Source organism: Aulonocara stuartgranti (assembly GCF_965226115.1).
Source record: "Aulonocara stuartgranti genome assembly, chromosome: 5".
In the NCBI taxonomy this organism is placed as follows: domain Eukaryota; kingdom Metazoa; phylum Chordata; class Actinopteri; order Cichliformes; family Cichlidae; genus Aulonocara; species Aulonocara stuartgranti.
This window is the reverse complement of record NC_138943.1, coordinates 38,101,636-38,245,814: the sequence shown is the minus strand read 5'-3', so window position 1 is coordinate 38,245,814 and position 144,179 is coordinate 38,101,636. Positions and strand designations below refer to the sequence as shown.

The 144,179-nt window shown below is 42.3% G+C and overlaps 2 protein-coding genes across 2 annotated transcripts; one reads left to right on the top strand and one right to left on the bottom strand.

The window, feature by feature from the left end:
* Window positions 1–30,494: 30,494 nt before the first annotated feature.
* On the top strand, window positions 30,495–105,470 carry plekha6 (pleckstrin homology domain containing, family A member 6; the record flags this gene model as incomplete). The annotated part of the gene is made up of 23 exons (XM_082532646.1): window positions 30,495–30,575; window positions 35,606–35,681; window positions 36,105–36,205; window positions 50,456–50,571; window positions 58,771–59,169; window positions 59,835–60,297; window positions 60,520–60,606; window positions 61,041–61,094; window positions 67,398–67,469; window positions 68,049–68,129; window positions 68,974–69,123; window positions 69,293–69,388; window positions 73,262–73,373; window positions 73,472–73,611; window positions 78,380–78,547; window positions 78,931–79,006; window positions 79,271–79,374; window positions 80,079–80,237; window positions 81,157–81,303; window positions 81,446–81,576; window positions 92,285–92,433; window positions 97,821–97,928; window positions 98,249–105,470. 22 exons carry the CDS (start codon window positions 30,495–30,497, stop codon window positions 97,916–97,918), a joined length of 3,060 nt encoding a protein of 1,019 aa, XP_082388772.1. The 3' UTR covers window positions 97,919–97,928; window positions 98,249–105,470.
* A 6,550-nt stretch (window positions 105,471–112,020) lies between these two features.
* LOC309706690 (C->U-editing enzyme APOBEC-2-like) lies at window positions 112,021–123,445 on the bottom strand. The gene is given in 4 exon segments (XM_082533428.1): window positions 112,021–116,272; window positions 117,125–117,349; window positions 123,046–123,206; window positions 123,210–123,445. Coding segments are annotated over 4 exon segments (744 nt in total). The 5' UTR covers window positions 123,261–123,445; the 3' UTR covers window positions 112,021–115,965.
* Between the last annotated feature and the right edge of the window lie 20,734 nt (window positions 123,446–144,179).

Here is a 144,179-nt window from a genome sequence, read left to right as displayed (position 1 = left end):
CCGACCAGGCACCCGCAACACCAAGCCGGATGCTCTGTCCCGCCAGTTCGACCCTGTCTGTGACCCGTCTGATGCCCCCACCATCTTGCCGGCAGGAGTCAGGATCGGTTCTGTCGCCTGGGACGTGGAGGAGGACATCCGCCGTGCGCTGGAGACTGAGCCAGACCCCGGCACGGGCCCTCCGAACCGACGCTATGTCCCCACCGTGGCTCGCCCTAAGGTGATCGATTGGGTCCACAAGGGCAAATTTTCTTGCCATCCGGGTGGGGGGAGAACAGGCTCACTCCTTAAAAGGTATTTCTGGTGGGAGACTATTGATAAAGACGTCAAAGAATATGTAGCTGCCTGTCCTGTCTGCGCACGTAACAAATCGAGCTCACTACGCCCAGCTGGACTTTTACGACCCCTCACTATACCTCATCGCCCCTGGTCTCACATTGCGTTGGATTTTGTCACTGGCCTTCCCGTCTCCTCAGGTAAAACCACAATTCTCACTGTAGTAGATAGATTCTCCAAAGCTGCACACTTCATTGCCCTAAACAAACTCCCCACCGCAACGGAGACAGCCAAGATTATGACTGAGCAGGTCTTCAGACTCCACGGCATACCTTGCGAGATCGTGTCAGATAGGGGTCCTCAGTTCATTTCGCGGGTGTGGAGGTCGTTCTGCACCGCTCTCGGGGCAAAACCCTGCTTGAGCTCAGGATTTCATCCACAGATGAATGGGCAGGCCGAACGGCTCAACCAGGAACTGGAGGCCACCCTCCGTTGTGTCACTGCCTCCAACCCCGCCTCATGGTCCTCATTGCTGCCATGGGCAGAATACGCTCACAATTCGCTTACGTCTTCTGCTACTGGCCTCTCGCCTTTCGAGGCCTCCATAGGTTACCAGCCGCCTCTCTTCCCCGACCAGGAGGCTGACCTCGAGGTTCCCTCGGTCCAACACCATCTCCGACGTTGTCAGCGGGCGTGGAGGTTGACCCGTCGGTCGTTGTGCCGGTCCGTTGCTCGCCAGTGCCTGTACGCGGACCGTCGCCGCAGGGCAGCCCCTGCCTACTCCCCTGGGCAGAAGGTGTGGTTGTCTGCTAAGGACGTTCCCCTCAAGGTGGCATCTCGTAAGCTGGCCCCGCGTTTCATTGGACCCTTCGTAGTGGAGCAGGTCCTCAGCCCTTCTGCGCTGCGGTTGAAGCTGCCGTCCTCGCTGCGCATTCACCCGACCTTCCACGTCTCCCAAGTCCGTTGTGCCCTCCTTCCGCTCCCCCTCCTCCCGCCCGGCTCGTTGATGGGCATCCTGCCTTCGCGGTCCGGCGCATTCTGGACGTCCGTCGGCGGGGACGGGTCCGGCAGTTCTTGGTGGACTGGAGGGGTTATGGGCCTGAGGAGCGGTCCTGGGTGTCTCGTTCCTTGATTTTGGATCCTGCTTTGCTTTCTGCTTTTTACAGGGCCGCGGGTGGCTCGGTCGCCGGGGGTCGACCCTTGATGGGGGGGTAGTGTCGTGGTCTGGGTGGTTTTCCACAGCATCAGCTCCTCCCCACTGGGTGGAGTCTTTGTTGCTCCTCACCTGATGGCAATCGTACCAGCAGTATTTATGACCGGCGCACTCAACTGGTCTTCGCCAGATTATCTGCCAACTTTAGTCAGTTCTCGGCCTCACGTCCGTTCCTTGGTGACTAATCGTGTGTGTTAACCGAATCTCTGTTTTTTCTCGTCAGCCTCTGAAACCCACCTACCAAGCTCTCCTGGATACCAGTTGCTGCCTGCCTCCCTGCATTGCATGCAGCACCCGCCTGGACCTCTCCTGCCTCCCCCCTCCACGCAACCCCCACCTGCAAGCTTGTAAGACAGCTCAGTGTACTATCCTTGGATTCACTCGCAAACCTCTGTGGGATTCCCCTGACTGCTCTGTCCTCTGTTTCAGTGCCCTGGCCCGCCACAGTTTCCCCTGCCCAGTACCTGCACCCAGTTATCCCTGCCATCTAGTTATCACCACAGTATTTTTCTCTCGCCTCAGACACCTAGTTTATGTTCATTGATTCAGTCTGCACTTTCTGTTAGCCTCTGAGCATTGTAAAAATAAATCTCTTTTCGTTACACCTCACCCCTGGCCTCCGGTTTTGAATCTGCACTTGAGTCCATCCCATGTCCACGGGCCACTGCGCCTGACACTTACACTCCAGAGCCAGTGTGTCCCCTCCCCTCATAGCACCCCTGCCCACTTGGCCCCCGTATCAGGCGAGTATGGAAGGCTGGATAGCCCATGACGGGTAAGATCCCACCTCGAAACCCTGGGACAACCTAAGGCAGGCACAGTCACGATTACTCGGCCTCAGTCCCTGTGAGCTCAGACTCACTGGTGAGATGAAGTGAAGAAGACGGGGCCTCAAGGGTAAAGCCGCTGGCTGAGGCGGAGGGGGAAAGTGGCAAGTGGAGCCCTACCTTCTGGCTGAGGACAAGGAATGCTGTTATTTAAGGTGGGAAATCAAAATTTGGGTTAGCAAATTTGGGAAGGAGAAAATTGACTGTTTAAAGGGAAAACTGTGAAGGAGTCTGAAACACTGCAAAGCAACACATGCAAAATCACACACACACAAACAGAAAATGCATTAACCTTACAAAGACAAGACAAGCTCATGATGATTAATGCATAGACATTGATTAAACCTGGCTTAGAACACAAACATACGCGATGAAGATCAGCTTGCTATTTGTATGAGTGATAGAATGGGGTGAATGTATAATAGAATACACTTGAGTTTGAAGCTGAGGAATAACTCAAAAGAAGCTATATGACAAAGGGAGTTATGGAAAAAAGAAACAGTGATTAAAGTAGTTTTAAAAGAGTGACTTAGGAGTGCTCTCGTACTGAGTGATCAAAACCAGTGATCACGGTTGAAAGAAATAAAATAATTTAATAAGGTGGTAATGTTTGAACATGTATTTCTCTGGTCACGGCAACTTCTTGAGAGATGACTCAGTATGCAAAGTAGTTGAATGACTTGGGACAGGAAAAGAAAAAGAGGAACTTGGGTTTCCTGTCTGACTGTGTGAGTGAAGCTTGCACTGGAGGAGACACTGTGACTGTGTGGCGTTTAACAAGACTTTCTGTGTATTGAGCAGGTGAAATTATGTCAGCTGACTTCGGAGTGAAAGGACCATGAAGAACTTGTGGCAAAATGTTCTGTGTTTAGGATATTTGAGGTTGTTGTTGTAGTGATGGATTGATTCGGTCAGTTTGCTTTGGATGTTCTTGTTATTTTAATAGAGGGAGTTTGATTATCCATGGACATGTCTGAGAGGGGCCCATTATTTTGGTAACAGTGCACTTAGAGAAAACCTGTCAGGTGATTTTGTTTTGTGCTTTGATGAGCTAATAATCAGCTCTCTTTCTCTCATTTTTGTTCTAAGCAGGCCTGCAACAGTGAATAACAGCGCTGAAAATTCTCAGGAAGAGCAAATATAAGGTGGGCTTTCCAGATTACAACTGGCTGAGGAGAAGCCTACCTGTGATCAGGTCTGTCTAAAAGGATTGTAGCGATTCAATCCAGTCAAAAGCATAAAAAACTAGCTTCCAAAACAAGAAACAAAAAACAAAACAGAATAAAACAAATGAATGAGCTCAATGTTGCTGAGAGTGGAGAATCTGATTATTTTCGCGGGGGTCTCCACTATTAGCAATACCTGGTGTGAATATGTATGAATAGGATGTGTGCAAATGGACGGTGACTGGACGGACGAGGTGAACGAAGGTTGGACCAACTGGACACTGAGGTAAAGACTGGACTAAGGTTAAGCACATGACTGATGACTGTTCTGTTTTAAGTTTTCTTTCTTATAACACAGATTGGATGATAAGTGAGGAAAACTCAGTATGAAATGTGAAGTTTGGGTTAACACACAGGTTTTGTTTACCTGAGAAGAGGATTGATGAGGTGTGAAATGATATGACTAACCTTTTTCTTTAATTTTCTAAGCTCAGGTAAAGCATTTGTGACACATCTTAATGTGTCACAAAAGGGGGGATTTAAGGTTTAATTTGAAATGGGTTTTAGGATCATTTTATGACTTTTGGGGTGTTTGATGATTTAGATTAGAGATGGCACGATACCACTTTTTTATGTCCGATACCGATACCGATATCATAAATTTGGATATCTGCCGATACCGATATGAATCCGATATAGTGTCTTTTAATCAACAAAACTGTTTTTTTTAAATATCTTGCTGCATTTTGTATAAGTTCATACTCAAGTTTAAAACAACAACTACACTAAAGCTATTCTGTTATACCTGTATACAAAAAAAATATTTCATAGTTCAGCAATACTGATCAATCTAATAAACTTAGACCTACACCATCCTCCCTATTCTGGTATTTTAAAGAGTACTTAGCGTAAATATTAAGCAACCTAACTAATAGGGTTCCAACTCCCAGCAACAACAAAATTAAATAAATAAAAAATAGGGAACCACCCCTCACGCGCCACCTCATGATGCTTAATCGACGTAATCAACCTTAATTTGATGCAGTGTGAAAAAAAATGCACAGAAATCAATTATTTTTCAAGAAATATTAAATAGATTCAACATCTTTCTTCAACAAAATTGCAGACTGCACAGATGGTACCTTCCCAAAGTAAAAAGTACTATAGCTTACTAGGGTATATATATTAGACTTAATAGTTACTATATACAGTAATTGACTTCTATTCATTTTACATCAAATTAAAACTTTGGGTGTCAGATAATTATTTATTAAAAGCTCGACATTTTAAATGAGAATAAGAAAGAAAAGTATGTCTTTGTGCCCCCTTTTCCCTGTTAATGCCCTATCGGCCCCCCTGGCTAAACTTTGCTAGATCCGCCCCTGCACAGTTACCAGCGTCAGCTACGTAGAAAAAGATCCTGGAGTAGAAAGTAATATTAAATACATTCTAACAACAGCTGATCAAGCTTAAACGTGCTGCTGTTGTTCAGCCGCTGGTTTCCTCTTTCTGGTGCAAAGTGGGCCAAAAGCAAACTAGAGAGACGGACTCGCGACAGAAAAGCCGATCAGCTGATCGTTAAGCAGTTTCATGATTGAAGTAGCAGCCGGAGAGCGAGAGGCAGTCGCTTGTTAAGCTTAACGCAGGAATGCTTTACAAACATTCAGAGATGGACTTACACACTTGCTTTACTTCTCTCGGGATAACTTTGTCGGAGATGAAATGCCGGGTTGCTAGCGAAGCTCCACATGCTATCCAGACCACCGACAGGTCCCGCATGCCACAGCCGCTCTATCACGTGATGCATACTGCTCCGACTGCTAACGTTCTGAGGTGAGTTACGGCGTGTTGCAAGTTTTGTGAGGTGCTTTCGCGATATTTAATGGATCGATTACATTTTTTATTTTTCTCCGATATCCGATCCAGTAATTTAGGTCAGTATCGGACCGATACCGATACGTAATATCGGATCGGTCCATCTCTAATTTAGATATGGTGAAACTGAGGCAGAAATTGTTATTTTCATGTTCAAGTTGAAGGATTAAAATGAACTGAATCCTGTTTAGAAGATAAACTCTTTACACACATAAAGAGCATTGAGATTAAGTAAAGTTAATATAAAGGATAGAGCCCAGAACATGGTATCTTGAACCAACTTTGAATGATTAAGGGAACATTAGATGAACACAGTAGATTAGTGAGGTGTAGCAGGGAGAGGCTTTCTGCTTTCTATCCTTTACAGGAGAACATTCCAGTACCACAGCGACCACAGGGGTGGCGAGGATCTCCAGTTTCACAAAACAGGTCACATCTGGAGTACACGCTGTGGACAGGGCGACCCCGGAGGCAAAGGTGGTGTGGCTGAAGGTGCTCAAACGAAAGTGGAAGGAACCACGCTGGACGGGTCCTTACGAGGTCATTGCCAGAACGACTACAGCAGTTCAACTGGAAGAGAAAGGCGACACCTGATACCACTGGTCGCAGTGTGCACCAGCACACGAGAGCTTGGTAGAGGAAAACTCGTCTTCAAAGAACACAGGTGTCAACAAACAGAGGCAGAATAAACCCTCTCACCTGTGCAACGGGCCGACCAGTAGTCCACCTGGAAGGCCGAAGAAAGAAGAAGAGCATCGCAGAAGGTCGCCGCGCCACCAAAAGGAGCGGTAACAAATTGAAAGAACTAGAAGGAGTGAAGGTGTAGGAAGTAGATTTAGGGCAGCTCACAGCCCGGCGTAAACGCAAGGTGCTGTCTCACAGCTTGATTTATTTGTTTGATTTTTTGATGACAAAATAATTAGGAAACATTGAAGCATACAACCCGTTGAGGGGAGAGCTAGGGTTCGGCAATTAAAAGGTATTGTTTTGTTGAGCAAAATCTCTTTTGTTATATTTTAACTTTTAATATGAAACACGCCTCTCTGGAGCTTTTCTCCTTAGGGTACCCGGGGAAAAAACCCTTATCCATAGAGACTATGCCAGCTTCCAAACAGATAAGAACAAACTAAAAGCTAGAAATAAACAACTTAAACATAAACAAGCACGAAGAACAAACAACACAGAATCCACATCTGAACCAAAGATTAAGACAGTGAAATGTGGATTATTGAATATTAGGTCTCTCTATGTTGCAGGGCGCATTTTCTGAATCGGTCGGACGCAGATGCCAGTCCAGCACAGCACTTCCTGAGACAATAGTTGCTCAAACGGGATCGCTGAAAAGACTAAAGCGCGAGGTGTCAGGTATAGGTGATGAGTGTCTCAGCACATACAATGGCATAGAATTAAATTATGTTAAAGGGTCCACCAGCTCATTCACGTTTGATTTGTGTGACGTCATTAAGTGTGCAGGAGCTAGTAGCAGCTGGAGAGCATATGATGTGTGGGTCTGTAATCACCCTATGATATGCTCCAGTCATGCTTATTGGAGCCCCTCCTGGGGCAAACACATCCATACATACACAGCAGGTCAGTGGTGCTCCTGGGAAGGTGAGGTAGGTTGGACAGGAGTAGGATGGCAGCCAAATGTGCCAGAAGGCCTGCAAGGAATAGTAATTCAAAGGGTTTATTCTGTTTTTCATAACCCTGTCACCATCTTCTTAGGTCCATGGAACATACTGCCTAAAGCCGAGAGCCCGGGAGGCGTATTCTATCTGGTAATCAGAGTGGACATGTCAGGAACAGATTCGTTTGGGGTAATTAGGGTACACTTAGTTTACCCCAAAGCCTGAGTCACACTTAAAAACTCAACCACCACTCTAACTGATAAACTAATAATCTCGGCACCAAACACGATAGGGCAAGCGGAGAATGCCAATTCATTTATGCCAAAACAAGATAACTATACATGTTTCAGGTTTTCTACAGATAATGTAAAGTACCACGTGGGAGAAATCGACCCTACTTGGTGTGCCGTCACACCCACGGGAAGAACCACGAATAATGTGAGTGACCCGAGCACATTAATGGGAACATAGGCAAGAAGTGGGTTGTATTATTATTGTGGGCAAAGCACCCTTTTGGTTCGTGTCCCAATGGGAAGCGTAGGGACATGTGCGATGGTGCGACTGGGAGCTCCACTCATACTGATTGGAAATCAGGTAAAGGCTATTCAGCAACACAACACACGTACCTTAGCAGCCAGACATAAGAGACACATTTTGGCAAAAAGAGGGACCCAGGGTATACATGCATATGACCCCCAGTTAAACTCTCCGACTAGGATAGACTCCATAGGAGTGCCCAGGGGAGTTCCCAACGAGTATAAGCTGGCAGACCCAGTAGCTTCAGGGTTTGAAAGTATATTCCTTTGGATAACGCCTAATAAGAATGATGACCGCATTAACTACGTTCATTACAACTTGCTGAGACTCTCTAGCCTTACCAGGGACGCCATGGAACAACAATACTGCCCCAGATGGCTCAGTAACCCGAGCTCTGGAGGGCCTGAAAATTTGTCTAAAACCATGCATGAGCACTCAGGTATTGAAAACCCGCTGGCATCCTGGATGACATCCGTGTTTGGACAATGGAAAGGTGTGGGGTTATATCAGTGATGTGCTCATTGGCTGTATTTTTGGGAATATTGGTAATCGCTGGGTGTTGTATGTGTCAGAGGATTGTTGGTAAAGATAGTGGCGAGGGTTGCGAACCCTGGCTGGGTTGGGGGCAACATGAAGTATGGTGACATTCCTGTTGGAATGTCAAAAGAGGGAATGTTGGGATTCAGAGATTCTTTTATTGCTATCATATAATTTGCCTTATGAAGAATGTATTAATAACATGTTTCACAGTATCATTTATCAGTAATATTTCCTACAGGGTTTATATTGCATTGAATATGTCTGTCATCACATTGACCTTTCTATGTTTATAGGTTGAGTTCATTTTATACACAATGCATAAATGTGCTTGGTTAGAGTTGATGTTCCATTCTAGAAGGTTTTAAGCTTCACTGGTGAGAGTGTCCAGATGATACATGCTGAGGGGAGATGAGAACATAGCAGGTTAATTGCATGCACGCTTACGATACACATATTAATCTAGTAGCAGGTCTGAGCAAAGGCCTAAGTGTCTTCTGCTTCAGTTTGAGACTGGCTGCAAAGTACTCTACTTAGTGATTAATGACGAGGGTCCATTATTAGCTCTCAGAGATGCTAAGACCTGAAGTTATTACCTTAAAAGGCAAGTAATGTAGAAAGGAGAAGTTATATGTCGGTGTAAGGTTATATGTACGTGATGTACCCTTGTCTGCACGAGTTGAACTTTTGCCCGTCTGTCACCATGTATTTTTGAACTGTATTGACGTAGGTGTGATATTTTGTCCTATAAAACCAGAACCCAATGTATTCTTGTCAGAGCAACACATTCCGTATGCTGATGGTTGGTTGTTCTCCTGTGATGATAAAACTCATCGTTTGATTGCACTTTTCCGGAGTCTCCGTCGTTTGTTGTCTGGTCTAAAGTTGATCGATCTCGCAGCACTGACCAATACCATCCATATTTCACCAGGGCCAGTGTTGTTAGATGAGGCCATCCACATTGCACTAGGGCCTGTGATGCTATCTTATACCATCCACATTACACCAGAGCCTGTGATGCTGGCTTATACCATCCACATTACACCAGGGCCAATGCTTCCTGGGAGTCCATCTTCACCACACCAGGGCGTGTGCTGCTCGTTGATGCCATCCACATTACACCAGGGTGTGTGTTGCTGACCAATCCCATCCATATTTCACCAGGGACAGTGTTGTTAGATGAGGCCATCCACATTACAAATGGGCCTCTGCTACTGGCTGAGGTCAACTACAATTCACCAGGGTGTATGTTGCCATCTGAGAACATCTACATTTCACCAGGGCCTGTGTTCATGGCTGAGCCCAACAACATTTCTCAAGGGCCTGTGTTGCTGGCTGATCCCATTCACAATACACAAAGGCTTGTGCTACTTGCTGATGCCATCCACATTACACCAGGGCAAGTGTTCCCTGTGAGGCCTTCTTCACCACACCAGGGCCTGTGCTGTTGGCTGAGGCCATCCACATTACACCAGGGACTGTGATGCCGGCTTCTACCATACACATTACACCAGGGACAGTGCTTCCTGTGAGGCAATCTTCACCCCACGAGGGCCTCTTCTGCTTGTTGATGCCATCCACATTAGCGCCTATGGTGCTGGCCGATATCATGCACATTTCACCAGGGCCAGTGGTGTTAGCTAAGGCCATCTACATTACACCAGGGTGTGTGGTGCTGACCAATACCATCCATGTTTCACCAGGGCCAGTATTTTTAGATGAGGCCATTCACATTACAACAGGGCCTGTGCTACTGGCTGAGGCCATCTACATTTCACCAGGGCTTGTGCTGCTGTCTGAGGCCATCTAAATTTCACCAGGGCCTTTGCTATTGGCTGAGGCCAGCTAAATTTCACCAGGGCGTACGTTGCTGGCTGTTGCCATCCACAATACACAAGGGAGTTTGTTGCTGGCTGTTGCCATCCACAATGAACAAGGGCCTCTGCTATTGCTGATGCCATCCACATTTCACCACGGCCAGTGCTCCCTGTGAGGCCATCTTCACCACACCAGGGCCTGTGCTGCAGGCTGATACCATCCACATTACACCAGGGTGTGTGTTGCTGACCAATCCCATCCATATTTCACCAGTGTTGTTAGATGAGGCCATACACATTACAACAGGGCCTCTGCTACTGGCTGAGGCCAACTACATTTCACCAGGGTGTATGTTGCAAGCTGAGAACAACTACATTTCACGAGGGTGTATGTTGCAAGCTGAGGCCATCTACACTTCACCAGGGCCAGTGTTCATGGCTGAGGCCAACAACATTTTGCCAGGGCCTTTGTTGCTGGCTGATCCCATCCACATTACACCAGGGCCTGTGCTCCCTGTGAGGCCATCTTCACCACACCAGGGCCTTTGCTGCTGTCTGAGGCCATCCACATTACACCAGGGACTGTGATGCCGGCTTCTACCATACACATTTCACCAGGGCCAGTGGTGTTAGCTAAGGCCATCCACATTACACTAGGGTGTGTGGTGCTGACCAATACCATCCATGTTTCACCAGGGCCAGTGTTGTTAGATGAGGCTATCCACATTACAACCGGGCCTGTGCTACTGGCTGAGAACATTTACATTTCACCAGGGCCTGTGTTCATGGCTGAGGCCAACTACATTTCACCAGGGCCTGTGTTGGTGGCTGATGCCATCCACAATACACAAGGGCCAGTGTTGCTGGCTGATGCCATCCACAAAAAAAGGGCCTGTGCTACTTGCTGATACCATCCACATTTCATCAGTCCCAGTGCTCACTGTGAGGCCATTTTCACAACACCAGGGCCTGCGTTGCTGTCTGAGGCCATCCACATTACACCAGGGCTTGTGTTGCTGGCTGATGCGATTCACAATACACAAGGGCCACAAGCCAGCTGTAGCTACTCCTCCGCCTGCACCTCAGTTTAGGAGAGGACTGCGACGATCAAATGCTAGCTGGGATGCACAAGGTCGGCCTATCTGTCGGAGTTGTAAACTAGCAGGACATATAGCTAGGTTTTGCCAGACCTCCATGTCTTCTCAGCCAAGTTTAAACTAGATGACCCTGCTGCTGAGGTCCGAGGGGCGGGAGCTTTTGGTTCACCTAAGGAATTAAGGGCCACAGAAACATTTATTGGGCAGTGTCCAACAGTGAAGATAGTGATCGAGGGGGTGGAGCTTCAAGGCTTGTTAGATACAGGATCACAAGTGATTTTGATATAGGAGAGTTTGTTAAATGAGCATTTTTCCCAGGCTAAGCTTGAGAAAACTCCAACCGCCTTTAAGCTGAGAGCCGCCAATGGTCTGGAAATTCCCTATACCACCTATGCTGTCCTGGACATGGAAATAGAAGATGTTAAGGTTCCTGGACGCGGGGTTGTGGTGGTAAAAGATGACCATTGCACGCACCCACTGATTGTTGGTATGAATGTTGTGACTGCCTGTTGGAATGTATTTAAGTGGCCGGAAAAGACTGCTCCTGTCCCACAGCAATTAACGAATCAACAGGCCTGGAGGACTGCCTTCGCAACATGCGTAGAAGCAAGTACAGTGGAGGACGGAATGGTGGGGTATGTACGGTTAGCTGGCCGAGGCAAAATTAAAATTCCCCCAAGGAGTGAAATAATGGTGTGGGGCCAGGCTCAGATGGGTCCGCAAGGAACGGATTATTGTGCCCTGGTGGAGGCACTGCCTGAAACCCCTGATGTGGGGGTGGCGAGAACCCTCGTCATGGTAAAGGCCGTGAGAGTGCCAGTGAGGATTTGTAACCCACACCCCTATCCTCTTTTTATAGGTCGCTACCAGAAACTGTGAAAGTTATTCTGCGTAGATGAAGCCGACGTACATGGCTCACAGGACCAGAGCCTGTCCCTTGGGACAGATGATGTGGTGGAGGTGGCTCTGGTCGACAGTGGCGCCCCCGCGGAGGATGAAGGATTACCTGAGGAGGTGAGTAAATTGATTGAAAGACCTGATCTGTCTGAACTGCAACAGGGCGAGCTGCGGGCTTTACTGCTTAAATGGAAGAAGGTGTTCTCTAAGGATGACGAAGATTTTGGGAGGACTGACCTGGTGCATCATTGTATCCCCACAGGTGATGCAGCCCCCATTAGGGGGAAGTATTGTCCTTTGCCCCCTGCAATGTATAAAAAAATGAGGAGCCTCTTGACAGATATGATGGAAAAGGGAGTTATCCGGGAAAGCTGTAGCCCGTGGACTGCACCCATTGTTTTGTTGAGGAAAAAAGATGATACCTGGAGGTTCTGTGTGGACTACAGAAAATGTAATGCGGTGACACATAAGGATGCTTTCCCCCTGCCACGAATAGAAGAGACATTGTCAAGCCTTTGTGCAGTAGAACAACATTGTGTTGCCCAGGTGGCCTCTTTCAACTACGAGATCAAGTATCGTTCGGGTAAGAGCAATATTAATGCTGATGCCCTTTCTCGATTCCCCACTGTCCAGCATAGCACCTGGAAGAGGCTGGATCAGAGCGTGGAGTCACTTCAGCAGCCATTGAACTGACCTGTGAGGCAGAGGGGAGTGACTGGGCAGAAGCACAAGCTGGTGATCCGGATATTCAAGTGGTAAAGCAACTTGTGGAAGCTCATGTCGCGCCCATAAAGTTAGAACGTCAGACATTGTCACATGGTGTGCGGCGACTCCTGCAGCAACAACAAAGACTTCTGATCCAAGATGGCATACTGTGCCGTAAAGTGCTGGATGAATATACCCAGGAGTTTCTTTATCAAGTTGTGTGTCCCAGTTCCAAGTGCCATGAGGTGTGGCGGAGGATCCACGAGGCTGCTGCCCATGCGGGGATAGACCGAACCCTCTCTCGGATATGGCAGCGGTTCTACTGGGTTAACATGGAAGGGAAGGTACATCAGTTTCATCTGGGTTGTGTCCCCTGTAGTTTACAGAAGGAGAGAGTAGAACCTAGGGCTCCACTACACCCTATTTCAGTCTCATACCCTTTGGAGGTCGTAGGCATGGATTTCCTGTCCTTAGGCCGGCCCACTGACACTTACCAGATCATACTTGTGGTTACTGATCTGTTTACACGGTTCGCTTGGGCTATCCCTACAATAAACCAAACAGCAGAGACTATAGTAAAGGCTTTGTGGAAGTATGTGATACAGCCGTTCGGTTGCCCAGGCCGACTCCACTCCGACCGTGGGTCTAATTTCGAATCTGCATTAATGAAACAACCGCACGACACCTTACCACCCTGCAGGGAATGGTAGTGTAGAACGTTTCAATCAGACCCTATTGAACATGCTTCGCTCACTAGAATCAGTTAGACAGAGTCAGTGGGTAGGAAATCTGCCAGAACTCGTCCATGCTTATAACAATACTATCCATATTTCCACAGGTTATGCGCCTGCCTATTTGATGTTTGGTTGACCCTTGAGACTTCCCATTAGGCGTGGCCCCCCAGCAGGCGAGGCAGGATGTAAGTGAATGGGTGTATTCTCATCAACAGAAACTCTCCCTAGCTTACCGTTTGGCTGGGCAGAGGATGTATAGGGCTGCCTCCCAACACAAAAGCCAGTATGAGAAGAGAGGTTGTACCCTCCCACTGTTGCCCGGAGAGAGAGTCTGGGTATGTGACCGAAACAGGCAGAGCAAAGGAAAACTGTGTTCCTGGTGGTCTGCTGAGCCGTATGTGGTGTTGGAACAGGTGCGAGATATGGGCTTAGTGTATAAGGTCAAACCAGAAAAGGGGGGTAATATACAAACTTTACACAGGAATGCCTTGAAAGTGTGCATTGCTCCTCAAACAGACTTTACCCCTCCTATGGAGGAGCCAACCACAGGCACCTTATCATGCGAATTCCTGAGATCAGATGGCCCAGGACAAGACTCAGCTGTCCATCTGCATCTTAAGGACAAAGGACACTCTTTCGAGGATGCCAATGCTCACATTTTGGACAGAGAGGACAGATGGTTTGAAAGAGGAGTGAAAGAAGCCACTGTGAGCGACCATCTTTGAACAGAGGCGGGGGTTTACGACACCAACTCTCTGCCATCTATAATCCAGTTTTGAGATCCCTTCCCAGACGCCTTAACGCCCACTCACATCCTGGGCCATCTGATCTCAGGAATTCGCATGATAAGGTGGGGCCAGGTTTCACAATGAACTCACCCAAAACTCTGGCTGATTGGGACCCACACCCAGTTTCACACCTTGGCTCAGGCGATTAGAGGATCATCAGGGGGTCCTTTTGTCCCTCTGTGGGGGGATACTCCCACTAGGTTTATAGGGCTTTGGAGTTGACGTCACGCCGCAATGCATTGTGGGAGCGCAGCGCCATTTTCGGGGTCTACGAATCGAAACAACACACTGTGTTGGAACGACGACTACAAGAAAGATGCTTAAAAGCAGCTCAAAAGAGAATGAACTGTATAGAGACCGATTGCGTCCAGAGGCGAAGCAGCGGTACTTGCAGAAAATAGCGTGCATTGGAAATGTGGACCCGTATGAAATACGGCCGTGGAGTAGAAACCCTGAAGATCAACCACTATTGACGTAGCCTGACATATTTTCGTACCTTGTCTGTGGAGTCAGCGCGTACAAGTCGTCATTCAAACAAAGGTAAGTCAGCTTGAGTACTGCGTGTGAAATGCATTTGATTTCCCTGCAAACATTCAGATTAGTGCAGCATAAATTCATTCATGAGGGGAAATTACAGTGAGAACATGTGGAGGCTGTTAGGTGGATAACATAGTGAGTCCAGTGCATTGATGTGACATTGTCCTGAAGGATTTAGTTATTCTTTATGGTTTAAGAAATTGCACTAATTTATTCATATTTATTATAAATAATCCTAATTATACATCTTGCTTCCATGTTTGTATCCTGTGTCACTAAAAATAAATTTTATTTTAATTTTATACATTGATTAATGACCTGCAGAATCTCCTTATCATGTTAAGTGATTCATAATTGTCACTTTATGCTTTCTCCATCTTGAAAGTGATTACATCCTTGCATTACATACTTTAGGTTCATTTTCTGCAGGCAGGTTTCTGACAGAACAGGCAGATTTAGAATATAACATGCAGCGTTCATAAAGAAATGAAAAATTACATGTATGTGCTAACTTTCTAAACACTTTGTTACATTTATGATAAAGTAGATTAAAGACATTTATGTCGGCCTTGGCCCATTAGTTCTTGTCTTTAAATGAACTTTGTCTGTGTGTGTTTCAGGTCCTGCACTCTCAAAGACTGAACGAACCAGCATTGCAGCCACGGGTCACTGTGAGCATCACAGGGAAGGTTGAAGCAGCCCACTGCACCTGTATGGCCGGAGTCGCAGAGACCTGCACCCACGTCACTGCTCTTCTGTTTAATGTAGAAGCAACAGTGTTGATCCGTGGCACAAGGACTGTTACAGATGAACCTGCATACTGGGTTTTGCTGGGTAATATGACCAAGATACAGCCAGAGGTTGGCCATAAGATAGACTTCTCCTCTTCAGCTGCCCAAAAAAAGGCTCTCAATCAAAACATAAACAGACCATCTGTAGTGACAGGTAAAAGGAGCCGTCCTCAAAACAGAAAAATCCCACCTGCTACTGTGGAGGAGTTGTCACTGCTATTGGATACTTTGCTGGAACACAGTAAAGCTGTGGGTTGTGGGAATGACCCATAATGATTTATCTAGGGGTCTAGATTTATGCCTGTTGTGCTCTGCCATGTAAATAATTTGCATTTACTGAATATGTACTGACTGAGTCCCACTGTTCAAAAGTTGAATAAAGAAACAAACTACTTTTTGCCTCTTTTTTTTTTTTAAAATTAAAACCACTTTATAGAACATCACATCAGTTACAATGTAGAATCCATTACATTTATAGTTTACAAATGACAAAATGTTTAAACAAAATCATGAGTGTTTACATGATATCACCCACTACTAACATTACTTTATTTACTGTATCTTTTGAAAAAATACAGCAATTTTAACAGCACAAGACTTAAGAATATTTAACAGGAGCAGGTTTCATTTTTCCCTGGTTTTATTATCACACTGTTCACCAAACGCAGCAAACCTTCACCATCTTATCCAGGAGGGTCACCTCTTCACCCTCACATGGAAGAAGTAATCTGATGTTTGAAGCAGGTCCCTTGTGTAGCGCTGGAACTCAGTCACGATGTGTTTCATCCATTTCATAGGCTGGTTTGCTGCAATAATGCCAAATAATTAGCAACTCTATAAATAGAAGGTAGTTCTGCAAAATCACTCAGTAGGATGTTTGTTCTAATTTGCTATGAGCTCAGAGCGCATAGAAAATAAAACTAATAGGCTATAAAGAGTGATATGAACATATTTAGAACTTACCGGAATGAAAATGTCTGGAGCACCAACAGATATCTGGAGATGGAAGAGAACTGCACGTCAGCTCGTCTCACAGCTGCTATCCAGGCTAGACGCCTTCGTTTGGTAACATCCGATACACGAGCTGCCTCATGTTGCTTCCAGGTTGGGAAAGAATGAAAAGACAAACCCTTTTCAAGCTTATTCTCTTGCCGGTCGTGTGATCGAACATTGCAGCCGACCACACGGCAAATACGAACCATGGCTGTTGTGTGTGCCTTCGCTCCCTTTTCACTTGCGCTAGACCCCCAAAATGGCGGATCGGGGCAAAATCCTTTCCACGCCCACCCCCGTGACATCAAGTTCCAAAGCCCTATATCTGGGACTCTCCACCATTTTGTGGAGGTAAGCATCAACGACACAGAGCTCTCAGTTCTCACTCCTTCTTTATTCGTCTCCAACATCAACTGCGCATATCGCGCCACAAAACACAGGAACACACTTCCTATACACTGGGTGTGAGTGGAGCCCTCTAGTGGTCCACCACACATGCCCCCCCCCCCCCCCCCGAACACCCAGCAGAACTAGTCCAGGCCCCGGGCTTAAGCAAACGGCCAGAACGGCTGAACTGGGGGGGGGAACTGACAGAGGGCAACCCAGCCCGGGAGCGAGGCTGGCACTGGCGGTCAGAAAAAGCTGCAGACGACTCGGACTCCGTTGATTTTGGGTCGCTCCTGGGGGAAAAAACAGAATCCATCAGCCCGGTGGCAGGTGGGCGGCCGCGGGCGAGGGACCTGGGCCGGGACCACCTGATCCTCTTGCATAACATGTGCAGGCTTAAGTCTGTCAACAGAGACAACTTCCTGCCGACCGCCAAAGTCCAAAATAAAATGTTTGTTGCCTGGTTTAAGAACCCTGTATGGCCCGTCATATGGTGGACGCAACGGAGTCCTATGGGCATCGTGCCTGACGAAAACGAAACGAGCAGAGTCCAATGAACTCGGAACAAAAGTGTCAGGCAGTGGTGCACAGGACCAGGAACAGGAAATGAGTCTCTTGGGGGGGCGAAAAGGCAACAGAGAGGTATCGAGGGCTCTCAGGTAAGAATTACCCGGGGACCCGGAGAGGCTGGCCGAGGACCAGTTCAGCCGGGGAAACCCCGAGGTCTTCTTTAACCGTGCTACGCAATCCCAGCAAAACCCACGGAAGACAGTCGACCCAGTCGCCACTTGTTAAGGAAGCACGGAGTGACCAGTGACCAGTGAAACCGTTCGCACATCCCATTAGCTTGCAGGTGGTATGCTATGGTGCGGTGGACCTTGACTCCCAGGCCGTCAGCCATAGCAGACCAAAGCTCGGAAACAAACTGGGGGCCACTGTCCGAGGTAATGTCAGCAGGGGGGCTGAAACGTGAAACCCTCGTTGACAAAAATGCCCTGGCCACCGTCGCCGTTGTCGTGGATGCCAGGGGTACCGCCTCCGGCCACCTGGTTGTGCGGTCCACCACAGTCAAAAGGTGCGTGAAACCCTGTGACTGCGGCAAGGGACCAACCAGGTCCACATGAACGTGATCGAAACGCCTACCCGGGACACGGAAGGGTTCGAGGGGTGCCTGTGTGTGCCGGTGGATTTTCGAGCGTTGGCATGGGATACAAACCGCCGCCCATCCTTTCACCGTCTTGCGAAGGCCCGGCCAAACAAACCTGGGCTGACCAGCTTGACCGAGGCCCGGACGCCGGGATGACATGACGACGCCACGAAAGGGGAACCACCGGGCGGGGGCGGCCGGTGGAAACGTCGCAAAGAAGGTGCGGACCGCCGTCCCACACCGGAGTGTCCTCCAGCACGAGGCCCGTTTTTGTTGACTGAAGGGCAAGGACGTCCGGGTCAGCACGTTGCTCGGCGGCCATGGCAGCGTAGTTGATGCCGACATACACCGGAGAAACCAACACACGTGAGAGACAGTCAGCGACGTGATTGGACTTACCAGCCACATGCTGAATGTCTGTGGTAAACTCAGAAATGGCCGCCAACTGGCGCTGCTGGCGTGCGCTCCATGGGTCAGAGACCTTGGACATCGCAAACGTCAAAGGTTTGTGGTCAACTTATGCAATAAAGTTGCGACCCTCAAGGAAAAAACGAAAATGTTGTGTCGCGAGGTGCAGGGCCAGCAACTCCCTGTCAAAAACACTGTACTTGCGTTCAGCATCCCGGAGCGTACGACTGTAAAAGGCGAGCGGTTGCTAGAGACCAGAAACCCGCCGTTCCAACACCCCACCCACTGCCACGTCAGAGGCGTCGGTGGTCAACGCGATCTCCGCCGACGGTAGCGGGTGGGCCAGCAGGGCGGCGTCAGCCAGCGCAGACTTGGCTGCGGAAAACGCACGGACACGTTCCTTCAGCCAGTCAACCGGCTGTTTTACCTTTTAAGGTAGCATAGAGTGGCTGTAGCAGGTGGGCAGCTCTGGGGAGAAAGCGGTTGTAAAAATTTATCATCCCCAAGAACTCCTGCAACGCTTTAACCAACGTGGGACGCGGGAAAGCCGAAACGGCCTGGACTCTGTCGGGCAACGGAACCACACCTTCAGCGGAAATGCGGTGCCCGAGGAAATCCAGAACAGGCAACCCAAACTGGCACTTGGAAGGGTTGATGATCAGGACGTGCGCTGCCAAACGCTGGAAAACCTGGCGCAGATGGGACTCGTGCTGGCTCGCTGAGCAGCTGGCCACCAATATATCGTCCAGATAAACAAAAACGAACGGCAGCCCATGCAAAACGGAGTCCATCAGCCGCTGAAAGGTCTGGGCGGCACCTTTCAGGCCAAACGGCATGCGCAAAAACTCGAACAAGCCAAAGGGGGTAATGACAGCGGTTTTAGGAACGTCTTCGGCGCGCACGGGAACCTGGTGATACCCCCGCACCAAGTCAATTTTAGAAAAAATCGACGTTCCGGCGAGATTGGCAGAAAAATCCTGAATGTGGGGGATGGGGTAACGGTCATTCTCCGTGGCATTATTTAAACGGCGGAAATCTCCGCATGGCCGCCACCGACCGTCCGATTTGGGCACCATGTGAAGCGGAGAGGCCCATGCACTGTTCAAACGCTGTACAAGGCGCTCCATGGCTGCAAACTCTTCCCGAGCGACAGACAGTTTCGCGGGGTCGAGGCGGCGTGCGCGCGCGAACACCAGGGGCCCGACCATGGGAATATAATGCTCAACCCCATGCTTCGTTACCGTGCTAGAGAAATTAGGGACAGACAGCGATGGAAACTCTAAAAGCAAACGCTGAAAAGCATCCCCGGAGGTCACTACATTAGCCCGAATCAGGGGCTCGGCGGCCCGAGTAAAACAGGGTAGCGAAGAAAATGAGAGAGCATCGATTAAACGTCTGTTAGCAACATCGACAAGTAGTCCATGAGCACACAGGAAATCAGCACCCAAAATAGGTACAGAGCTAGCGGAAACAACAAAGTTCCACTGGAAATCCCGGCCATGAAAACAAACAGTCACCAACCTTTCCCCAAACGTTTTGATGGGAGAGCCATTAGCTGCAATGAGCTGCGTCCCACAGTTCGCTGCTAGTCCGTTGTTGGGGGAAAACTCTGTAAAAAACCCAGGAGAAATAAAGACACAATGAGACAAAGTTACTTTCTTTATCAAACGTGTACACGGGTGAGCTGCTAAGAACAACTCACACCATGCACAGTGGCTTGGTAATTTTTATAGGAAAGACAGTGAGAACAGGATAAGAAAATACAAAACAAATAAAATAAACAACTCCATATGTGGCGCTAGTCTCGTCAGCAGAGAGCTGGGAGAAGGCTGTGAGAGATAAAACAATCTACCCAAAACAGTATGTCTTTGCTGAGAAAGTCTAAAAAGATAATTCTAAACTAATCTAACCATAGACAAAAGGGCATGCTTGCACATTTAAAAGAAGGTAAAGAAACATAGAAACATTTTTCCTGTAACATTCCCTCCTGTTTTAACTTATTTTAAATGTATACAACAATTGTCTGTGAAGGTTATTTATTAAGTAAGCAATTTTTAAATTCTCAAAATGTCAGCATAGCAGAAATGGAAGTCATTTGGTCTAAAGAATAAAACAAAAGAAAATAATACAAAGAAAAACATAGTAAATGAAAATCAGAGTAAATGAAATAAGAAGTGGAATAAACAAGAAAAAATAATAAAACTAAAACTACAAAAAATAAAGGATGAAAAGTAAAATGAAAACTTTATATTTAAAAATGATGAAAACCTAATATGTAAAATGAAAACTTCAAAAAATACAAGGATGAAAACCTTATATTATAAAATGAAAACTTCAAAAAATACAAGCATGACACCTTATACTTAAAACGATGCAAACCTTAAATTGAAAACTTTATATGTAAAATAATGAAAACTTCATATTTAAAATGGAAACTTTATGTTTAAAACTGAAAACTTCAAAAAAATAAAAGCATGAAAACTTGCATAACCTACTAATGTTTTAATCAGTGCATGATCACTTGACAAGTCATTTTTAATCACCACGTCATTTATTAGCAGCTAGTACAAGTTCTCCTCTAACAGAATTGCAACGGGATGTTGTTCTTCTTCAGGCACGGCAACATAAGCAGTCATTGTAGTTGTTATCATCTGTGAAATCATTACTCTTAGACATGGCAACACACACAACACTAATATGAGCAGTGCTATCATGATGAGACCTAGAAGGAAAAATGGCTTTGCTACAGCAGCCAGCCATGAACCGCTGAACAGCCAGTCCAGCCAGCTTTGTGCTGTAGCTGCTCCAGGTGTGTGTTTAGTGACATATTTTTGCAGAGCGGTCAAATTCTGCAAAGCTTCATAAATGTCTCCTCCAGTTTCGTATCCATCAGGGATAAAAGTGCAACATGTTTCCCCGATCAGCTTGCAAACTCCTCCTTGTGATGCTGTTAGCAGGTCTAGTGTCAGTCTGTTCTGCAGCACCATCGTTCTGATGGCCTGCTGTTCTCCTGCTAAGGCGGTTCCCAGGGTCTTAGTCAAGTTGATGTGTCGTAGCAGAGCATATCGGTTGATTTCCACGTGATCCCGCACCTCGGCAACTCCAATGCCGGGGATCAAGCTCTGTAAGAATTTCACTCCTCCTCAGATGCGAAGCTCTGGTTCCTTTACTGCTTGGTGCCGTCCGTGCACATCCTGTCTGGTAATGAGTCTTTGTTTGTAGTATCATTCGGTAGCTGTAGTTGGAGCGACAGTTGAGGCTCATCAGTGTCGCGTTACTGGCACAGGTTTCGTTGAGTGAACAGTCCATACACTTCCTCTCGTTCCTTGGTGGGCAGAAAGTGTATATGTTTTTGCATAGCAGTCAGTTTTATTATTCAAGTAAGCTGTAGTGTTCATAAACTTCCACCAGAAATTAGTGGCATAGCCATGGGGAAACTTGGTGTACTTTCCTTTGTCATACAGTGTCTGCCTTTTCTCCATATAACGTGACTTGTTGTCCCTCACGGAAGCAAAGGTGAGGAGCCCGGCCATGGTCAGGGCCGCTGCAGTTGTTAAGAGCCACCACCTCATGACGACGGGACACACCCTCCTGTCGCGAGTAGACCCCCCGGCCAGGAAAGCTGACCCCTCCACCGGGCGAGATCACAACAAGTGGGCAAGCCTGCCGTCAGCTGTGTTTAGATGGCTTCACTTACTGGCTCTGATGGATGCAAGATGGTCGTTCCGCTATTTTGCAAGCTCCAGTTTTTCCTTTGGAGCACTTTGATCAGAACCCAGTCACCGGGCTGTGATCTGCAAGACACTTGATAGACATCATTACATTCTTCGTCATTTACAATCATCTCTTTATTTTCCTACAACTTAGACATACATTTTGCTACTGAAATTGTATCTTCCTTTTTCACTGGGTAGATTTCTGGCCACTTTGAGAATACATCTATAACCACTAGGGTGCATTTTTACCCTTGGCATTCATTTAGCTCAATAAAGTCCATATGGATTGTGTGGTCTCAGGTTTCCCTGACAAATTGTTTTGCTGAGGTTTCAAAATTTACAGTGTAGAAATGAGAGTTGACAATACTGGTCAGTCCCCCCGTTGACAAATGCGTACAGCCATGAGTCACTAATGCCGCCACTTTGTGGAGGAATTTTGGCAACACTAGCTTGCCATAACACATCATTAAGTCGTTTGGCAGAACTGCACCGTGTTTTAGCCATTTTGCCTGCTCTGCTGTGCTTGCTGCTTTTGTTCATTTTTCAACACATCCAGTGGAATCTGATGTGTGTTTACTGCCATCAATGTGATGTTTGTGTTTTGTGCCGCCTATTTTGCTGCTCTGTCGGCAAAGTTGTTGCCTGTAGTAATGAAAGAGTCAGTAGGCGTTGTAAGAGGTTGGCATGCTGAACCAGGTTTCCAGTTGGTGTAATCATTCCTCTGTTATGCCAAATTTTTTGCAAAATGATGCACAGCAGAGAAAACATACTGGCTGTCTGTATGTATATTTATTAGTTTGTCTTTGTGTATTTCACTTTCGCGTATCACAGCTATCAGCTCAGCGCTCTTTGCAGAACACGAAGAAGAAAGGGGTTTTGCTTCTATTATTTTACTATCTGTGGTTACTGCGTAACCTACACAATTTCGGCCTGTGCTGTAAGGTCAAATGCTGTTCTCCTAGCTTCCACACTTGCTGATCATAAGGTGGATCTGGGCCTGGAGTTTGTTTAAATCTCAGAATGTTGTGATACTCGGTCGGTTTCTGGCACTCAGGTGTAATACCAGAAAAGAATGGCATGACTGCTATCTTAAGTTTTGTCAGAGCGTCTCTACCTAGCAAATTTACTGGACACGACGGGTCATATATGCATTTAATAAAGCACCTGCGGCCACTTGCTGTATGTACTAGTTCTAAAGGGGCAGTTAATTGTTGTACAGTTGTGTGGCCTGAAGCTGACTTTACAACTAATTTGTCCTCTACTCCTACAATCTCGTGTGAAGTGACCTTCCTCTCCACGGTTCTAGCAGGCGTTGTCTCTATGTTATCTGCTGTTTCTGCGTGGCTGTCTGTAGCCTTGGTGTTTGTGACTTTGCTCGCCTCTCTGTTCCTGATAGCCACCTGCGAATTAGTGTTTTAGTCTGTTGTCAACACGTCAGCCTTATTTCTAAGTTACAGAATGCTTCTTCTCCTTTTTTTTTTTGGTTTGGGAGAATAGATGCAACTCTACATTTTCACTTAAGGCATTTTTAGATAATTTCTAGTTCTTCAAACAATTCATGGATCTCACACATTTCAAACTTTCAAGTTAGGGTTGTTTCCCATTTATACAAATATATATATATTTAACTTTGCATTGCTCACAGCTCATAGCTCACAGCTCTAAACCTAGGCATTTTTCAATCATATGCCTAATCACTATGTGTCACTGTGAGTCTCAAGTATTGTCACAAGTTCGTTTAAATTCGTTTCCAAAACCAACAAAATAATCAAACAAAAACAAAAAACATAAACGTGTCAGGACACAAAAGAAAAAGAAAAATGCTGCCACCCGAACAAGGCAGAAGTCTGCATATGTTGGCTTTTAATAGCATGCAGCTTGTAACATGGTAGACTAATGTGCCTGTGTTAATTCAGCTCCATATTATTGTGTGAAGTTGCACTGGGTTGGGAGTGGTTTTGTGGTTGTCACATTTTTGGTGAGCCAATGGCTGGAATGGGGTTGGACTAATTAGAGGCAGGTGTACTTGATTGCACTGATACACCGGTCTTCTTATAGCCCACACTACAAACACTGCTGTGTTGTTTTGTCTCTCTGTGCAGTTATGTAATGTGATGAAATCAGATATGTTTGGGATGGACGGGTTTTGCCCTATGAATTTTATATTAGGTGTGTCGTTTTGTCTCTCTGTGCAGTCCAGGGCCTATTATATGCCACAGCCTAAAGGCAGCAGGGTTGCAGAGGCTTGAGTGACCACTGACTATATGCTTGCAGGGTGGTGGGTCTCCAAGGACAACTTCTAACCCTGTTAAAGGCAACATGTGGGGTGCAACTTGGCCGTGTGGCATAGCTGGCTCTGGCCTTGGGACTGTGTGTTTTTATACAATTCATAAGTGGGACACTGGACTGTTTTGTCTTTTATCTCTTGATATATTTTTTGTCAATAAATTATCTTTTAGAATTTTATTGACTGACATCTTTTTGCCCATGACTGAGACGGTTGGTCAGACCTAGAGGCTTTCTTTGGGTGTGTTACAGCAGCTTCTGCTCTAAAAGAAACAAATAAATAAAAAGAAAAGAAAATGTGGAACATGCTCATCAGCTTAGCAGTGTCTACATATTTAATTCAGCTTCTCAATCCTGTAGTTTTAGCTGTTGTCTACAGGGTTTTGCTTATTGGTTGTTATTATAGGTGTGCTCTATCTCAGCAATGTGTCATTCTAGAATGATAAGTTTCAAGCTGGTCAAGTGCCTCTATGCACTTCATTAGTTTAGTTATTCTCCGTATTGTCTTCATCTCACATGTCATTACACTGAGTTTCAGCAAACCTTAAGCTTGATGCAGACTACTGCTTAACAATTATTCACCTCACATCATAACCGATTAAGGTGCCTCTTCATATTAATATTATGTCATTGTTAATATTATCCTCTTTGTCTTATATAACAGCAATAGCATATTATAATATTTTATCAGTGTGTACCACTATACTACTACTGAGCCAATTTGATAGTTAGGATCATCTTATTCAGCAAACAGATAATTTTGAATTCACCCAATCTGCGGTCACATTTGTTCTCTCTGTTGCATGGCGGACCAGGCAGTTCTATTATAATATATTATTTATACTTTATTTTGTATCCATCAAGGGCTTCAGATGACCTGCAGAATCATCCTTTTCCCAGGGTGGAGACAGTTACCTTTTCACACACTGTCCTTGGCTGAACAATGACACAGCCTTAATATACCTTATTTATTTTATTAAAATATTTTCGTGTGAATTATTTGCTTTATATTCATTTTATACATGCTGGGCATGGTCATCATGCCAACTGTGTTTCATTGTTAATATCACTTTACAGGTTGTTATCCTTGCTATTATTAATTTCAAATACTCTAAAGATAATTTCTACTGTAATTTTCCCTTTGTTTATCTTTATTTCGTACTTTTATATTTATATCTACTCAGTGGGGTCTGTTTTCAACCCTTTTAAACTACTACAAAACTACTGTGATCTCTAGTTTTCACTTAATAAGGGATTATTATGTTCTTCCTGATATGGGTGTTGCTGCAGATGCGGCTGCAGGAATGAGTGATGGTTTACTAAAAGGATTGTGGGAACTGCACAGTGTCTCGTCTTCTGGTTTTACTAAACTGGCAGTTGAGTTCTGTTCTTCTGACTGTTTATATTTTGTTTTCTTAAATCTCTCAGTTTACAGACACTGTTTTTGTCCGGCGTCTGGACTTTTCTTTTCTCACCACTGCTCGTCAGCAGGAGTGAGTTTTAATTTCACTTGCTTGATTACCCATCTTATTTATGTATTTACTTATTTTGTTTAAGTAATATATACACAATACAGCTGCTATCACCTTCGCTGGTATTAGAGACGAGAGTGGTTGCTCACACGCCCTTCTACTTTCGGACTATTTCCAAAAGCGGTGTGAACTTTACGAGACGGAACTCGACCGTTCTCTCAACTCACCAGCACGTCAGTGAATAGCAGTAAAAGAAAAACACAGTAGGAGCAGCTCAGTCTCTTATCGGACCGTGAAAATTCAGCTTGCTCCGTTAGTTACAACAATACACACGCATACATTCACATTCACACTTATTCGCGCGATCGGAACCCTTATAATAAAGGGGAGCTGCCAGTCTTTCTGTAGACGAGCTACTTATTCCCTTGACCCAGCTGGGGGAGCTACCCAGAGCTCCAAACCTAACCCACAAGAGTGGGGAGCTTCCAGTCGACGAGCTCCAAGCTACCAGCCGACGAGCTACTTTAAACCCACAGAAGTGGGGAGCTTCCAGTCGCGACGAGCTACTTTCGCTATTTTAAATTCCCTGAATTTAAAATACGATTTTACGCAAGATTGTGTCAGTGTGTCTGTATCTACCTGGTCAGTGTCGCCGGGTCTGGTCCACCTCGATCGGGCCCCACCACCGTGGGTCGCTTTCTAAGAACGTTGGCCAAGACTCGAATTTAACGCCCTTGGTCTTTGACCACACACCTAGTGTGTGGGCTGTCGACAGACGAGCAACGTGGACTGGTCACGGAGATGGGACACGATGGAGGCGCTCCGGCTCCGAAGGACCAAGAAATGTTGGGGGAAAACTCTGTAAAAAACCCAGGAGAAATAAAGACACAATGAGACAAAGTTACTTTCTTTATCAAACGTGTACACGGGTGAGCTGCTAAGAACAACTCACACCATGCACAGTGGCTTGGTAATTTTTATAGGAAAGACAGTGAGAACAGGATAAGAAAATACAAAACAAATAAAATAAACAACTCCATATGTGGCGCTAGTCTCGTCAGCAGAGAGCTGGGAGAAGGCTGTGAGAGATAAAACAATCTACCCAAAACAGTATGTCTTTGCTGAGAAAGTCTAAAAAGATAATTCTAAACTAATCTAACCATAGACAAAAGGGCATGCTTGCACATTTAAAAGAAGGTAAAGAAACATAGAAACATTTTTCCTGTAACATCCGTCGGCAGCGGTAGGGGGAAGGAGGCTCTTCTGGGAGCCGGAGTCCACGAGAAAACGTCTCCCGGAGAGCGAGTCCTCTATGAAGAGCAGTCTTTCTGTATTGCCAGCGGTCGCGGCTGCTACGGTGCGCTGGCGGGTCCGTTTCCCTGGGCCGTGAAAGCGCAAGGCGGCAGGCAGCGACGCGCTCTGTCGCCAAAACACTGATGGTAGAAACAGATGCTCTTTCCACGGTGCCGGCGTGTAGCAATCCCTGCTGTCAGCAAGGGGGCGGATGCTCCGGGGGAGGCAGGTGGAGGCGTGGAAGGTGCCGCTGGCGTGTCCGTAGCCAGGGCGTGAACGTCGAAAGTGCGGCTAGCCAGGAGAATGCGATCCGCTTCTTCAGCCAGGGAGCGATAATCCTTCGCAGGCAGAAGCGGAGAGTTTGCGAGGACAGCTCTCACGGCGGCCGGTAGTTGGCGGAGGAAGAGGTGCACGAAGAGGAAACCACCGTGATCCGGCCCGAGCAACGATAGCATGTTCTCCATGAGCTCGAGCGCGGTACCGCCACCCAAGCCTGACAGGTTGAGGAGCTTTTCGGCTCGTTCGGCGTCGGAGAGGGCATAGCGCCGAAGAAGCAGCTCTTTGAAGGCGGCGTATTTCCCTTGGGTGGGTGGGTCCCGGAGGAGCGCCATCGCGCGACGGGTGGCCAGCGGGTCGAGCGAGGCCACCACATGGTGATACTTCGTGTCGTCAGCCGAGATGCCGCGAAGGGCGAACTGAGCCTCCACGTGTACAAACCATGACGGGGGGCCAAAAGTCCGGCAGTTTCAGCGCCACAGCGAACGTAGCTGCAACAGGAGGCGGAGGTCCGGCGGCCGCTGATGCATCCATAGCCGAGTCTGCGTTATCTACGGCCCGTTGCATGCTTAAGTCAGGGGTCACCAATGTGGAGGTAAGCATCAACGACACAGAGCTCTCAGTTCTCACTCCTTTATTCGTCTCCAACATCAACTGCGCATATCGCGCCACAAAACACAGGAACACACTTTCTATACACTGGGTGTGAGTGAAGCCCTCTAGTGGTCCACCACAATTTGACCTTAGAACTGAAGAAGCTTCTCGGATGAGAGGTGAAACGTCTTCAAGTAACTTAAAGAAGTCCAGACGCTTTTCTTTGCAAGCTCCTTTGACTTCTTCTGGAAATGTTAATAAACGGCTGTGCTCCCTGGCTAGCTCACGGGAAGCAAGACCAAACGATACCTCCGTCTCCTCCTTGTCTGAGCTCGCCACATTGGTGTCAGAAGTGGGATAGCTCACCCTCGCCGTAATGGAGAAAGACATTCAGAGGCCGGTGCTCACCTCGCAACCTAACCAGCAGGTGCCCCCCCCCCCCCCAAACTACCCCCAAATCAGAGCCGCAGACTGCGACGAGGAGGGGGAGGTCACTGAGATGTCCCAGCTGCAACCCTCAGTGCCCCGGAGGCGTCCTCGTCGACTGACCGACCGCAGCTACCGGTGCGATGAGCCTGGCCACGTGGCGCATGACTGCCCAGCACCAGCTCCAAAGACCAGAACTACGCAGCCTCAGGGAAATGAGGAGGGAGCGGTGTAGCGAGGGGACCACCGCTCCAGCTTCCTGCCCCCCTCCAAGGACGATGCACAGTGGTGGGCCGAGTCGGGCACCTCAAGGGACTCTACCTGAGCTGCTGTGTTGAGGGCCAGCCATGCCAGGCCCTGGTGGACACGGGGTCTACCATTTCCCTGATACGACCTGGCATGCTCCCTGAAACATCCGGGCCACTGGTGAAGGGTTGGTTGCCCACAGACACCCAGCTGATGACAGTGAAGGGGGAGAAAACTGTTATGCGGGGGAAGAAACCGTTGCGGATCCGAGTGAAGGATCTAGAGCTGGTGCACGACTTCTGGCTCGCCGACATTCAAGACCAGTGCATCATTGGCCTGGATCTGCTGAGCCGCTGGGGGGCCTGTGTCGACACCGCGAAGCTGGCTATCACTCTTGGCGCAGAGATTTTTCCTCTCCAGCGTGGCCAAAAGTAGGGAGCGGGGACCAGACGAGACAGGCGTCGAGCAGCTGCCGCTCAGCAGATTTCGAGTCGAGTGCCGCTACTGCCTGCGACAGGAGGAGCGGGCCCGGGAGGTGCTGGGGGTGGCTACTGCTCAGGCCACAGCCGGTGGAGGGGGGTGGCTCCCATTGACAAAGCAGCAGCTGAAGCGGGAGCAGCAGCAACATTGGTTCAGGTGGGGGCCTGGCTAGAGGCGGCGCAACGCCCCGCCTGGACGGGGGTGTTGGGAAAGGAGCCCGAGGTGAAGGCCTACTACTCCCAGCACAACAATCTGGAGACCCACGACGGCCTCCTGTACCGGAGATGGCGAGCCCCCGGTCAGGGCAGAGATCTCCTGCAGCTGTTGGTGCCTCGGTCGCTGCGGTCGCAGGTGCTTGAGCTGGTCCACGGCTCGGTGGAGGCAGGACACTATGGGAACGCCAAAACTCTCCACCGCCTCAGGGGACGGTTCTACTGGCCTGGCTGTCGACGGGATGTGGAACTTCATGTGCACTGCTGTGACACCTGCACAGCACAGAAGGGCCCAACTCAATGCTCCACTGCCCCCCTTCAGCAGTACCTGGTGGGGGCCCCAATGGAAAGAGTGGGAGTGGACGTCCAAGGGCCTTTCCCATCACAGAGTCAGGGAACCGGTATGTGTTGGTGGCTATGGACTATTTCACGAAGTGGCCAGAGGCCTACGCGGTGCCGGACCAGAGCGCAACGACGACGGCCGAGAAGCTGGTGGAGGAGATGTTCACCCGTTTTGGGGTCCCGGCTGAGCTCCACAGTGACCAGGGGCGTAACTTCGAATCGAAGGTCTTCGGGGAGATCTGCCGGCGACTGGGGGTGGAGAAGACGAGAACCACACCGCTCCACCCACAAAGCGAAGAGTTGGTTGAGCGCTTCAACCACACGCTGGCCACCCAGCTCGCCATTCTCACCAGCTGCCACCAGCGGGATTGGGACCGACATGTGCCCCTGGTCCTTTGGTCGTATCGGACTGCGGTGCAGGAGTCCAGCCAGTGCACACCTGCCGCTCTGATGTTTGGACGGGAGCTCCGGATGCCTGTGGACCTGGTGTTCGGGTCCCCCCCCCCCCCCGAGCCGGAGAGTGATGGTGGGCCAGAGATGGACTACTACAGGAGGCTGAGGGAACGCTGCAGGTGGTTCGTGACTACACCCGCCAGGCCCAGGCCAGCGCCGGAGTACGACAGAAAAGAGCCTATGACACCAAGTGCCAAGGGGGGGTTTTCATGCCTGGCGACAAGGTTTGGGTGTACTGCCCGGTTCGCCAGAGAGGAGTGTCCCCCAAACTCTGCAGTCACTGGCAAGGGCCGGCGGAGGTCGTGGAGCAGCTAACAGACGTGGTGTACCGTATCCGCATGCCGGGCCCGGGACGCATCGTGGTGTTGCATCGGGACAGGCTCTCACCGTACCGACCGCTCGCTCCGGCAGACGCCGGGGCAGGGGATGATGGTGGCACCCCATGTTCTGACCCGAGTGACTTTTCCCCCGGCGGCCGTGACCAGCCGGTGCGCCAAAAGAAGGCACCTGGACATTTGCAGGACTTTGTGTGGGGTAATGGGGTCCTCGGGTACGACTGACCCCTTAGGTGGGGGCTATGTAGCGGGTCAGGGCTGTTTGGGGTTCTGTTTGTACAGTTCTGTTTGTTTATGTTGCCATAGTGACGGGTGACGCCCTCTCGCTGCGACGGTGTGTCCATCCGGGGTCAGAGGGCGCCCTGTGTGTTGTTGTTGAGTTCCCTCCCCAGACGCCTTAACGCCCACTCACATCCTGGGCCATCTGACCTCAGGAATTCGCATGATAAGGTGGGGCCAGGTTTCACAACGAGCTCATCCGAAACTATGGCTGATTGGGACCCACACCCAGTTTCACACCCTGGCTTAGGCGATTAGAGGATCATCAGGGGGTCCTTTTGTCCCTCTGTGGGGGGATACTCCCACTAGAGTTAAATCTGGGACTCCTGACCACTTGACCTTAGAACTGAAGAAGCTTCTCGGATGAGAGGTGAAACGTCTTCAAGCAACTTAAAGAAGTCCAGACACTTTTCTTTGCAAGCTCCTTAGACTTCTGTGTGTACAGTTATCGCAAAATCTAAAATTATGGCTTTAGATGCCTTATGTAAGACTTATGACCTCGATAAACAAGACTTCTTCCAATACTTGCAATTTTGTGACTATATTGGCAAAAGAATAAACAGCTGTGTCCTTGGAGACTTCTCGATTGTTATCATCTTCATTGACGCTTATGACTCCGAGAGTAACAAAGCACTGATAAGTAAAGTGTACAAATGTATGATTAAGCTTAAAAGGACTCAACAATTTACATAAAACAGAAATGGGAAAGAGAAATGGACATTGAGATTACAGAAGATGGGTGGACAAGTATTTGGGTAACGCAGTTCACAACAACTAATTCCAACATGTGGCGGGAATTTTGTCATCTCTTGGCTCTTGACGGAGGCGGTCGCACTTTCTCCTGCTCCCTCTCCCTGCCGGATACTCGATGGCCGGTTGTATCGTGTGTCTGGCAACACTATCGATGGAAGACATTGAATAACATCTACCAATTCGGAACCATGGCCTATTGGAGCTGGCTCAGACCCGGCTTATCGAGGAACAAAAGCAGCTACAGCTGTTAAAAAACCCACAAGGCTGGCCAACATGATAGATGACGGGCAGGACTGTGTGTACTCAGACTGTGTTTTTTTGAATGCAATATGGATAAGATCTTGGAGAAGAACAACGGGAATTGAGAGACCTGGTGACTAGTGACGGACATTAGACCTACTGTAAAATTGGATGCAGTTTGTTTGCACTAACCAAAACCACTACCATCTTCATCTCATGTGGCCCCCCTGGCACCAGCTGGATGCTCAAGGCAAAAGCTGATGGGAATAACAATTCTCCCTTAGATAATAAGACTGTTGTGACTCTCTCCCTCCTCATTCAAGGTCACCCGCGTCGACCGAAGATTGTTGACTTTTGCCTAACCGGGTGAAGGGACACTTTCTCTCGGCTGAACATGGAACACACACACGCACACCTACACATGTACACTGACACAGACCTACACCCACCCCCCACCCCCTCCAAACACCTTTGAAGCTTATGTCTTCTATGTTGTGAGATGTGATGATTCATGTGCTATTTACTGAGGTTTTTTTCTGTTCTCAAACTGAGCTCCCTGTTGGAGTTCTTTTTTCTCCTTGTCTTTCCTCATGTAGTGCATTTTCCATTGATATACCTCTCTGACCTGTCTTCCCCATGTGATGTTGTGTAATGTATGTATGGTCGGAAGGGTAAGATGGAGTTGGCAAAAGGTCGGCAGCCTTAATCCAATTTCCTTCGGGGTCAACCTTCGGGATCAATAAAGTTTAATTGAATTGAATTGAATTGAATTATATGTTTTTTCATAGGACCTAAACAAAAGTCTAAATTCAGTGCTACACCTGTGCTGTGCTTGAGAAACTGTGGGGAGGTGTCAGAGTTCCTGGGTCTTTGACCCAGTGCTTTCAGTTTTGTCAGGTTTAGTTTATGTTGCCACATCAATGTTCTCACTTCCTGCTTTTCCTGTGTCAGCTCGTCTCTTGTGTCGTTAGTCAGATTATGTTCAGCTGTGTACTCACCGGTCTCTCATTATCATCCTTATCAGTCTGTGTATTTAAGTCCTCTGTTTCCACTTGTTCACTGTTGTGTCATTGATGTTATGTTGTCGTTTCTGCCTGCGTTCAGTTCAGCCAGCCATCCAGTCTTTCAGCCAGTCAGTCCTTTCGTTCCTGCCCTGTTCATCCACTCTTTGTAATAAACAATCTTCCGTTCTTCATTATCCACGAGTCCTGCGTTTGGGTCACTTCCTCGCCTCCACACAACACAAATCCTGACAGGAAGTCACGGCGAAGAAAATGGCTGGGATTTATCAACTGTGGTAGCATTCTTTAATGCATAGAACTTCCAGCAGCAGCAGCAGTCATTTTGCCATATCATTTTTTGATTGGTCGACATGGTGCCTTTTTCCACCAACATGAACGGGCTGTTTTTTTTTGTATTTTTATTTTTTGCTCATAAGCAGAGAGTGCTCGCCGCGCTGTCCTTAGACAGTAAACGTGACAAAACTATTGAAGAAAAAACACGTATATATTGTTTATCATGACTCTGGTTTTACGTGGACTATCAACACAATTTAAAAACTGGTATATATCACCTTGTTGCTTTGTCATCTTAAAGTGGTCATGTGATTGGCTTACCAAGACTACTTTATTCTTCCTCAGCCAAACAGCAGCACTCATGCGATTGGTTTGCCCCCTGAGCTCCAGGTGTTGTGCCAAAAAGTGATCATCTACCAGACAGTGATTGCTGCCCGCAGGAGCGTGCACAGCTGCTTAAAGCTGTAGCGCCCAGATTACTTACATAGACAGCTACTTCCATTCAACTGATATAAGGTGCGGTAGACTAAAGACAGCTTCAACCGTCTGTTTGTTGAAAAATAGTAACGCGACCGCACCGCATTTTCTTTCTTTCTTTCTTTCTTCCTTTCTTTCTTTCTAACGGTAACAGCGTTGTAACGATAGGAATAGCAATTAGTTAGATTACTCGTTACTAAAAAAATTAACGACGTTAGTAACGCTGTTACTTGTAACGCCGTTATTCCCATCACTGGATTCCACCCTCAAAGATATCATCGATTTGATGAAAGCTAATCTGCTGCTTTTTTCTGACTATCCTCGGCAAACATTGGTGATGACATCGTTGTGGAAGTTGATAAGGCAATAAAACAACACACCTATAGAGTGAATCCTACCAACCAACTGGTTTTAATGTAACAGTAAGTTGAATATCTAGTTAAACATGGGTTAGCTGTGCCCAGTAGCAGTGCATGGAGTTCGCCCTGTATTTTGGTGCCCAAACCAGATAACATCCCACGTTTCTGTACTGATTACAGAAAGGTTAATGCTACATACGTTACTAAGCTAGACCTCTCCGGAAAATTATAAAGGTATGATTAGATGATGTTCGTCAACTGTGAAAACCTGTTTTTGTCATCTGCCATAATAAACTACACACTCTTTGTTAAAGTCCACATTTGGGTCATCTCAAAAGAAAACCACACAGTCTGCCACTGCTGTTTGTCCTTGTGTTCCTGCTCCCAGGATAGCTAAGGCCCAGCCATTCCCTGCAACTGTATCAGTTTCTCGGGTGAGGATGGCTAGGACGGCTTTGTCAACAAAGATATGTTTATTTACTTCACTGACCCCATTCTCAGATGGCCAAATCCCTACACTCTGAACATCTCTGTGGGACTGAAATGCGTTCTGTGGAGGAAACAAAGAAGTCCTTTAAAAATGTTGGTATATTTGGCTGATCCCAAATGCTCCTATGCCGTTCTGCTCCTCTCATCACCCAACTAAGTGACTCACTACTCGTATGAAATAAGAAGACCATATGGCTGCGAATCTGATGATACATTTACAAAAACATCAACATAGGTTTGACCTAGGCTGCAAACCAAGTCAAGGAAACAGTCCTCTTGCCTACCAAAAATCCCAATGTACAGACATTGAAGTATAATGACCTTACCAATGGTGGAGTGGAAATGAGTCCAGCCTCTTCCCAGGAGACTAGTTCCAGAAACAAGACTGTGTATTGATGTGGTCCTACCTTTATTTGCATGGTACCTCTCAACCTCACATAAAAGTTCTGGCTTCTTCCTTTACTAACATTAATGTTAATTATTGTCTGTGTGATTTTAAAAATACTATACCATACAGTAAAATGTCCCAGAGACATTCTGGGACTATTTAGTTTAACGTTGTAAAATGTTTTCATTCATTTATTTTGTGCACTGCACCATTTTTGCATACATTGTGTTTTCTGTTCAAATAGTTCTGCTTTTTCAGTCTTATCGACCACTACTGCCATGTACTTTTTCAATAGTAATATTCCAAATAGAACGAAGTATTTTATTCTATTTGCATAGTACTTTTTATATTGTATATAGTATTTTATTCTAGTTTGTATAGTTATTCTATTCTACTGTTTTTTCCCCTTTTTTTCTTAATTTTTACTGCTCTTAACTTGTACTTTCTGCCATGACCAAAAGATTTCCCACATGTGGGATTAGGTTTATCTTGTCTTATGGCTCCAGTCTATAAATATAATAAATCAATACATTTTTCACATATGCATGGGAGCAATGAGCAGAATTGAAGAAGCGCTCAAACATGCAAGCACATGCGTTGCTTGAGTCTCATTGGTGCAGGCAAGCAGCAGGTTCAGCTGGCTGGGCTTAGATTCTTGCAACACTTAGTCACATGGGCTGATGATTATCTCACACAAATAGGCACACAGAGCAGGGATCTGTGTATTCTGTGATTGCACAAGCCCTTCCCCCTCCCTTTAGAGCTCTCGCCCTGTCGCTCCCTCCGTCTCTCTGCTTCCCTGCCCTTTTCTGTTGTCTCTATTTTTCTCTGTAGTGCACGCCTACACGTAAAGGCACACACTCAGCCAAAGCAAAATTGTCGGTGCGCAGCTACATTTGCGATTTAAGAGGTAGGAAAACACTGATTATTTTTCAAACTACTTCAATTTTCATGTGTTTTATTCTTTAGTCAGTGCTGGTACGCCCCTTCTACAGTACGCCTGTTTATCTCCACTGGATACCTTTGGGTATGTGTGAGGAAGAATGTCTGTGCCTTTGTCACTGCATATCACAGGCTTGTTCAGACCATTATGGACCTATATTGTGGGAAACTTTCAATGTGGAAGCTGAGGGGATTGCTGGGTGTCCTAGAAGAGCAGTTCTTATTCCAGTCATGTTTGGGCTAGACATTCCTGCTTCCTTTTATTGTTTCTTAATCCTGCCAATTTTTACTAACCCAAGCTGTAATTGCTATTTCTCTCACATATTTGTAGCACTACTCAAGTGTAATATTCTGGATATTTTTTTTACATTTTTAATTTTTTTATTCACAGATGACAAAGAGGATACAGTGTTAGGGAGTCTGCCCCTGCTCAGTTTCCAGATTGGAGGAGTAGAGCTTTCAGAAAACATCACCTGCAAATTTGCCTTTAAGGTCAGTAACTGAACATTACAAAAGGTTCATATATAATTGCTTGTTATGGAAGAAATACATTGTGTATTGAACAGCATAGATCTATTAAATGACTTTGGAATGTGCAATTGTTGCAATAAATGCATTGGTTCTTATATAATGCTTTTCCATCTTAGCAGTCAAAGCATTCGCTTCACTCTCCCATTCATACATCAGTATGTATTTTCTATGTAAGTGCTTATAGCTAGCTTTCACACTCCAACAGATCCATCCAAGAGCAACTTAGTTAGTAGGTTAGTATTCTGGTAATCGCCAATCTTCTGATTAGCAGATGACCTGCTCTACCTCCTGAGCTAAAGCCACTTCTGTAGTCTTTAGTCTGTAGCTTAGTGGAAAGCAAATATGACTTGGTTCTTCGTATTAGTGTACTTTGCCTTAACTTATACAACTGATTAATGAAGGTCTTTAGAAAGGTTCTCTTTAGCACAAGATGATTTTTATAATGAAATAGGCAGCTGTTATAATATCCCATATAGTGGGATGGTTGTTACCTGTTCTCCTGAGTGATAACAGTTCCTCACAGAACAGCTGTTTTAACCCCTGAGCTCCCTTGTGCAACAAAACGTCTCATTGAAAAAATTAGGATTTGCTAATGTTGGAACTTTGTTGTTGTTTTTTTGCCTTGGTGTAGTGAAGGATGTTGATTTGGTACTGGCTAATAAAAGTTTAATAGCCTTGGGCTGAGGCAACGTTTACATCATAGTGAAAGATTTATGTTTTATTTTCATTTAAAGAAAAGACCTGGGATTAGAACAATGGATTATTATTAAAATATATTCAGTTATTTTAAATGGTAAATGGACTGATTCTTATATAGCGCTTTTCTACTCTCCCGGAGTACTCAAAACGCTCTATACAACATGCCTCATTCACTTCTAAACACAAGTGCAAACTAATCTACATTCACATTTATTCACACTCCAATGAATGCATCGGAGGGCAACTTGGGGTTAGTATCTTGCCCAAGGATATTTGACATGTAGACTGGGGAAGCCAAGGATCGAACCACTGACCTTCTAATCAGTAGCTGATGTGCTCTACCACTTGAGCCACCACACCCCATTTTAGTCTTTAGTACATTATATTTGCCTTTTATTTTCAGCTTTTACTGCAATCACTGTTTTCTTTTTCACTTTTCAGTAGATCTAGGCTTTTCTGTCACTCTCTCTTCACTAGTGCAAACTCTGGCTCAAAGTCCAGTTTATGTACCCAGTGTGTACACACACACAAACAAAAGCCCAAGTAGGTTGTTTACTGAGTGGAGACAGACTGCTTTTTCCCCCCTAAAGAACATGAACTGAAAAACCCTTTTTTTATTCAGTGTTGTTACAGTACTTAGTACTCTTGTCTCTTTTCCTCATAACTAAGGTATTTGGTTTTGGGTGTACAGAGACCATACAGTTACATAATAGCAGGTCCATCAGTGAGTGGTGTACTCGACCAGCTAAGTCAAACTGTGTTTTTTATGTCTTGTTAATCCTGTTGCAAAGTGTTAAAACGTTAAAACGAACACAGATAATTGCAACTCTTGTTTTCACATTTACAGAAGCATGCGGGAGGTCATTGCTGACCATTTTCAGTGTAGCAAGATTTTTTTCCTTGCTAATAACAAAAATAGATTGGTGAATATGTAATAAAATCTTTCTGTTAAGTTCAGAAAAGCGGTCATTTTGAAACCATGAACATGCACACCAAAATTTCAGGTCCTTCAGTTCATCTATCCATCCATCCATCTTCATCCGCTTTATCCGAGGCCGGGTCGCGGGGGCAGCAGCCTAAGTTCATTGTGTAGTTTTTATGATATAGCTGCATCTGGCTGGGTATGTGTTTATGTATGAGACAGATAATCAAGGCATTTCAGTTTTTTATCAGCATGGTTCAAATATCAGCTCAACTAGCAAGCTATTGAAACCGGTTTTATCAGCAGATTTACCACCTTCCTGTACAGTGGTGTGGGTTAACCTAGGGTACATTTAAGGGTTTCAGTAAAGTTGACAAATGTGCAACTAAAAGTTATGTTTCACCTTAGTGTTCAAGCCAAACCAAAATTATTATATTTTAATAGAAATATTTAATCAAATGTCAAAGCACTTTATACAACTTGCCTCATTCAGCCAAGCACTTCTTTCTACTGAAGTGCTTTCTTTCTAATATTCATACATCAGAGGGTAACTTGGTATTAGTATTTTGTCCATGGATATTTGACATGCAGACTGGAGCAGCCATGGATCAAAACCACCAGCCTTTCAATTAGGAAAGGATCTGCGCTACTATCTGAGTTACAGCCACCTGAGAAGAACTCAAGGTTCTATATCATGTCAATTTCTCCTTTATGGCAAATAAGGCTGGCTTGTCAGATTTATTCACAATATCAGCTATTGTGCTAGATTTATCTGAAAGTCTTATGCTGTGGGACTGCATATGACTGACACTTTCTTTTTACTATTCTTAAAGTTAAAATAAGGATGCAGAAATAGGATTGGGTTTTAAAAAACGATTTTCCCAAGTCAAATTAATTTTATCTTAAATAAAGCAATATCGAGTCATTAAATCTCAAATCGATTTTTTTAAATGTAAATGGACTTTGCCAGAAATGCCAGAATCTCAGGTTAAAGCTCACAAAACTATTTTAATGACCACTAAACAGCTAAAACAGTAAATGAGAGCAGTTACACGGATTCAGCACAAAGATGTAAACACAGAGCATTGTTCACCTGATGGCACATACGCAGGCATGCCATCTGAGCTGAAAGCCAACATCTAACAGATTCTAAAGATGCAGGTTTCATCCCCAAAGTTCACTGAATCAGCAGCAAAAGAAGATCCAAATTATGCTTCACGTTTGATAAAAATTGTCATGAATTCCCTCCACCACAATAAAAATCACACTTCCTGCACAGCTCTCTCTCTCTCTCTCTCTCTCTCTCTCTCTCTCTCTCTCTTTCTCTCTCAGTGTACTCTGCGCATCTGCATGCATCTATCCATCCACCCATTTTCTTACATCTATCTGAGTCACAGGGGCAGTTGTCACAGCAAGGATACCCAGATCTCTCTCTTGCCACCTCCTCCACCTTATCTGGGGAAACATGAGGTGTTCCTGGGCCAGCTGATTTGTCCAGTGTAGTGGGTCTGCCCCAAGGCCTCCTCCCAATGGCACATGCCTCAAACACCTCACCTTGTCAGATGCCCAAATCACTGAACCACTTTGGCCCCAGTCCATCTGACAATCTCATGCCTCATGAGCAAGACTCTGATATACTTAAACTCCTCCACTGGGGCAGTCACTTCTCCCTGACCTGAAGTAGAGACTCCACCCTTTTCTGGCTGAGGACCATAGCTTCCGACTTGGATGTTCTCATTCTTATATCTGCTGTTTCACACTCAGCTAAGAACCACTCCAGTGTGAGCTAAAGGCCACTGCCTGATAAGACCAACAGAACCATGCAGAATAATCTGAAAAAATAAGAGATGCAATTCTATGGCCACTAAAATGGTAGCCTTTTGCCACCTGGCTATGAGTAGAAATTCTATCCATAAAAACACAGAGCAAAATTGGTCACAAAGGGAAGAAAAGAATTCAACTTTATTGTCATTGCACATGCACAGGTACAGGGCAACGAAATGCAGTTTGCATCCATCCAGAAGTGCTTTAGCCCAGGCAGAGTCCAACCCACACTGGGAATGAGTCTGATTTTCTAGTTCAAAGGTGGGGCCCAGTAACCCTACTCCAGAATACACTTGCTTTTTTCTCTCACAAAGGGGTTGACTGAATTACTCTTTGTCTAGCCACTCTTCCAGGACCAGTTTGCTTTGGGAGACCCTGTCAGGGTGCAACTGTGATGAATGTACAGTAAATGTCCTGGTGGTGCGGGACCCAAATGCAGGACTTAAACGAAACAGGATAAACTCAAAGAAGCAGCTATATTGCTGTGAAAAAATCCAAATGAAACATAGAAGTGAAATCTGAAAAATCTGAAAAATAGAACTTAGACTAGGAACAAACTCAGAAATAACCTGGAGGACAGGAAACATACACAGGAACATGGGATGATGTGTCAACAGGCAAATGAAAACAAGACTAAATATACAGAGGATAACAAGGGAATGAGAAACAGGAGGGAAACACAGCTGGAGCTAATCTGTCATAACAAGACAGAGAGGAAGCAAAAATGAGTAAACTAAAAATAGGGCAAGGGACTATCAAAGTAAAATAGGAAACATGAGTCACACACTGAGACACAGGACTTGATACTAGGACCAGGGAAGAATAAGATCAGATAAACCTTTATTAGTCCCACACGTGGGAAATTTTTTTGGTCACAGCAGAAATGTTAAGAGCAGTAAAAATTAAGAAAAAAAGAAAAAAACCGAGTAGAATAAGATAAGATAGAATAACATGCTATACAAAAAGAATAAAATACTTTGCTCTATTGGGAAAATTGCACTTGGTACTGTTGCACATTAGGGAGACAGGGTGAAAGTTATCATTGTGTTTTGGATGTGCGTGTGGGTCTGTCTGCCGCAGCCTGCCACTGAAGGAGCTGCTCAGTGCTGTCACAGTCTCCTGCATGGGGTGGGAGATGTTGTCCAACAGGGATGACAGCTTAGCCACCATTCTCCTGTCACTCAACACCTCCACTGGGTCCAGAGGGCAGAACAGAGCTGGCCCTGTGGATCAGCCTGTTCAGTCTCTTCATGTCCCCAGCAGAGATGCTGCCGCCTCAGCAGACCACACCGTAAAAGATGGCTGAGGCCACCACAGAGTCATAGAAGGTCTTCAGGAGTGGGCCCTTCACGCCAAAAGACCTGAGTCTCCACAGCAGGTACAGCCTGCTCTGCCCTGTCCTGTAGAGGGCGTCTGAATTATGAGTCAGTCCAGTTTATTGTTCAGATGAACACCAAGGTACCTGTAGCTGTCCACAGTCTCAATGTCCATACCTTGGATGTTCAGTGGTTGCAGTGGAGAATGCTTGTGCCTGCGGAAGTCTACCATCAACTCCTTGGTTTTACTGGCGTTGATCTGGAGGTAGTTCAGCTGGCACCAGTCCACAAAGTCTTGTGTCAGTTCTCTGTACTCCTTGTCATCCCCTATCAGTGATGAGGCCAACTATTGCAGAGTCATCAGAGAACTTCTGCAGGAAGCACTGGGTGGAGTTGTGGGAGAAGTCTGCAGTGTAGATGGTGAAGAGGAACGGAGCCAGAACCGTTCCCTGTGGGGCCCCCGTACTGCAGACGACCCTGTCCGACACACAGCCCTGAGTTCTCACATACCCCCTTGAGGTCCACACCAAGAAAAAAACGCAATGGAAAATTTTTTTGTTTGCATTTCTTAATGACTTGGGTGAATAATAACCACAATCAATATTTTTTTTCAAAATAAAAAAATTTAAATTAGTTTTCAAATTATTGATCTCTACCAAATGGTTGAGATTTCACTTAATGGTAAAAGTATGAAATGAAATAATGCAAATACAAGTACAGTAGATAATACAGTTGAAAAAATCTAATAAAGGGCCAAATTATAATTCAATTACTGACAAAAACTATCCAGGGCATTTGATACAGTTTATTTCTAGTAGCATGCCAGTGAATATTGCTGTATTCATTTCATCAAAGGAAAGTATTATATCAAACAACAAAATACATATTTTTGTAATCTGCAAACGTGAAAAATGTGCAATAGCACAAAATACTCACATTCAGGCCACTTCTAAATGAATGCTACTATGCAAAATCTTTTTTTTTTTTATAAAAATAAAATAAAAACAGTGCAAATCGAGCACATCTGCTTGTGGTTTTGGTCGTTGGGGTTTTAGGGTGTAGCATTTATTCTGTGGTCTTGAAGAGCTGGATCATGGTTGTCTAACTCTAGATGCTGGCTTGTTAACTTGGTTCAGACACAGCCAGGTGGAAACCTTTTGAGAGTTGCGGTTTCTGATCCAGTAGAGCACAGTCCCTCTTGTAGACCAGGTATTCAAGTTAAGGATGTATCCGAACCGTGGAATTTGCCATCTCCTTAACTTGTTAATTATATCTTATTCTGTGACTTAACTTTCTGTTCATTTTAATCTTTTTGTACAGCGCTTTGTGACGGCCTGTCCATGAAAAGCACTTAATAAAATAAACTTTACTTACTTACTTACTATAACTTACTATAACTATAACTTGTCTTATACAGGTGTAATAGCATATCAGAAAGCTTAATTCCCCCCATATGTTAATTATATACAGGGATGAGTGATGGGCATGGGATGGTGATCTTTGCATTGGTCTCTTTGCTCTACCGTTTGACCGATGAAAAAACCATGAACCCACAGGCATTGTTTAGGAGGTTGACACATTTGGTGTCAAACCATTATATTGCAATCAGACCTTCATTAGAGCCTGTAGGTTCTGAGCTGAGGTTCTTTAATGGGTTTGCATAGTGTTTTTTGGTTTTTTTTACAACTTTGGCCCCTTAGAGATAGCTTCTGTTTGTTTTTCACTGAGGGGAACATTGAAGAATGTAGACCCCCCTTGATACAGCAGCATGTCGTGGATGATGCCAGATAAACTTGCTTGGCAGAACAATTTAAAGCCCCACTCATCTGGTTTGTTTGCAATATAGTGGTGGAGAGTGCCAGCCCTTGTGGCTTCATATGAAACCATGACCTCAAACACACTGTGGTTGAAGGTGGATGGTATCATTAGTATCATGCCACAGAACCATGCGATTTTTAGCCATATAATTGTTTATAGTCCATATAGCACTTGTTAAACATGAAATAAAATTTTTGACAACTTAGTAATATTAATTTACCAGCTACTGTAATTTGGTTAAAAGGAAATCAGTTTTGATATTTCTGATTTCCACATGTTATTCTTGATTTTTACAATAATTGTTAATATTAACTCAGAAAGTTACAAAAATGACTTACTGAGGAAATTCACCATATTCTTGCTGTGCAAACACTTAATGTGATTTATCAATAGCAACGGATAAACACAATGGGTCTAGTGGTCTGAATTTATGTCAAAAAATCAATTTAAATAACATTTAGGTTATATCAGCAGTAGCACCATAAAGTGACAAATCAACCGTTTGGTTGACCACCTTTTAAAAAAATTATTAAACATTTATTTTCACTTTTTTAATGGTGTCAAGTGACATACATCTGTTTAGTAAGTCATCTAACACTATCATATATCAAAAGATTATATCATCCTACCTTAGTTTCATCAAAAACACTCAAAATATGTTGGATGGGTTTTTGTTTCTGACTTCCTGGTTGGGAGAGGTATAAGAAGAGCCAACAGTTTAACAGTTTCCATTCACAGTGCCTTCTGGTGGATTTATTTATTTATTTTTTTGGCATTACAGATGTAAAACTATTGGTAGAAAAGACTCAATAAGGAAGGTCAATTTCAGTGAAAGCCTCAGTTAGATATAGGGCCTGAAAATGTGCTCTACCATATCGTTGAGCAGAACGCTAAAGGGATACTGTGGTCGGTCACTGAGGTAGTCCAGTATCCATGTTGTAAGGTGATGGTCCACTCCTGAGTTCTCCAGCTTGTCCTTCGGGACCATGGGCAGAATGCTGTTAAAAGCACTGGAGAAATCAAAGAACATGATTCTCACAGTGCTCCCAGCGGGCTCTAAGTGAGAGAGGGAACAATGTAGGTGATGAATGAAAGCATCATCCACTGCAGTGCCAGGCTGGAAAGCGAACTGAAGTGGGTCCAGTGATGAGCTCACCAGGGCCAGAAGCTGTAACAGGACCAGCTGCTTCAGGGTCTTCAAGAGGTGGAATGTCAGAGCCACCGGCCTGTAGCTGTTGAGGTCCTTGGGGCGTGAGGTCTTTGGCACTGGTACAACACAGGAGGTTTTCCAGAGCCGTGGGACTCTCCCCAGCCTCAGCCTCCGGTTGAAGAGGTGCTCCATCACCCCACACAGTTGTCTGCGCAGGACCTGAGGACCCTTGAGCTGATGCCATCTGGACCCGCTGCCTTCTTGGCTTTAATCCTCCTCAGTTCCCTCCTAACCTGGGTAGTTGAGAGAGACAGGCAGGAACCTTGTGCAGGATGTGTACTGGGTGCTGTGGTTGGGGATGGGGATGGGGAGTAGTGACCGTGGTGAGTGGAGAAGGTGTGAAGTGGCTGAGGTTTCAGAGGTGGAACAGCAGCAGTGGGGGTGGGTGAGTCTGCAGCCGGTGTTGGAGACTGCATCCTGGATGAATCAAACCTGTTAAAGAAAAGAGTCAGTTCATTTGTCCGCCTCACATCCCCCACAGGCAGAGAGTTTTGATCTTTGTGGCCCGAGATGGTTCTAAGACCTCTCCAGACTTTACTGACATTATTCTGCTGAAGCTGGTTCTCCATCTTCAACAGACTTAAGAACATAGCTGACTGGGGAAAACGAAAGAAAACACAGAAAACAGATACTGGAGATAAACGAACATGAAGACAAGCGAGACTAGATATGAAACGTAGGATACAGGGGAAGCACAGTAACAGAAACGTAGGGATTAGAATCTATCAATATAATCTGAGCAGAATAATTAAACAACTAGAAATCCAAATGATTAAAGTAGAAACCTAAACAATACCAGTAAAAGCCTAAGGAACAGAAACACTGGATCATAGACCCAGTACCATGACAGTAAAGGACTGTGTTGGACTGGTCCACAGTGGCTGTGGTGTTCATAGTCAGTGTGAGGTTATATCAAGTGTCGCTCAGATGTATTCAAATTTAAACTGAACATGCTTAGATTTATTCACAGAATTCAATACTGTTTATTCTGCCTAGTAAAAACACAGTATAAACAGTATATTGTAAGTGTAGGGAATGGAATTGAGCTAAGCTGCTTTTATCTTATTGAATTCAGTTCCACTAAGAGCAGTAAACCTTTATGTAGTTTCATGATCACAGTTGATCCATTGATCATAGGCTGTGAACAAAAGAAAATCCATTTGAACTCACAAAAGAAATTATTTTTATTTGTGATCATTTCACCATACTGTGTCACTACAACCAAACTGAAGATTTTCCCTCCCACTAAAACCACTTTATTACCCTAACATATTAAGTTTCCTGTTCAGGTGTGGGGGCAAAGTAAAAAGAAAAGTTTGTATTCCCATGGACTAATTAGGGATGGGTATCGAAACCCGGTTCTTGTTGACAACCGGTTCCCACTGTTTCAATTCCTTGGAATCGTTTGCCATTTTTGCAAAGGATTCCCTTATCGATTCCAGTCGCCCCGAATGACGTCACCACGTTGTGGCGCTTCATTTACCCGGCAGGAAACACGGCGCCTAAGCGGCTCAAACGCTCAAAAGTTTGGTTATACTTTACGAGAACGGATGACAACAGGGCAACTTGCAATACTTGCAAAGTAGATATTTCATTTAAGGGAGGAAACACTACGAATATCAAAAGCATTTGCTCACAAAACACGCGATGACCTTAAATGAATGTCGTGTTTTTAATTCCGCTCCGGACTCGTGAATCTCAACCGAGCAGCAGCGGTAACGTTTGCACGTCCTCTCGTGTTAATGCGGCAGGTAAATAATCAACTAACAGTGCATATTATGTTAGCACGATCTGCCTTCTTACAAAACCTGCCATTACTGTGCATTTAGGTGACCATGATGAGACAGACAGAGTCCGGCTGGCTCAGATGCTGGCAGTTCTCGCTGCAGTCTACCTGGTAGCGTCTCCTTTCAGGCCAGGATAGACGAATGTCACCGAGCAGTGACTAAGTTTGTGGTCAAAGGCTTGCACCCATTTGCCACAGCAGATGCTCCCGATTTCACTTTGGTAAGTGAATGTGTTTAATTGTAGGCAGGGACATTACTGGATATTCTTGTGTAATTGCTACAGAATAATTTATGTTACACTTTGTTATTGCTACAGGAGAATATTTATTTTATTATTTTACATTTACATTTTTTTTCCTGGGGACCCTGTGACACCCCATTGAAGAGCCGTAGGCTGGATCTCTTAAGATCTCACTGTTGGGTTTGTAAGGCCATGTTACTCTTAAATTTCTATCTTGTTCAAAGAGAAGATATAAAACAAAGTTCTAAGCTAATCGACTTTAGTGTTCTCCTTTTTTAAAAATAAGAATCCATAAGAGAATCGATAAAGAATCGAATCGTTAAACAGAATCGAAAATGGAATCGGAATCATTAAAATCTTATCAATACCCATCCCTAGGACTAATACAGCATTAGGTTTATTTAGCTGTAGTTTTACTTTTACTGGAGTCTTTTTTCACGCAAGTATCTATGCTTCATCTTAAGTAAATAATTTCTGTACTTTTGGTACCCCTATCTTTAGGATTTGACAAAATAACTGTATCTAATATTCAATTCCTTTTCATGTAACATGAGTACACTTTCTGTTTCCGAATATTAGCTCTATTGCTACCCTGTCCAATATTCTCCTGCCCTTCTGATTTGTGGTGAAGTGCTACTATACTAGTATTAGTAATTGTAGTCAGAAGAGATTTGTATATTTCTTGTGAGCATTAGCTTACTTTGTCTCACTCTTGTCAATATATAAATTCCTGCGCTCTTTCATAGTACAAGGGGTGGCTGTAGAGCAGGTCATCTACTGATCAGAAGGTTGGTGGTTCAATTCCTGGCTTCTCCTAGTCTGCATGCCAAACATCCTTGGGCAAGATACTAACCCCAAATTGCTCCCCGATGCATCCGTCGGAGTATGAATGTGTGTGTGAATGTCAGTTAGAAAGCACTTAGAAAATGTGCTGGTGTGAATGGGTGAAAGCACAAGTTGTGTAAAGTGCTTTGAGTGTTCAGAAGAGTAGAAAAGCACTATATAGAAACTAGTCCATTTACCATTTATCATATTCCAGGAGCCTGCGTTTCATTTCAGCTGTGTTGTTGTGTATTGTAGACTATACTATTTTTACTGTTTATCATGCTACTGTAACAGAAAAATGTCCCTTGTTGGATCAGTAAAATATTTATTTAATGTGGATAGCATTCATTTGAATAACACTGACTACAATGAAAATTTAGCTGTAACCACAAAAAAGAAAGTTATTTTACTGCTTTTATAGGAGCTCAAACCCAACCCAAGGACGTACCAGGCTTAGAGCTGCACTGTGGTTTTAGTGTTTTTCAGAGTGTTCAGGGGTTAGGAATTTTTTTTTCTGTTTATTGAGCTTCATTTATGCAAGTAATGTACTTAGGTCAAAGGTGAAGGGCACAGAAATATTTTATAGATGCATTAACATTTTGTTATATAAAATACAAAAACAATTGCATCCATAAGTATTTGACCTGATTTTGCCTCTTATTAAAAAGTGCTGAAGTTTAATTACATTTTTTGTTTAATTCAGGTTCTTTTTTTTTCTACTTTTGAAGAGGTTTTATGTAGTGTGCTATTGTCTGCTTCATCTCTAGTTCACTGAAGCATATTATTGCCACCTTAGTATTTTCTTTATTGGCTTTGTTTTTCCTTTGTTTCTTCTCTATTTGTTCTTCCTTTCTTCCGTCTTTAATTGTTTCTCATCTTTTGTTTATTTTTCAGTCTTAAGTTTCCAGTGAGGAAACGTGAAACTGGAAACCTTACTATGTTTTTGCTCTATTGTCATTCCATTTCTTATATTATCTTTTTAGCCTTTTCTTTTTTAATTTATTTAATTTTTTTCTGCTTCCCAATCTAATGCCTTTGCCTAAATGCATTTTCATTTTGTGTTAGTTTTGGTATTAAGTATAATAGCAAATAGTATACAGTAGATTTAAAAAGTATATTTGTATAATTGTAAGTAATACGTTCATGATTTAAGAAAGGAGCAAAGAATGGAGGGATCAGTAACTTGTTCTCCTTCTTTCATTTTCTGCTCTAGAAAGAAAGAAAGGACAACAAAGAAGGGTTATACATACACGTACATGCACACACATGCTCTGCCCCAACCTCTGTTGCTAGGTTACTGCTGCGTCTTAATATTCAGCCATTTCACACAGTTGCATCACCCTCTGTGAGTGCTGGAGTCTCATGATGTTCCACCGTGGAAGGAAATGACTCTTGTTTATGAGTGACATCATGTCCTCTATCCACATTAGAGGACATCTTCTCTACACACACACACACACACACACACACACACACACACACTGCCCCAAGTGGAGCAGTCCACATATCTCGAGTCTTGTTCCTGAGTGAGGGGAGAGTGAACGGTGAGATTAGCAGACCGAATGGGGCACCATTTGCATCTGTTGTGGTGAAGAGAGAGCTGAGCATTAAAGCAAAGCTGTCGATTTACCAGTCACACATTGTGTTTTCAGAGGCAGTATGCTTTAAAATTAGAACCGCAAATGAAAAGGAGTTATGAAAAATGTGTCCAAACTAAATCTACATCCCAGAATTTAAATCGGACTGACAGATATGAGTTTCTTGAAATATGAAGAATTACCTGTGTAGCCAAAATGGATTGATTATGTCATTATTTGAAATAACTACAGTACTAGATAAAGCAATTATTAATATTTAGTAGATATTTAAAGCATTGTGATCCATAGTGCACAGTGTGTTGAAGCTAGAGTATAGTGCAGCATTTTATAAAGAGCAGTGACTGGTGGCTTTTGTCACAGCTAATCTTTTCCTCCCCTCTGTGTTTTTTTCCTCCCACTTTCATTTACACACATGAGGGCTTTGTCTTTTTGTTTTATTAGGAAACGCAGTTGGTAACAACATTAATATCCCAAAAGTTGTTTCTGTTCATCTGGACGTAGCGTTTTCAGTGGGAGAAACATTTTGTCACTCATCCAAGTGACTGCAGGTTTCCAAAATTATAAACAGTACATTTGCATAATGACTGAAACCAGCCCAATGAATGATTCATGGTCTGGTAGGTCAGTTCTTGATCATTATTATGCAAATTGGCATGACCATTGATCAACAACAACTGATCAATGGCCATGAGTACCATTCGCAGAGAGTTGGGGAATGGGTGCAAACACAGCATTGTAAGATAGTGAACAATACAGCATTAATATTTTATGTCTTACTCTGATTTAGAACTTCCCTGCCTGCAAGGAATGCACTATTATCTCTGTTGCACTGAACTGCGTGCCATTTTTTCAGTTATTGTGTGTGAATGTGTGTATGAATGGGTGGATGACTGGATATGCAAAGCGCTTTGGGGTCCTTAGGGACTAATAAAGCGCTATATAAATACAGGCCATTTACCATTTATTATCTGTATGTCATCTCTATTCTTCATCCTGGTTTAGTTCATAAAGTTTCACTTTCACCTCAAGAGAACATGTAAGGATTCTGGCATGCTACTTAGCAAAGCTAATCAGAAACTATACCCAGGATAATACTGAGCTATTAGCACTTTGGACTAGTTTGCATTCTAATTAAACTAAATTATATTATTAAACAAAACCACACTCTGGGAATATGATGGCACCACTCACCCACGAGCGTTTCAGAATAAAAAAGAAAAAATACCTTTATTTTATTTTATAATTTTTATAAAGCCAGCTACCAATACTAATGCGCTTTTATTATTAAATATATTATTACATTTATAGAAAAATAATAAGTGTCAAAATTACTGCCTGCAGGATAGTAGTTTGTGTCACAATCTGGTTGTAGGAACTCAGGTGTTAGATGTCTCCAAAAAACAGTTTATTTACAGCACCAGTGCACAGTATATCCAGTGAAGGGAATCCAAAACTCCAGGGAATCACAGGGTAGCTCTCTCACACTCGCTCACGTCTTCTTCCCACACTCACACACGTTCACACGGCAGGGAGGTCACAGGTCTGGGGAGGAAGGTCTGAAAGCAGGAGAGAAGGAAAGAGAAGAAACGAATCACGAATCTCAAATTACTAAGCACAAGTTCACAGGAGCTGCGAGAAACACTAACATCAGTAGTACAATCATCCAGTGACAAGAGGAATTGTGTTCCAGCCTCAAATAGTGCTCCCGGTGATGACAGGTGATTGTTGTCAGGTGTGTGGGTCAAGGGCGGGAGCCCACAGTGAGCTCCGCCCAGGCAGAGAGGGAGAGAGAGAGAGAGAACCAAAACAGCACATGTAGCTTTGTGGGGCCGGCCGGGCAGGCACGGAGACCATGACAGTTTGAGACTGAGTTGAATGTGTTGCATCTCTTTGTTTCACTCTGCAGGTGTGGAAGGAAGAGGAGAAAAGTGAAAAAGGCAATTTAAAGCGTTTATTTGATTTTGCATTCAGGTGGAGCATGTCGGGACCAGGACATACTATTTCAGCACAGACAGCAATGCAGAACAGGAAGAGTGGATCAGAGCCCTGAGTGATGCTGCTGAGGTCACTAGTCAACCAAGAAACAGGTTTACACACACACATGCATGGAGCTATAAAGAGATTGAAAATGTGACATCATTTTGGGGTAAAACCGCAAAGGATTGTGGGTACGAGTGGCAAGCGGTACTAGCGCACGCAGGCTTTCACGTGAAAACAGTTACACAGCCATAAAAAGAAACACAAAGAATGGCAAGAAGCTGTTGTAGTATAAACTGCAATATCCGGTCGCATAACACTCACGGGAAGCGTCGTGGAAGAGAAATTGTTTAAGCCATGTTTCTGAAGTAACAAAGAGCCGACGGATGGCCTGGATTGCAGCCATTCGAAGACCAACTATACAATACAATACAATACAATACAATTTTATTTATATAGCACATTTAAAAACCCGAAGGCACACCAAAGTGCTTCACAGTAATATGAAGAGTCAACTATAACGTCCCAGAACACTCCAGCTCACATGTTAGTCTGCTCCAAGCATTTCCACAAAGGTAAGTCTTCTGTTGTAGTTATTACGTAATTTATCATAACATAATTATTGATGTAGGTTACAATCAAGTCTTATATTGATTTGAATTGAATTCATTGCGCTATGCTGCTTTGTTCACTGTGGCTTTGCGGGCTATTATTTCTTGTGTTTTGTAAGAAAACCAGCCTACAAAATGCTGGAATGTGATCCAGACTGGGCCCCTCTATCAACCTGGGTCAGACCGAGTTTAAAGCTGCTACCACAGCGAGATTTGAGAGAGAGAGAGCGATATCAAAACAGCCACGAAAAGTCCTGCATATATGTGCCCAAGTGTTGTATTGAAGCAATCAATTGATGAATAACTGTTTTCCAGTATGTTGTTTTGCAATGGCTTATTTTTGTTGCATGGTTGATTTGTTTTTCACCGAAGCAGCTAATAAAGCGTGATGGAATACAATTTTGCCTCTTTCTTGTAAGATTCTATAATAGAACGAAACAATAATGCCAGTTACAAATAAAGACTATAATTGAATGAATTACAAAACACTAATTTTATTTCTAATAGATCTGAGAATGTTGTGTAACACTACAACCTGAAACGACAACTAGATTGCGTTGACCTGTACAGGAGATAAAGGGGGAAAAATTAACAACAGCTGTGAAATGGAATAGTCCAAATCACCAAAGTAAGTGAGTGAGTAAGTAAGTGAGTGTATGCACTCACACTTAGGACCATATAATAATAAATATTTGCGTGATGAAAGTTGGGCAGCACGCTAACGTCCTTACTCCACTCTGTATGCTTGTATGGGTCTTACCCTTTCACTCCTTTGATTTTTTTCCTCGTACATTTTTTTGCCTTTTCGTCACGTCTGTCTTTGTACGGAGCTGCCGTGTTCTCCTTCGTTTTGTACATAACAGTTTTTGGGGCAAATAAAATGCAAGTAGGGATTAAAACCGCAGAAATAACGATTACCTGTGCTGGAAATGCTAGCGCTTGATGCAGTGTTTTGATTTTGTTGCCACTCGTACCCACAATGCAATGTGCGAAAGTCACGTGGTCTGTCAATCTCTATACATGGCACTTGAAAATATGTATATGTATATATTCAGCCATAGTCTATTGGGCCAATTCATTTGAACCTATCCAGATTTCCAGTCAGATTGGTGTGAATGCAAGCCAGGCAAGAGATAAATGGAAAATTTGGATCATGTTGTTATTTTGCATGAAAAGAGCAGAAATGTACAAAAGGTCAACTTATCCCCAAGGCCATAGCCAGGGCATAATTGTAACCACATAGCAGATCCATTTTTATCAGCAAATACAGACTCCTTTCCTAAAACCAGTGAATTGACAACTTGGTTATTGATCTCTTGGTTATTGGTTATTGATCTCTATCAGTCCTAACTACAGTACACAGTACAAGAGCCAAGGCTGTGAATTACTACAGAATAAATAGTGGCAGAGTTGAGTGGCACAATTTGACATGAAATGAAAATAATATTTTAATGATGCAACTTAGCAGGTGAATAGACTTATGTGGCTCAGAAAATGAATGTTTTTGATCATATATTACAAGATCTGAGTGAGTATTTGTTCTGTGTCTGTTAGCTTGCCATCACCAGTGTGTGAATGTGTGCATGAATGGGCGGATGACTGGATGTGCAAAGCGCTTTGGGGTCCTTAGGGACTAGTAAAGCGCTATACAAATACAGGCCATTTACCATTTCACAATTTAGAAATGTTGATGTCACAGATCACTTTCATATTTTAAAGATTGATCCAGCCATCCATTCTCTCCCCCTTATCAGGGTCACGGAGAGAGGCAGGGTACATCCTGGACAGATTAACAGCTTAGTGCTAATACTGATTAAATGCAGAGGTGTATAAACACATAGTGAGTGGAACAGGTGACTGAAGAAGAAATACTCATAATAGAAATCCCCCAGTAGCCTACACCTATTGCAGTGTAACGCGGGAGAGGAGGATTCAGGGTCACCTGGTCCAGCCCTAACTATATGCTTTAGCAAAAAGGAAAGTTTGAAGCCTAATCTTAAAAATAGAGATAGTGTCTGTCTCCTGAATCCAAACTGGAAGCTGGTTCCACAGAAGAGGGGCCTGAAAACTGAAGGCTCTGCCTCCCATTCTACTTTTAAATACTCTAGGAACAACAAGTAGGTCTGCAGAGCGAGAGCCCATCCATCCATCCATCCATCCATCTTCATCCGCTTTGTCCGGGGCCGGGTCGCGGGGGCAGCAGCCTTTGCAAAGAGGCCCAGACCTCCCTCTCCCCAGCCACCTCCTCCAGCTTGTCCGGGGGAATACCAAGGCGTTCCCAGGCCAGCCGAGAGATATAATCTCTCCAGCGTGTCCTGGGTCTGCCCCGGGGCCTCCTCCCGGTGGGACATGCCTGGAACACCTCACCCAGGAGGCGCCCAGGGGGCATCCTTGTCAGATGCCCGAACCACCTCAGCTGGCTCCTTTCGATGTGGAGCAGCAGCTGCTCTACTCTGAGCCCCTCCCGGATGGCCGAACTTCTCACCCTATCTCTAAGGGAGAGGCCAGCCACCCTTCGGAGGAAGCTCATTTCTGCCGCTTGTATCCGCGATCTCGTTCTTTCGGTCACTACCCACAGCTCGTGGCCATAGGTGAGGGTAGGGACGTAGATCGACCGGTAAATTGAGAGCTTCACTTTTACACTCAGCTCCCTCTTCACCACGACGGACCGGTGCAGCGTCCGCATTACTGCAGCTGCAGCCCCAATCCGTCTGTCGATCTCCGGCTCCCTTCTCCCATCACTCGCGAACAAGACCCCGAGATACTTGAACTCCTCCACTTGGGGCAGGAACTCATCCCCGACCCGGAGTGGGCACTCCACCCTTTTCCGGCTGAGAACCATGGCCTCAGATTTGGAGGTGCTGATCCTCATTCCCGCTGCTTCACACTCGGCTGCGAACCGTTCCAGTGCGAGCTGGAGGCCTTCACCCGATGAAGCCAACAGAACCACATCATCTGCAAAAATCAGAGATGAGATTTTGAGGCCACCAAAGCGAAAGCCCTCCGCCACTTGGCTGCGCCTAGAAATCCTGTCCATAAAAATTATGAACAGAACCGGAGACAAAGGGCAGCCCTGGCGAAGCCCATCACCCACCGGGAACGAGTCCGACTTATTGCCCGCAATGCGAACCAAGCTCTTGCAACGGTTGTATAGGGATCGAATGGCCCGTAGCAATGAGCGAGAGCGAAGTGCTCTAATGGGGCATGGAACCCTGTGGAACTACATTATTAACCCTAGTGTGTGAAGACGACTCTCACTTTACATAACCAAATTGGAGTATATTAGATAGATATGATACAAACCACTGCAGTGCAGTACCTGTAATACCTACAGTGCGCTTTTATCGCTCTGGAGTTCCTATGCCCATCAACTCATCCAGCTCAATCAGGGCGACACCAAGTGAGTCCCATGCTAGCGAGAGATATAATCTCTCAGCAAACCTAGGTGTGCCCCAGGGCCTCCTCCTGGTAGGACATACCCAGAATACCTTACCTAGGAGTCATACTGGAGGCATCCTATTAAGATGCCTGAACCACCTTAACAGACTCCTTTCGAAGTGGAGGAGCAGTGGCGCTACTCCAAGGCCGTCTTAAGTAACCAAGCCCCTCACCCATCTCTAAGGCAGAGTCTTGCCGCTCTTCGAAAAAAAAAAAAAATTTCTGCCAGTTGTATTCTTGACTTCATTCTTTCGTCCACTACTAACAGCATGTGACCACAGGCGAGGGTATGAATGTAGACTGACTGGTAAATCGACAGCTTTGCTTTAATGCTCAGCTCTCTCTTCACCACAACAGATGCAAATGGTGCCCCATTCGGTCTGCTAATCTCACCGTTCACTCTCCCCTCACTCAGGAACAAGACTCGAGATATGTGGACTGCTCCACTTGGGGCAGTAACTCTTTCCTTGTGACAAGTTATTGCTATTAACTATTATTTAATTTTATGGCTACTTCTTGTATTTACCTTGTGTTCCATCTAATTTTTGCTGGTCTTTTGTTGGTTTCAAGCAATGTCTTATTGATTTTCTATTTCTTTTACCTCACTTTGCTTTATTTTTATTATCTTTTTTTGGGGGGGGGGGGGGTGCTATCTTTTTGCTTTTTTAAATTTATGAATGCTGTTAATAGTTATTATTTTGACCAAAGCTAATTTCAATTGAGGGTGTGTGGGAGTTTGCCCAACCAGTCTACATGTGTTTTGTGGCATTCGACCAGGTCCCTGGAGGAAACCTGTGGGGCTGCTTTGGGCGTACAGGGTGTCTGTCCAGTCGATGGAGGCCATTTAGACCCTGTACAACTGCAGGAAGATCTTGGTTGTATTGCCGGCAGTGAATCAGACTAGTTTATGGTGTATTTTTAGACTGCCAGGGCTGCTCTTTGTCACCAATTCTGTTTATAGTTTTTTTTTCATTAGTCCTTTATTTATCCAGGTAAAAATCTCATTGAGATTAAAAATCTAATTTCCAAGAGAGACCTACCAGCAAAAGCCAAAAATACATGTACCACATAAGTACATAACAATTAAAATAAATACAATATCCCATACAAATGTTAAAAAAATGCAATAACTGATCATTATGAGGTATATTAGAAACAATCACACTGATTTTGAGTGGTTGCAGAGAGACTTCTGTTGATTAAGCTGTTTTAAATCTGGATAGAAAGATTCAAATAAAGACCCTGATGAAAGAAAATGCCCATTAAAGCAGTTTAAGATGTCACATTTTTCTGTTAACGTGCACACTGGCAACTCATTGGTAGTTATGTCCCCATGAGAAGATTTTCTTATTTTTCATTTTTTTATTATATCCAGAATTTTTTAGGGTCATTCAGATGTTTAGTTGTTTTTTAAAGACAGAATTCTGATTTGGCCTTTTTAATTATGGAGGTTGAACGAAGTCTGAGCTGTCTAAAAATCAGACAATCCGCTTCAGACTGAGTTTTTCTGGCCTGAGCCCAGGCAGCATCCCTTTTTTGAGGAGACTGGATAGCTGAGGAGAAAACCAAGGGTTGTTTCTGCACTTTACTCTAAATTTGCGCATGGGGGCATGTTTATTTATAATTTTGATAAAACTGCCATACAAATAATTCCATCTGAGCTCAACATCAGTGATCAGGTGGATTTTATTCCAGTTATAGTCCCATAAAACTCGAAAGAAGCTCACAGAAATGCTTCAAATCTTATTTAAAAACTATTTGTGGTCTCGATTTTGGGACCTTCAGTTGTTTGACTACAGTTATCAGACAGTGGTCACTGATATAATTTGCAAAAAACCCAGTGTGAGAATATTTACAGTATTTACAGCGTGTCAGTTAAAACTAAATCTATAAGTGACGACTTTTATGGGCATTTAGGATTTGGATGAGTTGTAAATTAGTTGTGTGAGATTGTATGAATCACACATAGATTTAAAAAAGTCTGAGGCAGAAGACGACCAGTCCCAGTTGAACTCTTCAGCCAGCACAATTTCATCAAAATCTAATGTAGATAGTTTTTCACTAAATTAAATTCAAGCCTCACTACTAGCCGAGGGGTGTCTGTAACAGCCCACAATGGTGATAAAATAGCCTTTGAAAACCTCCAAAAAGTTGATTCTGTTCATCTGGACGTAGCGTTTTGTGGGAGAAACGTTTTGTCGCTCATCCAAGTGACTTCTTCAGTCTCAGCAGGTTTCCCCAATCTTATAAACAGCACATTTGCATAATGACTGAAACCAGCCCACTGATCATTGGTCATGAGAATTTGCATAATTAAGATTACGGAACTGAACTTAATTAGGAACTTTTTTACATAAATTGCAAAACCGCCACCCTGGGGCAGTCGCAACAGAAAAGCCGTTATTGTGATGTCTGTCAGGAATTGATTTTGTAAGCCAGGTTTCTGTCACGGTCCGGGTCAGCGGCCGTGTGAAGAGTGGAAGGAGGACTCAAACGCAGCACTATTTCAGACGTGAAGGGTGATTTATTGACAATACCAAACATAAAGTGGAGATGGCAAAAACTGAACTCAGGACGAACTAAACTGGGAGAAACTACACAAAGGAGTGGCAAACCTGAACATGAAGGGAGAACAGCAGGGAGAGCACGCAGGGGATTTCACAGGGTATGAACACAGACGACGCGACGAGGAGCAGAGGAAAACACACACTATAAGTACACAGAGAGACACTGGGAAATCACACACAGGTAGGGGAAACAGCTGGACCTGATTAACCTGACGAGACAGGGGAACACTAACACCAGGGACCAATAGAGGGAGCACAAACCCAGAACCCAGTATCTAAAATCCCAAACACAAACCATCCCCAAACAGCCACGAATAATAATGAAAGTAATAACAATAAAGAACATAAACACAAAGTCACTGAGTCATGGCCACAGGACCATGACAGTACCCCCCCCTCAAGGGCTGGCCCCCGACAGCCACAGAAACACACCACCTGCGGGCGGCAGGGGGCCCAGGACGGAGGGACCGGGCCATGACCAAAGATGGAGGCCCCAGAGTCCCAAAATAAGGCACACAAAACTCACAGGGGAGCAGAGTCCGAAACACAGTTCAGGTGGCCGGCCTGGGGCCCGATAACACAGGAGGCCAGGCCAGGAGGCCTCCTGAACTGTCCCATCCTGGCCTCCAACTAAACATCATTGCCAGACCTGGCCCACATCTGGCTGACATACACCCTGCCATGACACCAGTCAGTCAGAAGTGCCAACTTGATGCCGGATCCAGGCCAGTCCTGTTTCCTATGAGCCTGGGCCACATAAACCAAGCCACAATCTGGCCAGATGTGGCATGCCATCACATAAACAGTGACCCAAAACCCATATCTCTATGACATACCACTTACCATGCCAGAAGTCAGCCAGCAATGGGTGATGGTGGAACCTGACTGTGAAAAAATATCTAGACATAGCTAAGTGATAGCCTTCAGGCTTCATCAGGTGGTGACCACCAGTTTGCACTGGAGCTTTTTGTGGCCGAGTGTGAAACGGCGGGAACAATAATTAACACCTCCAAGTCTGAAAGGGCAGAGCACCGACTGCAGATCAGGGCCGAGTTATACCCCCCAAGCAGTGGAGCTGAAGTATCTCACGTATTTGTTCCCAACTGAGGGGAGAATGGAACACTCCCTCACGTTATCTGTCAACATGAGATAATACAACACATGAGCTCTGTTGTGGCAATGAGAGAGCTGAGAATAAAAGCGAGGATGTATTTTTACCAGGCAATCTGTGTTCCTATTCTCACCCTATGGTCACAAGCTCTCATTAGTGGATGAAACAATCAGGTTGTGGACACAAGTGGAATAAATTTCTTTAGAAGAGTGGCTAGGCCCTCCCTTAGAGATAGGGTGAAGAGCTTGGTTATTCAAGAGGGACACAGTGTAGAACGGCTGCTCCTCTACTTCTGCTTCTGTGCCAGTTGAGGTAGTTGGGCATCAGACTAGGATTCCTCCTGGACGCTTCCTAGGTGAGCTATTCCAGGCATGTCCTACGGAAAGGCCCTGGAGCAGGACAAGTCCCTGGCACATACCAAGGACTCAGCAACAACAGAAACTACTATTATTAAATAAATAAGTGGGGTAATATCGGTAACAGTGACTCTTGACTCTTTGGTGCCGTACTCTGCTTGATCTTTTGGTGTCAGATCCAGTGCTGTCCTAATTCTCATTCATTCTTTTTCTTCCAAATACCCAGGAAACACCAAGATTTTATCAACCACAGCATGGAGACAAAGCCTCATAACTCACAAACACAACACTTATGCTCTCACATAAATGATAGAATGGAAGGGAAAAGTGAAGAAGCTGAAGGGGGAAGAACAACTCCTCCTCCTAGTGCCATGCCCCTCAACAGCAGTAGTAAACCCCCTCCATCCAACAGCCACAATGGACATCAACCAGCTGAGGGACATGAAGAGCCAGGTGTTGGTTTATCATATGAGCCCAGGGAACAACAGGAGAATGTGGTGCTGAGGAGAGGTTTTGTCCCAAGGACAGCTCCAGAGAGGTTGGCCCAAAGAAAGTGCTCAATGGCTCAACTGCAACAGTGGGTCAACCAGCGGCGGGGCATGGCCTCGCAAGAAGACATCAACAGGTAGCTCAATTTAGAAGAGAAGAAATATAACTGCTCTTTGTGTCTCCAGGTCTTCAAATATTATAAGTTATTTACTATGATTTTACACTGGCACAGTGATCATTGAATTACGTGCACACTAATAATGTAAACTATCAGAAATACAGATTATATACATTATTGTTGATTATTTTAATGGAATAGAAAACCTTTCAAAAACAAATATTAAAGCAGTGCACAACTTGTTTTGTAAGGCTGTTTGAAGAAGTGTTGGTTCTCAAATGATTTTCTATAGTTTTCAGACACCTTTGGCACTAACCAAATTATTCACACTTCTTATTTAATCCCAAAAAAATATTATCACACTAATTTCAAAGATCCCATAATTAAATAAAACCTTTCAACTGTTTTTATTTTCATCTTTTCTGTTTTGTATTGTTTGTCTATAACTGCTATTTCATGAGTAAGTTTCCTTTCTGTGTTTCTAGAAAGACTTAATTTGATTTGTTTTATGAAAATGTAATGTATATATATAAAAATTAATGTGTATTTTAAAAAGGGAAAAATGTAATTTTAGTCTTTATCCTATTGTGTTTCTTAAAGAAGAACTAGACCAAGATAAACTTTCACACATTCAAATAGTTTTTCATGTCGGAAATATTCTCTAATTTTTCCTGTGCTTTCAGGCCACCCTCTTACTATTCTGTGAACCAAGAAGTCTCAGCTGGCTACTATAACTTTGTGGACGAATACTCTTTGTACCTACCAGGGGTCCGACCAGACAGCATCTGCTCTATGTCTGCTGTGGGGGGCTATGACAGACTATGGACTATTGAGCAAAAGCGACACTCTCTGAGGGATGAACCCCACCGGTTGTACAGGAAACAGATGCCCCAAGACCAATGGGGGCCACAGTACTATGGTGGAATGGAAACATCCATGAGGAGCCTGTTTATTCAGCCACGCTCCAAGTCTGTGCCCAGATCACCATCCTCATCATCGAGGCGGCCCTATTCACCAGCGTCATGCACCTATGCCTCACCTGCTCGATCACTATCCAATGGTTTTGACCGGTTTTCAGGGAGGATGAATGAAGATGCAATCTATCCACCAGTCTACAGTCTGAGAAGATCTTTCAGCTCCCCAAAGGTGAACCGGTTTACTGTGTTTGTGTGTAGCTTTGAGAAACTAATGTTTGATAAGTCTTTGAATAACATTTATCAATACAGAAAGTCAGCAGAGATAAAATCAAGACTCTCCAGTTTTGATATAGTGACACCATATTCATCTAACACCACTCTAACACTCTCACTCACCTTACTTCTATTTTGTCCTTTCTTCTTTCTATGTTCTCTTCCCTACTGCCTTTAGTATAACTACCATGGTGATAGGAGATCATTAAACCAAGGATTATACCACCACAACTACCCTGTTTCCCCTTCTGTTCACAGTAAAATGGTATGTGCTGCAAAAGTATGTAAATTGTACTTAATGCACTTCATGCTGTGGCATATGTAACTTTGTATTGTAAATGCTGTCAGCTGTGGGGTCTGGCATTAATTATCTGTATGTCCAAGTAGAGATGTCTGATCCATTTTGGTTACCTTGGCTTTGGGTATCTACTGATAATAAGCAATGATTGGGTACCATTAATACACTGTATTTGTGATTGTGAAAAATAAACTAGGAATGATATGCAAAGGGGACATTAAGGATGACTTTCACATTTTGGTCTTGTTTTTAAAGGAACTTTACAAATATATATTTATTGCATATGCATTTATTAAAACAATACATCATAAGATCAAAATAATAAGATAAAGAGTTGCTATCTATACAATATTTGTCTTTTTGATTTCCACGCTTGCCACCAATGCTGCTGCTTGGTTCAGGAGGATATATTAGATTTTCAGCTCCAGCGCAACCTGGATTACCTAGATCAACAGGTAGGAGGAAACATACAGTAGTGTTTGCCAATAAATACTTTATACACACCATTTTTCATAATTCTTGACAGTTCTTACCTACTTTGCTGCCCTTTAAAATCTCTTTTCTATGTTTTTTGTGTGCTTCTCTTGTATAGAGTATCTTTGGCTGTCCATTAACTTCGAAAATATGATTCCTTTATAACAGTTCAAATATTGTTCCAGTTGTCCTGTCATACAACTTTCTTCTCTGGTCTATAATCCAAGCTTCAGTTACTCAGGGAAAGCTCTCTATTTGGGATGGTCCCCAATTTTTTCGAGCACTCACCCTCAACAACAAAGTAGAAGTAAGGAAAGTAGCAGCCCCTGAGGAGGCAGGCTTCAGTTGAGACTAAACGTATTTATAACACCACCATAACAACAAAATGTAATTTATTTTGCTCTTTTTGTATGGTATAGTGTCCTAAATAGTCAGCCTAATTTAATGTGTTGCCTACCTTCATTTCTTATTGAAGTCAAAATCAAATTAATGTATTGGCTGTGTAATGTGGGATACAGACTTTGGAGATTACATACATGAAAACTCCCATTTTTATTTATGCTTTGAATTACAGTGGAACCCCGACTTACGAAATTAATTCATTCCCGAGGGTCTTTCTTAAATCGAAAATTTTCACAAGCCAAAGCATCCATCGCGCGTTTTGACTGAGGCGATGCTGTACGATAGGCTATAGGCTAATTGCTAACTAGAACAACAATATGTCATTCAAGTGGAACAGCGAAGCGCAAGTACGGAAGCCAAGGGGTTGTCACATGATTCGAAAGGCATTGTGGGCATTGTAGGCTCAGCCAATCAGAGCCAGCGTATTTTGTTACTCGGGCATTTTGCCGTAACACGGGCAAAAATATTGACGTTCAGTGCCTTCGTAACTTGAATTTTTTGTGAAACGGGGTATTTGTATGTCGGGGTTCCACTGTATTTGAAATTTTTTGACACCAACAAGTTGGGATGTCCTTAATATGCTCATCTTAAGTGCACAGTTCTGGTTATGATAGCTGCTGTCCACCTACAGTTAGGCCCATAAAAGTTTGGGCATTGACACAATTTGTGTAATTTATGTCTCTGTACATAACAACAGGGAATTTTAAATAAGAAAAAATGAAGTAAAGGCTTCAAGACCTTCAACAAAAGTACTGAATTAACTGTTTCCAGCAATAGTCCCACATTTTCAGGGGTTTATAAGTAACTATACTAAATGCTTAATACTTGGCTGTTTCTGTACCTGAAGGTTTGAACCGCCAGAGAGCATAGCCGTGTAAACCTCAGAATTCATCCTGCCAATTCAATCAGCAGTCACATCATTATCATCATCAGTAGTGACCTGCTTCCAAATGCAGCCATACATGTCCATGCCATAACACCTTCAACATGTTGGAAAGATAATGTTGTTCCTTTAGTTCTCCATACTTTTCTCTTCCCATCAATCAGGTACCAGATAATCTTGTACCGGAATCTTGTTTAATCTATCCAAAAATTGTTTTTGTTCTCTTGCTTAGTGGCAAGTGGCAGACCACAGTAACATCCCTAAAAAGGATTCAGTAACCATCACAGTGGCAGACATCTCCAAGAAAGTGTCTCAAGCATGAAAAGTTACACAGTACCAGGCCCTAACATGATTCTAACCTACTGGTTAACAAAGCTAATTACACTCCACAAATGTCTCTCAGCACAAATGAACCAGCCGCTAATGGATGAGATACACAGAGAATGGCTAACTGAAAGACAGACAGTCCTGATACCCACGGATCCCCATATTGCACCGGTCACATCCAACTACCGACAAATAACCTTCAGCTCAACATGGAAGCTCCTGTCAGGCATCATAGTAGTTAGCATGAACAGGCACATGCAGAGGAGCAAGAAGGGGACTATTATGGAAAGACAGGTCTGTGCACCGCATCTACCACTGGCAGATAGAAGACATAGCTGATGTCAAGAAATCCTACAATGGCTAGAGAATGCTAGACTCAAAGAAAGCACAGAGGAAATAATCAAGACAGCACAGGAACATACTCTAAGCAAAAGATCCCAGGTGCAGGCTGTGCAGAGATTCCCCCAAGACAAGCAAGTAACAGCAGGGCGCAAGATAATCGCAAGTAGGGAATACATGAAATGCCCTAACCAAGTGACTAGCATAGTATACAGGGATATCTGTGCTGGGTATGGCCTGGAGGTCCAGAGGTCAAACTACCCTTGTCTTGCCTCCCAAGGGTAGTTGAGATTGACCAACCTAAGATCCTGTGGGACTTCCAGATACAAATTGATAAACAGCTGATGGCTAATCAACCGGACATAGTAGAGGTGGACAAGCAGAGGAGGATGACACCAGTGATAGATGTAGCTATACCAAATGATAGAAACACTAGGAAGTAGGAACATGAGAAACTTGAGAAATAACAAAGAGAGAGGAGTTCAAAAAGACCGTGAAGGGAACAGTAGTCCTCATGCTGGTCCATGCCAGTGCGCTTGAATGAGAGTACCCTTAACACTACTGGGTGTTTTTGAAATGGCCCACTGGTTCACCAGCTCACAATCAGAGTACGATGCACACCAAATGGACTGGACTGGTTCTTATATAACGCTTTTCTACTCTGAGCATTCAAAGCGGTTTACACATCTTGCTTCACATAAGCACTTTTTTTTATATGCTATTTCTATGTAAGTGCCTTCTATCTAACATTCAGATGCATTCATACTCCGATGGATGCATCAGAGAGCAACATAGGATTAGTATCTGAACCAATAATTAGTAGGCGACCTGCTTTACCACCTAAGTTACAGCGTCACTGGTGCATGTCCTCCCAAATCCCCGGCCAATGAAATTGGGCCATTATTCATTCCATCCATCCATCCATTTTCTTACACTTATCCTGGACTGGGCCGCGGGGGCAGCACCCTAAGTAGAGAAGGCCAGACCTCCTCCAGCCTCTTTTCTAGGGGAACACCAAGGCCTTCCCAGGCCAGCTGAGAGATCTCTCCAGTCACTACCCAAAGCTCATATCATAGGTAAAGGTAGGGATGTAGACCAACCAAGAAATTGAGAGCTTCGCTTTTACGCTCAGATATCTCTTCACCACAACAGACCGGTACAGCATCCGCATCACTGCAGCAGCTGCACCAATTTGTCTGTCAATCCCCCGCTCTCTTCTCTCCTCACGCATGAAAAAAACCCTGAGATAATTAAACTCCTCTACTTGGGGCAGGAACTCATCCCTGACCCAGAGTAGGCACTCGACCCTTCCGGGGCCGATTCTCATACCCGCTGCTGCTCTAGTTTGAGTTGGAGGCCATCACTTGATGAAGCCAACAGAACCCCGTCATCTGGTGGACCAGCGCTGGCCCTTGGTCACCACCAGGGTCTTGCCAGCAATGCGTACCAAACTCTTGCAATGGTTGTATAAGGTTTGAATGACACCCCATACTCCTGAAGCACCTGTCATATGTGGTCAAATGCCTTCTCCAAGTCAAAACACATGCAGACTGGTTGGGCAAACTCACATGCCCCATCAAGTATCCTCCATAGCATGAAGGGCTTGTCCAGTATTAAAACCGCATTTTCCCTCTTGTATCGACTAACAGACGGAAAATCATTTCCAACACCTTGGCATCTAGACCCAGGAGATTTTACCCTTTCCCCCAGGGTGGAAGCAAGCAGACCGTCCCAGGCTCCGCAGCAGCAGGGAGGCCCCGCATCCCAGATCCCAATCGGACGGCCAACACCTCCTTCCAGCCCCCCCGCCCCAATGGCCAGTCATTCCTTTTGAATAATTTTTTAACCCTGTCCAGCCATCGGCAATTCGCTGCCGCCTGCTTGAAGTTGTATAGCTGGCAGTTCCACCACTGTCTGGACTAGCACCTCCAACTAGTGATGTGTCGGTCGCGAACGAAACGGCTCTTAGAGCCGGGTCTTTGAAGTGAACGACGCGAGCCGTGGTTTTTTTTTTCTTCTTTCTCTCACCCTCTCTCTTGAACTTTTTTTCCGCTTCACTTCGCACGCGACCTGTGCTTTGCGCTGGGAAGAGGGGGGAGGGCTGGTAGTTACACTCTTAGTAGCACAGGAACAGAGCGGGAGGGAGAGATAGAGAAAGAGAGCCAGTGACAACAACTTCACATTAAAAAGGTATAGTAATGGTCCACAACTATTTTCAGTTGCGGATGATAAAGGATTCAGAAAGTTTATTCATGCAGGCCCATATGACAGAGAATGTACATCTTCTTTTTGTTTTTATATTTTAATTTATATTTAATTGTGTTGTGACTTGCAGTGTTTTATGTTGTTTTACTTTAAATTTGTTTAAAAGGAAAAATCTGAAAATTTAAATAGTTAAAAGTTGAAATGTAAATAGTTGGTTTTTGTATTATATGATTTCTTTTTAACATTTTATGTGGAGTGAATAAACAAAAGTATATTTAAAGTATATTTACGGCACATACAAACCCCGAAGCACGTAGAAACTCCAAAACACGTAAAAACTCCATAGCACATACAAACTCCGAAGCAAGTACAAACCCCGAAGCACGTAAAAATTCCAAAACACGTAAAAACTTCATAGCACGTACAAACTCCGAAGCACGTACAAACCCCGAAGCACATAAAAACTCCAAAACACGTACAAACTCCATAGCACGTACAAACTCTGAAGGACGTACAAACCCTGAAGCACGTACAAACACCAAAACATGTAAAAACTCCAAAACACGTAAAAACTCCATAGCACGTACAAACTCCGAAGCACATACAAAACACAACAGAAGTGCTCCATGATGCTAGGCGCAGTGTTGAGCTTTTGTTACCTAGTGGCTACACAAGCCAGGAAGTACCAACGACTGGATTTGGTGTGTGGTAGTAACAGGTAAATGAAAAGTTTTTGAATTATTTGAATATATATGAGTGCTTGTGTATAAATACACAAACAATACACATATGCTTTTAATTGTGCAATTTAAGTGATCTAGGTAGCTCTGTTTTGGAAGTTCAGTTAACGCTAGAAATGTGTTTTGGAGTTTGTACGTGCTTTGGGATTTGTACGTGCTTTGTTTCAAGGGGCCACCGTATATATTTATATATAAGCATATACAAATAAAACCACTTTTTTTTTTACATTACTAATTCCTTTTCTGCATAATTTTATATTGTTGTTAATAATAAATTAAAGCAACAAAACAATCTGAAGAGCCGCTTGGGACCCGAAAGAGCCGGCTCTTCTTAGTGAGCCGAGCCGAAAGAGCCGGTTCTCTAAAAAGAGCTGGAAATCCCATCACTACCTCCAACTGTTGTGGAGGTCATCGATTTGTCATCACACTACTGGGTTTCAGCACCACTAGCACTAAGGAATAATGGTGACTGCTTATTTTATTGTACACTCAACCCCTCCCCTGCAGCTGAGATTTCACTGAAGATATACATGGAGAATCAGCTGAATTCAGGTCTGATTCACTGGCATTTATGGCATTAAAATTAAAATGTGCAAGCATAGTGACAAGAAGATCTCTAGAGTGAATTCAACATAACTGAATGCTGCACTTGGCAGGATATTTGAGCCACAGTTGTGAAAACTGCTAATTATTTATAGTCGTAGTCCCAAAATATATCAAACACTCTCGTGTGTGGCCAGAACATTGGTTGCGATACAGATTTGTTACTTACAATCTTAATGTCACCACCCCACAACACAAACAGGATTTAGTCAATCCAAAAGCAATCCGTGTCACGCTCGTCTTTTTACCCCTTCTGCTGTGATTATCGGGGATCCCATAATTTGAAATATTGGTTTCGTTAATGTGGTCACATGTTGTTTTACTTTTTTCTCTCACACTTCTGAATTGCTTATGTTTAAGCTCAACCTTGACATTACTGTTTGCTTTCTAATTATTTATCACCCTTTTAAAGGGGTGAATTGAAATTTTTAGAAAAAAGTGGAAATTTATGATTTTGTTTTATTTTATGTACTTGTTGGTTTTGTTTGTTTTTGTTGGTATGTAATTTTAATACAGTCATGTTGACTAGATTGAAAACCGTTACATAGCTCAATTTAGTCAAGTTTAACAGTACAGGAACTGTTGATCTCAGAAAGAACATAACCATTGATCTCAATAATTTTGTGAATAAATAGAATCATTGAGATTTTAGTTCAATGTAAAGATGTAATTGGGCTTTACATTACTTTAATAAAGACCAGAATATATATTTTAATTTTGTTTTCGTCTCAGTGGAACAGTATACAGTCTCTGATTGATAATGACAGGCAAATCATTTTTTACAGGTGCCTCCTTTCCAGGATATAAACTACAGAGAACTGCATCCTACACTGAAACTCAATGAGATCGAAACCAGTGTAAGAGTTTTGCATTCACACCCAAATGATGTGCTTTTTATTTTTTTATACAGTGCATGGTGAGAAGTATGTGAGCACTCATTTCCCCATGTTTGTATGTCCTGTAGACTAGGAACCTAATCTCAATTTTACAGTCCACAATAATCTCCAAAAGTTGATTCTGTTCATCTGGATGTAGCGTTTTTGAAAACGCTACGTCCAGATGAACAGAATCAACTTTTGGAGATTTACTTTCCTGGATGATTGAGAATGCATCAAGAAGTCCACAATAATATATTTACAATATAGTTTTCCTAGTTTTTGCATGAGGGTGAACATTGTCAGTAAAACAATAAAAAATATAATTACAGTAACCCTATTTATTAAATGTCTGAAATCAGTTGCTACTCAGTTTAGTGGTTGAAACTAGAAGAAGCAGATTAAGAGTCACATATTGCATACAAATGTGATGTTTTTGTGCACATATATACTATGCTGTATATTTTTTACTGACATATACACACTGCTGTCCTGTCTTTGTTTTATATTTCCTTCCTGGTGTCTCTCAAATTCACAAAATAACCACTCCTTGTTACACAGAAGCTCTTGGGGCGATTATGTGAGCAGAACCAGATTTTGAAAGACCATGAGGCAGTTGTCCACAGACTGAGAATGAATAAGGTACACAATTTTCCTCGGAAATGTGACATTTTATTGTGAAATTCTTAAGAAACGCTTCGTATGAAATCACTGGAGTTTTTTAATAGCTACTGAACACAGCAATGTACTACTGTCATGGTAAAGGAAACCCATAAAGCCTTATTTGTCCTAACCATATTTGAAGATAATATACTTTATATATCAGAGGAAAGCAGTTTAACTCAGTACATTAGAACAACCTAGCTATTAATACAACCTTACCTTTAGTCAACACTTAATTTGTGGTGACTTCAAGCTGTATTTTGTGGTGTTGTTGTACGGGACCTCTTTACACTGAAAGTTGTTTTGTTTTTCACCACCCTGGCCTCTTTTTTCATTACAGTCAGCACGACTTTGAAACAAATGTATTTCAACTGGAGGAATGTCTCGTGCCTATGTGGATTCTGAGGGGATGCGTCGCTCTGGCAAGCTTTGAAAAAAGTGTTATCTGTTGTGTTTTAACCCAAAGCATGATTTTTTTCTAACCCTACCCAAGTAGTTTTACTCCCTGCGGTGAGGCTGAATTGTTCCAATACAACAACCCCACTAACTACAGCACAATTAATGACCACAGAGTTGAATCAACGTCTTCTGACTCTTGCGTTAAATTAGTGCACAATGTAGTGTTTCTTCTGGTCAGTTAGCATGTATCGTAGCTAATAATTTCACTCATTTATTTATGTGAAACCATTATAACCTTACATCCGAATATTTAGATGAAATGTGTATGTTCTCTTAAATAGATCAACAGGGATGTTGCAGTGCACTGTCTATTTACTAAATAAGCAGAAAAACTAATTTTCAACAAAACACTTGCTGTTACCAGGACAGCCTAGAGGAAGCACTGTTGGCTACTCATCAGGAAATGGAGATATACCATAACCAGCCTTTAATCATGGAAAAGCTGCAGTTCAAAAAGGAAACCCAGCAGAACCAGCTGATTAACATCAGAGGGGAGCTCTCCCAGGCCTCCAGTGTGAGTTCAGTAACTTGTCTGCATTTCAAAAAATGCACAGCTCCACGTGATTGTGCAATGTACATCTGCTCATTAAATGTTCTATTTGTTATATGTCTAAATCAAACAGTCTGAATATTGCTGACAGTATAAATAATACTATTTTTATTTTATTTTGTATGTCTCTCAGGCTTTAACAACTGCTTGCATGGAGTTTGAAGCATTAGAGGATGAGGCCAATGCCATCCATGGAGACCTGTGGGAGCAGCTTAATGCTGGAGGACAGGTAAAAGGTCACAATGTAATATAATACATATATTATTAATATTATTATTAATATAAAGCGCCTCGAGGCGACTTTTGTTGTGATTTGGCGCTATATAAATAAAATTGAATTGAAATTGAATTGAACAATATCATCATATCTGTAATCCCCCCCCCCCCCCCTCCTTTTTAATTAATCATTATTTTTAGGTTATTTTACAGTAAGAGATTATCTAGTCATAATTATTCAGCCAGCCACCACCATCTACTTTTTTTGATTTGTAGTAACTGTCATTTTTTCTTTATTTGTCTGTTTTGAATGATTTTTAATGATGACAACAAAACAAAAAACGAAAACAAGACAGCAGAGGTTTTGATGTGATATAAGTTAATCTAAAAATCTGATTAAATATTTTTACAGCAACTGGCTATTATAGGGTTTTTGCAACCTTAGGTCAAAGGAGGTTGGCTGGCTACATTCTGTTGATTTGTGTCAAAGTGACACTGGAAAACAATTTTAAATATTAAGCTTGTGTGAATTACATATAAGTAATTCCAGAGGCTAATTTAACAAGTTTGTCACTGTGTGGAAAAAATGAGATTAAATTGAAAAAGGCCAGATATGCAGGATATGCACATTTTGTGATTAATTTAGAACGTTTAAATTAAGCAAAGTGAGCCTGCTTTTTCTGCCAGTTTCTAATTATTAACTAAACAACGTTTTATTGACTCTCTCAATTGATAAAAATCCAGTAATATCAACACCTAAACCTAAATCTCACTTTAAAACAGAGTCCGCTGCTCACCAGTCCTACAAGCACTTGCAGCCCATTTGTTCATTGTAATTTCTGACACTGATTTCCTAATCTAATCTCTTTATGTTACCGGCCCCTCCTTTACCTTCCCTGGGTGCACCTTGTGGAACAGAGTTTAGTGGGGGAGAAGTGGTTGATAAAGATGAACAAACACAAAAAGGTGGAGCTGAAAAGCTGAGAGAGAAAAAGAAAATAGAAATAGATGCAGCAAACTCTCATATTCACTGACAGTCAGGTGTCAGGGCTGTTGCTGCACTGTCAACAGTACCAGCAACAACTAGTAACCAGCCCTCGCAATCCCAAGAAGTGCCAGAGAATGGATAATTGAATTTTCAATTTAATTCAATTTTATTTATACAGCAACAAATCACAACAACAGTGGCCTCACGGCACTTTATATTGTAAGGTAGACCCTACAATAATACATACAGAGAAAAAAACAAAAACAATCATATGACCCCCTATGAGCAAGGACTTTGGTGACAGTGGGAAGGAAAAACTCCCTTTTAACAGGAAGACACCTCCGGCAGAACCAGGCTCAGGGAGGGGCGGGGCCATCTGCTGTGACCAGTTGGGGTGAGAGAAGGAAGACCGGATAAAGACATGCTGCGGAAGAGAGACAGAGATAAATAACGAGTATGATTCAGTGCAGAGAGGTCTATTAACACATAGTGAATGAAGAACAAACACCCAATGCAGCCTACACTGATTGCAGCATAACTAAGGGAGGATTCAGGGTCACCTGGTCCAGCCCTAACTATATGCTTTAGCAAAAAGGAAAGTTTGAAGCCTAATCTTGAAAGTAGAGATAGTGTCTGTCTCCTGAATTCAAACTGGAAGCTGGTTCCACAGAAGAGGGGCCTGAAAACTGTGGGCTCTGCCTCCCATTCTACTTTTAAATACTCTAGGAACAACAAGTAGGCCTGCAGTGTGAGAGCAAAGTGCTCTAATAGGGTGATATGGTACTACAAGGTCATTAAGATAAGATGGGGCCTGATTATTTAAGACCTTGTATGTGAGGAGCACAATTTTGAATTCTGGATTAGCAGTCCCAACAACAGAGTGAGGATGAGATGGAAGAAGGTATAATTGTCATGGTCAGAAAATAGATGGTGGGATGTAATTAGAGCAGGAGATTCCAGCAAAAAGTGAACTACTTTGTCAATAAGCGACTGCTAATAGCTAAAGATTAGCTTTTAATTGTGACATGTTGCACTGTAGTGTAACTAAGGTCCCAACCCAACAACAACTGTACAAACCTGATTAAAACAGAGGGAGAGGCAGAAAATATGTGCACAGGAGGAGATTAGGGCAAAGTGGACACACGGAAGGACTGGAGTACCATGACAAGTAAGCAAGCAGTCTAAGAACAAAGTGGTAGACTATGAGGTCTTTAAGATAAGATGGGAAGCATGTATAATTTAAATAGAACATATCCTTGCACATAAGCCTGTGAACTCTGTAATTAACCTCATTGTATGAAGAGGACTCCACATTAATATGAACAAATTTGAGTATATCAGATAGATATGATTCAAACCATTGCAGCACAGTACCTTTTAATACCTGTGACATGCTCTGTAATAAAACGCAATGATCAACAGTATCTAAAGCTGCACTGAGGTCAAGTAAAACATGCACACGGTAAGTCCACTGTCAGAGGCCATAAGAAGATCATTGTGATCTTCAGTAATCATGTTTCTGCCTTTTTGAAGCTCTTCAAATAAATAGTTCCTCTGCAGATGAGCAGTTAGCTGTTTTATGACTGCTATTTCAAGAATTTTTCAGATAAAAGGATAGTTAGAGAATGTCCTTTAATTAGCTAAGACAGTTGAGTAAAGTGATGGCTTTTTAAGTAATGGTTTAATCACTGCCACCTTAAAGGCCTGTGGTATGCAGCCCAGTAATAGGGACTGATTGAGCGCCTTTATATGATTAAAGCATTAATTTATGGTAGTATTTCTTTTAGCAGTCAGATGTTATGAATAAATAATTCTCTAACGGTTAAAAATCTTTGTGTAATGAAATTCATAAAGTTGTTACTGGTTAAGGTTAAAGGAATGCTTGGCTTAAGAGAGCTATGACTCTGAAAATAAACCTCTTATTTTCTTAAGTCAGTGACTTAGTGAGCTTTATGGAGGAGCAAACTCTTTCCAGCCTAAACGATCATCTTCTAAACTAGTGAGATGCCATTCCTCTCCAGCTCATAAAATTCGCCTTTGAGAGTTATTTTAGGGAGTCGAGCCTGATTTGAGTCTTCTTTCCGAAGAGCCATATTATCCAGAGTTGAATGCCATTGGGATGTTTCATGTCTGCTGTAGCTGACGGCGTGGAGTGGAGTGTGTGGACCCAAAGGCAGATAAATGGAGACAGAAATGGAGCAAACAAAAGGAGAGCCGTTTATTTCTGGCTGAACAAAAAAACAAACAGTCATGGGGAGACTGAGAAAAATTATCAAAACTAAACAGGGCAACGCTAAACAAAAAACACAAGATATATATCGAGAAAAGTACAAAAACCTATTATCCATTACTTCTACGTAATCTTTGTGTAATCAAAGTAAAAATATGTCATGTTATCTAATTTTTACTGCACTACAAACTTTTTAAACAACATTTAGAAAAAACAAAGAAAACAAAATGAGTATATTACAAATACTAGTGCATGCGAAGTAAGTACTCAGAATGATATTCTCTGCTATCTTAGTGGAGGTCTGCTATCATATATTTTATATATATCTAATCCTTTAATGATTCCATAACAACAGATTTTGTTTGTTTTTTCCTCTTTTTTTGTTAAAATGAAACAAAAAAAAATGCGAGCAATTTCGATGACATGTAGTTATTTTTTTCCATCCATCCATCCATCCATCTTCATCCGCTTTATCCGGGGCCGGGTCGCGGGAGCAGCAGCCTAAGCAAAGAGGCCCAGACCTCCCTCTCCCCAGCCACCTCCTCCAGCTTATCCGGGGGAACACCAATTCCACATTTTTTCCACATAACTGAAATTAATAAATGGACCTGACTGTTATTAGTATTAGGGTCTAATTTCTGCTATTTTTCCTTGTAATTTCTTTTTAGAGTGAATTAGTTCGGCGGCACATCCAAAAAGAGTTTTGGAGAGTCCAGGATGTATTAGAAGGTCTACAAAAGAACAGCTTATCCAGAGGCATAAAAACAGCCAAGGGTAGAGGTAAAAGAAACTAAACTAATCTTGAACATAATGGCCTGTGTTTCTACCTTCTATCTAATGGCCTTTTCCTGACACTTTAAGTTTGTTTCTCTTTTCAGTTGACAGTGGTGCATCAGGGTCCTTTACCACCAATAGTCCAGCAAGCCCACTGAGCTCAGTAAGCCTTACCAGTCCACTGAGCCCCTACTCCCCAGTGCCTGTTTGCCAGGCTTCTCCAACCAAGGAGTTGGGTCTGGAGGTAAGCACTTAATCCTAAATTGCATAGAAGAGGAAATTCTAAACGTCCCAAGCCATGCCTTGTGCCTAATTTCAAACCTGACAAAATGCCAAACCATGGACCCCAAAGTTATAGGGAAGCTGACCCAGTGTCTTATGCAGAACATGTAAATTATTATGGTTGTGAAAACTGTGAGCATACTTTTCATAGATTACTCTAGCTTTCTAGAACCTCAGGGAGTCCTTAAGGACATTAAACCCTGTAGAGGAGGAAATAGATCAAAAAGGGACTAACTAAGCTATAAACCCAGGAAAGGCCAGAGAACAGACCAGTTTTCTTGGTGTACAATGCCAATATTCTGAATATACCAATCAGCACTCAGATGCAATCCATATCCATTCTGATACTCGAGAGATTAATTAGTTAACCTTCGACGGTTGCAGAGATGAAGCCAAGCTTGTCCTCAGAAAACATGTCGTAACATGCTTACATCTGGATCATTGTTAGTTTTCCCATGATTACTGGGGTGTTTCCTAACATCGGGCTCATTCAGTAAGTGTTTAAGTAAATAGTTCATTACATCAGTGTGCATTTAAAAAAACACAGGTATGACATTTTTATTCTTAATTAATAACTTAATATACAACCTGTTTGATGAAAGGTGTTTTCATAATTTCTAAATAATGGCTTCACTATTTCTAAATTTAAGAACAAATCATTTATTTATTAGCTGTTCATAGCATCGTGTTGCCATGCTATAGCTGTCCTGGCTGCCATGTTTTTTTGCAATGTTCTGTGGAGGTCTGAAGTGGTGCCTTTAAAATGGGAGATTGGGGTATTTGTTCCCATATTTAAGAAAGAGGACAAGAGATTATGTTCCAATTATAGGGGGATCACAGTGGGAAAGTCTATGCCAGGACTGGAGAGGGGAGTCCATCTGTTTGTTGAACCTTAGATTCAGGAGGAACAAAGCAGTTTCGTTCCTTGTCTTAGAACTCCTCTTTATCCACTCAAGGATATTCAAGGATGCACGTGAGTTTGCCCAACCAGTCTAAATGTCCAGCTTTGTCCAGCCACTGGTAGGATGTCAGCCACTTCCTCTGTCTGTCGGTGGTACATACTGTGCAGGGGCCTGTCCTTCCATGATGGTTCCTCCTCTTTCTTGGGTTTCTGCTGCCTAAGATATTCACTGAGCACACAGTCAGTTGTGGCTGTCTTTTTGATGTACTCAAGGATTTTTGTTGTCTCATCGTGGACTGTGGTACTGACACTCACCAGTCCCTGGCCTCCTTCCTTCCACTTAGCATACAGCCTCAGGGTGCTGGACTTGGAGTGAAACCCTCCAAGCATGGTCAGGAGCATCCTGGTCTTGATGTCAGGATCTTGTTCTTACCATTCAGCTGACTCTTCAAGACTTGCCTGACCTTCTGCAGGTACTTGGTGTTTGCATCTTTCCTAACGGGCTCCTCGTTGTTCCCATTTGCCTGTGGGATTCCCAGGTACCAGGTTCTCCAATCCGAACAACATTCCGATGTCATTGCTGTATATCCTGGTGGTGTGGATCAGTGAATCGGCATACAGCTTGATGTCATCCATGTAGAGGAGGTGGCTAACAACTGCTCAACTCCGTAGTCAGTATCCGTAGCCAGTCTTGTCAATGATTTCACTGAGGGGGTTCAGGCCTATGCAGAACAGCAGTGAGGACAGAGCATCTCCTTGGTAGATCCCGCACTTGATGCTGACTTGTGCTATGGACTTAAAGTTGACCTCTAGTGTTGTACGCCACATCCCCATTGAGTTCCTGATGAAGGATCTTGGGGTCCTGTTGATCTTGTATAGGTCTAGGCATTCCAGGATACAGTTGTGGGGCATTAAGTCATAGGCCATCTTGTAATCAATCCAGGTAGTGCACACGTTAGTCAGCCTCATCTTGCAGTCTGGTGTGACTGGTCTGTCTCCCAGTAGCTGGTGTTTTGCGCCTCTGGTATTCTTGCCAATCCCTTTCTGTGCCCCGCTCATGTATGGAGCCATAGACCTGTTCATCTTAGCCACTATGATGACTGTCAGGTGGTACTGAGGCAGGTTATTGGCCGGATGGGACCGGTCCCTTCTGGGGATCAGGATTGCCTGGCCTTCAGTTAGCCATTCTGGGTGTCTCTCATCGACAAGCAGCTGGTTCATTTGTGCTGCCAGACGCTTGTGGAGTGCAGTCAGCTTCTTCATCCATTAGGTGTGAACCATGTCGGGGCCTGGTGCTGTCCAACTCTTCATACTGGAGACCCTTTCTTGGATGTCTGCCACTGTGATGGTTACTGGACCCTGTTCATGGAGGTTCCTGTGGTCTGCTTCTAGATCCACTAGCCACTGAGCATTGCTGTTATGAGTTGCATCCTTCTCATATATGTTCTTTCAGTATTTTCCAGTCTCCAGCTTTGTTGGTGCTGTTCTCATATTGTTCTCATACTGTTCCCCTGCCACTGAGAGTACACTTTGGATGGTTCTGCAGAGAACAGCTGGTTCATTCTCCTGCTTTCTATTTCTCTGGTGTACCTTGTCAAGTGGCTGGCCAAGGCTGTGAATCTTTGCTTGGCAGTTTCCAAGGCCTCCAGTATGGACAGCTTGCTGTACGTCTTAGGCACCTTCTCCATTGCACCTCTCTGCAGCTCTGATACTTGATCCCCCTGACATGTTGTCCAGGCTCCCCCTTGCCATAACATTTGTTTTGTACCTTGTCAATCTCTAGCTGTGAGAGCAGTTCCTTCTTCTGAATGTTGAAATACTGAGCTCCTAGCTGTTTCGATATCAACAGCGCCCTATTTTCTTCTCTTTCCCACTTATGCCATATTGTTCCAGTAGCCCACTTCTCATCAAGGTGTCCTGGTTTCTCAACACCTGACGTGCACCTTGTTTTGTGTGTGTGTGTGTGTGTGTGTGTGTGTGTGTGTGTGTGTGTGTGTGTGTGTGTGTGTGTACAAAACACTGGGTCAAGGACAATGACAAATATTCAGGCTTGAATTCCAGAGTCCCTGTCAATAAAATAAAGAACAAAGTCAAAGCCAAATTATTTTAGATTAATTTCAAATTGTTTCCTAATTATTTTAGTATCAACATCAACTTCAACTGAACAACTAAAGTTCTGAACAACTTAAGAAGAGGTAAATAAGAAGAAGAGATAAAGTATTTCAAAAAATCCTGTCCTATCCGAATTGTGATCTGAATGCATTATGGTGCCAAACACATTTTGCTATTGCACGAACAGCTAGAGTGTCTATGGGTCCATCCTCTTCATGTGAATCTTTAATCTATTTATTTATTCATTTTAATTTGTTTTATTTCAGCTATTACATTGTATGATGATGTGTACAGCAAGACAGGCAAGAGAAATAAACAAAAATAAAACCAACCAAAAAGGAGGAGGTGGGGATAGAATAAAGGGATAGAATACAAATAGAAATACAAAGGGGTGACAAGTCTAAGATATTAGATGTTAAGATAAGAAGGGAAGAGTGCATGATCAGTGCTTTTTACCACACTGTTCTACTTGAGGTATGGTTAAGATGTAGTTTTGCACTCTATACCCTTAATATTCTTGTAAACAATCAAGCCTGTTTCAAACCTCACAATTGCTGTGCAGCCCTACCGTATAATGTTTTAGTTTAAATTTGACAGGTATACGGCTCTTACTTGGCTGGCCAGTGTTAGGTTTATGGTCAACACTTAAGACCATCTTTAGATCAATACTTTAGATTAACATTAGTTTGTGAAAAGACGATGCCTTGAACTTTCATATTACTTGATTCCACATTAATATGGAGCTTGCAAAGAAAAGCGTCTGGACTTTGTGACTGTTTGGTCTCTCCAATGTAGAGGTCTGGGCCTCTACATTGGAGAGACCAAACAGCCACTTCACAGGCGCATGGCACAACACAGAAGAGCCACCTCCACAGGACAAGACTCAGCAGTCCATCTGCATCTTAAGGACAAAGGTCACTCTTTCGAGGATGCCAATGTTCACATTTTGGACAGAGAGGACAGATGGTTTGAAAGAGGAGTGAAAGAAGCCATCTATGTCCACTGTGAGCGACCATCTTTGAACAGAGGCGGGGGTTTACGACACCAACTCTCTGCCATCTATAATCCAGTTTTGAGATCCCTTCCCAGACGCCTTAACGCCCACTCACATCCTGGGCCATCTGACCTCAGGAATTCGCATGATAAGGTGGGGCCAGGTTTCACAATGAACTCACCCGAAACTCTGGCTGATTGTGACCCACACCCAGTTTCACACCTTGGCTCAAGCGATTAGAGGATCATCAGGGGGTCCTTTTGTCCCTCTGTGGGGGGAAACTCCCACTAGGTTTATATCTGGGACTCTCCACCATTTGACCTTAGAACTGAAGAAGCTTCTCGGATGAGAGGTGAAACGTCTTCAAGTAACTTAAAGAAGTCCAGACGCTTTTCTTTGCAAGCTCCTTTGACTACGATGACCTGGATGACTGAGAACCTTCACAGACATTAATATGCGTAAATAATTATTTTCATATGTTGAATTAAGTCTGTCTTAATGCTTCTTAGAGTTTAGCTATTATAAGGTGTGATCAGTGTTTCAGCAACCAGCTGGGGATTTTCATCCAACTCTTTAACTAACTAGACTGAAACTCAATCAATACATTTCTGCTTTGCAATTTGCCTGGCTTATTGTCACTTATCCTGATATGCAGCACTCTCTCTTCCTCCTATCCTATGTTAACTTCCTTCTTCACTCCCTACTGCCCTTATGGTGATCAAGGAAAGTGTTCCCCCTAGGCCTCCCCTTCCCAAATCCTATTACCCATTGGATCCCTCCTATACCTTTCCTCCCTCCATCCCTCCCCTGCCTTTTGACAGCACGACCTGGCCACACAGCTTCGGCATCGATGTTGATTACCTTGGTGGTGAAGATTCTGACTTCAGAAAGGTAATTGGGTATTTCTGCTGGTATACTCTCTTTCATTAGAGAAAGAAATAAAATGTGAACCAACCTTGGTGCATCACATTTGTTGAAGTCATGTGTACTTGAAGAGGACATTTTGATCAGCACTGTCACTTCAGTTGGCAGCTGGTCAGCTGTACAGTAAAGGTATAGTACTGTTAAAGAATGGGTTACTGCAATTCCTTTAAAATAAGAAGACTTTTTCAACCATAGTGTGATTGCATCATTGGGGATTCTTCAGGTGTACCAGCTGTTTCTTCCATTACAAGGCATTATCTAATGCATTCTTGAGTTTTTTGAACAGTATTAGAATCGTTCACTACCTTCAGGTTCAGTGCTGACAAAATAAAAACATCTCTGCATTCCAGCCCAAGTTTGGAGAATCGAACAATATCAGTGATGTTCAGGAGCAGGCCCAGGACAGGCAGTCCACCATGAATAAAGGTACAACAGTTTAATATCAAGATTTAAAAATGGCAATAACAATGACAACAATAACTTGGGTATGCAGAACCCAGAGATACATTCTTTAAGGCGCTTATAATAGCAAGTTAAAGATAAAAATTCAGTATTCTGTCTTTTGACGTCTGATTGCATGAATTAATCAAGTGACACTTTAAAGACTGACTCATAGTGTTATGTTTGAGAATACAAACATGTTTTTTTTGGCCTGTACTTATAAGTGTATTTATTTTTTCACATGCACAGTTGGCATTGTTCCTCCTAGAACCAAATCCCCCACTGATGAATCACAGAGGAACTTTACTGAAGTTCATCGCCGTAACAGCAGAGTGCTTAATGGAGTCTCCAGGGTATGTCAACCCACTCTGGTTAGGAGAGAAAAAATATAAGCCTTAATAAACAACAAACAATAATAAACAATGAACAGGTCAGTGGAACTGAGAAACATGTGAAATGGGTCATATTCACAACATTAGACATGAATGCACATAAGAGGTTGTAATGTGGGTTGTACTCAGTGGTTGAGAGGAGCAGTGGAAACACTTAGCAGGACAGTCAGAAAAACTCATGACCACACTGGCACTGGGAATTCCACAGTGCTTGTATTTTAATGCACACTCAACCTTACAAAGACCCATTGAACAGCTACTAATTATCATACATGAAGCACAGTGTTCCTACAACCCGTTGCAAAAAGTTAAAGAGGTCCGAGTCCATAAACTCACTTGCAAGCAAGTGGATCTCATACTCCAAAGTGGGCAGTGGTGCATACTTATGACATCTCTAACCCTTACATTGTCTTAAAGAGACACCACACCACTGCAACTGTTACAAGGTTGATATTCATTTTAGCGCTGTCAGCGTTAATCTCGTTAAAATGACGTTAATGCCATAACCGCCATAACCACAAATCTCCACCGCGTTAATGCGGTTATGGCGTTAACGTCATTTTAACGAGATTATCACTGACAGCATTAATTTATTTATAATCCATTTTATTATATTTTTATATGAGAGAAATTATCTCTAAAAATAAGCCTGTTCTCTGTCATAGGAGCGCCCAAAAAGTGCTGCTTTTCCCACAGAAATTAAGATGAAGATGAGTGTGGAGGAACAAAATGAGCGACTTCGTCGCAACCAGTGCAGTTCTATGAGGGACAAAAGGAGAAGCCTAAACCTGTCAGGAGGCCAGTCTCCAGCCAATTACAAAGTGGTATGAGCAAGCTAATGGTGATCCTTGTCATGTATTTAATTGTAGTATTGTCACAGTGAGCTGGTAAAGTAAAAAATGAATCATGTATGTGTTTATTTTTCAGATGATAGTCATAGCTGCAGTACATGTGTGAAAGAACTTTCACACATGTACTGCAGCTTGAAATTTTTCTCAATATCACACATTTCCCAGATTTCCCAAATTGTTGCTGTCATACCTGCCTACCCCAGTACAAAGCTTTGTAATTTCCATGTGAGCCCATCTGAGAAAGTTGTGGTCTAGCAAATTCACTTGGGTACAATAGCTAGACATAACCCATGTAAACACCAAGTAGTTACAACTTATCTGAAATGGACCTTCTCCTGTTGTGTGAATGTGATTCTCCAACACCGTCAGTTCATGTGTAAAAATGACAGAATGATAGAGATCACTTTACACTGATCACACTGGGGTGGCTGTAGCTCAGAAGGTAGAGAAGGTCATCTGCTAATTGGAAGGTTGGTTGGTCGATTCCTGCCTGCTCCAGTCTGTATGCTAAATTTTCCAAGATACTAACCCCAAGTTGCTCTCCAGTGCGTCCATTGGAGTATGAATGTGTGTGAATGCTAGATAGAAAGCACTTGCATAGAAAAAGTGCTTGTGGGAACGAGGCAAATTCTGTAAAGTGCTTTGAGCACTTAGATATGGTAGGAAAGTAAAAACCAGTCCATGTACCATGCGTATTGTCCACCTGTTTGCATTTCTGGTACTTCCAGGTGGGTAAGATAATCCACTGAAAAACATTGCCAATATTTACAAATATAAAACCAGTGATTGAGATAGGCCAAAGTTGTATGACTAGGGTATACGCATTTTAGCTAGCTGATGATTTGATTGTATCTGCCTGTGTGTCCTATCTAGTTTGTGTTTGTATTCACAGGTCCGTAGGCGGCTGACAGCTCATGAGATTGACATCAAAGACTTAGAGAAGGCAGTTCGAGGACAGGGGCAAGAGTCACCAGAGGAAGAAATTGCTCGTCTGAGACGTTTACAGATTGAACCAGAGCATTACAACATCAGCAAAGAGGTGAAATAAGTTGAATCATTTATTAACTTTGTGGCTATTTTAAGGCAGGTATGTTCACAATAGAATCATAATAGCTTACCTTTGTGTCCAAAATCATAAAAGACAAAGATAAAAGAGATTTTTTTCTTTCTTGTTATAAAAGATGGCTCCTGACAAGGTTCTGATCCCTGAACGCTACCTGGATGTGGAGAATAACACTCTCTTGAGCCCAGAGGAGCAGAAGGAGAAGCAGAAGAAGCTAGAACGAATCAAGACCCTTATTGCCAAATCAAAGTACAGTTTTAACTTCCTTTAAATTTCTAGCAAAAGTCTGTTTATTTAAAGCTGTACACATTTTAAATTTGTAACATCTTTTACCTCTTCATTTATAATAAAAGGAGATGATTATGGGCAGAAATCTGTGCCATCAGAAACTGAATTTGAATAAGTTCAATTTGAATTTGAATTGCTCAGATTGAATCTGAATTGTAACTTGAATAAATGCTTTTGAAAACTGAATTTGAATTAGTCTAAATTGAAATTGAATTTATATTTTGAAAATGAATTGATTTGCTTTGAAACTGAATTTTATCCTTTAAAAATTCAGCTCTCGAATAATTTCAGTTTCACTTCTCACCATTCAGTTTCAGTTCTACAATTCAATTTCAGTTCCAAAATTCAGTTTTTTGGAACTTACATCCGGTTCCGGTTCAAGCACAGATTAATAGAACTACGTTTTACTAGCGGACCGAAAGTGTTACTGACGGGAATCTACAGCATGTTGAGCTGAATTAAGACTTCAGAAGTCATTCGTCATGTCGAATGACCAGCGGATAAACTCTCAGGTTGGTAATAAATGTATTACATGTATAAGAACAAGCGTCATGTTAACAAATGATAGCCGTAAGGTAACTTTTGTGCTTATTGTAGCTGTTAGCTAAAAACGTTAATTTAGCGTAGTTTGCCCTGAATTCAGCTTTGACAAACAAATATGATCGACTGTTTCTAGTAGAATTCCAAAGTTGTCATCTTGTACCCTCTCAGAGTACCCCCTCTGTATGCTTGCAGAGACCCCTACAGTAGGGAAACATGCAAAACAGTGTCCAAACCTTTGTATTTTAGCTTTATTTATGTCTTGCACAGCATCCCAACTCTGTAGCTAACTTGATAACTTTAGCTAAAGTGAATAGTTAGTCTAATTCATTAGTGCAGCATTACTGGATCACCTCTGTTTGAAGTGATATACAACTATCACTGTGTTTAACTACCATAATAATTCTTAGGGTACTGAATGCATGCTTAATTTGATTTTTTTTTTTTTTTTTTTAAAGCATACTGCTCCATTAATATGTTTGACAGGCTGAAGTTGTCGGGTCACCTCCTAAATCGACCATCTTTTACAGGTGTTTTGTGCCAGAAATGGAGTGTCCACTGAAGACTGAAGATACTGAATCTCTACGCCTTGCCATTGATCCGTATTGTGCCTTCATCTAGACAAGAGACATTAACTTAACCACTCTCATATGCTCTGTGCCTACACCACCTTCCCTGACAGTTGTAGCTTGGCTCATCTGAGGGTGAAATTATAAGAATGTGTTATTTTGCAAAGTGCTCTCTCGGGTTCCTAAATAAAATATGGCATTGAGGTCATTTCTTTTGAATTAATCCCTTCTTCTGAAATATAAGAATGTCTCCTGGTTTTAATGGCACTTTGGATTTCTTTAATTTCTGTTCCACTTCCAAACCCAAATAGATCCTGACAAGCTGACACAGTAACATGGAAGAGGGAAAGACGTTGGAAAGGACTACTACAAATAAACCCAATGCCTAACAATGAAAAATGTAAAATAAGAACAATAATAATAATAAAGATAAAAGATGAAGTAACAAGTTTTTTGTTTATTCCAAATGATCATCCAGATGTCTGTGACATGTGATGACAAACACCATAATGGAAGGCCTTAGTCATCACATGCTTAAACTCATCATATATTTTTGCATATGCTGAACAGGCAGTCAGACATGCTGTAACTGTGTGGTAGAAAACAGCATGAACACCATACGGCAGGTGTCTCAAACTCCAGTCCTCGAGGGCATGGAAAAGTTGCATGACACCGGCCCTCGAGGACTGGAGTTTGAGACCCCTGTCATACGGAATATGACAGGTGTGGTTGAACTGCATGAAGACTCTGAAGTTTCTCTTCTCTTCTGGCAGGACAAGAATGTGGCCTTGTCCTGAGATCCACTGTAAGGATGTACTTAGAGTAGAACTGGACTGTCACCGGCCTCAGGCTCTTCACCCTTTTTAAAAGACAAAGCAGTCATTTAGATAAAATATTAGATATTGTTTACCTGTAAATGCACAAAGAGAATTTAGAAATGTAATTATTGTCAAGAGTGAACAAGCACTGATAGTGTAATCTACAGCTGTGGCCAAACGTTTAGAGAATGAGAAGTGTTGTTTGCTTATTTACAAAGTTTGCCGTTTCAGTGATAGTTGTATATCATATTATATCACTTCAAACAGAGATGATCCAGTAATGCTGCACTAATGAATTAGACTAACTATTCACTTTAGCTAAAGTTATTAAGTTAGCTAAAGAGTTGGGATGCTGTGTAAGACATAAATAAAGCTAAAATACAAAGGTTTGGGCACCGTTTTACATGTTTCCCTAACTGTAGGGGTCTCTGCAAGCATACAGAGGGGGTACTCTGAGAGGGTACAAGATGACAACTTTGGAATTCTACTAGAAACAGTCGATCATATTTGTTTGTCAAAGCTGAATTCAGGGCAAACTACGCTAAATTAGCGTTTTTAGCTAGCAGCTACAATAAGCACAAAAGTTACCTTATGGCTATCATTTGTTAACATAACGCTTGTTCTTATACATGTAATACATTTATTACCAACCTGAGAGTTTATCCGCTGGTCATTCGACATGACGAATGACTTCTGAAGTCTTAATTCAGCTCAACATGCTGTAGATTCCCGTCAGTAACACTTTCGGTCCGCTAGTAAAACGTAGTTCTATTAATCTGCGCTTGAACCGGAACCGGATGTAAGTTCCAAAAAACTGAATGTTGGAACTGAAATTGAATTGTAGAACTGAAACTGAATGGTGAGAAGTGAAACTGAAATTATTCGAGAGCTGAATTTTTAAAGGATAAAATGCAGTTTCAAAGCAAATCAATTCATTTTCAAAATATAAATTCAATTTCAATTTAGTGATCATCATTTTCAAACCATAAATTCAATTTCAAATTAGACTAATTCAAATTCAGTTTTCAAAAGCATTTATTCAAGTTACAATTCAGATTCAATCTGAGCAATTCAAATTCAACTTATTCAAATTCAGTTTCTGATGGCACAGATTTCTGCCCATAGATGATATTCAAAAGAGAACTGTGGTTAGAAAAACAATTTGTTGTCACGAGTCGCTGAGTGGCAGGCAGGATATCGGACCCAAAAGCAGACTTCACAGAGGCAAAAATGCAAACTCAAAAAGCAGTTTTATTGCTGACTCAAGGGAAAAAGCATACAATACTACACTGGGATAATATAAACAAAAGTCACGGAGAATCATAGAGTGAAACGCACACAGCATGAGGGAGACGTGGACACAATATAGAGAAAGATAACAAGTGACGTGGGAGCACACGGGGAACACAGCTGAGACAAATAATCATAACGAGACAGGCAGGAGCAAACACAACATGACGTACACTGACGGGAGACTATCAAAGTAAAACAGGAAGTACACAGAGGGGGAGAGAGAACACAGAGGAGCATGGGGGAGAGCACAGACTGGGCTGGGGAAACATGATGAAATAAAACACAACCAGTGTTGGGGAGTCACAGATTACATGTACCGGCATTATGTATTTAAAATACAAAATATGGGTAACTGTATTCCGTTACAGTTACCATTTAAAAAGGTGGTATTTAGAATACAGTTACGTTGTTGAAATAAATGTATTACACAGCGATCTTTTACTGTTTCATATGTTAGGCTATGCTCTCTCTATTTTTGGTAATTCCACGCCGGTGGAAACCCAATCAAAACACACATCAAGAGGCTCTAAAGCCTGTGTCTCAATCCCACGGCCTATGACAGCTCTACTTGCGGTCCGCATAATGACATAAAGAAATATTTTAAAAAATTATTGTTCAAAAAATTATTTAATTTGAAGGCAATAGGCAGAGTGTGACAGGCATAGCCCTAAAGAATGTAGCCTCATGGGCAGTGTAGCCCAGCTGTAAGTAAGCTATTAAGACTCGACTGTACGCTGTGTTCGTGTTTTCCTCCGAAACAATAAGCTCCGTTGAAGCAGCCTTTCTACGCCTCTCTCTGTCTCTCGCTAGCAAAGTGACCCAGAGAACAAAGTAAAGCTAGTTTTTGGCTAAGAGCCTGACACAAACCCGATGTATTAGCCAGAGGTCCCTTTACTATGGTTGGGAGCCGCAGACCTGTTTTATATACGCGTGTAACAGAACGTAACGTAACAGAATACCTTACAAAATACATTTTGGGGCATGCAATCTGTAATCTGTAGTGGAATACATTTTAAAAGTAACCTTCCCAACACTGAACACAAGGAGGGGAAACAAGGGTCAAGCACTCACACAATTAAATAAACACCGATGCACAGAGGGAGACACAAAGTACAAAGGTTAACACAGAATAAACTCAGGATACCACAAAGAATCATAAACCATAATACAACAGGTCATAAAAACATAAAATGCTGGGTCAAAAGGACCCAGAACCATGATATTTGTAAGAATAAGGAATACTTTATATACCCCAAAATTTGAAGAATTACTATGTCCCAGGTCTAAAAACATATAAAGCAATGTACCTAAAATAAATACAATATCCATTAAGGAACCCAAACTGACAATACAAAAGCTGAAAAGGGAAACCTTTCAGTTTTAACAGTGTGACTCTTTTACATTGACTCAATTTATCAGACTAGGATTTACTGTATACAATGAAATGAAACTGACACATAACTAAGCATACTTGTCAGTACAAACTGTGAGGGGTGGCAAAATGACAGACTTTCACAAAAAAGAAAACACTCCAGTGAAATTTAAAGTAGTGAAGCAACTTCTTTACTCGAGTAAAAGTGAGAAAGTACAGGCTCTGAAATGTACTCAAAGTAAGAAAGTAAAAAGTAGCTCCTTAATGAACAATTCTGTCAGCTATTTTTGTGCAAACTTAAACTAAACCTTGTGCTAAAATAATAATAATAATAATAATAATAATTATTATTATTATTATTATTATTATTATTATTATTATTATTTTAGTACATGAGAATGTTATTCCAGTCTAAATTCTAATTCTAATGAATGTGACATTACAAAAAAAGCTTTAAATTTGCAGTTTATCAAGTATCACTGAGCAATCGTTTGTCAGGGCTCTGTGTGCGGGCAGGCGGAGAGGAGGATCCAAGCGCAGGACTCGAACACAGAATTGTAAATCAAAACCTCAGCTTTATTGCTGACATGAAAACCAAACGTGAAGTGACGTGAACACAGAAACCAAAAAACACACAGGCATAATCTGAGGGTACGACGAGACACTGGGTTGAGGACAACACAGGGTGGTAATCAGGGAATGGGTAACAGAAGGGAGACACAGCTGGGGGAGATCAGGGCTAACGAGACGGGGGAGCTAAGCTGCACACACTAACATAAGACAAAGACTTTCACAATGAGACAGGAAACAAGAAACCACTAAACAAAGATGCAGACACGACACAGAGACAGACTAGACACTGAACAGAAACTGCAATACACATGAGAACGCAAAACCTAAGAACTGATACCTCACCAAGAATAACTGAAACAGATCTATAATAATAATAATAATAATAATAATAATAATAATAATAATAAACAAAGCACCAGAACATCAGAAAATAATCCATAATGCAAAAATAGACCAAAATATAAAAAACTCAAAATGCTGGGTCAACACTGACCCAGATCCGTGACATCGTTACCTTTATATAACCTTTCTTAGCCTCTCTTCGTCCTCCACTGTCCTATCCATCTTTCTCCATCTTTGTGTGTAGTTAGCTCTTTTTCTGCATTCTCCCTTAGAAGTTTAGCTAGCAGATCAAACGTGCAACAAACTGCACACAAACAGTTTGTGTGTTTCCTCAAATTTGTTGAGCAAATAGAAATGTCCTCCTCCTCAGTAGCATTAACAAGATTCTGAAGTACGGTCCACTCCAGAGTATAAAAGCTATAATATGGCTGTGGTTATCAATGATTTTTCCTCTAAGAAGTTCCTGAAGTCATTACTAGTTAACGTTTAAGGGATGGTTGGCTCAACAGTGCTCTGACTTTTTGTCAGCCTGGCTACAGTGCTGAAGAGAAACCTGGGGTTGTTCTTATTTTCTTCAATCAGTGATGAATAGTAAGATGTTCTAGCTTTATGGAGGGCTTTCTTAAAAAGCAGCAAACTATTTCGCCAGGCTAAATGATGACCCTTTTAAATTAGTAACACCCCATTTCCTGTCCAGTTCATGAATTATCTGCTTTAAGGAATGCATTTGTGAGTTCTCTTTCATAGCATTCGTTTCGTGTCTCACTATGGGAACGCTTCCTGCGTGACCTCATCAGAAGCTCAAATACCATTACGCCAGCCCTTACAGGCTGGCTAGGTGACGCCCATGTCAGGAGGGGCCAGTGCCTCCCTATATAATAGGCTGACATAGCGTCAGATGTCATTGAAAAACCTCTTCTCGCTTCTCACAGAAGCCTGTAGACAACTGTGCTATTGGGTGCTAAAGCTAAACTGTCCACAGATTCGAGTGAACAACTTGGTCGCCGGGCGCTTTGTTCCCAGCTTTTCAGTTGTCCACTAGCATACAAGCAGTAGCAATACTGTTCTGTGGCTAGTGCGGGTGCCAAGTAGCAATACTTTCACCCAGTGAAGTAGCAATACTTTCCGAAAGCGAAGTAGCAACACTTTGCTAATAAAGGTACCCCTAGCTTCACCATCAGGTAGCAATACCCTTCGACGCTAGCAGTTTTACACATTAGGTAGCAATACCTGTAGAAAAGTAGCAACACTTTTCACCCCATGTTAGCGAGGAATAGCAATATTCTCCGCACTCAGTGTCAGTCTCACTAACGTGCGCGACCCTCTAGCTAACCATGGCTACGACGGCAAGAAGATTTCTGCCTGGGATACACACCCCGTGTCTGCGGCATGCCTGGGCTTATCTCACGCTCAGGCTGCCTTGACACCTGCACACGACTGTATCCACTGTGCGGCTTTCCCACGCAAACTACTCCGCTGCAAGCTAGCTCGCCAGGCTAACCTGTCGGGCGGCGACCCTTTGCTGTGTGAGGCTGCTGCGGCGCAAGGAGAAACTGAGATGCCCGATGATTTGGCCGCAACGCCAGGGCCAAGCTGGGCAGAGGCAGACCCTCAGCCCATCGCGACCGTTTTTCCGCGACGCTGGAGTCACCTGGGGAGGAGATGCTAACGAGGACGGAGATGAGTCGGCTGACTCGGAGCTCCTGCTGTCTAACGACAGCGAGGAGGAAGATTCCACCTCCTTGGCTAGCATCAGCTGGGCTGCAAAGCCCTCGGCTACCGGCGAGGTTGAAAAACCGACACCGTCGTCTCCCCTGGATCTCGACATGCAGGACATGTGCAAGCGCGCAGCCGCTAGGCTCAACATCCCGTGGCCCGCCATTCAAACAGAGGTTGTAAAGTCTCGTTTTGACGGTAAGAAATTGCCGAAGGCGAAAAAGACGGGGAAGCATGTGTTGCCTGTTTTCCCTGAGCTACTCGATGAGATAGCGGTGACGTGGAAAGCAAAACCTTACAGCGAGAAACACCCCATCGTGGGGAGCTCCCTGCTGGATTGTGAGGGGATGGAGTCTATCGGCCTCCGCCGGATGCCACAAGTGGAGCCGTTGGTGGCGAGCCATCTTCACCCGAAGACGTCTCTGTCCTCATCGGCCCCATCTCTCCCTCCCAAAACAGACCGCTTCCAGTCTAGCCTTACAGATAAGTGCTACAAGGCAGCGGCTCTGTCAGTAAGAGCCCACAATGCCTCTTCTATGCTAATGGCTTACCAAGCTGAGCTAGAAGAGGACATGACAGCTAACACAGATACCACAGTGTGGGAAGAAATCTGTGTTATAACTGACCACGTCCTCCGCCTCCACAAGGTAGCCATACAGGCTACTGGGAGAGCCATGGGCCTCATGGTTCTTCAGGAGCGAGCACGCTCACCAACCTGATGACTAAGGAAAAAGAGGAACTCCTCGACACCCCTGTCGTCTCTCACGGTCTCTTCGGTGCGGCTGTTACATCCATGCAGAAGAGATGTGAGGAGAAAAAGAAAGATGATGAGGCTCTGAAACTCTGCCTGCCGAGGAGGGCCCAGCACGCCACCCCAGCAGCGCCGCGCCAGTCATTCGCGCAGGCAGCGTCTCGCCCGGTCCCCGCTTTCAGGATTCCCAAAGTGCCTAAGACGCAGGCAGCCCCCCAGGCTGCCGGGGCCCCTAAGAATCCATGGACTCGGAAGCAATCTCCCCAGGCCAGACCTCAAGCGGCCCCTCCTCCTCACCCCGCTGCCGCGATCGTGAGGAGGAAGAAGCGGCCGGCCTGACAGCCTCTCTTCTAGGCGGGAGCGAACCCAGTTTCCCCCCTTCATGGGCCACCCTCCCGCCTCCCAGCTCCGTTCCAGAGCAAGTTCAACGGGACATGTTCCACACAGAGTGCTTAACTCGGGCCGGCGTTCCTGTCACCGGACCCGCCAGAGGGAAAGAGAGCCAAAGTTCGCAGTGTTGTTTCACGAGCACTTCTCTCATGCATTCTGTATTAAAAAAGCCCCGACACGTGCATCCAGGCAGTTTGCCAAGGGCGGCGCTGTCGAGTGTTGCAAAACACATGAAAAAATCAAACATGCTGAAAAACGGAGCACCGTCTGCCATAACGCAGCCCGTGGAGACTCGCGTTTCCACGGCTGTGATGATGCAGATGAGCCCGTCACCTCGCTCGCCTGTCTCTCCACATGAAGAGCTGGGCCACCTGCACTCAGTCAGCATGGGTGCTGAGGACATTGAAAAAGGGCTACAGGCTGCAATTCAGTGTCGCTCCACCACAATTCAAAGAAATTATTTACTCTCGTGCTCCGGGCGAGTCTGCCAGTTTTCTCCTGGAGGAAATTTCCACCTTGAGAGACAAAGGAGCTATAAGAGTTGTCCCTCCCGAGGAAATGCACAGCAGATTTTATTCAAGGTATTTCCTTGTGCCAAAGAAGGGGGGGGAGGGGGATGAGAGCCATTCTGGATCTCTGTGCCCTGAACCGGCATTTGAGGACATACAAGTTCAGGATGTTGACGCACGCCTCGCTGCTACGGTTTGTACGAGCGGGCGACTGGTTCACATCAATCGACCTGAGGGATGCTTATTTCCACATCCCCATATATCCCCCACACCGAAGGTATCTGAGATTTGCTTTCCAGGGGATGGCATACGAGTTTGTAGTCCTGCCTTTTGGTCTCTCACTGAGCCCAAGGGTGTTTGTGAAATGCACCGAGGCAGCAGTGGCCCCGCTCAGGAAAAAGGGCATTCGGGTGGCCACGTACATCGACGATTGGCTGGTGGCAGCCCCAACCCGCCAGGGAGCGACTTGTCACACAAATGCTCTCATACACCATCTGGAGAGTTTGGGTTTCCAGATAAACGTGGAAAAGAGCACATTGACGCCAACTCAATGCATTACTTTCATAGGGCTCAGCCTAGACTCCCTTCGGGTGAGGGCTTTTCTGTCCCCGGAGAGAACGGCGGCCATACAGTCATCCCTTGCACTGTTTCGCAGAGGCAACACAGTGACCCTCAAACAGTGCCAGAGGCTGCTCGGTCTGATGGCTTCTTCTCTAGTGGCGATACCACTGGGACGCCTGCACATGAGAGGCTTTCAGCGCTGGGTGGGCTCGCGGGGACTGGACCCTCACCGAGACGGCCACCGTCGCGTGAGAGTCTCTGCAGACTGTTCACTCGCTCTCCACGAGTGGAAGAGGCCAGGTTTCTTGTGTCAGGGCGTTGCCATGGGGGCAGTTTCAGCCAGGAAGGTGATTTCCACAGATGCCTCTCTTTCCGGCTGGGGGGCCACCCACGAGGGCAGAACAGTGAATGGGGAATGGGGCCCTCACATGCGCTCCGCCCACAGAAACTGTCTGGAACTGCTGGTGGTTCACCTGTCACTAAAACACTTTCTCCCTTGGCTGAGAGGTCATCATGTTTTAGTGAGGTCGGACAATTCCACCGTTGTGGCCTACATCAACAAACAGGGGGGTCTGGGGTCCCCCAAGTTACACACGCTGGCACACAGACTGATAGTCTGGAGCAGTGTCCACCTGCTGTCACTGAGAGCAACTCACGTGCCGGGGATCTTGAACTTTGGAGCAGATCTTCTCTCCAGGGGCAACCCGCTGTATGGGGACTGGAAGCTTCACGCGGAGGTAGGGAAGCAGATCTGGCTGCGATTCGGTCAGGCGACCGTGGACGTTTATGCATCCAGGGAGAATGCTCAGTGTCCCCTATTTTACTCGCTGCACGATCAGAGAGCTCCACTTGGGGTGGATGCTCTAGCTCACAACAAAATTCACAATATTGGACACAGTGGGGACTATTAATGTGATAGCTTACCTGTGTGGCAGTATAGTTTAGATAGCTGCTCTAAATTGTGTTGGTACATGACAATGAAGAAATGAACAGTGGTGGAATGACTTCCTTAACTCAGGTACAGCATTTTCAGAAAAAACACGTACTGTAATGAAATGTATTTCTCAACGCTGTGTAATTCATTAGTGAAAAGTTAAATGTTATTAAGAAATTGAGGGTTTTGTATCCATTTTTTCTAATATTTTTCCGTGCGGGTATTTATAAATTTACTAAATATATATATTGAGAGATTTTAATTTTTATGAATGTTATCACATTCATGTACTTCCTGTCAGTCTGCAGAATATGGTTCCCCTTCTGGACGGCCCAGTGGAAGGTGGAGCTCCAGCCAGCTCCCAGCAGCAGTTGCAGGAGCAAGAGAAGCGTATTGAGATCTCCTGTGCTCTGGCTGCTGAGGCCTCTCGTCGTAGTCGCCTTCTCTCTGGTGAACACTCTCACCACATGGCAGCATCACATGGCACCTGAGTCCACCACACTCTTTCAAAACTAAGTCATGACATAGACAGGACCACAGTGGCACAATTGCTCTCTGTGTTTTAAAGCCCTGACTGGTAGCTGCTTTTATGTGCATGAACTTATATATATATATATATATATATATATATATATATATATATATATATATATGAATAAAAGATAAGATAAGATAAAACTTTATTAATCCCTCGGGTGGGTTCGTCTGGGAAATTCGGTTTCCAAAGGCACAGCACCGACAGAAGTTACAATACATATACGCACACACACATATATAAATACAGAGACATATATAAATAAAATATACGAAGGGGATAAATAGAATAAATACGAATAAAAATAAAAATACAAGTGAATTGCACATTTAAAGTATTGAGGTCTATTGCACCGTTGACTATTAACAAAAGTATTGCACAGTGAAGTGAAGAGGCACTACAGCTTAGTTGTTCCCCCCTCCTTTGTCCTCCTTTTCCCCCTCCCTCTCCCCTCCAGAGAGGCGTTAAACAGTCTGACGGCGTGTGGGACAAAGGAGTTTTTAAGTCTGTTGGTTCTTGTCTTTGGGAGAAGCAACCTGTCACTGAACAGACTCTTCTGGTTGTTTATGGCCGTGTGCAGAGGATGCCCAGCATTGTCCATAATTGTCCAGCAGTTTTTTTAGTGTCCTTTTCTCTGCCACTGTCACCAGAGTGTCCAGCTTCATGCCAACCACAGAGCCAGCCTTCCTGATCAGTTTCTGTAGCCTGGATGAGTCATATATATATATATATATATATATATATATATATATATATTAGGGGTGCAACGATACACAAAATTTACGGTTCAGTTCGATACTTTGGTGTCACGGTTCGATATTTTTTCGATACAAAAAAAAATGTTCATGCCTTTTTAATTTGTCATTTATTAAAATTATATATATATGTATTTTAACTCAAAAGTACAGTTTTTAAATGTAATGTTGCTGAAACAACAAAGTAATAAAAAAATTAATCTATCTGATCGAGGAATCACTCCTCTTTGGAAAAGAGAGTTTATTACAGAGAAATGGCTCTTTTCAAAATAAAAGCTATACTATACGCTTCTTCTGGGGTATACTCTCAGCAGCATATTAAACATATCAGGTCCCCATAAGGAGAATCGTGTGCTAACGGCTGTCTAAATGACTCTGGTAAAGTTTGTAGCATGCGTGCTTGTTGTTTTTGTCTGCTTCCACTTGTCTTTGCACTAGGATGATGTTGGAGTAAATGTGCAGTCATATTCATTGTGTTCCCACTAGTGCTGTCAGCGTTAATCTGAAATGACGTTAACGTCACAACACGGCAAATCTCCGTTAACGAGCTACCGCGGATCGCCCTGTGCGTGGGGCTGGACGGCATCAACACGTTAACGAACTAACTGCGCTAACGCACTAGTTCCCACCAATTGAGCATTGCGTGGCACATCCAACATACTGTTTTACTTTTGTCCACAACGCGCTTACCTTCAGTGTCATACTTCACATGAAAACCAAAATAGTTCCAAACGCCAGATCTGAATTAGGGTGGGGGAGGTTCAATTTGCCATATTAGAGAGCTTAACTTCTGTCTCGCTAGCTTGCTCTGCGCTCAGTGAATCTGCGTTTGACTACTCCGCCTAGGCTGCACTGTCGAGCACAGATCCACTGAGCGCTCAACACAGACAGCATCGTCAGAAGGAAAGTTGATCAAATAAATTTAAAATGTTGTATTGTTCAATACATATGCGTACCGAACCGAAAGCACTGTATCGAACGGTTCAATATCGATACGAGTATTGTTGCACCCCTAATATATATATATATATATATATATATATATATATATATATATATATATATTACTATCAGCTTCATCCATCCATCCATCTTCATCTGCTTTATCCGAGGCCGGGCCGCAGGGGCAGCAGCCGAGAGGCCCAGACCTCCCTCTCCCCAGCCACCTCCTCCAACTTATCCGGGGGAACACCAAGGCATTCCCAGGCCAGCCGAGAGATATAATCGCTCCAGCGTGTCCTGGGTCTGCCCCGGGGCCTCCTCCTGGTGGGACATGCCTGGAACACCTCACCCAGGAAGCGCCCAGGAGGCATCCTGCTCCTTTCGATGTGGAGCAGCAGGCTCCTTTCGATGTGGAGCAGCAGCGGCTCTACTCTGAGCCCCTCCCGGATGGCCGAACTTCTCACCCTATCTCTAAGGGAGAGGCCAGCCACCCTTCGGAGAAAGCTCATTTCTGCCGCTTGTATCCGCGATCTCGTTCTTTTGGTCACTACCCACAGCTCGTGGCCATAGGTGAGGGTAGGGACGTAGATCAACCGGTAAATTGAGAGCTTCACTTTTACACTCAGCTCCCTCTTCACCACAATGGACCGGTGCAGCGTCCGCATTACTGCAGCTGCAGCCCCAATCCGTCTGTCGATCTCCGGCTCCCTTCTCCCATCACTCGCGAACAAGACCCCGAGACACTTGAGGCAGAAACTCATCCCCGACCCGGAGTGGGCACTCCACCCTTTTCCGGCTGAGAACCATGGCCTCAGATTTGGAGGTGCTGGTCCTCATTCCCGCTGCTTCACACTCGGCTGCAAACCGTTCCAGTGCGAGCTGGAGGCCCTCACCCGATGAAGCCAACAGAACCACATCATCCACAAAAAGCAGAGATGAGATTCTGAGGCTACCAAAGCGAAAGCCCTCCGCCACTTGGCTGCGCCTAGAAATCCTGTCCATAAAAATTATGAACAGAACCGGAGACAAAGGGCAGCCCTGGCGGAGCCCATCACCCACCTGGAACGAGTCCGACTTATTGCCGGCAATGTGAACCAAGCTCTTGCAACGGTTGTATAGGGATTGAATGGCCCGTAGCAATGGGCCAGACACCCCATACTCCCGCAACACCTCCCACAGGACACCCCGAGGGACACAGTCAAATGCCTTCTCCAAGTCCACAAAACACATGTAGACTGGTTGGGCAAACTCCCATGCACCCTCAAGTATCCTTGAGAGGATAAAAAGCTGGTCCAGTGTTCCGCGACCAGGATGAAAACCGCATTGGGGCGACCGTGGCTCAGGGGGTTGGGAATTGCATCTGTAACCGGAAGGTTGCCGGTTCGATCCCTGGGCTCTCTGTCCTAGTCGTTGTGTCCTTGGGCAAGACACTTTACCCTACTTGCCTACTGGTGTTGGCCAGAGGGGCCGATGGCGCGATATGGCAGCCTCGCTTCTGTCAGTCTGCCCCAGGGCAGCTGTGGCTACAAACGGTAGCTTGCTTCCACCAGTGTATGAATGTGAGAGTGAATGAATAGTGGTATTGTAAAGCGCTTTGGGTGCCTTGAAAAGCGCTATATAAATCCAATCCATTATTATTATTGTTCCTCCTGTATCTGAGATTCGACTAGCGGACGAAGTCTCCTTTCCAACACCCTGGCATAGACTTTCCCAGGGAGGCTGAGGAGTGTGATCCCCCTGTAGTTGGAACACACCCTCTGGTCTCTCTTCTTAAAGATGGGGACCACCACCCTGGTCTGCCAGTCCAGGGGTACTGCCCCGGATCCCCACGCAACATTGTAGAGGCGTGTCAACCAGGACAACCCTACAACGTCCAGAGCCTTCAGGAACTCGGGGCGGACCTCATCAACACCAGGGGCTCTGCCACCAAGGAGTTGTTTAACTGCCTCAATGACCTCGCCCCCGGAAATTGGCGACTCATCCCCAGACTTTGCTTCCTCCTTGGAAGACGTCTCAGTGGGATTAAGGAGGTCCTCGAAGTATTCCTTCCACCGCCTGACAATTTTCTCAGTCGACGTCAGCAGCACTCCGGCAGCACTATACACAGTGCAGGTAGAGCACCGCTTTCCCCTCCTGAGATGCCTGACGGTTTGCCAGAATCTCTTCGAGGCAGTCCAAAAGTCTTTTTCCATGGCCTCTCCGAACTCCTCCCACACCCGAGTTTTTGCTTCAGCCACTGCCCAAGCCACATTCCGCTTGGCCTGTTGGCTGCCTCTGGAGTCCCACAGGCTAACCAAGCCCGATAGGACTCCTTCTTCAGCCTGGTGGCTCCCTTGACCTCCGGTGTCCACCATTTGGTTCGGGGATTACCACCACGGCAGGCACCAACCTCCTTGCGGCCGCAGCGCAATGTAGCAGCTTCGGCAATGGAGACGCTGAACATGGTCCATTCGGACTCAGTGTCCCCAGTCTCCCTCGGAATGCTGTTGAAGCTCTACCGGAGGTGTGCGTTGAAGCTCTCGCGGACTGGGGCCTCTGCTAGACCTTCCCAGCACACCCTCACTACGCGTTTAGGTGCACCGGGTCTGTCCAGCGTCCTCCCCCGCCACCTTATCCAACTCACCACCAGGTGGTGATCAGTTGACAGCCAGCCCCTCTCTTTACCCGAGTGTCCAGAACATATGGTCGCAGGTCTGGTGATACGATTACAAAATCGATCATCGACCTACGGCCTAGAGCGTCCTGGTGCCACGTGCACTTATGGACAACCTTATGTTCGAACAAGGTGTTCGTTATGGCCAAACTGTGATTTGCACAGAAGTCCAATAAAACACCATTAGGGTTCTGATCAGGGAGGCCGTTCCTCCCAATGACGCCCCTCCAGGTCTCGCTGTTGTTACCCATGTGAGCACTGAAGTCTCCCTGCAGGACAACAGAGTCTCCACGTGGAGCACCTTCCAGCACCGATGACAAGCGCAGATGACAGTCGAGACCCGTTCCCCGACCCTAAGGCGCAGGGAACAAACCCTCTCATCCACCTGGAAAAACCCCAACGTACCGGCAGCCAGCTGAGGGAATATTAGAATACCCACCCCAGCCCGCCGCCTCTCACCAGGGGCAACTCCAGACTGAGACAGTGTCCAGCCCCTCTCTAGGAGACTGGTTGCAGCGCCCAAGCCATGCGTAGAGGTGAGCCCGACTATATCTAGCCGGTACCTCTCAACCTCACGCACTAACTCAGGCTCCTTGCCCACCAGAGAGGTGACATTCCATGTCCCTATTGCCAGTCTTGGCAGCCGGAGATCAGTCCGCCAGGGCCTCTGCTCCTGGCCGCCACCCGGCACACAATGCACACTATGGCGCCTCCTGCGGGTGGTGGGCCTGCGGGAGGATCTAAAATTTTAACCTTCTCATCTTTACTTTGCAAAAATACAGAAGAAATGTGTCCTTGAGCGTATTCAACTGTACTTGTGTTACTTTGCAGTGTCTCAAATCACATGAAGCCCAGTCTGGAGCTTCTTTGATGCTCCATGTCTGAGTGGAAAGAAATCACTGCTCTGTTTTGTTTTACATTTTCACCTTCTGCCCGTCTCTTCTCACTGCAGCTCAGTGTGCCTCCAGTTCTCCAGTCTCCCCAACAAACATAGTTTCTCCCCCTTCCTCGGCTGACTTTCCCATCTCAACCCACACCATGAAGGTGTGATTCTCACAAGGTGAGTCTCTATTAGCAGCATAACCTTTCCACCTGTCCTTTTCAGAAGAACGTCTTCTTACATTACTCTCTGGTGCTGTTTTTGTGTGATATCTCCCAAATGATATGACTATTTATAAGGATGTAGGTTTTGAAAAGTCGTAGTTATGTTCACAATGTGGGCAAGTGTTCCCTCAGTAATATCACAGTCTTGATGCTTATTTTATTCATTTACAACATCATAAGAAAAATGACATGGTTATACAGAAAAAGTATAACCATTTATTACCCACGATAAGCTATCTTTGCCTCTCTTATAATTTTCTTTTATTCCTCTTTTAGTTCAAGCCCTGGGCGCTGTTAAGGTTGATGGCGCATCTTTCTGAGGATTGACTCAAAAAACTGGAAAGTCTCAGAAAATGGAAAAAGAAAGACCAAATTTTTACAACAAAATCATTTAAATGTGTCAAATTAAATTTCTGGGAGGTAATAACAATTTGAAATCCAAAAGAATGGGGTAAGACTCATGAACTCAAGACTCCTCCTGTTATATATGCACTGTAATGACAAAGGAACACTTCAGATTACTTAGCATACTTCTTTTTCTTTTAGCTCAGGATATATCCTACAAAGTAGAAATTACTGGAAAACTAACAAGGGAACATAGCATATAAGAAGCTCTCGCTGAAGATCAACTATGAAAAAAAGCTACAGAGAGTATGAAGAGAGACAGTTTCTAAGAGTGTGATGTAAATGAATCTAAAGATGCATCTGGGCCCTGAAAGCCAAAGTTGAAGAACCAACCAGCCCAACTACTGGCCTGTGAAGCTCAGTGAGGAGTGAGGCTATGGATATTTATTCACACTGGTTGAAGTCTTTGGAAAGTTTCGTGTAACAGAATCACATTTTCTTTACGGTCAGATGCTGTGTAAAATGCAAATAAAAACAGAATGTAATGATTTACAAACAAATTAATTACGTTTATGAAAACGGTACAAGGAAAACTATATATATAATAAAAAGGAGAAATTTTTTTGAAAAGAAGAAGCTCCCATGTTTGGTGTAATTCATTTCATAATGCACCAAATGTTTACAGTGAGTGAAGTAGGACCTGAAGTGGAGGCAGGCCATTTTAGGACCTGGACATGTTATCAATGCTGATACAGTCCAAGGATTTGGCAGAAAAGCATGTGTGATTGAGAGCATGTTGCTGTATAAACTTGTACACATATCGTTGCATGTAAGTAAATTCACATTTGCCTTCACAGATGTTGAAAATATCTATACCATGCTGCACCCTCAAATTGTTACTGATGCTGGCCTTGAAGCTGTGCACCAGTGACACGCAGCAGCTTTAAAATATGTTGCTGCTTTATGTCAACATTTGATATGGATCTTTTGTTTTTCTTTACATTTTATACAGCCTACCAAGAGCTGAACACAGATGCCGTGTAGTCATGTACCCTTCGTAGTGTTACAGGTTTATCTCTGAGCACGATGTCCGGGACGCTGAAGAGACCTATAACCTCTGTACATTGAAATAGCCATCTGACTGGTGTGGGTACTGTACAGCAAATATTGAGGGATGTTGAAAATTTATGTAGCTGAAATCTGGTGGAAACCAAGATAAGTTGTTGTATATGAATGTAATTTAAATTGGACTCACATACAGGATTGGTAGTTCTATTTTTAAGAGCCATGATTACCTCAACACAGACACATACTGCATTTGGTTAAATGGCTTTGCACTTAACATCAAATTGAGTAGGAGTTCCTCGATGACTTTTCCCTGTGATTGTGTCACGTTTATAGGTATGTGGATTGTTTGTTTCTCTAGATAATGATATGCTGTATATGGGACAATAGAAGTGACCTTAGAAGAGCAGTTTGGTAGTTTGTTATTTAAAAGAGGTTCTCTTTTGTGAAACACTGGCATTTCATCCAATAATGCAGAGCCATAACATTTTATTTGCTTCTTGTACTGTACACACACACACACACACACACACACACATATATATATATATATTAGGAGTGCAACGATACACAAAATTCACGGTTCGGTTCGATACTTTGGTGTCACGGTTCGATATTTTTTCGACAAAAATGTTCATGCCTTTTTAATTTGTCATTTATTAAAATTATAAATATATATTTTAACTCAAAAGTACAGTTTTTAAATTTAACCCTAACCCTTGTGCGTGTTTTTTATTTTGACAGCGATTGACAGAGAAATGTCTTTTTCCAAAATAAAAGCTCTACTATACGCTTCTTCTGGGCTTTATTCTCAGCAGCATATTAAACATATCAGGTCCCCATAAGGAGAATCGTGTGCTAACGGCTGTCTAAATGACTCTGGTAAAGTTTGTAGCATGCGTGCTTGTTGTTTTTGTCTGCTTCCACTTGTCTTTGCACTAGGATGATGTCGGCGTAAATGTGCAGTCATATTCATTGTGTTCCCACTAGTGCTGTCAGCGTTAATCTCGTTGAAATGACCTTAACGCCACAACACGGCAAATCTCCGTTAACGAACTACCGCGGATCGCCCCGTGCATGGGGCTAGACGGCCAACACGTTAACGAGCTAACTGCGCTAACACACTAGTTCCCACCTATGTAATTGAGCATTGCGTGGCACCAGAGTTGGGCAATCTGTAATCTGATTACTTTTTTCAAGTAACGAGTAAAGTAAGGGATTACTATTGCAAAAACGGTAATTAGATTACCGTTACTTTCCCGTAGGAACGCTGCGCTACTGCGTTACTAAAACCGTGATTTTTTGCGAGAATGTCTCACGACAGTGACGTAAGCGAGTGCGCCGTTAGTGACAACAGCTGTGTGCAGATCAACAATGGATCACATATCGATTGTGGGAGAGAGTATGAGCGTGCAGCGTTTAAAGCGTGGAAGTACTGACCGTACTTTGAGTTTGATTCCATAAAAAGTGACAAAAACATTAGCGTACATTGTGCGTGGGAAGAAAACTTCTTTTTACAGCGAAAAAAACCCCTAAACTTCCAAGCAAGCACCGAGTAGCTACGACGTGATGGGAAACTCACAGAGAAAGTCACGGATTCTTCAACTGACCGCGGCACACCTGCACCAGGGTAAACCTCCGCCTACCGCAGTCCTGCTTTACAGGTGAAAATAGAGCAACAGGACCGCTGAGTCTTTGACTTTATTTATTTTCTGCTGTGTTTTACTTGCATCTATTTGAAAGAGTGAGTGTAAACACAAAAAATATTTTATTTTATGTGCTGGAATGTGCAGAAAATAGGTTTAAATGTTAAACTAATTTATTCAAGTCAGAGAATGTTGCATATAATTAAATTTTTGCTTGATGCATAAAGTTAAAAGATTAAAACTGATAAAACAAGTTTAAAAAAGAGACTTTTCCATTTGATTACATTTTGTACTTGTACATTTTTTGGACTGAAAGATCTATCGCTTTATCACCTCTTCAGGTTGTAAATCGTGTTTTTAAAAAGTAACTGAGTAACCAAGTAATTAATTACTTTTGAAAATAAGTAATCAGTAAAGTAACGGGATTACTTTTTTGGGGAAGTAATCAGTAATTAGTTACTGATTACTTTTTTCAAGTAACTTGACCAACACTGCGTGGCACATCCAACATACTGTTTTACTTTAGTCCATGACGCGCTTACCTTCAGGGTCATACATCACATGAAAACCAAAATAGTTCCAAACGCCAGATCTGAATGAGGTTCAATTTGCCATGTTGCAAGGAGAGCTTAACTTCTGTCTTGCTAGCTTGCCCTGCGCTCTTCTTTCTGCCTATGCTGTCTGTGTTGAGCGCTCAGTGGATCTGCGCTCGACAGTGCAGCCTAGGCGGAGTAGTCAAACGCAGATTCACTGAGCGCTCAACACAGACAGCATTGTCAGAAGGAAAGTTGATAAAATAAATTACAAATTTTGTATTGTTCGATACATATGCTTACCGAACCGAAAGCACTGTATTGAACGGTTCAATGTCGATACAAATATCGTTGCACCCCTAATATATATATATATATATATATATATATATATATATATATATATATATATATATATATATATATATATAGTACAAAAAAAAAAAGCTAAGTGCGCTCTGTGATACTTAAAACCCTCTAAGTATCATGTTACAATGGAAAGTAATCAGGTCCTCACCAGGTTTTAAAATGGGGCCAATACAAGAACAAAACTCTGCACATTACACTGTGTTATTATTTAGGTGTGAGGAAACCTAAGAACGCATTTACAGTACCAGACAAAGCATACTATGACCTCATAGGAGAGTAATCCTAAGCACATCAACAAGAAAGCAAAAAAAAAAAAAAACCCCACAAAACATTAATAATCTAATCAAATCTACAATAAGTAGGATATGAGTAGAACTGAGGCATTATCATAGTCCACGGTTCAGACCCCATCTATTGTCCTCATGACAGGTGTCCATGAACAAATGTCTGCAAACCTCAATAAACTGAAGTGACTGTATAGAAGAGTACGGCAAAATGGCTCCACAAGTATGTGAAAGGTGATGAGAGGATACAAGCTACTGAATCATTGGATGTCATTAGTTTTTCACACACTGCTTATGCATTTTGTCTTTGTTAATTAAATCAATTATGACATAGTGTTAAACTTAATGTTCATCTCAAATTGTATTTACCTCATTTTAAAACCTGGTAAAAACTATACATAATTGTTTTATCACTCCCTTATAAAACCTTAGATTGATTTTCTTTTTACCATGACCTTAGGCTTTACAAAATGTGCAGAAATGACTGCATTTGTTTGGTTGTTTGTTTTGTTGCTTTGTTTTGGGGTGTTTCACACATGGACCTGCAGAACTTTGATCCTCTTTGAAACCATGCTCACAGTTAAAGATACTATCACTGACTAGAGTATCAGAAGGACGAATAACTTTTTTGCTAATTTTTAAATACAAATATAAATACGCTGCACAAAAATGAAAGAAACACCTTTTTAATCAGAGAATAGCATGTAATGAGTGAAACTTTGAGAACATGCGCCATCTGCTCCAGCCTGTCAAACATAAACAATCTTTCCTTTTAAGTACTTAGGAAATCCTTGAATTTATAAAAACAAAACAAAACTAACAAAAAAACCCACAAAAAAACCAGGAAAAAAATCACTGTATTCAGTCATAATACTTTTTCTGACTATATAAATGCAGTAGACACATAAACTGTGATGTTTTAATCCAAAAACACACCTTTGTTAAAAGTTACCAGTTTATGTTATAGACACACTGTATTAGATTCACACATGTACACCTCCCTGTTTGGTGTGTATTCTTTGTGCTTTTTGCCCTGAAACTCTGATTGTAAAGGGTCTGTGAACAGATTGTGTGACAATAGCCACAGAAAATGGAATTTGACACACAAATGATCACCGCTCACACAGTGCATGTAAGACAGGTGGACACATACAGTTAGCCCATAAATATTTGGACAGACAACTTTTTTCTAATACTGGCTCTGTACATTTTAAATGAAGCAAATCAAATGCAGTTGAAGTGCAGACTTTCAGCTTTTATTCAGTGGGTTGATCAAAAATAAATATGAGGACGTAAAGCATGTTTTAACTCAACCCCTTCATTTAAATATTGTCTACCTTACCTTGCAAGCTGCTTTTAAAGCACCTTGAGGTAACTGTTACTGTGATTTGGTGCTGTATAAATAAAATCAAATTGAATTTCAGGGGTTTGAAAGTAATTGGACAAATTCAATAACTGAAAATAAAATGTCTGTTTCTAATACTTGGTTGAAAAGCCAAAGGCATTGACAGCCTGAAGTCTTGAACTCATGGTTTCCTCCTTTTTAATGCTCTGCCAGGCTTTACTTCAGTGACTTTCGGTTGATGTTTGTTTGCGGCCCCGTCTGAAGCTTAGTCTTCAACAACTGAAATGCACACTCACTTAGTTTAAGATCAGGTGACTGCCTTGGCCATTCAAGAATATTCCACTTGCTTTAATAAACTCCTGGGTTGCTCTGGCTGTATGTTTGGGTCATTGTCCATCTGTATTATGAAACAAGGCCCAATCAGATTGACTGCATTTAGCTGGATTTAGCAGACAGTATGTCTCTGAATACCTCAGAATTCATTCAGCTGCTTCTGTCCTGTGTCACATCATCAATAAACACTAGTGTCCCAGTGCCACTTGTAGCCATGTACACCCAAGCCATCACACTGCCTCCGTAGTATTTTACAGAGGATGTGGTTACTTGGACCATGAGCTGTTCCACTCCTTCGCCAACATTTTTTCTTGCCATCATTCTGGTAGAGGTTGATTTTGGTTTAATCTGTCTAATGAGTGTTTTTCCAGCACTGTGCAGGCTGTATTAGATGTTCACTTGGTTGGCTTTTGTGAATAGGTTTTTCTTCAGCATGGAAATGATTCTGCAATCACCCACCACTGTTGTCTTTGACGTCCAGGTCTTTTTGTGTTGCTGACTTCATCAGTGCTTTCTTTCTTACTCAGAATTGACAAAACTGTAGATTTTGCCATTCGTAATATTTCTCAGACAGCTTTTTTTTTTCTGTTTTTGCAGCTTTAGGATGTCTTATTCCACCTTCATGTAGAGCTCTTTTCACCACGTTTTCTGTTCATAGCAAAATCTTCCAAATGCAAGCACCACACCTCAAGTCAACTGCGGGCGTTTTATCTGCTTAATTGATAATGACATAACAAAGGAACTGCCCACACATGCAAATGAAAGAACACTTTGAGTCAATTGTCCAATTACTTTTGGTACCTTTGGTTAAGACGCTGAATCTCCTAAACCCCTTCATCCAGTTTGAATGTGGATACCATCAAATGACAGCTGCTGGACAACTTTAGAAAATACGAAATAGTTTGCAGATTTTGAACTTTGTTAGTTAATTGATTTGGTGGCAATGGAGGCGGCCTTCAATAGGAAAAGCTGTGAAATACAAAGTTCCTGTTTTTCCACTATGACAGTGCGTCCACAGTAAGAAAACAGGGCATTCTCTGTGAATTAACAACAAATTTATGTTTGTAATTATAAAATTACAGCACAAGACCTTTCTGTAATTTTCCACATTTATCATGTAGGATCAGAAAATAATGATTTTTGTTTATTGGATTATTGGAGTCTGATGTATTCAGAAATCACATTCAAAAGCTAGTGTGTTGTATTTCATGCTAAATGTAGCTATCAGTAATATGACTAACATTTTTTTTACAACATTCTGAGTTGAACATTTTTATATTTATTTTGGATCTTAAAATAGAAAAACTGCTTTAACTATGCAAATTATAGTAAAAGGAGACAAATGCTATTCACTTGCTTTGTAAATAAAGAAGCAATAAATAAAATAAAGTAAATGTATACACTTTTAACTAGATGCTTATGGTTTCATTACAGTATTTTGTATGATACATTGTGTATAATATATTTTATTGTTGTTATTTTAATTCATTTTATGATGGTATTCACTGCCATGAAGTCTACTGAGGAAAACTGTCCTGTCTGTATGTCTGAATGAATAAAGGGCATAACCAAAGACAATTTGGACTCTTTGAGTTTTAACAGGCCGTTGTATTTGTGATCATCTTAATTTCTAGTAAACATAAAGACTCAATTAGACGATTGGTTAAATTCAGAGGTGGAAAAAGTACAGGCATTCTGCAGGTTGAAGGACACATACTAGCACTGAAAATACTCCAGTAAAAGTGGAAGTACTGATTCAACTTCTTTACTCGAGTAAAAGTAAAAAAATACTCTGGTATCGATGGTCAATACTAGTGCGACAGGAAGTTCAGTATCTGTATTGGTATGAGCAATACTGGCCCTGTATTTATTTGGTATTGGATAGATACCTAAATCTGTGCAATGCGCACAGCACTACTTTATACTAAACAGTATGAAGGTGAAGTTCAATCAATCAATCAATTTAACCATCATCAGCTTAACTTCAAACAAATTTCTGCTACACTTAATGTAACCTAACTCTGACCATGAGCACCACAGCCACTGTGCACCAGTCCAGCACAATGCTTTGATTTAAATCCATCACATTCCTGCAAGCTAACCAGTTAATCCTGCACTAAACTGCAATTTTTTTCATGTAACCTTTTAATAGCATCTAGTCTATTTTTGTTGTTTTTTAGCACATTTCACATAATGTCACATGTGCACATGGAACGCCAGGACTGACATAATGAATTCGTTAAATACACCATTAAATAATTAATGAAATGTGGCATTAATTAATTAAAATTGTAAGTAATTAATTAAATCAATATTTATGACACATTTAATTAATTAATTATTGACTCACACTAACCCATAATTTATTGACATAATTAATTAATAACACATTTAAATAGTTATTGACAGTTTAAATTGATTATTTAATGATGCATTTATTTAATTCATTTTGGCACTATTGTCCCCTTCATGTCTCACCTTGAAATCATTTTATCTGTCAGCCTCACCCATCAACCTAAGTGGGCGGGGTTAACGCTGCCATTGCAGCTTCTCTCACATTTGATTGGTTGCCGTGCAAAGTAAGTCAAGACAGGTCAATCCTAGATAATCGATTGCTTGTGTGGACTTGGGGCAGCCAGGTATCCCAGAATGCATTTCAAATCACAGGCAGCAGTGGTGGTGGTGTAGTTTTAAAATACCCCGTTTTTCTGTCACCAACTACACTTTTAATAGTGTTTTAGTGTCGCGGCGTAATCTTCACATGTCTGGTCAGGTTGTCAACATAGAACATGTTTACAAAAGTGCTCAGATGTTTTCAGAGATATCACTAGCTCTGCTAACAGTCAGCATGCAGAGTGCACCGAGCTCACAGCCCCGGTGTTCCAGCTTAACTGCTTTTTTTTTTTTTTTAGCTCAACAGGCCCGCAGTTTACCTGCATGCATCCTCCTCCTCACCTGTCAGCTGTTTAACACCTGCTGCTAATTCAAGAAACGCGCCCACGTTACCTGGTGATAGTCACAGTTTAACTGGGCAGCCGGTGCTCGATATAAAGCAATGTCAGCGCATTTTTCTGCACAAGAAAAGTAAATATAGATTTTTTTCCCCCGAGCGCAGAGCTGCTGGAGCTTGTTTCCCAACAGAGCACTTTATAAGCCAACCCACTTTATCAGTGGCTGATGTCCAATCACCGGCACACAACTTTGAAACCTCACCTGAGTTTTAGCTCTCAGTGGTTAAACGCTGGACTTCATTCACTCAGGTTCTGTCTGTCGGGTCACGTTTACTTCGCTGTTTTATTTACAACTGAGCAAATCGGTTTGGCTGAGGTTAAAGTTACGTTTCATAACTGCATAGTTTTACAGACCTTTAATGGTTCACTGGCACATGTGTTAGACTGAACTATTCGCTTTTCTTTATCTGGTGTGTTTTGGATTTAACAGTGAATTTTGAGATTAAACTGACTTTTAAAATGTTTTTATACAAAGAGGAAAGAGAAGGCGCATTTCCACTGAGAGGAGCAGAGTTTGCAACAGCATGTTCATCATGAAGTCTGCAACCTGGACAGAAATATTATATCATCTGTTTTTTAATAGTTATTCAACTGTATTCTAAGCACCAGCTGTCGGTTAGAATTTTTAGAGTTTACTTAACTAAAAATAAACGAGGTTAACATACAATTTGTGTGATTTTTTTTTCCCGATTTTCTTTTTCGGTCATGTTATGTTTAACTGTCAAAGGATTATTAGAAACTATAAAACACATCGTGCAGACTTCTGGAGGGTAGAAGAAACTAATACTGCTCATAAATGAGACTAAAGGCAGGAAGGTGTCCTCTAAAACTAAACATGTTAATAGGACCTCCCTATTTATATCATAGTTTATGACATAGCACGTGTATTTCAGTAATAGCCTACTTATTTCAGTGTAGTGGTGAACAGTCGCACAGCTCACGTAGGCGTTATCTGTGATACTCCTTAACTATAATTTATCCAAGTTAACTTCAGTTAACCATTCAGACAGTTCTTTTGCAATGACAAACATAAACACTCATGTCGTCTGTAGGTTTTCGCAGTGCCAGCTGTTTAAATGACCTGTGCTTATGCAGTAACCATGGTAACCACAGACTCTGAGCAGCTGGACGCAGGTCAGACAACAATTTTACATATATGATCTTAAAACAGGACACAGCAACTATACGTGCTGGCCTCATATCAAATGTGTACATAGACTGAGTCTATGTTTGACGTTTGTTTTCTATCTAATCTTCCTCTCAAACACTTAAACAGCAGCGAGTCTGCAGCTGAGGGAATACAAACTCAAATTGTCGGAACAGGTTTGATTGATTTATCAAATGTATAAATGTTATTCTAATCTGCTGCTGAGTCTCTTATGCTGATGAAAATGGAGGTAACACAGATCATGAACATCTGTTCAACCAATCACATTCATTCCACTTTGATCTGCGACAAACTGATGCGTTCATCTCTGTTACAGTGTTGCGTTAGACTGCTGTATTTTTGTTCTTTATACTGTAGATTTTCACGTCTCTGGAATAGTTGGCAGTAATAAGGATGATTTTCTGTAAAATCATATTGATATGATCCGTGAATTATTCGTAGATGACTGTTAGATTAGTTTGATGCTGCCGACACTTTCATGTGACCAAGCTGGGAAACTCTGTGTTAAATCAGAGAGCAGAAGATATCGTGCTGACCTGGCTCCATGGTGTACAGGGCCGTTTACCCTCATGATTAATATTTGCAATAAAAATATCAGCTGAACATCATGAAGTATGTGTTTCATATGTCGAACAACCTTTGTACAGTTAAACCTAGTAGTTACTACATGACAGAAAACCAATGTTATCTCTTTTAATAAAGTTTATGCGTTTATACACAGGTCATGCTGATTATTGAACAAAAACCCAAAGATCAGATGTGAATCAGATTTATTTGCTCTCCCTCCTCCTTAAACATGTTTTTAATGTTAGTTATAATTCAGAATTGGCGACTGAAACAGGTATGACACATACGAACATCAGGAAATAAAAACCCGATAAATATAACCTCAGTAAATGAAGTCAGTGTATGGCAGCTGACTACCGGGACCTGCATTTTGTCGGCGGTAATAACAGCTCGATTGCTTACAAAGCAAGCGGGTCTATCCCACGCTTTGCCGTGAGACTGGGCAGACATCTCCAAAATTATCGAAGCACTTTTGCAAAGAGGCTGTATCTTGACAAACCAACCAGATATCTGAAGATTAAACCACTACATTCTCGGCTAAAAAATATTAAAGCGGTATTTGGTGACACACAAACAGGGTTTTTCAAAGTACAGTTCTGTTAGTTTCAACATGCTGGTTCTTGTGTGCTAAAAACAATGGCCACCAGGCCAAAGCAATGGTTTTTACTGGATCAGTGTTAACCCCGCCCCCTGAGGTTGACAGATAAAATAAATTCGTGGTGAGACCTGAAGGACTCAATAGTGCCAAAATGAATTAAATATATACACCATTAAATAATTATTTAAATGTGTCAATAATTAATTAAAATGTGAAATAAATAAATAATTAATTAAATCTGTCAAAAATATTTATTTAATTAATTATCTCCCATTTTAATTAATTATTTACAATTGTAATTAATTATTGCCACATTTAATTAATTATTTAATGGTGTATTTAATTAATTCATTATGGCAGTCCTGGTGTTCCATATGTGCAGACCCAATATCTGATTTAAAAACGTGAGGACTTATATTTAAGCTTTAAATTGCCAGTTATCAAACACCAATGAGCAGTCCTTATCTTTAAATATAAATTCTCTTCCTCATCTCCTGTCCTGTCTTTACCTTTGTGAAAAACTGCTGGTATACCTTTAGCCAGCAGACAAACTGTAGGCCCAAACAGTTTATGTTTGCTGAGCTGATAGAAACGCGGAACTTAAAGTTACCTGCAACTTAAAAAACATGACTCCCTTTATGCTTCTCTCACTACTCGTTTGTAGCACTACCTAGATGCTTTATATAAGTATGGTAACTGTAACTTATAGACATCTGCACTCGTTTTGGTGTTGTGCCTAAAAACAAAACAACAACAACAACTAACTTTAACCCCTGTATAGGGCACATGGTTTTGTCTCTTTAATCACTTTTGATGCAAAATGTCTTGACAATTAATACACAATTAATATTGTCTTCCAAGTGTTAATTTTTAGGCTCAAATCAGTTTGATGTACAAAGGCTAGCAGTGACATGAAAAAACTCTCCTCAGAGCCTATTTTGAAAATGTAGGGAGTAAAAAGTACAGACTTTTGGGATGCTGGTTTAGCTTAGTGCATTGAGCAGGTCAGCACATGCCATATGGTTGAGAGCGGCTGGCCCGAGTTTTAGTCTGACCCGCAGCTCTTTGCTGCATGTCTTGCCCTCTTCATCTGCCCCTACCTTCCTGTCCTCTCTTCACTGTATCTATCGAATAAAGTTGAAAAAGGCTCCCAAAAAATAGAGTACAGATATATTCTTTAAAATGTAGAGATTAAAAGTTCTCAAAAAATAATTAAAATGGTAAATGGCCTGTATTTGTATAGCGCTTTACTTAGTCCCTATGGACCCCAATGCGCTTCACACTACATTCGGTCACCCACACATTCACACACTGGTGATGGCAGCTACATTGTAGCCACAGCTGCCCTGGGGCGCACTGACAGAGGCGAGGCTGCCAGACACTGGCGCCACCGGGCCCTCTGACCACCACCAGTCGGCAACTGGTGACGTATCTTGGCCAAGGACACAACGACCGAGACTGTCGGAATCGGGGCTCGAACCGGCAACCTTCCAATTACAAGACAACCTGCCAACTCTTGAGCCACGATCGCCAATTACTAAAGTAAAGTAAAGATACCTGAAAGTTCTCCCTATCATTTGTATATGCACTTCTTTACTTCCTTCCTCTGGTTAAACTGTAATGGGCAGCTAGCAACTCATCGTGGTTCTGCCATCCTCATGCTCTACTAGACAATTGAAATTTTGTTATGAGTGCATCTTGTTAGAAGGGCATGACATTGAGAAGGACCACTTCTGAAACAATCCAGCAGAATAAACACATTCTCTTCACACTTTTTTACATTAACTCCTGATTTCAACCTGGATGAGCTGAAATACTATATTTATTCATCCCATTAGCAAATATTACAATGGAGAAGAAAAAGACAAAAAATGGAGCTGCATCCTCATCAAAACACCCTCAATGACTGGACTCATTCACCAATTTGCCAACCCAGACAAAATCAACCTCTTCATCTCAGGTTAGCGACACATTATTTCTTGAGATCAAAAGCTATCAGTGCTGATGCCAGTTTGTTAAACTGTTGCACAACGAACACCTGGTCCTCATAAGAAAGCAAGTTATTAAAAAAAACCCGGAATGCAATAATCTCTGTTGACAAACTATATTGAAGGACAATTTTTAAACAGATGAAGCCTTCTTGGCTCTGCTAAAAAAAACAATGTCGTGAAAAGAAAAAATGTGTAGATGATCACGTACTACTAGTGGTGGCCAAATAATGCTTTCTGAAGCATTGAAAAAGGGTTCATTACTCAAAGCTTTTACACAGTCCTCTTTGGTGCCATCTGCTGGACAAAAATATGAAGAGCTGCTTGAATCTACAGCTTGCAATCAACGATTTTGTTACAATTGCCCACTCAAGAGAGCTGAGTTGACAACTTCTGTATAATATCACGTGACAGTTCTGTCTGATATCGGGATACTGTTTATGTTATGTCTGTTTCACTATGAAATAATTTTGATGAATGAACCTTCCTTGTTTAAAACATGTACCATGGTATGGTCTCTCTTTGATTGTGACATTATGTATAATAATTTACAAGAGACTGTTACAATAGGTTGGGAGTGTGCTGTGATGTCCTGCCTCCATGTGGTTATGTAATTATCCAGTGGACAGGTACATTTGATATACTCTATTATAACTTTTATGTGTAGTGTATTTCTTATGTATGTTTGTGACCTGTGAGCAGGATTTGTAATGAACTGGTAAAATAAAAACACAAAACATATAAAGTTATTCTATTTGTTTGTTTTTTATTTAGGAATAGGCAGAAAGTCCTCTCTTCCTCGCTGGCTCCATGACATCTCGCACACTGGTTCACTATCTCTCGCACAGAATCATCACAAAACGTACCAAAGATCCCACCAATGATTTACTTCATTAAACCATTGAATCAGGTACTGAAAGCAGTGACGTGACTCGGGTTAGATGAACCAAGCCTCAGCATAGTGCTTCTCAAGCACTGTGTTGTTTTTCTAATAGAGGCACCAGCGCTTCAGAAAACAGTTTGTTAGCCTCTTACTTACTTTTTTTTTTTTGATGATGCATTAAAAGACCATATTTCACTGAGAACAAGTGATTCTGACGTGTACAGTGGTCCCTCGTTTATCGCGGTAGTTACGTTCTAAAAATAACCCGCAATAAGTGAAATCCACAAAGTAGCCAGCTGTATTTTTACAATTATTATAGATGTTTTAAGGCTGTAAAACCCTCACTACACTTTATACACTTTTCTCAGACAGGCATGAACATTTTCACACTTTTCTCTCTTGTTTAAACTCTCAAAGTTCAAACCTTCGTACACTCGAAAAAATCTGTTGTTGAATGATGTTGAATTTAATCATGGCACCTTTTTCCACGTGATTTAACCAAGTACAATAACCCATTTTTGACCATGGCAAACCAATGCATTTGACATTTGGTGGTTTAATGTAATCAGATTACATTGGATCAACATAGTATACTTGCATTGATTTGAAGTGATTTATTGAAGTATGTAAAGCGAAATCTGTTTTAATTCATTTTACACAAGTTAAACACTTCAGGAAAACACAATCTTGTTGTTTGAACAACTACTTTGTTAATCAAGGCAATTACTGCTAGTCTTGCTTAATGAACCAATATTGGAGTTGATGATTTCATAGAGATAAACAATCATCTGCACTTACATTCATGGATAATTTAGAATGACCAATTAAGCTCACTCTAATAACCCACTGCAAACCAACCAGATTGTGGATTTGAACCCATGCCCTTCTTGCTAAGAGGCAACAGCACTAACCATCACACCACCAAACCAAATCCAGGCTTATCAAAACTAGGAAACCTATGATTACAAGGCTTGATGCAGAATTTTCTGTACATTTTTGTCCTTGAGAGGTTAAACCACAATAAATAGCGATAGCATACACGTGGTGTGGTGTAGTTGTCTGCCTCTTAAAATTCCAGCCATTTTCCTGCAGTTTGACGTCTAATGTGATCTTGTAAATTTTGTGAGTCCAGGCAACTAACCACTCTTACAACAAGATTGTATCATGTCACCTCAACAAGAACAAATTAAGTTGCTGAATTTCATGCAGATGCTACATGATTTAATTATGTTCACCATAGAAACGTGAAATTATTTAGTTCAAATTACAAGTTTGAATCTTGTACATGTAACAACCACCCAATTTCATTTTTTTTGAGTGTAAAAACACAAGTCCAGTATTATAGAATGAAACCAAAGGCACCTGCAGGTCCCTTTGACAGTGCAAAAGTTTCATCAACATTGTTGTTTGTTGGGGAGAAAACATATAAACGTACAGTACAGCACTTCAGAATCACACTGCTAGCAATCGAAGATCTATGTAAATCTTACAAGCTGAACACATTCTGTAGTGTACAGGAGACACGGCATGAGACTGATTGACAATGGTCTACAGCCAATCAGGAAGCAGAACAAAATGCGCTGTAAATGAAAAAAAAAGAAAGAAAGAAAACATGCAAAATTGCACAAAAAAATCCACGAAACAGCGAGGCTGTGAAAGGTGGACCGCGTTATTGTGAGAGACCGCTGTACTCCCTGAGAATTTATAATAGCAGTTAATGTAGTGAAATGACACTGTTCTTGTTTAAACATGTTCATTTTGTCATTTTGAGTATAATTTGAAATTCTTAGCTCAAACTGAATAAAAGATGTTTGAATTACATCTATCTATATGATGATGCACAAAAACAACGTATTTCACTGAGAACCAGCAGATTTTGAGGTGTATGCAATAGCCAACGTAATTGCGATTAATGTGTTGAAACGAAAATTAAAGATTACATTTTGTCATTTTGAATATGATTTCAAACTTTTAGCTCAAACTGCTGGAAAACCTGTTTGCCCATAATCATTGTCCTATCTACTATAGTTTACATTTATGAAATAACTGTTTGTCAGACTATAGTCCCTGGTTTTTGGGCTCCTATTATCCAATTACATACATTTCAGTGTAATATTACTCAACTGTAACCACTGTTGCTACCATGATATTATGTGAATATTAACCGTTTATTACTTTGGTAACTGAACATATCCATCCATCCATCCATTCGCTTCCGCTTATCCTTTTCAGGGTCGCGGGGGGCGCTGGAGCCTATCCCAGCTGTCATAGGGCGAAAGGCGGGGTACACCCTGGACAGGTCGCCAGTCTGTCGCAGGGCTAACTGAACATAACTGAACTATAATTACCTCTATCAGTGCGCCCCAGGGCAGCTGTGGCTACAATGTAGCTGCCATCACCAGTGTGTGAATGTGTGTGTGAATGGGTGGATGACTGAATGTAGTGTGAAGCGCACACATGGTGCACACGTGAGAAGTGGAACGAAAATCAGACATGATTCCAAACATTTTTTACAAATAAATAACTGCAAAGTGGGGTGTGCGTAATTATTCAGCCCCCTTTGGTCTGAGTGCAGTCAGTTGCACATAGACGTTGCCTGATGAGTTCTAATGACTAAATAGAGTGCACCTGTGTGTAATCTAATGTCAGTACAGATACAGCTGCTCTGTGACGGCCTCAGAGGTTGTCTAAGAGAATATTGGCAGCAACGACACCATGAAGTCCAAAGAACACACCAGACAGGTCAGGGATAAAGTTATTTAAATTTAAAGCAAGCTTAGGCTACAAAAAGATTTCCCAAGCCTTGAACATCCCACGGAGCGCTGTTCAAGCAATCATCCAGAAATGGAAGGAGTATGGCACAACTGTAAACCTACCAAGGCAAGGCCGTCCACCTAAACTCACAGGCCGAACAAGGAGAGCGCTGATCAGAAATGCAGCCAAGAGGCCCATGGTGACTCTGGACGAGCTGTAGAGATCTACAGCTCAGGTGGGGGAATCTGTCCACAGGACAACTATTAGTCGTGCACTGCACAAAGTTGGCCTTTATGGAAGAGTGGCAAGAAGAAAGCCATTGTTAACAGGAAACCATAAGAAGTCCCGTTTGCAGTTTGCCACAAGCCATGTGGGGGACACAGCAAACATGTGGAAGAAGCTGCTCTGGTCAGATGAGACCAAAACCTTAGACTAAGGCGCATTGGTTTCATTGATTCCTGCAAAAGCCTAACTTTTTACCTGAAATTGCATGTGATTACAGGGTAATTGCACCTTAGTTGTGGGTCTTAGTGTGCAATTGCTTGATTGTTTCCAGCAAAAACACGACTTCTTATTAACATGTTACTTGCACCATACTCACGGTTCATCCTAGTCATAAAAAGGAAGAGAACATTTTTGAATCTTTTGTTTTTAGAGCTTGCGAGTGCAACTGAACTGGATGAATTTTACTAAAAGTTAAAGAGCCAGCAGCTTGAATTTGCTTTCCTTATATTTTTTATTTCTTACTGTAAACTGGTGACAGAGCAGTGAAACTTTGTTATTTGAAATGTAAAAAATTTCAGATAACAACAACAAACAAATAACAATAATCTGCTTAAAGCAACATTAGTAACTGTGGCCATCTCATAAATCCCAGTTTTCTACCGACACTAAGGCTAGATCCACACATACATAAATTTTTTAATTAGGATTTTCAGCTTTTGTTATGAAAAATATCTCTGTTTCTGTCTGTGTATCTCTCTGTACCAGATCTGAACTGTAAAGAAGTTATTTAAAGATAAATAATGCCAAAGCAGATAACAGATTTAGTATCACTGCATAACTTTATAGCTCTAAAAAAGGCAAAATGCTAAAAATGAGAATTTATGGTGTTAGAATATCAGACAGTCTTTCATGGTAATACTCGTAATTTTCTTTGCAGTCCTCCCACAGATTCAGAGGCTGATCCTCATTCTCAACAAATGTATCGCAGGTGTAAGAGAAATCTAGAGGCTTCATCATCCTCAGTTTACAGCCTGCAGCGTGCAGGGTCCTCAGCCCAGCCTGGATCTCTCCTTCCTCCCACTCAAACAGCCGAGCAGCAAAGATATTCAACTTAAGATTTTTCCGGTCCGTCAATAGTTCAGCTATCTTTGTAGCACAAGTTGAACAGGGACTGGAGGACACGTACCTGGAAAAAAACAAGGCAGAATTCAAATTAAAATACATTTCTTTTTACTTGTCAGTATACAGCAAAATCTAATTTATGTCACTGGATGCTTTTATTGTATCTAGTTTGATTGTCTCATAGTCTGAGAACAAATGATATACCAGACGAACAGTGTGGGGCTCAGACATATTCCACATTTTACACAGGTACACAGGAGTCTCACACTGAACTGCCCACCCAGGCCACCATCTGGTATGGAGCAGAATTTTGCTTTAAAAAAGGCAGGAAAAAAAAAACTTTTAGATGTTGCAGCCTTTTACATACAATGAATGCCTTTCGTGACAAAGCTTCAAGGTATTTATGTCTCCTCTCAAGCTCAAATGAGGGATCTGCTGCTTGTTAATCAAACATGTAAACCAGTATTCTATGGAGCCAAACCAAATAGAAGGTGGCCTGATAGAGTTGTCTTTTTGAGTTCTTTTGCAGTGTTTCAGTGAGATCAATTTTAACATCCATTTTGCTGAGGTTTCAAATACTGCAGATGCCTTCACCTTTTGCGTGTTTACCCATCTTGTCTAATGAAACAGCCTAGCTGAGCAGGTTCAGGCTCAGTGTGCACTGAAAACTATTTGATTGGATAAATGTAATAACTTCAACCAGCTGTTCTGTTAACAATCCATTTTCATTAATATTAGTAACTAATAGTTTTAATTCCCCCTGTCATTATTGTATGTATGATTTTTGCCTTGAAGGGTGAAACTAGAGGTGAGTGGGTCTAAAATGGAGACTTCTGACCTGACTGAAACAAGAAATAAGTTTCGACTAAACTGCCACGTTCTCAAGACCACACGATACTTTAAACAAATATTGTATCAGGTGACTGTATATTTGACTGTAGGGTTGCAATGTGGCAAACACTGAGCGAAGAAGGCCTCCTCAGCATGAGTCCCAGCATGTTCATCCTCCAGGTAGCCTCTTAGCAGTCCATCTGATGTGTTTCCTTTATCCACCAAGTAACAAAGTAAGGTCTTGTTGCGTCCTGAAGAGTATTCAACATTCTTGAACTGGAACTTATAGATAAAAGGATCTATCCTGTCCCTGTATAAAACAGAATAAGTGAAAAAAAAACATTTGCTGACATAATATTTTATAGATGCATTTTTCAATCTCGTAGAGAAAGAAACAAAATGGTCTTATATATAGTCAAAAACGGGGGCGCTAGTGAGCCCCGAATGGAGTAGACATGGTTCTGTGGAGCTCCTCATACTCTCTTCACATTTTGGACTTTATTGCCTTATCCCTCAGAATTCCTGATTTCACTGAAGAATACTTGTTTCCTAACTCAAACAGGATGCCCAAATTAAAAGCTGAAAAAGCTAAAAAGCAGGATAAGCCTCTGAACAGGACCAACACCGCTCCCCCTGAACCAGTCGACGAAGCTGAACTAACCTCGGAGCCTGCTAAAGACGTGGACAATGGTGATAAAAGTTTTTTCAAGGTTCTTTCTGAAATTCAGAAAATAAATATCATGATGACTGAAAGGTTTGACAGTCTTGAAGTGTCTCTTGCTATATCACAGGCATCTTAGACGAGTATCTGCGGTTGGCTACAGGAGGTTGAAAACGCTAGCTCTGATCACCACCATTGTCTTTCCCTTGTTGAGAAAACATGTTTAAAATTGCAAGCGGATAATGAGGCGATCATCATCCCCGGGTAACTATAGCGCGGATTCATCGCGTTCAAGTGAGAGAGAAGACACTACAGCTTGCTCGGGAGCAGTTTCCCTTGAACTTTAATGGCAAGGCGATTCACATCCTCCCTGACTTCCCGACGAAGGTGGTGAAACAGCGACAGGTCTTCCAGGACGTGCGTAAACGCCTAATGGATGCTGAAGCTCCGTGTAGTTTCTACTATCCAGCGCGTTTACGGGTAACGCATGGCTCCATGGTCAAAGCGTTCACCACGCCCCGTGAGGCTGAGGATTTTTTGGGAACTATACAGGAAGGCATCTCTGATATCTCATTTGAAACTCATTGCATCGGGATGTATGTGACTATTTCATTTTTCTCTCAACTATGTTGGCATTGAGGGTATTTTTTTTTTTCTTTTTTTGTGGGGGGAGGTTGGAAAGCTCGTCACCTTGGACCGTTTAGTTCGTAATGGTCATGTGGACCCTCTGTGAGTATGCAGGGTTTTTTCTTTGTCTGGGAAAGTGGGATGGGGGGAAGAGGGTTATGTTTTTTGTGTTGTCGGTATGTTGTACTTATTAATGTTATACAAGGGCAATTCATGTGTACACTGCTATTTATTATTTCTGGAGTGAATCCTAATTCATCATCGCTAAGTGGTGGCATTAGATTTGTGAGCTGGAATGTGCGAGGAATGGGGCATGTGCACAAATGAGCTAAGGTTTTTTTCTCGCTTGAAATCGCTAGCTGCTGATGTTGTGTATCTTCAGGAATCTCATATGAAACAGACTAAAGAGAGGTTGCTCAGGTGCTCCTGGACTAATCATATTTTTCAGTCGACATTCTCCAGTAAAGCCCGAGGAGTGGCTATATTGATCCGTAGAACAGTCCCATTTAGACATGAGTCCACGGTTAGTTAGTTAGTGATCCGAATGGTCGATTTGTTCTGGTGACGGGCCATATTCATGCAACCCATGTTACTTTATTGAATTTATATGGTCCTAATTTTGATAGCCCAGCTTTCTTTTAACAAATATTTAATTTGTTACCTAGTCTCGCTGATACTCATGTAATTTTAGGAGGCGATTTTAATTGTGTACTTGATAAACACTTGGATAGATTCTACTCAAACCTCCCAGTTGATTAACGCTTTGACTGTTCTGAATAATATGTTGAGTTCTACTAACCTAGTTGATGTTTGGAGACTGTGTAACCCTACTGGTAGAGATTACTCTTATTTTTCACAAGTGCACAAATCGTACTCCAGAATAGATTATTTTTTGCTTGATTCTAAATTGATGTCTAAAGTTGTATGCTCAACTTATCACAACATCTTGATCTCGGATCACTCTCAAACCACTTCTGTGGAACGAAACAACAGGGTAACTGGCGTTTTCACCCGTCACTCCTGTCTGAGACATTCTTTTGCCAATTTATGACAGCTAAAATATCAGAATTCTTGGAAACAAGACGTTTCTGATTCGATTTTATGGGAAACACTTAAAGTGGTAATGCAAGGAGATTTCTTTTGAAACTTCGAGGAAAAAAAGAATGCCGGAAACGCCTGTTAGAAATAGAAATTGAATTAACACAGTTAGAACAGGACCACAAGGCCTCGTCTTGTCCCTCTTTGTTTCAAGACATCATTAAAAGGAAGTTTGTGTATAACACAATTTTATCTAGTCAAGTAACAAATCAGTTATTTAGGATCAGACAGAAGCATTTTGAGTTTGGAGATAAACCCCATAAGCTTCTTTCTCTGCAGCTGAGAGGCCTTAAATCAAGATCAGGCGAAATTTTAATCAGCCCTAAAGCTATTAATGAGTGATTTAGAGAATATTATGAAGAGCTCTATATGTCGAAATCTTGGGGCAATATTTCTGATTGGTTAAGGAAGCTGGATCTCCCGAAAATGAATGACGCTGCACTAGAGGCTTTAAACTCAGAAATTACTATTGAAGAAGTTTCAAAAGCTATTAAGTCATTCCCCAATGGAAAGTCCCCAGGCCCAGATGGGTTTGGCATTGAATTGTATAAAAAATACTCTGAAAAGGTGGTCCCGCTTTTATTGAGAATGTTTAAGCATTCTTTCCATACTCAAGCATTTCCCCGTACGCTATGTGAAGCTAATATTTCTTTGTTATTGAAAGAAGGAAAGGATGAAACACTAATGACGAAACGTTTCTCCCACAAAACGCTATGTCCAGATGAACAGAATCAACTTTTGGAGATTTGCTTCCCTGGATGATTGAGAATGCATCAAGATGTTGTCTGTTGTTTTTTTAGTGTCTTTTTTTTCCTTATATCAAAAAATCCCAAACTTCTTTGTGAAAACAGGTTGCTTTTTGACCAGTGACTGTATAAAAGATGAATGACATGGTTCCACTTCCAACAACTGCACAGAAATGAAACCAAAATTTCCTGTTTGTGCAGGCTGCCATGTTGCACATTTGGAGCCAGATTCTGCACAGCAGTGACTTCAGGTAGAGTCACTGCGTCAAACCCCAACCACAAACCTCAGCTCTACTTTAAAAATGGCACCATACCACTTTTTTATGTCTGATACTGATTTCATAATTTTGGATTTTTGCCAATACCGATATGAATCTGATACAGTCTTTTATAATCAATGAAACTGTTTTTTTAATGTTTTACTCCATTTTGTATAGGGTCATACTCAAGTTTGAAAAAACAAAACACTAAAGCTATTCTAGGTTATACCCATATCCAAATAATACACTGGACCCAAAATATTTCGCAGTTCAGCAATACTGATCTTTCTGTTTAAACTTTTAGCAGAACTTTAAATCTAAGTATTTAAAGAAATATTCAGAAAGTAACATAAAATACAATTTTATGCAGATTTCAAAAACTTTTTGGTTCTGAAAAAAAGAAGTGCAATACTAGGACAAAATAAAGTTAGTATTCAACAACTTAAAAAATTGACCCTTCTATACTTTAAGCTGAACATAAATAGATTTCCAGAGTGGAAAGCAGTGCAAATAAATGCAAACACAGCTTCACGATACTCATCTGTTATCAGGATGGATGTCAGTGTAAGCTGCTTCTATCACGTTTAACCTGAGAAAGAATTTCATGTAATTTCTATACAACACTTAACAAATGTATGACAAAAGTGTTTTTCATAGTTTTTTTTTCCGAACCACCAAACCAAATAATTTCCCCCAGGGATCAATAAAGTATTCTGATTCTGAAACCGTTTAGCCATGTGTCGTTCCAAGGTAGGTATCCCCAATAGAAACCATTTCTCTTGCGTTGGGAGCACATGCTGGGCGCTCCAAATCACGGACAAACAGTATCCCACATTCTTGATTTTTATTTCACAAACACTTCTTATAATGACTACCTACTCCTGAAACTTTGGAGGTTTTAGTTACAGGAGGATAAAAACTAATTATCAGGCAAAATGTCCTTCATTTGTTAGAATAATCCCCTACAATACCACGTGAGAACAATAAATATATAATTTTCTGCTGTAACCCTCAAACTGAATGGTAATGTAACCACACTCACTTTTCACTTTTTCAAAAAACTAAAACATCACTACTTCCATGTCTAATTGTGTGTAATGGAGGCGGAGTAAACTGGATCTCTGTGCCCAGCAAATGCTCGTGACACAGGGGTAACTTATCTTGTCGGGGATACCTACCTTAGCACAACACTTGGTTTGGCAGCGTGTAGCAAGGCTCCAGATGCTTACAGTGTGAACTCCAGACTGCCCGACAGGTCTCATACACAACAGCTGCTCTGTCACGTGACGCATACTGCTCCAACGTGCTAAGGTTGGCCTGGCCTATGCATTGTTGCAAGTTTTGTGAGATGCTTTTGTGTTATTTAATGGATCGGATTACTTTTCTCCCCGATATCCGACAAGTAATTTAGGTCAGATTAAGACCGATACCGATAGTGTATATCGGATCGGTCCATCTCTAGTTTACTGTGACTGACAGCTTGCTAAATTAAGATAAATACAACCACGTTGCTATAATTAAAAAGACATATGCCTTAACAGCTTATAGTTGATCAGTTTGTTGCTCCTATCATTAAGAACTTTGCTAGATTAACCGTTTAGCATGCACACAGTGTTAGAGGCTTGTGCTAGCTAGTTAGCAATGCTTCACACCTGTGTTACTCTTGTAGTCTATATAGTCGAATGATTCGGCACTCCTATTTTAGACTGAGATGACATCAGCTGCCCACTGCACAGAGGCCCAGAGGAAGTGTTAATGTCAGAAATATCTGAAAATTAAATGTTGTCCTTTAGGATTTTAACTAAGACTGAGGATCAGACCCATTTTGCACTCACAGGTCACTCTACAGCCTGGTAACATGGGAACTTTAAATAAAATGTTCAATGTAAAAACATAGCAGCAGGTTTCATATAAGTGTAATTAGATCTTTTTATTTGTTAACAGGATCCAGAGTCCATATTATTATCTACAGATACATTCACCCTGAACAAAGATGGGTGAAGAAGACCATCAGGAACAAGCTGTTCCCACTAATATGGAGGAGGCGGGGTTTATGAAGCTAGACAACAGGGGGCGATAAAGACATTTTGGCTTAATTTTTGGGGAGTTGTTAGGTCATCGGTGTTTTACATGGATGTTTTACATGTTCTAAAGTCATTGTTTTTTCCCAAAGCTGAATTTAACACATGGGCATTTTCTGCCTGTAGGACAAAACCATGCATGACAAGTATTGTCCCAGATCGGTGGGAGATATCATCATCCATGGAAAATCAGATTAGATCAAGGCAACACAGAGAGAAGTTAGCCAACTATCAGAACTGCAGAAAACTGCGATGACGAAAGGAATACCTACAAAATATCCTGTCAGTGGCCGGAGAACTATATGAAAAAACCCCCACCAAGGTTGGAGATGGAGCAATACTGGAAGAGTATATGGGAGATGGACAGAACGCATAACATGCTCAGTGGCTAGTAGAGCTAACACCACGCAGACCACAGCAAAATGAACATGTTACAGTAACAGACATCTAAGAAAGAGTCGCAGAAAAAACAGACAGAAAAACTGTGTAAGATGCATTTATTTTAAAATAAATTTGTCAAAGGGGTAACCTACCCTGTAATTATTTCAAAAGGAGGTAGTTCCATTGGCTCCAACTGAAAATCTCCAGTATGGCAACTGGTGGTTGCTGCTTCAGCTGATGCAACTTCTCTATTATCCACAGTTTCCTGTTCTTTGTTCTTTTTTTCTTTTGCATCCTTTGCGATTTCAGCAACTTAATTTTCTTCTTTTTGTCTTCTTTTCACGAGTGTTTGACATTTTTCATCCATGGCCAAAGAAATATACTGTCAAGGGAGGTAAGGACTAGTGAGCAAGAAGGAGAAGAATGATAGATGGGGGCAGGGCTGAGAAAAAGAAGAAAGGAATGCAGCCAATGAGAGAAGGAGAGAGTCAAAAGGAGCAGCCCATATAGGTGAGACAGTAGTTCAAAGGATAAATCTGGCTAATATTAAGTTTTGTTTATTTGTTTGTTTGGTGTCAAGGTGAGGAAATCTAAGGGGAACAATTTCACAGAGATTACAGCAAATAACTAAAAATCTCTGAGAGATAGGATAGGTGACAACCCACATTTATTCTTGGAACAGAAATGCAAAGATATTTAAAAACAAAAAAACTTTATCAGCACTTTAATCTAAAAATAGCAGGAATGGGATTAGCCTTTAAAGGCTTAATTGGGTCAAACCAGAGTAAGACGCACAGAAGCAGCTGCCCGGTCTGTGAGCTGCAGCTATTTAAAGACCTTGAGAGTGGGGGAAGCATTGCTAAATTTGTTGTCAGTGATGTAGTGTAACTGTAAGAGGCACAGAGAGACATTCTGGATAAAAGAGAATGTCTGGTGAAAGAGGCTAAATATTCAGAAAGCAGAAAACTGTTCAGTTACAGTGTTAGTATCTTAGAAGCACATGACTGGGTGTGAATAGAATTAAAAAGGGTGTCAGAACAGGGCCCACCTCTGTATGAAAAGACCACATTTGGTATTCTCTTTAGAAAGTGCTAAACTAATATATATGTGAGTATTTCTTATAACACATTCATTTTAGTTTCACCTATATTGTAGAAGCATTTAGCATACTTTTTGAAGTTATTTGTTTAAAAAGAATCACACAAATGAATTCATTCACATTCATTTATTTTTTTTATTCAGCTGCTCTTTTGACAAAAAAGTCAAATGTTTGTCATCAATTGCTTTGAGTACTGAGATCAGAATAGCACTCTATAAGAACCAGCCCATGGCTTAGTCGGGCCGCTTCCGGGTGGTGGGGGGACCCTCGGGTCTCTGGGCCCGGGGGGGTGTGTCTGCTCTGGCGTAGCTGGCTGCTGGCGGAGCCTGTGGGCACATCGTCACAGCTTTCTGTGCACAGTGCCTGCAAGGTGACTGCCCCGTCTGGGGCTCTCCTCAGCTCTTTTCTAGGAGGGTGGGGTGACAACCCCTTCAGTGGTCCTCCTTGGGATCTTGTGCTCTGGAGGGCCTCTAGATTTCTGGAGCCTGGATAAACTGTTCTCTGACTTCAAGGTTACTTCCCTGTCTGTATTAACTAAGATTGTAAATGCAGCTCGTTCTACAACCTGTTCTTTGGATCCTCTACCAACCTGGGCCAAATGGCTGCTCTCGGGGGCTCTAAGTGTTAAGGAACTAGTGATGCGCGAATCATGAATGAATCGTTCAATACTCGAGAATCACTTTACTGACTCATGAATCATGATTCACAAGCCCAACTGACTCACTGACTCATCCCTGTTGCTGTTAGCAGCAATGTATCTAACTTATAATTAAAATTGTGGAGAAAAACACAACATCCAGTATCTTAACAAAAAAATTTCTGCTCTGAACTGGAAGAAAAAACCCTGAGGAGAAGCTCATCAAGACAATAGCTCCTCGGTTCACAGTAGCATCGCTCTGCTAACAGCACATTTGAGCTACTCACCCCCTCCCTCTTGTGCTGAATCGTAGGGTAAGCGAATCACTCAGGACTCACTCACCCCCTCCCTCCTGTGCTGAATCCTTGGCTGTGTCCCAATTCAGGGTCTGCAGCCTTAAAGTACGCGGCCTCAACGATCCTCAAGGGCCGAGTACTCAAAGACCGCTAAGGCCGGAAGTGCGAGGCTTGTGAAATGGGACCATCTAGCCTCCGTCGTGTTGCCCAGGTTGCCTAGCAACCATGATACTAACAGCTGGAAACGTGTCATACAGCTTTGTTTGACAGAAATGAAGGAGAAAATCTTTTGTTCATGTGTTTGTTTCTACATGAGCTTTGATCATTCCGCCCTCATCCGCAGTTTTTTTTCGGCAAAATTATCCACACCCACTGCCGTGCTATGCATTCTGGGATATGTTGGACCATGAAGTCTACATTAAAATCATTAAAATTCCTTAAAATTCAGGGAAATGAAGGACACATTTGAGGGCCACATTTCGAGCAGCCTTTGAATTGGGACAGCCTTCATCGAGTCGCTGTGACGTAATCGGCCTTAAAATGCGGCCTTTAAGGCTGCAGACCCTGAATTGGGATACAACCATAGAGCGAACGAATCACTCACTCACTCACCCCCTCCTTCCTGGCTCACAGCTTCTTCTTCTTCTTGGTTGGCAACCAATGTTAAGGCGCATTACCGCCCCCTGGCTCACAGCTCAGTGGACATTTAGATGAGAAAATATATATTTGACGCATTTAAGGAAAAATCTAATAAAATAAAAATAAACAAAATAAATGTTTATTAAGCAATTTTGATAGGAAATTACTTAATTTTAGAAATGTATTTGTGCTTTTTTTGCTCTATAAAATAGTTTTTTTTCTTTTAGAATCACTCATCTTAGCAGTAGGATTTACATGAAAAGAGAAACAAATTAAGTTTGAGTGAAAATGTACATCTTTTGCACTCTCTGGTCAACTGACTCAGTGAATCAAATGAGTCAAAAAACCCGATTCACTTTGGTGAGTGACTCATTAAAACTCGATTCAGTAAAAAGAATCAAATTTACAGTCACTAAAAGGACAGTATTAGGACTCTACATTCTGTTTCTTTTAAATACTTCACTGACGACTGGAGTCTTCCCTGAATGTTTTAAATCACCTGTGGTAGTACCAATCTTGAAAAAGCTCAGACTGGATGTTGACATGGCTGCAAACTATAGACCCATCTCACATCTGTCTTTTTTGTCTAAGGTCTATGAAAAAGTTGTTTTTTTAGCAGCTCACTGAGCATTTGTCAACTAACAATCGGTATGAACCATTTCAGTAGTGATGGGTCGGTCGCGAACAAAATGGCTCTTAGAGCCGGGTCTTTGAAGTGAACGACGCGAGCCGGCTCCTTATCGCGAGCTGTTTTTTTTTTTTTTCTCTTTCTCTCACCCGCTCTGTCGCACTTTTTTCCGCTTCACTCAGCATGCGAGCCTTGTGCTTTAGGGGCGGTAGCACAGGAACAGAGCAGGAGGGAGAGAGAGAGAGAAAGAGAGCCAGGGACAACAACATCACATTAGAAAAGTATAGTAATCATCCACAACTATTTTCAGTTGCAGATGATAAAGGATTCAGAAAGTTTATTCATGCAGGTCCATATGACAGAATATACATGTTCTTTTTGTTTTCATATTATAATTTATATTTAATTGTGTTGTGGTTTGTGTTGTTTAACTTTAAATTTGTAAAAGGAAAAAGCGGAAAATTTAAATAGTTTAAAGTTGAAATGTGAATAGTTGATTTTTGTATTATATGATTTATTTATTCGATTTTATGTGGAGTGAATAAAAAAAAGTATATTTATGGTGGCTCCTAAAGACAAAGCACATACAAACTTCAAATCACATACTAACCCTGAAGCATGTACAAACTCCAAAATGTAGAAACTCCAAAACACGTAAAATCAATCAATCAATCAATCAATCAATCAATCAATCAATCAATCAAAGCTTTATTCGTCACATGCAGGTTGCCTTGCAGTGAAATGGGACCCCCCCGACCTTACACTTATAGCACAAACATTACATGGGGATACAGGTGGGAGATTGGTAGAATCAGAGAAAAAAAACATTGAAATGTACACTACAATGGGGAAGGTACAAGAGGAAAAAAAGAGACCCCTACTCATGCTATGCTTCCATGGTAGGACAGCATGAGAACAGGAAACAAAAAAACTCCTCTGCACAAAAAAGCACATAAATGTCCACAGCACAACATTGTGAAGACATGACAAGCCACAGGGGTGGGTGGGGGGTGAGGAGTAAAAACTCCAAAACACGTAAAAACTCCAAAACACGTACAAACTCCAAAACACATAAAAACACGTACAAACTGCGAAGCACGTACAAACTCCAAAACACATAAAAACACGTACAAACTCCGAAGCACGTACAAACTCCAAAACACGTACAAAAGACAACAGAAGTGCTCCAGGATGCTAGGGGCAGTGTTGAACTTTTGTTACCTAGTGGCTACACAAGCTAGCAAGTACCAACGACCGGATTTGGTGTGTGGTAATAACAGGTAAATGAACTTTTTTTTAAAAATTATTATTTGACTATTTATGAATGCTTGTGTATAAATATACAAACAATACACATATGCTTTCAATTGTGTAATTTAAGTGATCTAGGTAGCTCTGTTTTGGAAGTTCAGTTCATGCTAGAAATGTGTTTTGGAGTTTGTACGTGCTTTGTCTCTAGGGGCCACCGCATATATTTATATATAAACATATATATTTAAAACCACTTTTTTTAACATTAGTAATTCCTTTTGTGCATAATTTTATATTGTTGTTAATAATAAATTAGTTAAAGCAACAAAACACCCCGAAGAGCCGGTTTGGAGCCAAAAGAGCCGGCTCTTTTTAGTGAGCCGATCTCAAAGAACCGGTTCTCTAAAAAGAGCCGGAAATCCCATCTCTACATTTCAGTCTTCTATTAGACCAAATCACTCCACAGAAACAGCTTTAGTCAAAGTGGTAAATGATCTGCTGGTAAATGCAGACAACGATCGCACTTCAGTTTTATTACTGCTGGCATCACTGTATTTTATTGGATAGGCTTGAACATTTTATTGGAGTTACAGGAAATGTTTTATCATGGCTGAGTTTTTACTTGTCTGGGAGGTCTCCGACTGTTAGTTTCAAAAACGATCTCTCCGAGATCTGTGCAGTGGGGCATGGGGTGCCTCAGGGCTCTGTACTTGGCCCATTGCTGTTTTCTCTGTATCTGCTGCCTCTTGGTGTTCTATTACGTTCTTTTAATGTAACTTTTCCTTGTTATGCTGATAACATGCAGCTTTATGTTCCTTTAACCATTGGAAATTGGGCTGAAGTGTCTAAATTAGAATTGTGTCTATCTGCAATTAGGGGCTGGTTATCGGATAATTTCCTGCTTCTTAATACTGATAAGACAGAGTTGATGGTCACTGGACCACAAAAATTTCAATACTTGTCCCAAAATTTCATCTTGAAAATTTATGACTATGTCATAAATTGCAGGGACAAGGTTAAAAACTTGGGTATGGGGTTCGACATGGTGCTTTCTTTCGAGTCTCATGTAAAAGAGACAACAAAGACCGCCTTTTATCATTTAAGGAACATAGCCAAAATCAGACATGTTTTATCAAGCAACACTGCAGAGGTTCTTGTCCATGCATTTGTGTCTTCACGTATTGATTATTGTAACACTCTCCTTTTCTGGGCTACCAAAGAAAGGTTTTAGAGGTTTACAGATGGTGCAAAATACAGCTGTTCGCATTTTAACTAAAACTGGAAAATTTGAGCACATTACCCCTGTATTGAAATCCCTTCAGTGGCTACCTTGAAGGGGCGATCGTGGCTCAAGAGTTGGGCGTTTGCCTTGTAATCGGAAGGTTGCCGGTTCGAGCCCCGGCTTGAACAGTCTCGGTCGTTGTGTCCATGGGCAAGACACTTCACCCCTTGCCTACTGGTGGTGGTCAGAGGGCCCGGTGGCGCCAGTGTCCGGCAGCCTTGCCTCTGTCAGTGCGCCCCAGGGTGGCTGTGGCTACAATGTAGCTTGCCATCACCAGTGTGTGAATGTGTGTGTGAATGGGTGGATGACTGGATATGTAAAGCGCTTTGGGGTTCTTAGAGACTAGTAAAGCGCTATATAAATACAGGCCATTTACCATTTACCTTGCCGGGTTTGAGCAGATTTTAAGGTCCTGCTGCTCACCTACAAGGCTTTAAATGGTTTTGCACTTTCATAACTCTCTGATCTTTTGCACCCTTATGTTGTATCCCATGCTCTCCGATCCCAGGATTCTGGCCTTTTAAAGGTTCCTAGAGCCAGAAAGAAACTATCCGGGTACACGCTTTTTCTTTTCGTGCCCCATTTTTGTGGAACAACCTCCCTCAAGATATTAGGCAGGCATGCTCTGTGGAGGTTTTTAAAGCTAAGTTGAAGACCCTCTTGTTCACCATATCCAACATGTCTTAATTATTTGCCTTTTAGGGTTTTTTTTTTAAATCATTTTTAACTTTTATTATGTTTTTAACTTTTATTGATATGCATCACTTTTATTTATTTATCTTTATTTTCAAATAGCTGTACAGCACTTTGTCTGAGAGCAATTTATAAATAAAGTTATTATTGTTATTATTATTATTATTATGATGAAAGAAGTGATTTTTTTTTCTAATTTTCTGGCAAGGGCTTTGCAGATTATTTTAATGTCTACATTTATGAGTGAGATTGGGTGGTAGCTGGATGGGAGTGTGGGATCTTTACCTAGTTTAAGATGTAGGCTAATGATAGCAGAGTTCGTGTTTACAGATGTAATAAGCATAAAGCTTTGTATAAGTGTTTAAAAGATTGTTTTATTTGCTGCGGATCATGAGTAATGTTCCTAGTCAAATTGTTTATATAATAAATACTTGTAAGTTTTAACTGGTTAGCAAGGACATTTCTAAATATGTTGCTATGTTCAAAGTTCTCCAAACGTAGCCTTTGCACTAGCTCCCCAAAGAATACATTGTGATATTCCTGGCAGGTCATTGTTTTCTAAATGAGTCCATACACCTTTTTCAAATAATTAAGGAAATCTTGTTCTGTAAGTAATGATGCATTAAATCTCCAACTCCTAATTGGTAGTGTGTCTCTTTTCTGTCTCTGAGAGGTAGACACCTGTGTATTATTGCTGGCAGTGATAGGACGAATCTGATTATCTGTGATGTCTCTAAAAATGAGGCTGCTAACTAAAAGGTACTCCAAGCGAGAATGTGAGTGTTATACCGGTGAAAAGTGTACTCCATGTGTGTGTTTACACTAACTGGTGAGCTGAAGGTGGTTGAAATGTCAGTATAATTCCTATTGTTGTACACTTAACTGCTGTCAAGGAGTAAACTGGCAGAAAAAATTGGCTCCTACTGGTTCCTACTTTGGAGCTGAGCTGGTCACTGGGCTCAGGCTGCTGTTGTGTTAAACTCTTTATGGGCTTCCACCCTGACCAAGTCAACCATCATCTTACGTATCCCCATTAACTCTCCTCCTTGCTAGACAAACTCCCACCTTAACATTTTCTATCACTCTAGGGGTAATTGGAGAGTTGTGCCACACATACCAGGTACAGGATATTGGCCACGAGGCCAATGAAAGGTCACAGAGAGACAGAGAAAGAACGGGATGGGACTCATGCTCCATGAAGCCGTTTGGTAAGAGAAAGAACAGCAAAAGATGGGCAAAAGGGGGAAGATAGGAGGAGACCGAGGAGGTGATGAATAGGGCTGGGTATCATCACTGATTTCTATAATCGATTTGATTCTGATTCACAATGTCCTGATTCGATTTGAATCGGGGAAATTTTGCCTCACACAGTAGGAAAATATATTATAATTCTGATCATTTATCAGTACTGACACTTGTGAGACTTCATTAGAAGTGTGAGCATCACAGCAGATGCCTTTGTGTCAAACTGAAAAACATGAAGGAGATTGTCCTGGCCTTACAGCAGATAACCTTAAAAATATTTTGCAGTAGATCAAAACCTGAAGAAAACCAGGAATCGACATATAAACATCACCTAATGCTGCTGAAGTGAAGCAGAGCAAAGTTAAAGAGGTTTAATTAGAGATACAGCTAAGAGTTTTGCAATTTGATATAAGTTCTAATCAAAGGAGCTTTCAAAGAAAAGCGTCTGGACTTCTTTAAGTTGCTTGAAGACGTTTCACCTCTCATCCGAGAAGCTTCTTCAGTTCTAAGGTCAAATGGTGGGGAGTCCCAGATATAAACCTAGTGGAAGTTTCCCCCCACAGAGGGACAAAAGGACCCCCTGATGATCCTCTAATCGCCTGCGCCAAGATGTGAAACTGGGTGTGGGTCCCAATCAGCCAGGGTTTCGAGTGAGCTCATTGTGAAAACCTGGCCCCACCTTATCATGCGAATTCCTGAGGTCAGATGGCCAGGATGTGAGTGGGCGTTAAGGCGTCTGGGAAGGGATCTCAAAACTGGATTATAGATGGCAGACAGTTAGTGTCGTAAACCACCGCCTCTGTTCAAAGATGGTCGCTCACAGTGGACATAGATGGCTTCTTTCACTCCTCTTTCAAACCATCTGTCCTCTCTGTCCAAAATGTGAACATTGGCATCCTCAAAGAGTGACCTTTGTCCTTAAGATGCAGATGGACTGCTGAGTCTTGTCCTGTGGAGGTGGCTCTTCTGTGTTGTGCCATGCGCTTGTGAAGTGGCTGTTTGGTCTCTCCAATGTAGAGGTCTGGGCATTCCTTGCTGCACTGTACAGCATACACCACATTGTTAAGTCTGTGTTTTGGAGTTTTGTCTTTCGGGTGAACCAGTTTCTGTCTGAGCGTGTTGCTGGGTCTGAAATGCACCGGGATGTCATGCTTGGAGAAAACTCTCCTGAGTTTTTCTGATACACCGGCTACATAGGGGATGACAATGATGTTGCGTCTGTCCTTCTTATCCTCGCTGGTGTCTGATCTTCTTTTCTGTGCCTCTTTGCTGACTTTAAGAACGCCCATTTAGGATAGCCGCATGTTTTGAGTACCTCAGGAATTTGCATAATAAGGTGGGGCCAGGTTTTCACAATGAGCTCACCCTAACCCTGGCTGATTGGGACCCACACCCAGTTTCACACCTTGGCGCAGGCGATTAGAGGATCATCAGGGGGTCCTTTTGTCCCTCTGTGGGGGGATACTCCCACTAGGTTTAAATCTGGGACTCCCCACTAGTGATGTGTGATACCACTGATTTCCGATCCGATACCAAGTAATTTTCAGGATGGTATCGACGATACTGATCCGATACCGATACTTTATACAAAAAAACTTATTTTATTTATTGTATCTCAAATTATAGCGTCATAATGATTACAGGACATCAGATTACTTGTTCGTATCACTTAATAATGCAGAGTTCATCATATAGAAATAAAAAAAACTGAAGTTGTGCTATTTGAACACCTCGCCTGCCTGCAGCACTAAAGGACTCCATGAGAGAGGTCTGTCTCGCCCTAGCAGCACCTGTCCCTCTCCTCCTCTTCAGTTCCTCTCAACATACGCGCCTCATATTCTGTGATATGATTTACTCTGAGGTGTTTGACAAGGTTAGTGATGTTGCCACAACCAAACATGCCAACCCTCCCGATTTTTCCGGGAGAATCCCGGAACCACCATTCTCCCGAATTTCCACCTGGACAACAAAATTGAAAAACCATATTGCAGAATTCATAGCGCGGCCGAGCCAATTCCAGTTTCCAACAATGGCGGCAGCTACTTAGTTTTAATATTACTCTTATTTCTCTTTCTGGGTCGCAAAAAAACCCCAAGTTTTAACATTTTTTCAGGTGAGAATGTAGCTGTGTGAACTTCAAATATCTGAGCCGATCGACACATCGTTTTCAAACCCCTGCGGCCTTTCGCTACTCGGGTTAAACATGATATATAAGTCACTTTGATAACTTAAAAATGTTATTGTTCGGCTTTTTCAGTGTCTTATTTGTTCGTGAGTAAATCAGTTTGGCTGAGATTAAAGTTATTAGATTAGATTAAATTAAATTTAACTTTATTAATCCCTCGGGTGGGTTCCTCCGGGGTTTTCACACAGCTGAATAATCAAACAGAAAACTAATTAACCCTTGGTAGAACCTCAAAATCCCATCCTTTCGTGAACCTCGGGACCAAAAATTGTCCCGCCCCAAAAGTGCTCTAAAAATGTTATATATCAATATTTTTTTCTACTTTAAATTAGTCAATCTTTTAAAACTACTTCTGCTTAAAATATCCATGTCAAGTTTTAATTATATTTTCATTGTTTTAACCCTTTAAATCCCAGTTTTATTACATGAGCGCCCTGTTTTTTTAGCCCCAAAAAACAAAAAATTTTCCAAAAAAAACATTTGAAGTAATATTTGTTTGTTATTATAATTAGGCCTTTAGATGGACCAAAGATTGGCACCAACATTCATTTCGATCCACTTTTATTTTTTTTGCAGGAGCGCATTTCATAAAATGCACACACTATCGGTCCTAATCGACCACGCCCAAAAAAGTGCTATAAAAAATTTATATATTAATATTTTATTCCACTTTAAATTAGCCAATCTTTTAGACCTACTTCTCCTTGAAATATTCATGTCATTGTTTTAACCCTTTAAATCCCAGTTTTATTACATGAGCGCCCTGTTTTTTTAGCCCCAAAAAACAAAAAATTTTCCAAAAAAAACATTTGAAGTAATATTTGTTTGTTATTATAATTAGGCCTTTAGATGGACCAAAGATTGGCACCAACATTCATTTCGATCCACTTTTATTTTTTTTGCAGGAGCGCATTTCATAAAATGCACACACTATCGGTCCTAATCGACCACGCCCAAAAAAGTGCTATAAAAAATTTATATATTAATATTTTATTCCACTTTAAATTAGCCAATCTTTTAGACCTACTTCTCCTTGAAATATTCATGTCAAGTTTTAATTACATTTCGCAGATTTTAACCCTTTATATCCCGGTTTCGTCACATGAGCGCACTGCTTTTTTTGCCCCAAAAAACATAAAACTTGAATATTTTCCAAAATAACCATTTGAGGTAATATTCAATTGTTATTATAATTAGGCCTTTAGATGGACTAAAGATTGGCACCAAAAGTCATTTCGATCGCCTTTTTTTTTTTTTTCAGGACCAGAAAATGGTCTCCAGGCGGCAAATGCTGCTCCTCTAGGCCGAAAAAAGTGCATCTTCCCGGGGTAAGTCGCGACGATGACCGGGGCACAATCACCGGGGACTGCTTTTTCCAGCACACACGTCCGATACCACGTGACAACAAATACGTAATTTCCTGTTGACTAAAAAAAAAAAAGCACCCTCTCACGGTCCTAGGGACCGAAAATGGTCCCGCCCGATCAGCGGGCGAAGCCGCTGCTGCACGCCGGGAATCAGGCTTCTTTTCCCGCAGGTCTGTCTAAGCAGCCCGCTGTTTTCCAGCCCGGGGTCAAATGTGAAGCAAGGGCGCCACCCGGTGGACAAATAAAAAAATTACAACTCTAAGGCCTCCTCCAAAATGAAAATGAAACTTAAAAACATCGACGATCCCTTTGACCGTAATTAATTTGCAGTGAAAAATAGCGTTTATAATGGGTTTCAAGGGGCAGAAATCGGCCACGAGGTTCGATAGTGGATGTATGCCTTTTATTCAGCCATTTAAGCTCATTTAAAAAACTCAGACTGAAATTTTAAAATAAAATCGGAAAAAAATACATGTTTGAAAATTTGGCTATACTCCATTAAACACAGTGGAAATGGCGTGGAATTAAAAAACGCAAAGGCCACGAAATGGTCCCAGGTTCTACGAATTAATAATGCAGAGTTCATCATATAGAAATAAAAAAAATCTGAAGTTGTGTCTATTTGAACACCTCGCCTGCCTGCAGCACTAAAGGACTCCATGAGAGAGGTCTGTCTCGCCCTAGCAGCACCTGTCCCTCTCCTCCTCTTCAGTTCGCCTCAACATACACTCCTCATATTCTGTGGTATGATTTACTCTGAGGTGTTTGACAAGGTTAGTGATGTTGCCACAACCATACATGCCAACCCTCCCGATTTTTCCAGGAGAATACTGAATTTCAGTGCCCCTCCCGAAAATCTCCCGGAGCCACCATTCTCCCGAATTTCTCCCGATTTTCCACCCGGACAACAAAATTGAAAAACCATATCATGGAATTTATAGCGCGGCCCAGCCAATTCCAGTTTCCAACAATGGCGGCAGCTACTTAGTTTTAATATTACTCTTATTTCTCTTTCTGGGTCGCAAAAAACTTTTAACATATTTTCTGGTGAGAATGTAGCTGTGTGAACTTCAAATATCTGAGCCAACTGACACATTGTTTTCAAACCCCCGTGGTCTTTCGCTACTCGGGGTTAAACATGATATACAAGCCACTCTGATAACTTAAAAATGTTATTGTTTGGCTTTTTCAGTGTTTTATTTGTTTGTGAGTAATTCGGTTTGATTGAGATTAAAGTTATTAGATTAGATTAAATTAAATGTAACTTTATTAATCCTTCGGAAGGGTTCCTCCGGGGTTTTCACACAGCTGAATAAACGTCAAACAGAAAAGTAATTAAACAGAAGTGTGAGGCGGTCGAGAGTTTACGTCAGCGCCCGGTTATATTCACCCTCCACCGAGGGAGCTCGCGACGTACTACCCGGCTTTCTTTAGACCGCGAAGGCCGGGTCCTCAGGTGGAAGCAGCCTCTGAATTTGGACACCCCCGCTGTTTCCGGGCCGGCCAATAATAATAGTGATTTAACGTATTTTATCCGATAAATAAACCCTGTAAAATGTATTTATCACGCCCCCCCCAAACAGACCTTTTGAATGTCTCCCTAGTATGGCCACAACACCTCACTCTTGGAGCACTTTTTTGCCACATGTATCGCAAACCACGTCTCAGCTGTTTGTGGAGGTAAAATACGTCCTCAAAATTATGCTCAGCCATTGTTGTGAGTGCGCGCGCCAAGGGGCTGCAAGACATTTATACAGCCGTATTTCGCACATGACTATGAAAGGCGGAAGAGGAAGTAGTTCCTTTGAATGTAGACAATCCGAATGTTATAGTTTCTTTCCACTGTGTTCCTGTTAATGATAAACAACAAATTTACTCTAAATTACTAAAATATCGATATTTTAATGTGAGAATCGATTCTAGAACATAAATGATTGATATCGGAGGAATCGATATTTCAGGATCGATCCACACATCACTAGTTTTCAGTCTTTGTGTTGCTCTGAGGTACGGTGTACATTTTAGGACATCGTCAGGTCTCAGGAAAAAAGTTGTCAGGTATCAGTCTCAGAAGAAAAAATGTCAGGTCTCAGTCTCACAAGAAAAAATGTCAGGTCTCAGACTCAGATGTAGTGATGGGTCGGTCGTGAACGAAATGCCTCTTAGAGCTGGGTCTTTGAAGTAAACAACGCGAACCGGCTCCTTATCGCGAGCCGTGTTTTTTTTTGTTTTTGTTTTTTCCTTCTCTCACCCTCTCTCTCTTGCACTTTTTTTCCGCTTCACTCAGCATGCGAGCCTTGTGCTTTACCCTGGGAAGAGGGGGTAAGGGCGGTAGTTACACTTGCAGTAGCACAGGAACAGAGCCGGAGGGAGAGACAGAGAAAGAGAGCCAGGGACAACAACGTCACATTGGAAAGGTATAGTAATCATCCACAACTATTTTCAGTTGCAGATGATAAATGATTCAGAAAGTTTATTCATGCAGGTCCATATGACAGAATATACATGTTCTTTTTGTGTTCATATTTTAATTTATATTTAATTGTGTTGTGGTTTGCAGTGTTTTGTGTTGTTTCACTTTAAATTTGTTTAAAAGGAAAAAGCTGAAAATTTAAATAGTTAAAAGTTGAGATGTAAATAGTTGTTTTTTGTATTAAATGATTTATTTATTACATTTTATGTAGAGTGAATAAATTAAAGTATTTTTACGGAAACCGCTAGAGACAAAGCACGTACAAACCCTGAAGCATGTACAAACCCCGAAGCACGTACAAACTCCAAAAAACATACAAACTCCAAAGCACGTACAAACTCCAACGCACGTACAAGCTCCAAAGGACATACAAACCCCGAAGCACATACAAACATCAAAACACGTAAAAACTCAGAAGCACGTACAAATTCCAAAACACGTACAAAACACAACAGAAGTGCTCCCGGATACTAGGCTTTTGTTACCTAGTGGCTACACAATCCAACAAGTATCAATGACCGGATTTGGTGTGTGGTAGTAACAGGTAAATGAACATTTTTTTAAATTATTTGAATACATATGAGTGCTTGTGTATAAATACACAAACAATACACATATGCGTTCAATTGTGTAATTTAAGTGATCTAGGTAGCTCTGTTTTGGAAGGTCAGTTAATGCTAGAAATGTGTTTTGGAGTTTGTACATGCTTTGGAGTTTGGAACATATATAAGTAAAACCACGTTTGTTTGTTTTTACATTAGTAATCCCTTTTTGCGCATAATTTTATATTCTTGTTAACAATGAATAAATTAAAGCAACAAAACAACCTGAAGAGCCGTTGGGAGCCAAAAGAGCCGGCTCTTTTTAGTAAGCCGAGCCGAAAGAGCCGGTTCTTTAAAAAGAGCCGGAAATCCCATCATTAACGCCGTCAGTGCTGAAAGCAGACATATCACAGCTTCTAAATCTGCAGGTTTTGTCAATCTCCGAATCAAAATTCCCTGAACCAGCAGCAAAAGAAGATCAAAGCTACGCTTCATGTTTGATAAATATCATGCTCTCTAACTTTGGCTGTTTTGTTTCCACCACAATAAAATCACACTTCCTGCACAGCTCTCTATCACTCTCAGTGTACTTCAAGAACAGTTTCCCATATCCAATCTCTGTTTTCTGCATTATTTGTTTGCTTATTATGCACAAGTCATGTACAGTGCTGTCAGCTGCTGTTGTTTATTTGTTTTTGTTTTTTTCAAAATTGACCTCCGATAAGAAAGCCTAATTTCTGCTGTTAAATACCAAAGAAATTTAAACTTTTTAAGATTAGAACTTATATGTCTGTGAAGGTTCTCAGTCATCCAGGTCATCGTAGTCAAAGGAGCTTGCAAAGAAAAGCGTCTGGACTTTAAGTTGCTTGAAGACGTTTCACCTCTCATCTGAGAAGCTTCTTCAGTTCTAAGGTCAAATGGTGGGGAGTAGTGATGTGCGGATCGATCCTGAAATATCGATTCCTCCGATACCAGTCATTTATGTTTTAGAATCGATTCTCACATTAAAATATCGATATTTTTAGTAATTTCAGGTTAATTTGTAGTTTATCATTAACAGCAACACAGTGGAAAGAAACTATAACATTCGGATTGTCTACATTCAAAGGAACTACTTCCTCTTCCGCCTTTCATAGTCATGTGCGAAATACGGCTGTATAAATGTCTCGCAGCCCCTTGGCGCGCGCACTCACAACAATGGCTGAGCGTAATTTTGCGGACGCATTTTACCTCCACAAACAGCTGAGACATGGTTTGCGATACATGTGGCAAAAAAGTGCTCCAAGAGTGAGGTGTTGTGGCTATACTTTCCCAACCTTGAGACCTCAGAATTAGGGAGACATTCAAAAGGGCTGTTGGGGGGGTGATAAATACATTTTACAGTGTTTATTTATCGGATAAAATACGTTAAATGTCACCGTTATTATTAGCCGCTCCGGAAACAGCGGGGGACCCGGCCTTCGGTCTAAAGAAAGCTGGGTAGTACGTCATGAGTTCCCTCGGTGGAGTGAAACTCAGCCGTCTGCTCCTTGCTATCTAAATTATAACCGGGCGCTGGCGTAAACTCTCGACCGTCTCACACTCTCTTTAATGGTCTTCATAAAGACAGCTTCAACTTTTGATAGAAGACCCAGAAATACATATTTATGGTTTCATCTTATAGAATTCAATATCCCCGTGCTGGGCAAACAGGTTTTGCAGCTGTTTGAGCTAAGATTTTCAAGTTATTCACATAATGAAAACCTATACTTTGTTTCGTGCGAGAACTCCATTCAAATGCATGTAATAGCGAGAAACGCACTGTCTTGACGAAATAAAGCGTTTTTGTACAACTTCATATAAATAGGTGTAACTTTTGATAGAAGACCCAGAAATACATATTTATGGCTTTATCTTATAGAATTCAATGTTCCGGTGCTGGGCAAACAGGTTTTGCAGCTGTTTGAGCTGAGATGTTAAAGTTATTCACATAATGAATACCTATACTTTGTGTCGGGCGAGAACAACATTCAAATGCATGTAATAGCGAGAAACGCACCAACGTGGTGAAATAAAGCATTTTTCATGGTCTTCATAAAGACAGCTGTAACTTTTGATAGAAGACTCAGAAATAAATATTTATGGCTTTATCTTATAGAATTCAATATCCCCGTGCTGGGCAAACAAGTTTTGCAGCTGTTTGAGCTAAGATGTTCAAGTTATTCACATAATGAAAACCTATACTTTGTGTCTGTCGAGAACTCCATTCAAATGCATGTAATAGCGAGAAACGCACTGTCTTGACGAAATAAAGCGTTTTTGTACAACTTCATATAAATAGGTGTAACTTTTGATAGAAGACCCAGAAATACATATTTATGGCTTTATCTTATAGAATTCAATGTTCCGGTGCTGGGCAAACAGGTTTTGCAGCTGTTTGAGCTAAGATGTTAAAGTTATTCACATAATGAAAGCCTATACTTGGTGTCGGGCGAGAACTCCATTCAAATGCATGTAATAGCGAGAAACGCACTAACGTGGTGAAATAAAGCGTTTTTCATGGTCTTCATAAAGACAGCTGTAACTTTTGATAGAAGACTCAGAAATACATATTTATGGCTTTATCTTATAGAATTCAATATCCCCGTGCTGGGCAAACAGGTTTTGCAGCAGTTTGAGCTGAGATGTTAAAGTTATTCACATAATGAAAAACTATACTTTGTTTCGTGCGAGTTCCCCATTCAAATGCATGTAATCGTCAGAAACGCACTGTCTTGGCGAAATAAAGCGTTTTTGCACAACTTCATATAAATCGGTGTAACTTTTGATAGACGTTTCAGATATACGTATTCATGGCTTTATCTTACAGAATTCAATATCCCCGTGCTGGGCAAACAAGTTTTGCAGCTGTTTGAGCTAAGATTTTCAAGTTATTCACATAATGAAAACCTATACTTTGTGTCGGGCGAGAACTCCATTCAAATGCATGTAATAGCGAGAAACGCACTAACGTGGTGAAATAAAGCGTTTTTGCACAACTTCATATAAATCGGTCTAACTTTTGATAGAGGATTCAGATATACGTATTCATGGGTTTATCTTATAGAATTCAATATCCCCGTGCTGGGCAAACAGGTTTTGCAGCTGTTTGAGCTAAGATGTTAAAGTTATTCACATAATGAAAACCTATACTTGGTGTCGGGCGAGAACTCCATTCAAATGCATGTAATAGCGAGAAACGCACTAACGTGGTGAAATAAAGCGTTTTTCATGGTCTTCATAAAGACAGCTGTAACTTTTGATAGAAGACTCAGACAAACATGTTTATGGCCTTATATTATAGAACTCAAGGTCTCCGTGCTGGGAAAACAGGTTTTGCAGCTGTTTGAGCTAAGATTTCCAAGTTATTCACATAATGAAAACATATACTTTGTTTCGGTCGAGTTCCCCATTCAAATGCATGTAACAGTGAGAAACGCACTGTCTTGGTGAAAGAAAGCGTTTTTGTACAACTTCATATAAATAGCTGTAACTTTTGATAGAAGACTCGGATACACATGTTTATGGCTTTATCTTATAGAACTCAAGGTTCCCGTGCTGGGAAAACAGGTTTTGTAGCTGTTTGAGCTAAGATTTCCAAGTTATTCACATAATGAAAACCTATACTTTGTTTCGGTCGAGTTCCCCATTCAAATGCATGTAACAGTGAGAAACGCACTGTCTTGGCGAAAGAATGCGTTTTTGTACAACTTCATAGAAATAGCTGTAACTTTTGATAGAAGACTCAGACAAACATGTTTATGGCTTTATCTTATAGAACTCAAGGTTCCCGTGCTGGGAAAACAGGTTTTGTAGCTGTTTGAGCTAAGATTTCCAAGTTATTCACATAATGAAAACCTATACTTTGTTTCGGTCGAGTTCCCCATTCAAATGCATGTAACAGTGAGAAACGCACTGTCTTGGCGAAAGAAAGCGTTTTTGTACAACTTCATATAAATAGCTGTAACTTTTGATAGAAGACTCAGACAAACATGTTTATGGTTTTATCTTATAGAACTCAAGGTCTCCGTGCTGGGAAAACAGGTTTTGCAGCTGTTTGAGCTAAGATTTCCAAGTTATTCACATAATGAAAACCTATACTTTGTTTCGGTGGAGTTCCCCATTCAAATGCATGTAACAGTGAGAAACGCACTGTCTTGGCGAAAGAAAGCGTTTTTGTACAACTTCATATAAATAGCTGTAACTTTTGATAGAAGACTCGGATACACATGTTTATGGCTTTATCTTATAGAACTCAAGGTTCCCGTGCTGGGAAAACAGGTTTTGTAGCTGTTTGAGCTAAGATTTCCAAGTTATTCACATAATGAAAACCTATACTTTGTTTCGGTCGAGTTCCCCATTCAAATGCATGTAACAGTGAGAAACGCACTGTCTTGGCGAAAGAAAGCGTTTTTGTACAACTTCATAGAAATAGCTGTAACTTTTGATAGAAGACTCAGACAAACATGTTTATGGCTTTATCTTATAGAACTCAAGGTTCCCGTGCTGGGAAAACAGGTTTTGCAGCTGTTTGAGCTAAGATTTCCAAGTTATTCACATAATGAAAACCTATACTTTGTTTCGGTCGAGTTCCCCATTCAAATGCATGTAACAGTGAGAAACGCACTGTCTTGGCGAAAGAAAGCGTTTTTGTACAACTTCATATAAATAGCTGTAACTTTTGATAGAAGACTCAGACAAACATGTTTATGGCTTTATCTTATAGAACTCAAGGTCTCCGTGCTGGGAAAACAGGTTTTGCAGCTGTTTGAGCTAAGATTTCCAAGTTATTCACATAATGAAAACCTATACTTTGTTTCGGTCGAGTTCCCCATTCAAATGCATGTAACAGTGAGAAACGCACTGTCTTGGCGAAAGAAAGCGTTTTTGTACAACTTCATAGAAATAGCTGTAACTTTTGATAGAAGACTCAGACAAACATGTTTATGGCCTTATCTTATAGAACTCAAGGTCTCCGTGCTGGGAAAACAGGTTTTGCAGCTGTTTGAGCTAAGATTTCCAAGTTATTCACATAATGAAAACCTATACTTTGTTTCGGTCGAGTTCCCCATTCAAATGCATGTAACAGTGAGAAACGCACTGTCTTGGCGAAAGAAAGCGTTTTTGTACAACTTCATAGAAATAGCTGTAACTTTTGATAGAAGACTCAGACAAACATGTTTATGGCCTTATATTATAGAACTCAAGGTCTCTGTGCTGGGAAAACAGGTTTTGCAGCTGTTTGAGCTAAGATTTCCAAGTTATTCACATAATGAAAACCTATACTTTGTTTCGGTCGAGTTCCCCATTCAAATGCATGTAACAGTGAGAAACGCACTGTCTTGGCGAAAGAAAGCGTTTTTGTACAACTTCATATAAATAGCTGTAACTTTTGATAGAAGACTCGGATACACATGTTTATGGCTTTATCTTATAGAACTCAAGGTTCCCGTGCTGGGAAAACAGGTTTTGCAGCTGTTTGAGCTAAGATTTCCAAGTTATTCACATAATGAAAACCTATACTTTGTTTCGGTCGAGTTCCCCATTCAAATGCATGTAACAGTGAGAAACGCACTGTCTTGGCGAAAGAAAGCGTTTTTGTACAACTTCATAGAAATAGCTGTAACTTTTGATAGAAGACTCAGACAAACATGTTTATGGCCTTATATTATAGAACTCAAGGTCTCCGTGCTGGGAAAACAGGTTTTGCAGCTGTTTGAGCTAAGATTTCCAAGTTATTCACATAATGAAAACCTATACTTTGTTTCGGTCGAGTTCCCCATTCAAATGCATGTAACAGTGAGAAACGCACTGTCTTGGCGAAAGAAAGCGTTTTTGTACAAGTTCATAGAAATAGCTGTAACTTTTGATAGAAGACTCAGACAAACATGTTTATGGCCTTATCTTATAGAACTCAAGGTCTCCGTGCTGGGAAAACAGGTTTTGCAGCTGTTTGAGCTAAGATTTCCAAGTTATTCACATAATGAAAACCTATACTTTGTTTCGGTCGAGTTCCCCATTCAAATGCATGTAACAGTGAGAAACGCACTGTCTTGGCGAAAGAAAGCGTTTTTGTACAACTTCATAGAAATAGCTGTAACTTTTGATAGAAGACTCAGACAAACATGTTTATGGCCTTATATTATAGAACTCAAGGTCTCTGTGCTGGGAAAACAGGTTTTGCAGCTGTTTGAGCTAAGATTTCCAAGTTATTCACATAATGAAAACCTATACTTTGTTTCGGTCGAGTTCCCCATTCAAATGCATGTAACAGTGAGAAACGCACTGTCTTGGCGAAAGAAAGCGTTTTTGTACAACTTCATATAAATAGCTGTAACTTTTGATAGAAGACTCGGATACACATGTTTATGGCTTTATCTTATAGAACTCAAGGTTCCCGTGCTGGGAAAACAGGTTTTGCAGCTGTTTGAGCTAAGATTTCCAAGTTATTCACATAATGAAAACCTATACTTTGTTTCGGTCGAGTTCCCCATTCAAATGCATGTAACAGTGAGAAACGCACTGTCTTGGCGAAAGAAAGCGTTTTTGTACAACTTCATAGAAATAGCTGTAACTTTTGATAGAAGACTCAGACAAACATGTTTATGGCCTTATATTATAGAACTCAAGGTCTCCGTGCTGGGAAAACAGGTTTTGCAGCTGTTTGAGCTAAGATTTCCAAGTTATTCACATAATGAAAACCTATACTTTGTTTCGGTCGAGTTCCCCATTCAAATGCATGTAACAGTGAGAAACGCACTGTCTTGGCGAAAGAAAGCGTTTTTGTACAACTTCATAGAAATAGCTGTAACTTTTGATAGAAGACTCAGACAAACATGTTTATGGCCTTATATTATAGAACTCAAGGTCTCCGTGCTGGGAAAACAGGTTTTGCAGCTGTTTGAGCTAAGATTTCCAAGTTATTCACATA